The sequence below is a fragment of the Convolutriloba macropyga genome, chromosome 1, assembly GCF_964194025.1.
Source record: "Convolutriloba macropyga chromosome 1, txConMacr16.3, whole genome shotgun sequence".
NCBI classification, from domain to species: Eukaryota; Metazoa; Xenacoelomorpha; order Acoela; family Convolutidae; genus Convolutriloba; species Convolutriloba macropyga.
The window spans coordinates 23777809-23917438 of record NC_134468.1 but is presented as its reverse complement, the minus strand read 5'-3'; the positions used below and the strand labels follow the sequence as shown (position 1 = coordinate 23917438).

At 35.3% G+C, this 139630-nt stretch overlaps 4 protein-coding genes across 10 annotated transcripts in view; 1 reads left to right on the top strand and 3 right to left on the bottom strand.

The window, feature by feature from the left end:
• Window positions 1-22192: 22192 nt before the first annotated feature.
• Window positions 22193-66863, bottom strand: LOC142336804 (uncharacterized). Of its 3 annotated transcripts, none has more exons than XM_075385735.1 (8): window positions 66077-66863; window positions 45593-48612; window positions 45516-45530; window positions 34284-34668; window positions 29979-30333; window positions 27715-28007; window positions 23532-23835; window positions 22193-22959 (listed from the first exon to the last, which is right to left on the bottom strand). In XM_075385735.1, the coding sequence occupies exons 2-8, from the start codon at window positions 48607-48609 to the stop codon at window positions 22670-22672; spliced, it is 4659 nt and encodes a 1552-aa protein (XP_075241850.1). In that variant the 5' UTR covers window positions 48610-48612; window positions 66077-66863; the 3' UTR covers window positions 22193-22669. The 3 variants fall into 3 exon arrangements, with proteins under 3 accessions (XP_075241850.1, XP_075241857.1, XP_075241865.1); XM_075385742.1 differs by lacking the exon at window positions 66077-66863 and adding an exon at window positions 53958-53981; XM_075385750.1 differs by lacking the exon at window positions 45516-45530 and having other exon boundaries at window positions 66077-66862.
• A 449-nt stretch (window positions 66864-67312) lies between these two features.
• Window positions 67313-74920, bottom strand: LOC142336820 (uncharacterized). Its single transcript, XM_075385763.1, has 2 exons — window positions 73817-74920; window positions 67313-67903 (listed from the first exon to the last, which is right to left on the bottom strand). The coding sequence occupies exons 1-2, from the start codon at window positions 74703-74705 to the stop codon at window positions 67467-67469; spliced, it is 1326 nt and encodes a 441-aa protein (XP_075241878.1). The 5' UTR covers window positions 74706-74920; the 3' UTR covers window positions 67313-67466.
• Window positions 74921-105241: 30321 nt separating this feature from the next.
• The window catches only part of LOC142347436 (COP9 signalosome complex subunit 6-like), a 527653-nt gene continuing 493264 nt past the window's right edge, over window positions 105242-139630 (top strand). Inside the window, exon 1 of the mRNA XM_075398933.1 lies at window positions 105242-105254. The gene's annotated coding sequence lies outside the window, so the exon portion shown is untranslated. The remainder of the gene's footprint in view (window positions 105255-139630) is intronic.
• LOC142336774 (uncharacterized) overlaps window positions 107385-139630 on the bottom strand; it is a 50617-nt gene continuing 18371 nt past the window's right edge. For all 5 annotated transcript variants that reach the window (XM_075385715.1, XM_075385693.1, XM_075385700.1 and 2 more), the window contains exons 2-10: window positions 139389-139630; window positions 137495-138763; window positions 134830-135773; window positions 134014-134365; window positions 129286-129548; window positions 116399-116591; window positions 115220-115515; window positions 113455-113712; window positions 107385-108166 (exon numbers count right to left, since the gene is read on the bottom strand). The exon at window positions 139389-139630 is cut by the window's right edge and continues 1204 nt beyond it. In XM_075385715.1, the coding sequence (XP_075241830.1) occupies window positions 108113-108166; window positions 113455-113712; window positions 115220-115515; window positions 116399-116591; window positions 129286-129548; window positions 134014-134365; window positions 134830-135773; window positions 137495-138763; window positions 139389-139630 (3871 nt within the window). In that variant the 3' untranslated portion in view covers window positions 107385-108112. The remainder of the gene's footprint in view (window positions 108167-113454; window positions 113713-115219; window positions 115516-116398; window positions 116592-129285; window positions 129549-134013; window positions 134366-134829; window positions 135774-137494; window positions 138764-139388) is intronic.

Genomic DNA, 139630 nt, shown 5'->3' with positions numbered 1-139630 from the left:
TAGATAGCTTGAAACAGCGGCAACATTCTATTTAAGCTGACAAAAGAGCTAGTTATACACCCGCTGGCTTTGAGAGTTTTCTGGAATTAATATTTCGCCAGTTTTTTGCGAATTAAACCTTGATAACAAAAAAATGCATTTTTATTTTTGAAAAACTGAAAAATTTTGTTCAAAAATTGATCTATTCCGCAACCATTTGAAAAACTGAGTATTTTGTTAGACGCGTAGTAACATCTGGGATGATCTTGATCTCGCCATGGATGCTCACGAGAATAAATGTTTCAGATTTTAATGGGGAGCGACTTTTTTTAAAATATTTTGGCTATGTAAAAGTTTTTTATGTAAATTTCTTTTACTTACAAGAAATTCAAATCAGGGCTCAATGAGTGGCAGATACTATTCACAAAAAACGATGGTCAACGAGATTATAACACGGTTTCAGAATAAGCTCATGGTTTTTGTGGCTCTGACCAATTGTTTTCGTAAAAAATTTTTTAGGTAATTCTTGAATTTTACTTTCATTTGTTATCTTTTTTGCAGTTAAAGGACTTATTGTCCCCAGTCAAAGAGCCAATCATTTCTTAGGCGGTATAAATCAATCTAGACAATTCTTTTAGTTGTTACCTAATGTCTGTTTTGACTTTGAATATAATCGTTTTAGAAAATATCGGTTAATTTTTGAACTTTGCCACTATTTTTATCTTTTTTCTCTCAACTTAGCGCGCAGTCTCAGTAAAAACAAGCAGAAACCAATTTCCTTTCGGTTATAAATTAATGTTGGTAATGGTCCTATGTTCAACTAATGGTCTCTTTCTCTTTATACTACGCGTTTTCATTAACTTTTTTTTATTTTTGAGCATAATTGTAAATTTTATGAGTTCATTTTGTTTCCTTGTCAAATTATCATATTACTGACAAGAAAAATTAAAAGTAAAGCAAAGTAGGTAAAACACACTGCGTTGGAAAAAAGCGTATCTGGATATGTTAATTGAATTAGTTATACAGTTTATTCTTTTTGGGCTGAGACACAGTTATCTCGCAAAATTTAAATGATTTTTTTGTTTTTGCCTATTTTTGTAATTTTTTCATGTTGTACGCCATATAAAATTATAACAGTAGGTCTCAAGTGCTTCCCCAGGACAAATAACTCAACCTAGTTTAACATTTCAGTTTATAGCTGCTTGTTTTCATGACTTTAAAATTGAAAATAAGAAATTTTTTTCAAATATATCCCTTTGCTTTCATTTACGTAACCATGTAACTCGATCACAATAATTAGAAGTTTCAAATACTTTTGTTGATTCATACCTTTTTTGCGCTTGGTTATAAGTTGTTATCTATTGCTTCGACCATTATCACAAAATTTTTCGAGGTTTTTATACTGTTAAAATTTTGGGTTTCTCTTTTTGTCATCTCCTCGTAGTCGTCCTTCTAAAAATTAGGCTCGCTGATATTAAACTGAAGAAAAGTGACAATTTACAGTTCTTGCAGGCGTCATTTTATAATTATAGTGCCTTGAATAGTGTGATCTCTTAAAACCTTTTGAAGTTTTGGCTTCTTTAAATATTTGTTATTTTGTGGGGTCGTAATTTAGTCTCATTATTAACAGGCCCAATTGGCTTCCTGAGGTATTGCAACTTAATCAATTGCTGTTTGCTGAAACATTAGGTCTGTTATGACTTTTGAAAATGTTTGTTTTCAAAAACTATATTTCGGTATTTGAGCTTCATTTTTTTAAATAGTTTTTCGGTCAATTTGTAGATCAACCTCTGTAAACACGGGTCACAACCCGTTTCCAGTGAACTAAGATTTGATCTCTATAACAATTTTAGCTTCAAACATTTGTTTCTCGGCTTTTTTACTACTGTTACTACGAGATTTAGCAAAAAAATTGAGATTTTTTAAATTTGTACATTTTATAAGATTTTTGTTTTCTTTTTTTAATTTATAACAATGATCGTAGTTTCCATTGGCTTTGAAATTTTGCTCAATTTAACTTTGGATGATGACATGTCTCAGTTGCTTCCTTTGGAGATATATATGTACATTTCAGGGATTTCAGTTGAAATCTAGTGACATTAATAACGGTAAAATTAAATATTTTCAAAAAAGGAAACGTATTTTTGAATTTGGCATCTATTTGCTCTTTTTTGTCGACGTGTTAACCAGTCGCAATGCGGACAGGTCTCATGTTTTTTCTAATGAAGCATAGGTTTAATTGTTTTGTTTAGGTTTTATCTTATGCGAGTTTGATTTTATGACTTTATTTATTATAGCCATCGAGTTTTGGTCCTGATTAGTGTTCGTTGTTTGCTATTTATTATTGTACTTTCTAGTAGTCCTATTTTCAACGACATTCATCGGCCCCTTAGGGTGGAATTATTGTATTCGGTTCTACTTTTTTCACCCCTATTCATTTAACCCCCTATCTTTTAACCCAGATTTATTCACCCATCTATCATTTCACCCCTCTATCATTTCATCCCGCCAATTAGCAGTCGACATTAAAGCATGTTTTGACATAATTAAGTGGATAAACTAATCCCACGTTCGGTTCTGATAGTTTCATATCAAATACCACGGGCCGCTGAGGCATGGACATGGCCCGCGAGGCATGGCCAAATTATTGTTTTGCTAATTTAATAATCATTGTTTTATAGAAAGATTAAAATCGGGGTGAAATGATAGAGGGGTTAAAACTTAGAGGTGTTAAATGATACAGGGATAAATCGGTGTTAAATGATAGGGGGTTAAATGAATAGGGGTGAAAAATCGGTACACGATTGTATTCCATTCGTTGTTTATTGAACGATATGTATGTTGTTGAAGGTTTTCTAACTCTTCATCATTTGGTAGCCAATTAACTCAGAAATGTGGATGAGCGGGGTCGGAACCTTATGCGCGTACGCACATTACCGAGCCTCCTTGTTTCTAAAGAAATTAAAACATTTTATAAATTCTGTGTACACCTACGCTATTTTCCACTGATTGGTTATGTTGCTTCACGTGACTTTAATGTTTTAGCAATCACTTGCCCTCCAGTTTACGACGCATTTTAGAAATATGAAATTGAAAGTGAAGAGACCACCATTACATCTTCATTTTAAATAAAAACTCAGAAACCAGGAAAAACTTTCGGAAAAGTAGCAATTTTTCATGTTAACTTTTGCTTTAATTGATTGCATTCATTTTAAACCTTCCGCATTGAAGCCCTCCATCTTTTTAAATCATTATGTCAAAGTAACAAAATCATTTATTTAAAGAACATTCAAAAACATAACAACAAGAAAGACAGACTTGCGGAAAGATCAAAATGTTTTTCTTTCTTCAACTTCCTGACTTCCTGATTGATTGAATCATTAAAATACCTAATCCACCTGCGTGAGGCCATTAGCAAACAATAAACTATTTTCTATTACCAAAAATGTAAAAGAAACTTTTACTTGATACTAATTCTTCGGTATGTCACGAAAATATTGAACTGAAATATTTTTTGGCGTGTTTGATTTAAATTATGCAAAATAAAAAATTGTCCGAAAATAGGACAAAGGAATCGAAAATAATTTAAACGGTTCATACAAAAATGACAAAAAACTTCAGATAATTGCTTGATCTTCAGTGACATTATATCCAAAAACTTTCAGCTGGATCTTCTCTAACTATTCGGTAGATATTTAATCAGAGGGACATATTTGCAATGACAAGACTTAGACGTGTAAAAAATCAGTCATTTATTATAAACTGATCGTCTCACTTTTATTTTGCAAATTACTGTGTTGCTGAATTTTTCTGATGAGCTACTTTATGTTGCACAACAATTGATATTTCATGTGATCTAATAACGGTTGAAATCATATCGAAATGAGTTCTGGGATTTTTTTATTTTTCATGTTTAAGGAAGTTGTAATCATGGTTGGTCCCAAAAATTGCTTCAATGTGAGTTTTGCAGAACTACTTATCCGAGAAGCTTTTCTTCTCAGAAAGAGTTTTTTTACAAGACTGAGGCTTGTGTTGGAATATTAAGTGCTACGCAAAGTCTCGCACAGTCTCGATACTAAGTTCTTCGAGAAAGGGCTAACGTATGCTATTCTGCAATTATATCAAAAAATTATCATATCTTCAGCTAGCAAAGATAAGTTTTTCTCAATATTTAAAATCCTAACTGCAAATCGTTTTTTTACGAATGAAGAGAAAATTTAAATACATTCTTTTAGAAAGAGGTTCGCCGTATTTCATACAAAAATCTCCCCGATAAATAGCTTCTGTGTCAATATCTAATAACTACAATTGGACCGAACTTTGCAATTAATACAAGAATCCAAAATACATTCTTGAAACACGAACTGTTCACCCTGCAATGTTTCGCAAATTTATCAACGTGAACTAAACTTTCACTAAAAATAGAAACAAAAATAAAACAAGAATTCGCCATACTTAAAAACTCATAATTTCTGTTTAGAGAACCTCTTAAAAGAGTTCCTCATCTATTAGGTGTAAAAAAACCGAAAAAAGCTATTAAACTATTTTCATATTCAAGTAATTTATTTTTCACGAGCCGAGACTTTTACTAGTAAACTCTAATGATTGATTGCCCATAAATTATGTCCGAAAAAAATCGTGCCTAAATGAGCGGATATTTGTCAAATGGAAACTATTTTAATTCCATAAACGTATAATTCGTTAAACACCTAAAGGACAAACGTCGGACAAATTGCTCTCCAACGATTGGGGTGACGCAGGATTTCATTCGGCCAGGTTTAAGTAAACGACTGGGGCAGCAATAAAAGTTGAGACAGAAAAATGGGAAGCTGTTCTAATTGGTGAACTTTATACTTAAAAGACTATTAAAAAATTTCATCCCATTTGCAAGGACCAAAGGTTATTTCATAGTGTTCCGCCCCGCTCAGCCACACCTTTGAATTAATTGTCTAACAAATGAGGAAGAGATAGCAAACTTTCAAAAATTCATATATTCTTTAAAAAAATTAGTAAATCCTTCCAAAAAAAACGCTTTCAACTCAAACTAAAACAATAAATTATGTCTGACCAGAAAACCGAGGATAGCTGCCATTAAGGAGACAAAACAAACAACAGGATCAAATAGAACAACAAACATTAATTACGATCAAAACTCAAGGTATATCTACTTATCTTTCATAAAAAAACTTAATAGCAAGTTGAAGTAGCATCAGATAAAAACTAATCTTAACAACTCAACTGGTATTTCACCGGAAAAGACAAGGGACCTGTCTTTATTGAGAATGATCAACAAGTAGACAAAAAGGAGCAACACATTTATACTTCTTGAAAACAATTGAATTAGGAAGTAACGAAAGCCATTAGCTATCGACAAAAATCATTAAACAGCTTCATTTATACCTCTATAGGAAGCCATTGAGACCTGTCATTAACCACCACCAATTCATAAAGTATTTCAAACCACCAAAAAATTAAATTGTGACTGCTCATGAAGCCAATTGGACCAGCCATTAGTAAGACTGAGTCAACGTATACAAAAAACAACATGCGTATACAAAAACACCGTGTTGAAGACTAAAAAGCCACAAAACTTTCACTGAAATTATTATGTAGGTCAATCTCTTTTTTGCACCAAATTTATTCTGATAATAATTGCGCTTTGAATTGAAAGCATTCTGGTATAATCAACATAAAACAAAAATATTTGAAAAGGACAGTACCCCATTACAAACCGAATACTTTTCGGATTATTGGGACATAAATGGGACCTTTCAATAAATGAACATTTAAATCAAAACATCTTGGTCTGAAACAAGGATTACAGAATTAAGATTTAAAAAAGGACAACCAAATACAATCAGAATCCCTTTTCATTGAAATATCGATGAGACCTACAAAAGATTGCAAAATCGATATATTTTGGCAATCGAAAACCAAAAATATAAAAATCGAATTCAAATAAATCAAAAATAAATGATGTAATTTTGATAAATGTCAGTTTAGAACCAGAATTTCGTTCCAGAACACATTCATAGGAACCGAAGGTAAAAATAGCTTTCATCTGAGTAAACGCATATTGTTTCAGCGGCTTTACGTGTCAATTTGGACTAACAGCCAATTTGGACAAAGTGGTTTAAAGAAGAATATTTGGTTCCATTTTTTATTGAAAAACGAAAAATGTGTATTTTGAACAAAAATTGTAACCAAAAGAGTCTTTTCAAACAATTCAGCAACTCTCTTTTATCTTAATACATCAAAACCAAAAAGTGTATCGTTAACAATTTTATCATCTCTTAAGCAAAATTGATCTAAATTTCAACAAAAGTTGAGAAAAAAAACAGAAGTGAGGCTAACGATCAAACATTTCAAACTTCGCAACACCTTGCAAAGAGCAAAAATCAAAAAAAAACTTATTTTGATATTCTACGCTCGACAAGGTTCTTAAGGATATCAACCACAAAACTGTATGATGCATGAATCGATCGGCGGAAATTGACAGAACTTAAAACAGAAGTTAAGCGTATTGTTCATCCACCCACTAAAGTGGGTCGGAACAATAATGCCAAAAACAAAGCAGACCCAAATAATAGCTAAAACTTCGTTTGAGATTAATTATAAACAAAGATGATCTACCAAGCAGGCTACGTTATGTGCGTTTGAACATCCACTTAAATTCCATCTGTCATAGTTCTTCGGGTGAAAGGGAAAGCAATGGTAAAATATGGATTTATTCAAGCATTTACTTTTCATAAATATTCCATTGGAAAATATTACACTGGAACGGTTTTTCTACTTCAAAATCACTACATCATTAAGCGTCGAAGCTGGGAAAAACTCTGTAGCAAATTGAAAAGATCGAAAAAGCTCCAGAACACATTCATAGGAACCTGAGGTATAAATAGCCTTAATCTGAGTAAACGAGTATTGTGTCAGCGGTTTTATGTGTGCACTAACAGTCAATTTGGACAAAGTGGATTAAAGAAGCATATTTGCTTCCATTTTTTAATGAGAAATAAGAAAATAATTCATTTTGCAAAAATTGTAGCTAACAGAATCTTTTCAAACAACTCAGCAATTCTCTTGAAACGTCAAAACCAAAAAGAGAAGTGAGGCTAACGATCACAAACCGTTTAGATTTTTTGGATTTTGCTTTTTGCAAGGAGTTACAAAGTTATAACGGTTTATGATCGGTAGCCTCACTTCTATTGTTTTGATCTCATTTCTCTTAAATTTTGCAGAAATTTTGATCATTTTTGCTCTATATAAAAAAATGTTAACGATATACTTTTTGGTTTTGACGTTTCAAAATAAAAGAGTTGCTGAGTTGTCTGAAAAGATTCTCTTGGCTACAATTTTTGCAAAATTAATTATTTTCATTTCTCATTAAAAAATGGAAGCAAATAAGCTTCTTTAATCCACTTTGTCCAAATGGACTGTTAGTGCACACATCAAACAGCTGACACAATATGCACTTTCTCAGATGAAGGCTATTTTTACCTCCAGTTCCTATGAATGTGTTCTGGAGCTTTTTCAATCTTTTCAATTTGCTACAGTTTTTCCCAGCTTCGTAGTTACGGACGCTTATTGACGTAGTGATTTTGAAGTAGAAAAACCGTTCCGGTGTGATAATTTCCAATGGCATACTTTTGAAAAGTAAATGCATGAATAAATCCATGTTTTCCCATTGCTTTCCCTTTCCCCCGAAGAACGATGACATATGGAATTTAAGTTGATATTCTACGCTCAACAAGCTTTCTAATGATAACACCCACAACTCTGTTTGATGAAATCAACGATCGGCAAAAAAAATGGCAGAATGAAAAACGCCAGTTAAGCGTATTATTCATCCACCCACTAACATTGTTCGGAACAATAATGCAAAAAACAAACGACGCATATAATTGCTAAATTATGAGAAAAACTATAAAAAAAGATGATCAACATAGAAGGCTTAGTTATGAGCGTTTGAACATCCAGTTAAACTCCATCTGTCATCTCATCCTTCCACGGGGGAACGAGAAAGCAATGGTAAAAGATGGATTCATTCAAGCATTTATTTTCATAAATATGGCCTTGAAAAATATCACACAGGAGCGGATTCTCGACTTCAAAATCACTATATCAATAAGCGACCTTAACTACGAAGCTGGGAAAAACTCCGTAGCAAAGTGAAAAGAGCGAAAAGTGGCCGATTCAAAGTTCCAATACAAAGAAAGATTATAATTTTTGCATATAAAATTTTCGATGTCTCATGAGCATGATAAAAATATTAAATTTTTAAAATCTCGATGTGTCTCGCATTTTTTATTAACTTATGATTTCCAACATTTTGTGCTTTCTGCCTCTATTTATGTCTAGCATTTAAAGAAACTAACTCTCTCAGACAAACTTTCCCTCTTTCTATTTCTCTCTTACACGCACATACCACACACACGCACTCATGTTCATATACCCACAAAACAAAATCCCGAAACTAAAAGAATTTTAAATATTTTCTTTTCTGCAACTGATCTTAACCCATGTTTCTATCGTTAATTTATGCCTTGTTTCATCTGCAAAACTAGGGATCCAACTTCTTGAGTCAATTGTCTAGGTAATGGTAAAAATGACACTAAAATTGACTAACTTTTTCAAATAAAAATTAATTATTTTTTTGAAGTTTCAAGAGCATAATGAGCCAACCACCTTTTCAAAATCTCGCAGATGTATTCCCGGCTAAAATTAGCAGACAGAATTTACGTTTTAAAAAATTAAAACCGAAAATAGTAGAGAATATTAAGTACTTTTCTAATTTTCTGACAGTTTTTGCAGTTTGCCTCTGTCTATTACGTGACGGAACGTCAAATGCTGTCCTTCAAGGCTCTTGTTTAGTGGTATTGCAGAAAATTTTATTTTTCGGCTTCTTCACTCTCCGGAGTAATTTTCAAGAAAAATCTTTCTGAACTGAAAGAAAAACGTTTTTCATCTTCTCAAAAACGCTCTTTGATTTTAATATGGGGACTTTCAAAGTAAAAAAATTTGTTTATTTTTCAATTTACAGAAGAACCCACATTCTGGAAAAGATCAAGTCGAAAAATTTCGAAATACAGAATTAATAATTTTTCTTATTTTATTGTCTAATATCCGAGGGAACGTTAAAGGCTCTTATTTAGTACCATTGGAGAACATTGGTTATCAGCAAAATTTAAGTTTCGGCCTTTTCACTCGTCGGATTGTTTTTATAGGGTTTTGATAATTTTTAAAAATTGCGAAGAACGATTTCAAAATACAGAGAAGTTGAAAAAAAGAACTTGTATTAAGTTTCTCAACCTGGCGGCCAATACACTCTAACTCTCAAATTTTTCTTTATTGAATACTTCTAGAGAAGGTTAGTTCGAACGATCTCCTCTGACATAAGGAATCAAATGAAAAAGATAAGAGCACCAATTTTGATTTTCAATGTTAAATTTGGTTGATTTGTTTTTAATTCCATGAAACCTGTTTGTCTCCCCGGTTTGGAAAACCTGAAATGGTTAGTTCTGATGAAATGACAAAAATGTGGGCAAAAATTTTGATAAAAAAACATTTTTACATTTAATTCTACGATTTTTGTCATTCTGAGAGCTACAAAATGCCTGAAGTCTACTACTTTCGAAAAATATCTGATCGATACGGAGCAACCCTGGTAATGGATTTGAATCGGCAGAAAACAGGGACACAAAAAAATTTTGTATATATTGATTTTTTCGAAATTTTTGGTCAGATAGTTAAAATCGTAGTTTTTAGGCTTGAAACAGTAAAGAATTACTCATGACAATCAAAACTTCTTTAAACAACTCTTTTCAGTTCAAATTTCTCCGTCCGCATTTAAATTTCAATGCAATCTGTCTCCCCCCCGAGCGGATTTTTTGCTTTTCAAATTTTTCTCAATTTTTTAATGTTCCCCCTTCTTTTTCAAATCTAATAATTTTCTATTTCTTTATATCAACCAAAACTAGATCCCGAGGGCTAAAAGGGTGTTTTCGTTTTTTCTCTACGGTGCATAAACAGAAACTGAAAGACTGAAGAAAAAAGACAGCCTCGCATAAATTTTCCTCCATTTTGAAACAAAATCCGAATTTGCTCAAGCTTAGCTTCGATAACTCTTCAAAAGATTCAAAATTCAAAAACCCTCAATTATTTCAGTTCTACAAGCGAAAAGTTTTCTAACCATTCATCTGAAAACCCGGCGCAAGAAATGTTTCAGTACGGCAACTTTAAAACAGCTGAGCATATAATATCCCTTCACCGTTAGTTCTGATGAAATAACAAAAAAACTTGTTGGCAAAACTCTCATAGTTTTGAAGATAAAACATTTTTCTACATTTAGTTCAATGATTTTTGCCATTTTGAGTGCTATAAATTGCCTGAAGTCTAATATTTTCGAAAAATAAACTGTTCGATACGGAGCAACCCTGGTAATGGTTTTGAATCGGCAGAAAACAGGGACACAAAAAATTGTATAAATTGATTTTTTCGAAATTTTTGGTCAGATAGTTAAAATCGTAAATTTCAGGGTTGAAACAGTAAAGAATTACTCGTGACAATCAAAACTTCTTTAAACAACTCTTTTCAGTTCAAATTTCTCCATCTGCTCTTAAATTTTAATGCAATCTGTCTCCCCCCCTCCCCCGAGCGGATTTTTTTTGTTTTTCAATTTTTCCTTCTCAACTTTTAATGTTCCCCCCTTCTTTTTCAATTCTGATAATTTTCGATTTCTTTATATAAACTAAAACTAGATCCCGATGGCTAAAAAGAGTGTTTTTGTTTTTTCTCTACGGTGCGTAAACGAAAACTGAAATTTCACTTATGAAAAAAGACAGCCGCCTATAAATATTCCTCCATTTTGAAAAAAAATGTCGGAAAGAAAGGAGACTGGTTTCTTTAAGTGGACTCCAAATTGGCAAAACACAGAACACGAAACAAACTTTGGTTTAAATTTTTGTATTCTGTGCTATAAAACAAATACATGTCTCCCCTCAAACCATTTTGAATTGCTGCTCGATCACATTTTTTAAATCCAGGAGCGCAACTAATAAAAGGAATCCTTTTCATGGTGATTGCGAAGGTGATAATCACACTAGCACAAATTTGCTTGAAACAAAATTGCTCTGGTATTAAATAAGTCAACCTCAAAGTGGAGACTTCGTTATCTCTTCCATGTCACATTTGTTTAAAGTCATGGATCAGAAAGTCATAAAGAAGATGTACATATACAAGAGCTATCAAAAAGCCTGCCATAGGTAAAACAAAACATCTGCAGAAGATTTCGCAAACTTCTGATATTAATGTGAACTTTTCATGAATAAGCATTTAAAAAACCCTTGCTTGCTTAAAGAAAAAGATTTTCCGGGAAAATGTGATAATTTGTTAACAAAATTTTTTGAACATTGATTGGACCAAACTAACTTTTTGTTCAAAGTAAAATGTGGATGTTCACGGAAAAAATTTGCGATATTTACGTTTAGCTCAAAACCCATTAATTGCTTTTTTGAAAAATAAATTTTATATATTTAGAAGTCAAAATGCATACAAAATCCGAATTTGCTCAAAAGCTAAGCTTCGACAACTCTTGAAAAGATTCAAAATTCAAAAACCCTCCATTATTTTAGTTCTACAACCGAAAACCTTTCTAACCATTCAGCTGAAAACCCGGCGAGAGAAATATTTCAGTAAGCCAACTTGAAAAACATAGCTGGCAGATTGCCAGAAAATAGCCGCAATAGATTCGTAGATCGGCAGTCTAAAACAGTAAAAAAGACAGACCAAAAAATTTCGTCTTTTCGTTGAAGGCTGATCTGTTATATTTTGATTAAAAATCTGTATGTTATTGCTGCCTCTATTAGCTGATCTCAAATAACCTTCATTTAGAGTGACACACACCCATTTGACCTTATCTCTTTGAATTAAAGTAAATAAAAGTCAATTTCAAATTGAGGAAGTCATTTTTGAGAGTGAGGTAAGTCAAGTGTGACCAAAAATTTAATCACGCGCATGAACAAAAAAACTCGCTCCACTAAGAGCGAAAAATGACGTCACACATGCAATTCAGTTGAAATTGCATGAACGAATGAACAAAAAGTGGCTGTGACGTCATATGGTCGTAACAAAAATCATGACGACGAAAAAAAACATAGCAGGACAAGTCCTGACGTACAATTCAAAGAATTTTCATTGACTAAACAGAAAATCTAGACCTAGAATGGGCTATGAGTGAATTCAGAAAACCATTTTAAAAAAAATCAGAACAAAACAATAAGAAAAAAACAGAACATCAATATCAAAATGCCGCATGTGAGCAAAAAAACCCTAGCGAGAAATGAAATTTTAATTCAAACGAAAAACTAGGCCTACAATGAGCTGTGAATAGATTGGGAAAACCATTTAGAAAAAAATCCGATCCAAAAAATCGAAAAAACAGTAAAAATCAGAGTGAAATTGCCGCATGTGAACAAAAAACCACTACCGAGAAAGCGAATTTTTGTTCAAACACCGTTTTCTCACTCTACTTTAAAATTAGAGCGAAAAAAATTCACGCCGCAAAACCACTCGCTTTTTCGCTCCATTTCCTGTTTCGGCGTGACCAACATCACTACTCCAATTTGACTTCAAAAATCGTGAAAATGTGTGAACAGATCTTAAAAAAAAGACAGCGCCCCAATACAATTCAAATTCTTTGAATTGTAAAAAACCAAGAGAAGGCCAATAATAGCCCCAGCTATGGCTGTGCGGCTATTAAAAAAACAGCTGAGCATATAATATCCCCTCACCAGCGCACATCGGTGCAAAATGGGTAGAAAAGACATTTGCTATAGGTTAGAATTCTCTAATCATTTATTGTACGACAATAATAAATTCTAAAACTGTACCAGTTAACTGCAATGAACAGAGAGCAACAGAAAATATTGTAATAATAAATTAATTCACTCATTTTTATCAACGGCGAACACCGTTAAACTAATAGTCACAGAAACAACCTTCGCTGTTGCAACATTCGGAACTGTTTTCTTTCCCACCGTGACCAATATTTTTGATTTCAATGCCAATTGTGAACAAAATAAGGTTTGTTTTTGCACTGATAACAATTTGTATAGGCTTATAAGAGGTGGAACTGCTCATTACAATTTATACCAATATAAAGTTGTAAAAAAAGCAATTATGGAAGATACCAATCTACCGGGGCGAGGGTGCAGTTCCAAAAATTTGTATAAATTTAAGTAATAGCAACACAAAGCTTCTGCGGGCGATAGTTTGGTGCCCTTATCTATTTAAAGACCGGTTCCCCTCAAGTAGCCACCATAGGCCACGTAACACCCGATACTGAATAATGAGCGTGCAGATTAATTAAAAAGAATTATTACATGGTCCTAGAAAATTAAAGGGGAACGATTCATTCCACTATTACCAAACTATGATCTACAATTAAGCTAACACAAATTTTTCTTTGAGATGTTAAAGCACAACTTACTGTCAGTCAGCAGAGCCTTCGAGTCAAACTAGTCCTACATAACTTATAAATCAGAAAACAAATTTCATCGGCACGTAGCCAGCACAAAATTTGACCAGCGCATAGAATCACTAAATAGCACTTCTCAAAAATTAATAATTATCAACACTCCCATTGTTCGAACAAGTTCCGGACATCTGAATTGCTGAATTTCAATCGAATTTTGCCACCAAGATTTCAGTCCAGTATTGGAAAATTTTAAGTTAAACAATCTGAAAATAGATAAGATCAGAAATATGACACTAATTTTTTTTGTGATTAAATAAGGGCTCGGGGTCGCAATTTCGATGCTTTCTTGTAACGGTAAAAAAACATCATTTATTTTACCAATAAATTGAATCAAAATTTCGATGAACATTGTTCAAGAGCTGAAAGATCAACAGGAATGGCTTGAGGTTAAGATTATGTCTTGATAGACAATGAACGAGTGCTTCTACTCTTGAAGCTGTAGGTATGTACAAAGAGGTTTTAACCATCAATTGTTAAGATTTCGTATTAATATTTTACAAATATCATGGAGTTGTGAAATTGCTGGAATTGCTAGTGACACGATGCTTTCTGACAACATTTGCTCATCTCCAACAGATTTAAGGATAGCGAAAAGTGATTCTTTAGGAATCAAAGAAATTAGTAGATGTCATTAAAATAAGATTGGAATGGAGTTGATAACATTAATCCGATAAGAATAAAGAGACAATCTGTAGCTTTTAACATTCACCCGGACACACACCCAGTCGCAGTGCGTTTCAGCGCTGTACCATTGATTTTCTATAGTAACCATTACTGTACCAGACAATTAAAAGAATGGAAACTTTTGTCAGTCTGCCCAGACTCCATTAAGAAACCTCTCAGCATGACCTCAGGCTGCCCAGTGTCCCTCATCTTCGCAGTCTCAATATTAGTTTTTTCCACATTTATATAGTTATTATAGACTTTACAAATTTCGAATTCGGAAATTTCAAAATGGCTGCCCCTCAAAAATCATGTAACTAGGTCCAACAACCAAACAGTAATAGTTGTGTTCGCATTTGTAATTGCTACTGCTACCAATACTACTTCTATTAGTAGAGGTGGTGGAAACTGGGGTGGGGGTAGAGGTCGACGTGGGTGTCAGAATTAGTTGTAATCGCAGTAATCGTACAAAGATTGTGAATGGTGAGCGACACTGGGCCAACCGAGTAATCGTATAAAGATTGTGAATGGTGAGCGGTTTTCTGGCGACAAGACATAGATCTTCGGTTGTATTGTCAGGCTTTCCGAGTAGCTTAGCTCTAGATAATCTTGGCATGCATTTTCGAAAAAAACTTTTAATCTGATGTTCTCTCTCTTTCTTGCAGTGCAATCTCTTGAGCTCTGAAATTTCTTTCATCAACTGCATCCTGAGCTCCTTGATTTGCTCGAGGAGGATAGGCTTCAGGAAATGGGTCGAGGTAGAGAAGCAGAGTCATATATTGTGATGATACCAGAAATTTCTCTGGTGAGTCAGTATTGGGATCAGCTTGATGATCTCAAGATTTATTATATCAGGTTGTGGAAGCTGTGGATAACAAGTGATTTCCATAAGCTGTTAGGCTAAGCGCTAAATTGTTTATCGTAGCATCTGGTAATCTTTCAAAATAGCGAAGTCTTTTAAATGAAGTTGTAAAACGCGTGCCTGTTGTGCACCTTCAATTGCGTCTACTCCTATGGTCCTCAAAAAAGATTTTCAAACTCTTAAACTCTTTATCTAATTCACCCTAAGTGTAATCTGTTGTGCCATACAAAATTTAATGTTGATTGATATGTACACTTTGATGAGTTTTATTAACCGTCGGGTGTTTTTCAGATTACGTGCAAGTTGGACTTCAGTTCAGTCTGTGAGCCAAGTTATTAGATAGTTTCAAAAATTGATCTCAAAAACAGAAAAATATACCTCTGATCGTGTTGTATCGTGGTTTTATGAATATAGGCTGAATAATATTAAAATGAATTCAGTATTCATCAATTTATTCGTTGATGATATCACAAACAACATACTCCATGACTCCTCAAAAATGAGTACAACCGACTGTGGTTGAGTAGTGTTCAGCGAGCTGTTTAAGCACTACATCAATTTACAGCACTAAGCTATGATCGAAAAATGGCTTTTCAACGAAAACTCACTATGCCTTCTGACGTAGCCCAGGAAAGTTGAATTGTTACATAGATTCTACCAGCGCAATCATATACCAGTTCCGTTGTAACAAAATTTTGTCTGGTATAAGAGAAACTAACAATTTTAATCTGTTTGTTTGGTTGATTGTCTTGTGCAAGCAATAAGGCTAATCAAGTATTATGCTATAATGTTAAGTATTTAGGATTTCTACAAGCATTTAGCATTGTTTTCTGTTTATTTCTTGAAGCCAAACTTTCTGCACCAAGAAAAAAAAGACGGAAGTGAGCAACAAAAAAAGACGGAAGTCAAAAAATTTGATTCAATTCAAAGTTCATTAAACTCTAAACTCTGTAAACAATATAAAATGACAGCAGTTGAACTGGAATTCCACAAAAGCTATCACTTATATTAAGTACAACCAAAAAACTCGCAGTGGCTTGAAAAAATCTGAATAACAATAACGAAAAAAATCAGAAAAATGAAACATGACAAAAGAGGGCTTAAAATTGTGAAAAATCTTTTAATTGAGGAATTGAGAACACGCATTTTGCCCAAAAACTTAAGTACCGAAACATAAACAAGGCTTTGAAAAAGTCACATGTGATAAAAATTTTCTGCTCGCATACTAAGATATGTCAAATTCAATTTTGTGTGCTATCTTTCAAATAACAAATTCGGCAGTTTTCCGGAAAAATGGATTTTGTAGTTAGACATACTCCTGTTTTCCAATGAGTGGATACAGGGATTGGTATCAAAAACCAATTAAAATCATCTTGGTAACGAAGACTAATCAGAACATAGTTCAAATACCGAGCATCTAAAACCAGTCATAACGGTCTTTTTACATTTACATTTTTGATTCCATTTTCCGTTACTAACTCTGTTCATTTTAAGCAGCCCTGCTGAGCAGCTGCCGTTTAAAAATACTTCGAGCAGAACTAGCGAAAAAAGAAACAAGCTTAAAAATGTCAAAAATATTTCACGGAAAATGTTGCACAAGCTGTCAAACAAGGTAAAGCTAAATATTGACGAAGTAAAAAAAAACAATAATAGAACAATTATCGTGATGTTTTTTCAAAGGAATCAAAGCCAAAATCAAAGACTTTTGATTGACTAAACAAAAAACTAGACCAAGATTGGGCAATAACTGGAATGAGAAAACTTAAATAGAAAAAATTCCAATGAGAAAAATGAAAAAAATTAGCAATAACTGAAGTCAAATTGAGAAAACAAACACAAGAGAAAGCGAGTGAATTTTTGTTTAAAAACAAGTTTCTATGTCTACTTTAAAACTAGGGCAAAAGCATTTCAATTCTGGCCAAAAACTTATGTGCCGAAACTTAAGCAAGGCTTCGAAAGTCGCTTTAAATAAGGATTTAAAAATTATTTCTATCATCGTAAGTTATACACTCCCATTGCCAAAGTATATCTGACATTGCAAATCAAGTTTTGTTTCACGCTTAATTTCACGCCGAAAAACCTCTTGCTGTTTCGCTGTAATTTGACTTCAAAAATCAAGAAGATGTGTGAACAGATCATATAAAATCATAGCTGGAAGAATTCCGGAAACACCTCCAAAAAACAAAAACATTCAGTACCAAACCAAACTAGTACATACCTAAACTAAAGCAATTACACAAATACTAAGTAATATCAAGCTATAACAATTTAGTGTTGGGTTTACTGGAGCAAGCAAAATTGAATTCAATTACATCAATCAGTAATAATAAGAGAAACCAAACAGATTCAAAACAACAGAATTTTGAAAGAAAAAATCGTGATTCCACTAAAATTCATTTCATTAAGAACATTTGGTAAGTTTGAAAAAAGTCCAAAAATTCTTAAGAAGTTCAGATACTGATAGGCTGAAAAAACTGATGCTAAGAATTGTCATGAAAGGGCTCAAGCTACTAGTCTGAAAAAACAGCACATTAAACTGTGCGACCCAAAAGACACAATGTTAAAGCCAGCATTAGCCAGATTTTGCTCTTAAAAAGTAACAGACAAAAACTTAAATTGAGGTTTCAAAAAACAAGCATTTTTGTTTTGGGGTCACCGCAATTAAGACAAAAATAAGATATTTTTTTCCTCTTGATGGAAATATTAGCAACAAAATCAGTTTGAACTATTGCCAAAAGTACATTAATCAACAAAAACACAAAAAATAAAAATATTCAGATGCAAAAACTGTTTATAACCAGAACCGTGACCACAAGAAAAGTCGCAGGAAATGATTTATCAGTCAAACATTCAAGACGGAACTCCATCAAATTCTCAATGCTGAATTACATGAAAAGAAATTAATATTGAACCAAATTAAAACGAAAGACATTCAGGGGAACGCTAAAAAATAAGTTTTTTTAACAACTAAAAAAAGTAAAAACAAAAAAGCTAAGGACTTCAGGTCTTAAGAAAATGCCCGAGTGATACATGCTATAATGTGTCGTATAAAATGGTTATATTGTAAAAAAAACATTGGAAACAAAAAGTCATCTTATTAATTTTGAAAGTTTAAAATCAAATTGAAAAATTGAAACGCCCCACCCATGCTTAGATTAAATGGGAAAAAAGTTCAAAGATTCGAAACAATAAATTATTCTTCAAAAAACATCCAACAAAATTTTGAAAATTGCACTTACGAAAAATTGGTCAAAGAATTTTAAACAATTAACGGCACAAAAGGGTTTAACTTTCAAAAAATAAGTTAAATCCCTGACAATGCACAGGAATAATTTTTGCATTTAAAATCAAAATAAGAAACAAAAACTGAGAAAAATTGGACAAAAACAGCCGAAATCGTATTATCAAGTGTACAATTTTAGAAAACCAAAATACCTCACGTTATAGATATGCATTCAATGCATAAGTTACGAAATGTAAATTGCCATTTGCATTGATTTTTTATTTTAAAAAATGTTCGCTTCAAGATCAAAACAGACGAAATTCAACAAATGACAAAAATCAACTAGAAAATTGTAAAACTTACGCCGTTTTGAACTTGAAACGCATTATTAGGCTCCCCAAAATACTGTGGAATCAATTTCAGAGGGCTTAGAATTAATACGGCATCAAATAATAAACTATTTTCACAAAAAAAAAATTAAAAGAAAAAAACTGGGCCAATTGGACAAAAAAAAACGGCTATGAACGGTTATCTATATGCACCATCATTCAGTCAACAACACTTTTCGAAGCCGAAAATTCATTCATTGAAGGCAATGCATGATCAAAAAACTTCTCTCACTCAGAAAAGATAGTTTCGCTCTTAGAAATTCAAGAAACAAATGACAAAAATCAACTAGAAAATTGTAAAACTTAGGCCGTTTTGAACTTGAAACGCATTATTAGGCTCCCCGAAATACTGTGGAATCAATTTCAGAGGGCTTAGAATTAATACGGCATCAAATAATAAATTACTTCCACCAAAAAAACAAATTAAAAGAAAAAAACTGGGCCAATTGGACAAAAAAACGGCTATGAACGGTTATCTTTATGCACCATCATTCTGTCAACAACACTTTTCGAAGCCGAAAATTCATTCATTGAAGGCAATGCATGATCAAAAAACTTCTCTCGCTCAGAAAAGATAGTTTCGCTTTTAGGTCAAAACTCCGTGTGAACGAATAGTACCTCCGGTAAAAAAAAAACCAATAATCCTCTTCGAGTCGTAATAAGGACTTCTCCAAAACTCCTCTTCGAGCCGTAAAAAAAACAGCGCCCCAATACAATTAACATAGCCGGCGGATTGCCGGAATAGCTGCGAAAGAATAGACCTGCGTGCCATATAATAGAGATAGAAACAGATACAGATCTAAATTGAAAAAAAATCGACGCCGCTCAAAAAACTAGGCTAAAAAACATTCAGCGATAAATTAATAAAGCTTGTTAAAATTCATTCCGCAGAAGCCTCTTATTAGGGAACTTTACTACACAAATGAGTTCCTTTGACCTTAAACAAATTCAAAATAAACTTAAGTTTTAAAGTGCAAAAGTCATTTTATTGAGTGAGGTAAGTCGCGTATGATCAAAATCTAATCACGCAAATAACCTAAAAACTTTTGCTAAAGCGAGTGAGAACTGACGTCACGCGCGCAAATGCCGTTAGTGAGAGGAAGAAGTTATTCAGAAAATTTGACTTTTCAGCTTTGCTGTGTGAACAAATTTAAAACGAAAAAAGAGCGTCAGACGACGAAACAAAAAACATAGCCGGAAGAATTCCGGAAGCGACTCGAAGCGTAAAAACTTGACAAAACCCTAATTGCAGCTGAAACCATTACCTTTTTTTAATAAACCGCAAACCCGTAAACTCATTACACCCCCCCCCCCCCCCCCCCCGGTCTGATCTAAAAATTGGTGAAATTTGAACCACTGTCACCAAGAGAAACAAAATGCCGCAAAAAAATTTATTATTGAAAACGTTTGGTATGGATAAGTGCAAAATAATTAGGATAGTCAAAACACTGATAGTCTCAAAAAGCTGACAGGGCTATCAACTGCCCTCAAATAATTCATGATTCTAATCTCAAAAAGGTCGCTAAAGCAAACCGCAGATAATAATAAATTAGAAACTAAATTAAATTTTTCAAAAAAAAATTGCCCAAAGTTAAGAACCAGAAAACTACAACAGTTAGATTTCTCATCACTGCAATTAAGACAAAAACAACATATACTTTTTTCTTCTTGTATATATGCTAGACAACATGATTTCAAACTAATTCAAAAATTAAAATAACCATAGAAAAGCAACCGAGTAATATTTAAATGCAAAAAAATGTTTAAGAACAACACCAAGGTCGGAAAAAAATACAATAAAAAATAATAAGTAGCAATTCTGGAAAAGGCTTTCTAGTAAACTCTTAGTACTGCAATATGTTGAATGAAATCAATTGCAACCCAAAGAAAGGACGAAAATCTAAGAAAGAGCCGAAATCATTCAATTTGTTAATAACTGAAAAAATCAATAAGACCAGTATAAATGTAGGTGCCAGGACAGAGCTAGAATGATACAAGCTAGAATGTGAACAATATGGACACAATGTAAGGAACACCGTAACAAAGACTACTTCGTGATTTTTGAAACTTCAAATCAAAGTTTAAAAGTTTTGAAAGTTTAAAAATCAAATTTATAAAAAAAAACTAGAACTAACACCATTTCATTTTTCAGCATTCGAGACATAGAAAAAACAACGATACATCCGAGAGAAAAATCGATCCTCCTGAACAGATCAAAAAAAGAAAAAGCAGAAATCAAACATACGAAACATTGAAACATTTTGCAACAAGGTCAAAAAATTTTCAGGAATGCATTTATAAAAAAAATTTAACTAATTTTTAAAAATTTAACGCTAAAAAATTATTGACGTTTTTATTGAAACGAAATTAAAGCCCCTCATGTTGCACAAAAAGAATATTTCTAGTAATAAAAACCAAAATACAGACAAAAAACTGAGAAAAATAGGAAAAAAACTAACAAAATCGGATTAGCATATGTACAATTTTATAAAACAAAATTACATCGAGGTAAAAAGAGGCATCGAGTATATGAATTGTCAACGGGAAGTTGTCATATTGACTGATTTTTGACAAAAAGACGGCTAAAAGATCCAAAAATGAAGAAAACAATAGGAAAAAAGCCAAAATATAATTTAAAAATCAAGAAATTTATGCCAATTTTGAACTTGAAACGCGTTTTCAGGCTCTGCAAAACACTGTGCTATTAATTTCCAAGGTTTACATTTCAATATAGCATCGAATAAAAATCATTTCTACAAAAAACCAAATTATAAGCAAAAAAAATGGGCCACTTAGACGAAAAAACGGCTAAAAACGGTTATCTATATGTGCCATTCAGTCAAAAACTACTTTTCAAAGTCAAAAAGTCATTCACTAAACGCAGCGCATGATCAAAAAACTTCTCTCGCTCAGAAAAAATTAGTTCACACGGCAATTTTTCTCACTTTCGCTTTTAGGTCAAAACAGCGTCTGAACGAATAGTACTTCCGGTAAAAAAAAAACCTTAAGAAAACCAATACTCCTCTTCGAGTCGTAAAAAAAACCAAGAGCACCGCAATATAGCTACGCTCAGCTTACAGCTTCGCAGCTATAAAAAGTCTTTTGATTTTTTTTTAAAACAAGAGAAGTCCAATAATAGCCCCCAGCTATCACTTTGGGGCTAGTAACGAGAACAGTTCAAGATTCAATTAAGTTTTGTGACATCGTTCCAGTGCGATCTTCTGTCACTCTTTGTTCGCAACCGTTGACATAACAATAATTGCGAGACAAAAATGAATTGTAAAAACAATTTCAGTTTCAGACAACTGTTTAATTTTTTAGTCTTAAGCAGCCATAGCAGTTTCTAGCATGAGTAAGTAATCTAACAGTTAATAATAAGGACTTCAGCACATGATCAAGTGTGCAATTTTTTGTCTATCCGCCAGCGTACTGTTCATTAAAATAAAAATAACAACCTCGTTTCAGTCTTATTATTTGATATTAAGCCTTTATAAAGTTTGACTCAGCTCTGCTGATACTATTCTCACCTCAACTCAAATCTATTACACAATAAATAATTAACAATTACTATCTCTAACAAAATACAATATATTTGACATGAAGTGTTGTTGTTATTATTAATAAACTACTTGCAACTACGAAGCACCATTGATTAATTTTGCATTGAGTGTCTTGCAGAATGAGTCGAAAGTGTCGAAGGGGGAAAGCTGGCGTGATTAACTGTAAGAAGATGAGAAGCAGCAGCAACTGCAGCAGCCGATGCTATCTCGCTTGATGCAGTTTGGCAAAGTATCCTCGACTTCACACGGAGATTAAGAGCAGTGACCCAACTCTAACTCTAAATATCATCATCATCTATCCTTACAATGCTAAAGTATGTGTCCGATTAATTGTGACATCTCGTGTTCTTAACAATTCAAAACAACGCTGCTGCACAGTCTATACTATCATCAAATAGTTCCATCGCCCATATATTTCCAAATATGGTCATCTGGTCGATCGAATCGCATCCAAACGATTCAAATTTTCCACAATTTCAGTTTGAATCCCAAGATCTCGCTCATGACAGCTGAGACTGCGGATAAGACAATAACTCGCATGATATTGTACAGAGCGGAATTCATCACCAATCCAGAGACCTTGAATGGTGACTCAACTTCACTGATCAGCCGACAAGCTAACTTCAACACTCGGTCTGCAAGAAAGTATTCTTCGCGCTTCTCCGGTTTATTCTCCATGCGCAGACTCAGATTGATTCTTTCTGTAGTCAACATGGCAGTGTTGCTGTACTTTTTGTTCACTTTTGTCCCTAAATGAACAATTTAGAGTGTTTACTAGATTCAAACATACCAGACTAACGTCGGGCGAATTGCTCTCAAACGACTGGCGAGCGGTTGGCTGTAGTAGTAAACGGCTTGGTTTTTGCAAAACTTAATACAGAGGGTGCATTAGTTAGGGGTGAACGCTGGGGGGTGAGGTGGGGGGGGGGGGGGAGGGGTAGCTAGAAGACGCACAAAAAAGACCACAGAACTAATATTAATGCTAAAAAAATAGTCTGAGAGCAATTAAAAGCAGCTCTTACAAGACAATAAATTAAATCTTTTTACAACACTAATTAATGATTGTTTCTTGATAATAAACTTCAAGCTAATTTAATACCTTATCACAATGTCCAAATATTCAAAGAAAATGTTCAAGCCGAAATCGCTTTGGCTACGAGCATTTTAGCAAGTATTCGAAAACAAAAATTGCTGTGAAATTTGAAGTTAAATTAGACAGACAAAAACAAATTGTGTATTTAATATACACATTCATCATACAAATTTGTATAATTATAGACCCCACCTTAAGGGCAACTACTTTGACAACCCTTTTCATTACCGATAGTGATGAATCTGAGCAGCAAGCTTCCCAATGCCAGACACCACATGATTGCAATCCAGGATGCTAGGTTAGGGTACGTAATTTTAGCCTCATTGCTGTTTCCACTCCCACCAGCCCCAGGTGAGTTGGCAGCCGACTCTGAGGAGCACTGGTTGGACGAGGAAGAGGACGTCTGGTGCGCAGAGTCATTAGCGTTGCTGTGTTGTTCCAGCAGTTTGAAGCAGAAACAGGAGATCGAAAGGATACAAAAGAGGAGACAGTTAGACACAATCACTTCCACTGTCTTCTGTGGTCCGTGTGCCTAAATTTGGAGGACATAAAAGTAGAAGTGATTTACGAAAATGTATGGAAATCAATGGGTAAAAAACAAAAATGTAAGAAGGTCAACATATTGAGACAATTTCAATTAAAAAAATCTTTCCCAGTCATTCTCCCTCACAAACCCTATTTATACATAATTGTTCCGACCCCACTTCTGGGGGGAGGAACTATATACTCAAATGAGCTTTTTTTGTTCAGACAATTTTGGCCGATCGATATATTAATCGTAGAGAAATGTGAGTGGTATCATTAAAAAGCTGTCCAGCGTAGAATTCAAAATTAAAAAGATTTTTTTTTTATTTTCGTTTTCTTCGAGGAGTTATTTTTCTTCAAATTCAAATACTTTCTAGAAAAATAGTATTTCAAAATTAAATTTCACGCCAAAAAATGAAACAATTCTGTTTTCCTAACAGACTAAAGGCGATAAAAAGAATAGTTCTGGTCTCATAGGGAAGTTCACTATCGAAAAAAAATCGAATTCTATTTGAGAGCTTTTTTTAAAAATCTTTTCTTTTTTTGCTTTTTTAAGTCACCAGAGACAAGCCACTTTTCATATCGAAGTTCCGTTAATGCCAAACCTCCTTTACAGTCAAATGAAGCCCGATGAACAAAAAATATTGTTTTCAAAGAATTGCTCATTTTTGAATTCGTTTTAAATTTTCGTTTTAAATGAGTTTTTGAGTTTTCGTTTTAAATGAAAATTGGAATTTCCTTTTGCGGTTTTTCATATTTTTGGAGTCCTATGGCATGGAATCACTAACTAACATTGCAATATGTTCCGTAATGAACATTAAATGAAAATATCTAGTGCTTTGAGTGGACAGCTACTGACTGTTGAGACTTTAAAAATAATTTTTCGAGATTTTTTTTGAACATTAAGCAATTATAAACTTTTTTCGTGAACTGTTAGTCAATCTGGTTATTGACAGGACCCACTTGCTTTCTACTGTAATTAAAATTAATACGGTTAGCGGATTTATCTTCTAACTATTGGTTATATGACTTTAATGACACAAGATTTCAAAAATTTGAAAATTTTGGAAATTTTCGTATTATTGGTTACTTTTGAAATCTTTTCACATTATCCAAATACTGATAGCTAAAATTGGCTTAAGAAGACGTTCCCTAGATCCTTGATAAAGTTTCAACAGTAAAAATTGCTGTTTAAATGGCTTCGACACTTTTTTTGCATTTTTCTACTGAATTTTTGGTTTTTGACTGTTTTTGTTGTTGTTTTCATAGTCATATGACTTATTGTGATGTCCTATTGATTACCTTTGCATGACAAACATCCCAGTACTCCCATCGGGGCGTATTTGAGGGTATTTAATGACTTCCGTTGAAAGCTATTGAATTTAATAGCTGTTAAGACTCAAGATAATTTTTCGAAAATTTTTTGAACATTAACCAATCTTAAACTTTTTTCTAAACTGTTAGTCAGCCTCAGTATTGAAAGGACCCACTGGCTTTCTACTGCAACCATTATAATTCTGTTTAGCGGTTTTATCTTCTAACTATTGGTCATATGACTTCAGACACGATTTCAAACTTTTTTAAGAAAAATTTTGCATAGTTTCGTATTATTGGTTACTTTTGAACTCTTATCACGTTATCAAATATTATAAACATTATCAAAAAATTATTCTAATCCCATTGGCTTAAAGAAGAAGTTCAGTGGATCACAGATAAAGTCTTCAGGGAAAAGCTAATGATTTATTTGACTTCTCGCACTTCTCTACTGAATTTTGGTTTTTGCCTGTTTTTGTTGTTGTTTTCATAGTCATAAGACTTATTGTGATGTCTGATTTATTATCTATGCATGACTAACATCCTCTTCCTCAAATCGATTTATATATGAGCGTAGTTATTGACCTCCGTTGAAAGCTTTTGAGTTTAATGGCCGTTAGGAGTTGAGAATTTCTTTTGAACATTGACCAATCGTAAACAATTTTTATCGTGAACTGTCAGTCAGTCTCAGTACTGAAAGAATCCTTTTTTTATTGCAGTCAAAATTAATCTGGTTAGCGTTTTTATCTTCTACCTATTAGTTTTAAAGCTTAAATGCCACGAGATTTCATATTTTTTTAAGTTTCGGCTACCTTTTCTTATTTTTGGATCCTTTCGAAATCTTGTCAGATTATTGTATTAAAGATAGTTCTCATTGGTTTAAGGAAGACGTTCAACGGATTATAGCTAAAGCTTCTAGAGAAGAGCTTATGATTTAAACTGCTTCAACATTTTCTTCTGGCTCTTTTCTACTGAATTTTTGGCTTTTGCCTGTCTTTGTTGTTCTTTTTATAGTCAATAACTTGTTGTAAGGTCTTCTTGATGAAATATGAATGGCAAACGATTTTGTTGTCCCATCGAGTTATAATTTAGCGTGTTTACTGGCTTCCGTTGAAAGCTAATGAATTTAATGGCGTTGAAAAAACGAGTTTTCTCAAAACTTCGTAATTCTGATTTATTTGTTCATATTTGTTGATTTTTTGAAGTTATATTGACAAAAAGAGGAATCCTATTGATCTTAAAAATCTGTTGAAAAAGAAAATCTTTTAGTGAAAAGTTCATTTTCTTAATGCCTTCGACACTTCATTTTTTCCTGAATTTGCTGTTTTTGCCTGTTTTTTGTTCTTTAGGTAGCCGTAAATTGCTGACAGGTCTCATAAGCTTGTAATTGAGGATTGAATGAATGATGTTACCGGAAGCAGTCAGTTTAAAGCGAGTGGTCTTAAAGTTCGTGATAAACATTTTCAAATGTTTTTCAAACTTTTCAGTTTTTTTTTTGTCAAATTGTAACTTATGTTCATCAATGAGGGGTCCATCCAATTTCTTGTATTTCAAAAAAGAACATCTACCGATATTATTTGTTACTGATGTTTTGTTTGTTGGACGAAATGCTTTTTTGAAAACGTTTTTTGAGTGGTCAATTTTTATGTTTCTTTTTCTCTTCTTTCAGAACAATCGCGTAATAACAGATCCCAATGGTTTTCAAATGTGGCCCAAGTTAACTTATTTAAACTCTTAGTATAAATCCTTCAACTGAATCATTAGAAACAACAATTGAAATAAAAATACATAATGTTCAGACAATAGCTTACGATTTCAATGGTAGCAATAGTCTGTGTTTTCGCAATTCGTTTGTAATTTTTTCAGTTTTTCTTTAGTTCCTTTCTATGGCTTAGCTTAACCAAAGACAGGCCTTTTGGGTATGTAGTGACGTTTAGTAATTTATCAAGGATCATTCAGTCAAAAGCTAATGATTTTTAAAACTTTTGAAATTTCTTGGTTTAAAAAACGTTGATTAGTTTTTGAATTTCGCCTCATTGTTCTTTCTCTTTGTCGAATTTTTACCTAGTCTCATTAAGAAAACTTTCCATCTGCTGTTTAGTTCGGAAAAAGTAAATCTCTGTAGTTAAGGTTTTATCTGATTGCATTTTGACGGTTGTTTACTAAGTGCTTTTACATTTAGATATTTGAGTTTTTGCATTTAATTTTTTTTAGTTTTGCTTATTTTGTTTGTTTTTTTTCGCGTAGTCTTTTTATTGGCAGATCTTGTGAGCGCTGTAATGAGGCATGGCATTATTTAATTCAATTAGTAGTTTGGGTGCAAAATTTTTTTTCAAACTCAAACATCTATTTTTGTTATCTCTTCATTTGGTTGACAATTACGTCAAAAATGTAGATGAGCTCGGGTCGGAACATCATGTGCGGAACATCACATTAACGAGCCTCCTTGTTTCTAATATATTCCCTATTCACTTTCTTCTACATCAGAAAATTGCCCAGTACTTTGGCATGATGCTCGTACTTCAAAAAATCATCACTTCTGTGATCGAAAGGTTCCAAATAATTCTCCAACCTTAAGTTTGAATCTGATGTAGAGCCACATTTTGATGTTCCTGACTTTGGTCAGTCGGAAATGAGGTATCTCACACTTCCTAGCCTTGCGGGAACTGGTTAGTCTGTAGAGATACTTGGAGTAGTAGTACCGTTGGAGGTAAGTCCTCTCAGCTGCTGCCAGAAGCAGGAAGAACACAGTGCATGTCATGAAAGAGCTCAATGCACAGAAGTAGCTTAGGTAAGTTTCCATTCTGATGAAATTTGTGGCCGCTACTTTTTCCAAATCGGCGGCAGCTATTAGTTGCGCTACGTCTGAAACAGTTAAGACAACTCACTATTTCCAGATACTGATACAATATGTGAAAAACTTGAGATAGTCTCTATAATTGCGAACTGCAACCATTGGCGGCAATCTAAATGAAAACCAAGTCAATCATGTTTGTTTGACGACGAACGATTAGCCAATCGACCATCCCGATTTTATATCTTTGACCAAAATTTTGCTGTTGATGATTGAAATAAAAGGCAAGATGTAATAAACATAGCCGGCAGATTGCCGGAATAGCTGCGAAAGAATATACCCGCGTGCCGTATAATAGAGATAGAAACAGAGACAGATCTAAATTGAGAAAAAAAATCGACGCCGCTCTAAAAGCTAGGTAAAACATTCAGTGACAAATTAATAAAGCTTGTTAAAATTCATCCCACAGAAGCCCCTTATTAGGGACCTTTACTGCACATATGAGTTCCTTTGATCTTTAACAAAATCAAATAAAACTTAAGTTTTAAATTGCAGAAGTCATTTTATTGAGTGAGGTAAGTCACTTGTGATCAAAATCTAATCACACAAAAAACGTTTGCTAAAGAGAGTGAGAAATGACGTCACGCGTGCAACGCCGTTATTGAGAGGAAGAAGTCAATAAAAAAATTTGACTTTTTCAGCTTTGCTGTATGAACAAATATAGAACGAAAAAGAGCGTCAGACAACGAAAGAAAAAAACATAGCAGGACAAGTCCTGACGTACAATTCAAAGAATTTTCATGGACTAAACAGAAAGCTAGACCTAGAACAGACTATGAATGGATTGGGAAAACCATTTAGAAAAAAATACGATCCAAAAAATCGAAAAAACTGTAAAAATCAAAGTGAAATTGCCGCATGCGAACTAAAAACCACTAGCGAGAACGCGAATTTTTGTTCAAACACCGTTTTCTCACTATATTTTAAATTTTCAGCGAAAAAATTTCACACACCAAAACGACTCGCGTTTTCGCTCTACTTCCTGTTTCGGTGTGACCAAAATCACTACTCCAATTTGACTTCAAAAATCATGAAAATGTGTGAACAGATCTTACAAAAAAGACAGCGCCCCAATACAATTCAAATTCTTTGAACTGTAAAAAAAACCAATAGCACCACAATATAGCTCCGCTCAGCTTACAGCTTCGCAGTTATAATAAAGATGGCCAGCACAGGGCGGAATTACAGCTGAAAAACTACTACGGCCGAGATCAACAAAACTAGTCAGCTAAACAAGGCAGACTCCGATTAAAAAAAGACAATGGGTGCTTAGAAAAATAAGCGACTACCGTGGGAAGAATTGCTCTCGAACGACCGCCAAGGTGTTGGTTTCGGTTGCAGCTGGCTAGCTGAAGCATAGGGAGGCTAGCCAAAGTGCAAGGCGTAAAAGCGGGGTATGAAGGTCTAAAATCGCCCCTCGAAGCAGGAAATGTTCATCAGGAGCGTCGCTTAACCACCGTAATATTGGAGCATAGTAAAGATATGAGAGAGCAGCTCGGAGATTTAATGCTTTCCAGATTTACTAGTCAATCCTGAGTACATCGTATCACTCAAGCGAGGAAAAGAACGGTCAAGCAGCAAAAGATGATGCAAAACTTTTGTAAAAAAAATATAACATGAAGAATACCGGAAACAACTCGAAGAGTCGAACATACAATAATAATGAAGCCCAGCGGTAGAAAACAAAAGTCAATGGTCGAATATGCTTCAAGTTAAAACATCGAAAGAATTATTTCTTTAGGTCAGAGCGCATTAAAACATGCACCATGTGTCTGACATCTTCAACATTTTTTCAGCAATTCCTAGAAATTTACTGTTTAAATATTAAAACAAAAACAGAACGCCGTTACTCTCGGCCTACTCTCTACAAATGTATGGCCAAGTTACAAAAATCTATAGTATCTTTCACCGATTTAGAAACCAAAAATTAAACGATATCAGTAGAATGTCAACAAATCATTCGTCCGAAACAAGCTGCTCACCTTCAAACATTATGAAGTCGCGGATGGCAAAATATCTGTAGATAAAGGGCGAACCGCTGATAAAAGCAGCACAGAACACACCGAATGCCAGGTAGAAGTTGGAGTTGCGGATCGAGTCAGCTCTAGTCACAATCATATCGACCACCTGTTCAGCCGTCAAGTTAGCCTTGTTACACTTGCCCATCTGGTTCCAAGTGATTATTTTCACAGTCTTCTCAGGTGTCTGGCTCATTGAAGTGCCAGCAGCTCCAGTCGAGGCAGCATTTGCTGATCGGTTGTACATATGATGGGATGGTTCATCGGCTCCAGGGTAGTGATCGTAGGTGGTCGAAAAGTTTTCACCATTTAAGTTCACCTTAACATAACGATTTTTCAATTGGACAGTTTTCGACCATTTTTAGCATATGTTGCCTAACCAGATAACCCACAAACAATCTCGAGCTATTCGTTATTTGGAATGAAAATAATTGATATAAAAATAAAGAACATGCCCGGCAAATGGCCGAAAAAAAAACGCGATAGAGCTCCTTGACCTTAATTAGAATTGAAACAAGAAAATGCAGGAAAAATTACAGCCTCTTATTTTCAAAATCTCAGGTTAGATTCGATGTGTATGTTTTATGACACACGGAGAAGAGTTTTCAAAAAACAATAAATTCCTTTTTAAAATTATATGTAAGGTTTAGATTTAGAAGTGTTAAGCACTGAGTTTTCAGGTTCGGGGTTCAGGTACACTCGGAAGGTTGACCATCATTTAGTATATTAAATAAATTTAAACTCCATCAAGGGAATGCAGAAGTCATTTCTATGAGTGATTTAAGTGAGAAATTTAGAACACAATTGACCTAAAAGCTGACACAAACGAGAAAACAAATGACGTTATACACACATATTGAACTGCATAACGGCAGACTTCACTGAAAAATGAAAAGTCAAGTCGCCGCAATAAAAATTGATGGAGACGACGAGTCTTAAAAACATAGTTGAAATAATTCCTCCTGTCTCTGCTAGGAAAACAGAGCTTTCAATGAAACGGTGCCTACTAAAACCGTACAATAAAGTCCAAACAAGCGCACTTAAACAACTTTCTTCAAAGCAATTGAATACATCGAAATGCTTACACAACAAATTTCAAGCCAAGACATGCTCACAAAGTTCTATTTTAAAGAAAAATTGAAAAACTGCAAGAAATTGGCAACTCGGTTCTCTGTCAAATTTGTCAACAAAATCACTGTTTTAAATCAACAAAAATTTAATCAATGGACATCTAAGAATTCCTTTAGAACAAAGCGTATTTCAATTCCCATGGAGTGGAATAAAACAAAATAGGCGGAAAAAATTGCTAAAATAGCCTAAAAACATGCATGTCAGCAAAAACCATAAATTTGACTAAAACAAATTAAAAACGCATAAGCTTCAAAACACCATCCACACCAGACTACAAATATTACTCTAGCATTAAAACAACTCATAGAATAGATTTTAATAAACTCCTCAGGACTAACTATTTCAAAAAGCACCAGAAAACATTAAAATTAAAAAATCGAAAACAGACAACAGATGAAATAGTGACGCAGTTAATTAAATTTGAAAACAAAGACAACATAAAACAGAAATCAATCCAATCGAAAAGTCACTAAAACCAAGAGAAAGACTAACTGACATCAATAAAGGCTCCATAGACCGTCAGATTTTAAAATTAAAAACGAAAATCAAAAAGTTTCTAAAAAGGCAAAATGACAAAAAATCTGTCAAAATTCCATTTTAAAGTTTAAAAAATTCAAAAAAGGTCAAAAATGATCCCAAGCGATCAATGATTTATATCTCATGTAAGAAAAGGGAAAAATTTGTTAACACTGTTCCAAAAAAAAACGTCACGGCAGCAAAAAACCGAGCTCATTTAAAAAAATACAACTAGATTTTCACTCTCTCACAATGATGCTTGAAAGAAAACCTCTCTAAATTCTCTCTCTGCCTTAAACTTTTCTTCAGCAGATTGACTTAAACATTGCTTTTCACTTTCGGCATTTCATTTTGACTTCATGTTAAGTAAATCATCTGAAAGAGAAGTCACCGATTAAAAATAGCCGGCAGAATTCTCGAAAGCGCTCGAAAGAGAAAATTGACTACTTTATTTGGCATAATAAACCTTGAAAATAATGATAATCACTTTGAAACAATATAAGGAAAATGAACTTAAAAAACACAAAACAAAAAAATTTATAAGGTTGCGACTCCAATAATTATTTAAAAGGAACATGCGATAGGGTTGATTTTCAAATATTTAAAGACTAACACTTGAAAAAATCAAATAAAAAATCAAGGTGAAAGGAACTGAAAACATTGCAGGCAGATTGCAAGAAAATGTAGATCTGCAGTCATAAAAATATTTAAGAAACCAAGAAAGAGAATTTGCACTTCTTTTTATAACTCCTGAGACAGTTATTTTGTTTAAGAATCAGCATAACTTATTGCTGCTTCTATTAGATGCCCTCAAATCAAATAACCTTAAATTAAAGTGGCACACACTCAATTGACCTTATCTCCTACAATTATAGTAAAAAGGTCATTTTAGTTTGGAAAGTCATTGTTGAAAGTGACAAAAACTAGCTCTATGACGAGTGTAAAAAGACGTTGCTCACACAATTCAGTAGAAATAAACAGAAAGCAGAAGAAATTGAAGGTGAGAAGTATTTAGAAATAAACAGAAATTGAAGGTGAAGGTGACCTCACGTGTGTAGCAAAAAATATCTTGACCAATGATAGCCCCAAATAGCGCTCCGCGGCTATTAAAATCCTTTGCAAAAATTTGGAATATAATTATCCACAAATAGATGAAATGCTAATTCCCAAACAAGTTTTATCGCTTTTTCTGCTCAAGCATTGCCACATCCAACACCTGGCAGAAATACAAAGAGTAAAAAATTCAACTAATGAAAAGAAAACCAGAAAAAAACAAACTTGTCTGATTCAGTGAAAAGTGCCCTGTCTTATCTCCACTGGATATTTCAGGAGGAACACCCTCATCCGAAGAGCTCAAAAATAGACCAAACAAAAAACTAGAGCGAAAAGCACACAATTAGATGTAAGCAAAAAAATGAAAAACAGTCAAAAATCGACAAAAATTAGCTCAAAAATCTTAGTATAAATTAAATCCAAAGGCAGCCAAAACAACTATAACAATTAATTTGAACCACAGAAGTTCTAAACGCTATAAGATTTCGGAAACCTTTAGATAATTGAAAACATGAACCGACTAACGTCGGAAAAATTGCTCTCCAATGACAGGCGGCGCAATTTAATTCAGGGGCTGTAGCCTCGATAATTTTTTATGGATGCAAAAACATCAGCTGACGGTAGGATTCGAACTCCGACCTCTTGAGTCCAATTCCGTCACATCAACGGAGGCATTAACCACTCGGCTATCAGGGACTTGTCATCGAGTCCCTAACAATCGATTTTGTTTGAACAACAAACATCATTTCGGAGTGAGAGCAATTGAAACCACTCAAAACTCAAGAGGAAGTGCGTGAAAAAGCTACTTGAAAAGCGCAGAACGGTCAAGCGAAAAATGTGCATAAAAAAGACACACGTTTACAATAATTGCTACTCATTCGAGAGCAAATAACAAGCACTTTTAACTGAAAAAACAGGTGTCTAAACAAAAAGTTTAAACACCTATTCCACTGCTTGGAATAATGTCGCACGTGATAAATATTTGCTCGCTTAGCAAAAAAATTTTCTTTTACATCCCTCTTTCTCTCTTTCCCACTCTCTCTCAAACTCTATCTATCATTCTCACTATCTCCCAAAACTGCGACTTGAACAGAAAACCTCACTTCTTTCAGCTCTGCAGCAATTTGACCTAAACACTTCATTTTCAAGCGTTTCATTTCCTGTTTTAAACACACCCCAAAAACATAACTGATCAAAAACAGACGCTCCACCAATACTTCTCTAAAAGAGTCGTAACGAGTCGTAAAAATACATAACGTATACTCCTATTAGAGTTATAAAAGACACTTCTCCGACACTCCTCTTCGCCCCCCCCCCCCCCAATACAATTTAAATTATCTTCGCCCCCAATACAATTTAAATTATATGAATTGTAAAAAATCCGATGAGATCAATAATAGCCTCACTATTGCTTGCCAGCTATTAAATATGAAAGGGATGTTAATCAACTCAGATGTTCAAAACTTCAGGTGAAACAGTCCCAAAAAGACAACTCATTACTCGACTTCGAGGAAATTTATATGCATCAGAAGTTATTGCATCAGATAACAGTACAACAAATTAACTTACATTTGCACTGTCATTCTGCTCCTCTACCTCCTCAATGGAGCTGCCCCCAGTCTCTTCTTCCTGTCCTTCTCCGTCATTCACATCCTCATCCTCTTCCTCCTCACTTTCTTCTAGAATATTTCCATGATCATTCTCCTCTTCCTCTTCCGACTCAATGCTTGGAGACCCATTCTCCAACCGACCAGTGCCATCTGCTCCACCTCCAGACCTCGTCGGACCAAGAGCAACATCATCACCAGGCGGGTGACCAATTGCTGTTTTACGAACACTTGAGGGCGTCACAGGGGAAGCCAGTATTGACTTCTGTGATTCAATCAACTCGCCGAATAACTTCATCTTACATGCTATCAGGAATCGGAGAAATTTGTCTCGCAAAGAGAGTTGCCTGAAACGTTTTACACAATTAGCTGCGAAAAAACCTGGAAAATGAAATAACAGCGCTGTTAATTATTCAAAGCTCTGCATTTAAACAAGCTATGTACAATATCGTTAGATATATCCGAGACACAAGATACAGGAACTATAATACTACATCAATAACTCCAAATCAGCCGACCCAACTAGTCGGTACAAATCAACTATGTCAGAGAACCTTTCACACGTGCATTAAGAAGATTCATCGAAAAATATCATGAAAAGATTGTAAGGTAAAAGTTTTACATCTACATAGAAATGAAGCATCACACGGATAAAAAGAATTGGAACATTAACATGATTAGTGAACTTAGAATTACAGAACCATTCGTCGAGGAAAGACAATTACAAAAAAAACAAATCAATCATACTTGAGTAGCCCTTCACAGATTCGAATAACAAAAGAATCGATAATGTGCTTTCGCAAATTATTATTGTTATTCCAACCCTCAAATTTATTTAGGAATAAGGAGCTTTATGCTAACCTGGCTTTCTTGTTCAGCCAATTTCGGCCGATTGATATTTTGCGATGAGACACAAAATTCGTACCATTTAAAAACTCTAGAACAGAATCGATCCTTGAGGAGACTGAAAATTTTTATCTCATGAGGTGATTAAATAAAGTTTTACACGAAGGAGAAAAAGGGTCAAGGATCTGTAGAAATGCTAAAGAAAATTACTTTATTATCCAGCAGATTCAAAAGAAAAAATTAGAATCGCAGGCAAAAACCATTTTTCTTCTTTCTTTGATCAAAAATATGTTTTTATCAGTTATAGTTCAGCAGTTAAATCAATGAAACAAAATTGGCAGTTGTATGCAGTTTTGATTGCTTCCAAAATTGAGGATAGATCCGATATATCTCACACAGTTGTGAGAACACCCTCAGTTAAATAATTTAACTGAAAAAATAAGTTCAGATGTACGTTTGAACTCAAATGATTAGAGAATGGGCAGAAAACGATCTTAAGCAGCATCTGCCACATGAAATTCAAGATGCTAGGGTATTGCTAATTGTCTGAAACGGAAAAAAATGGATAACCAATTGCATATTCCGCGTACTTTGATGATGGCAAAATTCTAGCCGATGATCTTAAAAGCTAATTTAGTCTCATTGTTCAATAGCCTTCCTAGACGACAGCTATTTTTCTATTCTTTTTAAACTCCTACAAAAATTTGCTAAAATTTATACACTTTTACCGTTTTCTCGACCTTTTCCGTGAAATTTGTTGACCTCCCCTAGGCTAGTTTCGCCCAATCTAATTAATCAACTCCACGAAAAGCTGCTCAGCAAAGCAACCTGAAACGAAAGGAGGCACTTATAAAAATGATAGAAAGAAAGAACTAATTTCGTTATTGTGATACAAATCAACAATAAGCGAGGACATATAACGAGATCATTCGGATCTGCTATTTCAATCTTCCAGTAAATACAAATTTAAAAAATCACTTAACAAGTATAATGGATTAAATACCTGGCAGCATTTCTATTTAAACTCAGTGCATCTCGAACTAACAAACAACTAGAATCGTACAAATGATATGTATATCTAAAGAAATAAATGCGATGTCCAGCGAGGAAAAAGTTTTATAATATAAAAGATGATCCAGAAATAAACCAGTCATCATTTTGCAGCAGAGGGAAAATTTTGATTTTCAAAAAACTAAGATGGCTGATTTTAATTCGAATATGAACCTTGTTAGTTCATAATTATTAAATAAATAGGAGTTTCTCACTTGGAAAAAATTGGAAAAATTTCTACCAGAAGACAAATTCAAGTCTGATGAAATAACTCCAATTTTCTCACTCTGTCATAAAAAATTAGCACCTCGAAACAAAATTGAATTTTTATTGATCTTTCGTTTATAAAAGAGCTCTTCTACCAATTTCAGATAACAAATTTTCGTTACCCATTTGGCAGCATTGCTTAAAATGAAAAGATTATTGCAAAACTATTGTGTGTGCTGACTGTTTATAGCTTTCAGAACAAATTTCAGAAGTTCATAAACGTGTAGTTCATAAACTGTTCCGATTGAATTCTTCGCAATTAAGTCATCGCAGTGATCGCTTTTTTCTGAAGTGAATAGGCATAAATACCTTGTTTCGTAACAGAGATAGGTTTCCGAGACCAGTAGCAGCCGCAGCAAAAAACTAAAGCACCATACTGCATAATAGGAGCAACATTAGTTAAAATTATATTCTAACAGCTTTTTCTGTTGTATAGTGTCTGAGCTTAGAAACGATTCCACATTGTTTACAGAGTTTTTCTTTCAAAAAGTCAAATTGTGACTGAACTCAGTTTTCTATCTCAATTTATTCCTAAGTTTTTGCACACTGGTTTCACGGGTATATTATCGGAGTATATTAATGTCGTGTCTGCGGATGAAGATTTCAGATTCATCTGAACTGTTTTTCTAGGTTTTGTACTAATTTGTTCCTTTCGAGACAATTATAGATTCCTTTAAGATCTGATTCAATTTCTTTGGTGGTACATCCAACGGTTTCAATATTTATCATCGGCAAAAAGAATGTTAAACCTTTTACAGACGTTTGGCATAATATTGATATAAATGAGAAATAATAACGGTCCTGAAATTGATCCTTGAGGAACTACTTGGTTAATTTCTCTCCAAGTTGATGATACTCCATTTATTCAACCTTTGATATCTATTTTCCAAATATTAATTTAACCAACTCAAATGATTACCTCTTAGCCCGTATCTTTCAAGTTTATAAGGTAAGATATCGCAGTTAATTGTGTCAAAAGGTTTCTTCTTTAGGTCTAGAAAAAAAATAAACGGTTGAGGAGCTTTGTCCTATTCTCGCGTTCTCAGTAAGTTGAACTAATGCATCAACTGTACAATGTTTAGACCTAAAGCCAAATCGTTTACAGTAAAAGAGTTGTCGTGAGGCTAATTTTCATTAAATTTAACACGCTCACAAATTTTACTCCAGGCAATTCGGAGTGAAATTGGCCGATAATTGTTTTGTATCAGTTGCAATGTCCTCTATGTAGGGGGAAAACTTTTGCTTTTGCCAATTCTTTTGGGAAAAATCTCCTCTGAATAGAAAAATTGATCAAGTATTGTATTATCACTTGCACCAAAATTTTAATCAGAACAATATTTGTTAGATCAGCGCCTGACAAAAATTTGTTGTCTAGTTGCACAACAATTCCTACCACTTAGATTCTAGTTGTTTGGTAATAAAAACAGACGTTTCTTCGTGGAAAATTTGGAGTAAAAGGCTTTTTTAGGTTTTTACTTATGTTATATCCCATTGTAGCGAATAAAATTTTGAAAAGTTTTGCATTATCTTCATGTTAGTTCATTTTTGTTACAGCATGAGCTCAGAAGCGGCATATTAATGGAAATTGAAGTTTTGTATTTCAACTTTTGCCATTTTCCAGCTCAAGCAGATGTCTTTGATTTCTCAACAGCAAGTAGTTTTGTATTTTCCTTTCCTCTTTTCCATTTGGAGTGTGCCTTGTTTCGCTTGCTTCGTAAATTCTTTGAACGTTTATTAAACCATAGGGCATTTTGGATTTCTTCTTTGCATTTATTATCGTCGCAAAAATATCAGTTATTCACAGAAAAGTCGAGAGAATTTTATGAAATCTGAGCAAATGCAATTTTTTCTCAAAAATGAGATATTGGCATGTATATTCATTGATTTTTTATTTTATATTCAAGTACAACACTACGACTTTATAAAACTAATATTACGAAAAAACGTGTTCAATTTTTACTGACAGCATTATTTTAAATGGATAACGATCAGCGATACCTTGCTGTTCAAGCACTTCCACTTTTTCCTTAAACAATTTTTAATAAATAAAATGGTCCAGGCATATTTTTGAACTTCAGGTCACACGTGTTTCCATGAGTGGTTTTATATTAAAATTGTTTGCTTCAATGCAGCTTAAATAGTTTTGAGTTATTCGGTTTTTTGAGCTTAAGTCGACGTTCATATCCCCACAAACGATCATTGGTTGATCGTTGGAGTTATTGTTTTCTAAGAACCGATCGCATTTTTCAATGAAGTCAATTTTGTTCTGGGTGGATTAAAAATTACAGCTTATCTCAAACTGTAACCCTTAATGTTAAAGTAAACAAAGGGTGATTCACCAAAACTTGTTTCGTGTTCGTTAAAAATTTGGGACCTTTGTTTGCATGGATCATTACGCCACCCCCTCTAATTTACAATTTCTCACAAGGAAACTCGTATATCGTGCAATTAGCATGCAACCAGGGTCGTCTTCATCAGTAAGCCATGTTTACGTAACACGTGGCACATCAGGTTGACACTGCTGAATTACAACAAATGCTTCCAGATCATAGAAATGCTTCCTAATTGATCTAATATCAACATTTACAAAATTTATGTAATTCAAAGGGTTGTTATTTTTTACATTATCATGAGGGACGAAAAAAAGTTTTTTCGTTTTGATGCGAATAAGTCCTTATTGCCAATTGATTGGCTTCAGCAATAGTCTGATCGTAATTCGATTTGAGGAAATCATCGAGTGACAAACAATTCAACATTAATCCAACATTATAGTCAAGGCTTACTCCGGATTCATAGAGATCATTCAACTTGTAAGTTTTTCCGTCAGGTTTCCAATTGCAGAATTAACCCTCTCTCGCCATGCACGTTCAATTCATGGATCAGTTTTTATCCATTTTAAAAAAACTCATACGCGCTTTAATCAGGTCTTTGTAAATTCGTATATTTCCGTGTTTGCTGAAAGACCTCAAAATTTCGTTTATTCCTGAGTATGTTAACCTTCAAGACACGTCAAGTAAATTTGACAGTTACCGGTTTGTTGGCACTTTTTGATGGTAACTGATGTGTATTCGAAATGTCACTTTCATCAAATTGAACGTTCAATTTAGAAGCTGGTTCTTTGATCAAATTGGCCGTTCCTTAGAAGACTCACGATATATTGATTGTAACCCAAGGATTTTAATATCGTCCCTTCTACTGTATGTGTCAACAATTTCTGTTTCTGGGAGAGTTCTTAATATGGCGTCCGCAGCTTGAATACCCAGCTCACACTGCATTTCTGATCTCAGTTCATTTATTTTTGTCAACTATTTCCTCTCTCAATTCGCTGCGAATAGTTTCCATGATAGTTGGAATAAGGCTACTAATTGACTTTTGAAAGCTCTCTTCAATTGATTTCACAACAGCTGGTTCTAGTGAAAATTCGTTTACGGGACTTAACACAGCACATCCTCTGTTTACGACTTTCTTCAGCGGTTTTTGTTACTGGTTTACCGAATCCGTGTTCGTTTGCAAATTAACAGAAGAGGGTTCTTTGCCTTGAAATTTCAATGTTGGCAGGATTTCATGGTTTTCTTTGCCCACCAATCCGAATTCCCATAACTCATTGTTAGTTGTCAATGCTTCATTTAACGATACAGTCGGTTCACTCAATTCAAAAGCATTGTATTGACTGCTTTCTTTCAAGAAAATCGGATGTTTTTGTGCAGTTAAAAATTATGTTTACTGCAAAAAGAATTTTTTATACAAAATGCACTAGTTTTAAAACGAATATATACTTACTTCCCTATATTTAAGAAAATTGCCAACTTGACAGAGATAATTATAAACTATATATTTGCTAACTATAGCGTAAAATGAACGGTTGAGGCCAAAAGGAATCAAGATAATTTTCTGTACATTAACACCGTCAATTATTACGTTTAGAGTAATAAGCTGACATTGGGTAAGTCAAAGCAAGTATAGAGGAAAATAACTTTATTAATTGCATCAAATAAATTACGAGATCTTTACAATGAGCGCTTTCAATCATCAGTTCCAAGATATTTAAATCTCTAAAACCGACTCACGAAGCAGCGAGAGTAAAGCTATTGAAGTTCAGAAATACAAAATTTATTCGATTCAACGAACTAAAATTTGTAAAAAAAAAATTAAAAAAGCGCATTAGTAACACTATTATAAAATATATCAACAAGATAAAAGGCACATAAACAATATTTCGATTTCTTGCATTTTTTCTGCTTCTTGATCGTTTCTTCAAAATCAATTTCTCTATCTTTCTGACGTAATACCATTCTCAATAAATAAGTTGATTTCGATTTTGTATGATGGATGGATTTGTTGTAGTTGCTGTTGATGATAATTGGATGTAAATAATTTGCGAAGTGGAATAAGATGACGCTTGACACTCACGATGGGGCAGATATTTAATTGGATCAATTTATCGAATAATTTAGGTGTTCCAAATACGGTTGTAAACAATAGCTGTAAGTTGTTTCTCAAAGGTCTTTTGTGAGATGCTTAATTCTTCAATTGTAAGTGGTCGATTCTTGTTGCTGTAATGTGGTGTAATACTATTACTGATTACATCGTGCCAAATAACTAGATCAGATAGCCTAATCAAGGGGGGAGGGTTTCTAAATAAGTTGCAGGTTAAAATTGTTTTCACAGTTGTTGTTGAGGCTCAGGCTCTTCTTTGAAAAACTTTGACCAGCTACCTTAAAATCTTGTAGTGTCTGATGAGGTGCCCTGTTCACAGCATTAGACAGCTTGCAATGATGAGTACCATGGAAGAGATAGCATTAGTCGAACCTCTAAAATCCCTTTACGGACTGCCAGCTCTTCTTCATATCATTGATTATTCACCATACAACTGCAATGTCCTTATTAAAAAGCAACGAAATCCTATTTATTAAGTTTATCACAACAATTAGGCTGAAATTTTGGAAAATTAAAAAAATGGGATACATTTATTGAGCTCATTTTAAGATGTCCGTTACAGTTTGTAGCTAGTCTTGGTTGCGAGGTCTAACGCTAATTGGTATTCGTATTCATTTTATCCTCATTAGAACTTAGGAGAAACCCACCGAAAAATCCAATTAAAAACGTACCTTTCATTTTGGTATCATGAATTAATCAAATTAATTTCATTTTATTTTTGCTTCGCACAATTACAATTGTGGTTATGAGAATCAAACGCAGCTATTTTGCACAACCTACCGGATGTGCTTCTTTGAGGAGTGAAACAATTGTTTGTCAATTTCAACTTTTTCGACGTAACGGCAAAAATGCTTTTTAAATATAGTTGGTCGTATTTAGAGATTCAGAAAAGAAAATGATTTGATAACCGTCTCTAAAACTAAGAGACTGTTCATTGCTGCCCTTCTTTGTCCATTATTGGACTTTCGATTTCTTTATTAGACATTCAATGCTTTATCACTTATAAATCAGTAGGAAAACTACTTCAAAATCTGCTGGAGGTTCCTACGCAGTAATATTATATATAGCCCAACCAGATTTGTACAAACTGCTGTGCAAAAATTATCCTGGACCAAGTTAAGCCAATGCGTAGCTAAACAGAGTTAGTTTTTACTGATCTAATAGATACTCTCATACATTTTAAAATGATGATAGAACGAACGAGACGGCTGGATAATGTGTGTTCGCACATAAAGTTCGGGCTCCGCTCAACCACATTTTTGACTTAATTGTCCACCAAATGAGGAACTGAGTAACCATATCGTTCAAAAATAAGTGTTTCAATTATTTAAAAATCGCTATAGCTCTAACCACTACACAAATGAAACAATAACTCATTAGAGGAAATCTGAAATTACCTTCATTTATACCATCAACTTCATTTATACCATCAAACAAGACCATTGAGACCTGTCATTATTCAGAAGCTCAATCCGCTACAAGAACAAAAATAGACAAAAAATCATTTCAATTTTGCGAAGAATCTCATACGACTACAAGAAGAGAAAGTAGAGAAAAATAAAAGGGAAATTTCAACTTAGCGAGGAAACGGTGTCAAAGCCTATAACACCACAATATATTCTCTAAAAAATATAAAAAAGCGCCTTTTTTGACGCCATTAATGGGATGTGTGCCTGTTCATTAAGGTGCGAACAGTACGATGATCGAACAAGACAGCAAAATAGAGCCTCAAAAATTGGAGAATGTTAAAGAAGAAGCAATTAATAAAACAAGAAGTAAAACATTAATACAATTAATACATTACAATTCACTTTCTCAGGAATGCGTTCTTTCTCTTTAATGAGACCACGCTGGAAGCTTGCCACGCTGGAAGGAGACCACGCTGACAAATTTTAAGTTTTGAAGAAAAATGGTCTATAATTTGAATTGTAAATGCTTTGGAAGCCAATTATACATGTCATTAGAGAACCTCACTCAAAAGATCACACACGCATTAATACTGAATACAGAACATTCAAATTTTCACTAACAATTTCATGCATGGCGTTGAAGCCAAAATAACATATACTTTAGCAGAAATTGTTATGTATATTCCTTGGCCTCACTTTGTACGTAAAATTGACTTGTCAACAATTGAGTTTTGATTTGAAATCATTCTTTGTCCCTAACATAAAACAATAAAGGAAAAAAATATCAAAAATATACAGCATCCCAATACAATCCGGATAATTTTTGACCTACAAAACTCCACAATTAGACCAAAAATGGTCTTGCTCTTGCTGCTTCTCTAAAATAAAAAAAATTACCAATTTTACAGAAATAGCTTGACCCAAAAAATTAGTATATCAAAAATAAATGATGAATTTTGGATACCAATCGATTTATAAATCAAAAAGTCATTATGCATCAACTGAAAGCATTAGTTAATTTCTTTAATAGCTCCCTAAATACCGAATTAGAATTTTGAATAATTAGACACTGTCATAAGACTTCAAAATAACATCAAATTCTGGCACATCTCAAGAATACATTAAAAAACTTACGAAAACAAATCGTCGGCGCCAAAAAACGATGAGCTTTACTCATATAACACAAAATTGTTTCATTGGACATTATTGGAGCATAACGTGAACAATTAAATGAAACTTTACATGAAAAACTAATTTCTTACAAATGGTATGAAAGAAATGCAAAAAAATAGTTCAGAAGGACAGATCCAAAATACAACCCGAATTCTTTTTCACTGCAAAACTCAACGATGAGACCCAAACTGTTACTGCTAACGCTCCAGTCCTTGAAATATCAAAACAAGGTGCCATTAACCAAAATCGTAAATAAATATTTTGTCGAAAGTTTTTATGTGTACATCACCGGTCAAACTGGACAAAGTGGGCCAAATAGGTAATTTAATGGTATTTTTTATTTTAAAAAATTGCTGAAGTTTCGGAAATTTAGCTGAAAATTTTGTAAAAACAATGGGCTCAAACAATTCAGCAACTCTCTTCTATCTTTAAACGTAAAACCAATGAGACCATCATTTATAACTTTATCATATTTTAGCACAAATTGATCAAAATTTAAGCAAATATTACGAAAAATGTGAACAAAAAACGGACGTTAAGCTAATGTTTACAAATCTTAAAACCTCCGCAAATCCTTGGAAAAAGCGAAATGAAAAAATCTTTTTAATTTGAATTTCTGCGCTTGACAGCTTTTTAATGATACAACTCACAATCTTGTAAGATGAATATATCGATCGACGAAAATTGACTGAACACAAAAACCCAGTATATTGTTCCTCCCCTACTTAAGCTGGTCGGAGCAATTATGCATTACCATCATGTAGTACTACAATAATCAAACTATTGTCTTCATTATCCGTCACTGATTCTATGATTTTTGAATTCCCGCGCGCTTAAAAAGACAGTATAGGATGTGAATTATATCAATTTTCTCAGGTCACCCCAGTTTATAATGATTATTCTACTAACTAACAGAAAAATACAATTATAGTAAGTTATTTCTCTGATCTGCAAATAATCTGTATCACGGTGAGCAACTGTATCACGGTGATGCATCAAAATAATTTGGTTTGTGTTTACTTTTGAGGCACGTTTTACATCTGCTTAAATTGTTTAAGAGGGCACGACGAGAAAAGAAATATGAAACACTTCCATGCTCTGAATTGAGTGGCAAAATTAAATATTTCTTCATGATCCCTAAATTTTCGCCCTACCACTATTTTTTCTCGGTCAGCCAAAATGGCCAAACAAAATCTTGTCAGGCTAGCATAAAGTTCGAAGGTCCTATTTCATTGAGGGTTGGGATTACGAGGGTTGTTATATTGTCGAAGATTGTTATAAATGTCAACAAAAATAACTTTAATAGGCCTCATCATTAGAAGTAACTAAAAAGAATTATGCTTCCGAGCCAATACTCATCATTTAGGTCAAACGAGTAATAGTTAAAATCAAGAAACTGTGAACTCATTGGAACTAATATTAGTTCAAACTCAAACAACCTGTACCCAAAGTTCAGTTATATTCAAAATTAGAACAAAGGCGCTAGACCTTAGCCACTGTTTTTCTTTCATGTTTTCATTGTTGGCATTCACGATCTGATGTAAGAAACTGCAAATTTATTTGATACAATGAAAAGCATTTCTCAAACAGTAAGCATCAAACAAGGCACAGTTAGATTATCAAGGCTATTAAATATAAGCCCTCCAACAATTTGTGGCATGGTCAATTCTCATAAGGCTAGTATTCAAAATCTATTTACTTGGTAAAACCGTGACCAGAGCCGTCGAATGACATTCTATGAGCCCAGTTAAGTGATTCGCAAAAGCGATAACTAAACCACTCGATAGGATGAGGGAAACAAGAGTAAATAAACATGATAATACAATGCAAGTACTGCCTTCCTTAGAACATGCAAACGAGTCGCTTAAAACAAATATGGCAGTAAAAACTTCGTAATGATACGTTTCATACGATAGGGTTATTTGGATTTGCGACTTGAATTGTACTATCACTGGATAAAAATCAGAACCCGCACAAGTTGGACAGACAGATCCACCAACAATCGCACTTACTTAGGTCGGCGTTTGCTAGAAAAGAGACATGTAAGTGACCTGCTTCAGAACATAGAGCCATCGAAAAAGGCACTTACGCATTATTTTCCTTGAACGATGCCTCTCTTGCCTTCTGCTCCAGGTCTCCCAAATACTTGACAATACTTTTATGCAGGAAGGAGCTGCGACTGTTGACAGAAGTCAGCGAGTTTTGGCGCTTGCGGCTGGGGGTAATAGTGACCTTGCTGGGTCCAAGTCGCACAACAGAAGACACCGATTTGCGAATGGATCGGTTTCTTCCGATGGTTAAGCTTGAAGTCGATGTAGATCTTGGCCGTGAGCCGTAATCAAAGGAATCTAGAGGTAGCGAAATGCTGGTCGGACGAGGAATATCCGATTCAATGTTGGTGTCAGAGGTCTTTGCTTCTTCGTGTACTGTATTTGAGCCCAATACATCAGTACCGGTCTGGTTTGCAGTGTAAAACATTACAGCGGGGTCAGAGTAGTTAGTGCTCTGGTCATAAAAACTTTCAAGCGGAACGCTCATTGATTGTTTAACAGTTGAATGCAATTGCTGCTGACTCTGTTTCGATTCAACGTTTGATGAGCTTTGAGTGCTCAGTTGTCTGCTAGTCCATGGTGGGGTCTCTGAGTCTAGTTCAGCGGTAGTGACCTCAACAGAAGTCCCTATTTCTGCATGAGTAGATAGATCGTCTGAAAAAGTGGTCTCCTCGCGTTGGCTAGGAGCACCTATCCCAATAATATCCCGATTCTCTATCGTATCAGCACGACTGCTGTTTACGCTGTTAAACTGACCACTGGTATTATTATATGGCAACATATGAAATACAGACACTGAAGATTGTACCATTGCCTCCAAAAAGTCAACGGCATCGCCACTCGATTCTTTTGACTTCTGATTATCATCCAAATCCGGTGCATGACTTGTGCTTGGCATGTCAATACTTATGGCACCTTGTTCCAGGCTAACATCTAAGCTCGAAGACTGAGTAGCTACAAATATCCGGCTAGCATGATCAGATTCCACGGCAGTCAGATCGTTTTCATCACGACTGCTTCCAAGGTCGAGAAGCTGTGACGCAGGACTTGCACGGCTTACAGTAGTATTCGTATCTTCAGCGCTGTTATCCTCATGTCCGTTCATACCATCAAACTGTGACTCATCGTAGGATCCCCGCTCGGCAATAGTTTGCCTGGCGAACTCATTTTGGCCCAATTGTAGATTCACTGCATTTGCACGTGCCTGATTTATATCTCCACCCGTATTGTCAGTTGTCTGGACGTGTTCCTCCAGAGACGATACGCTATCTCTATCTTCATTATTGGTTACAGATTCCACGTCATTCTCTTCACGCTCTTGATCATTGATTGGAGACAGATTCGGACCCAGAAACTGCACTTCTGTTCTTGATGGGATAACTTGCAATCGGGGAATTGACGACGCGTCAATTGCCAAATCGCTCTGAGTTCTCGATCCTCTGCCACTTAAATTTCGGTCAATTAACGAACGATTGTTTCCAATTGATACTGAAGGTGTGAGGATACTACTCCTTAGTGGCTGACGTCGTGTTGTTCTCCGCGGAAAGACCTGCTTTATATTTTTCCTGTTTCCCTTGTCGACGTCTCGCGAGATGTTAGGTGAAGTTGAGACATTATGTAGTCCGGTATTAACAGTACTGTAGCTCGAGCTGTTATTGCTGACCGGAGTTCGCTTCCTGGCGTTGTGAATATGGCAGTAGGTGAAAGTCAGAAGGAACAGATAGAATGATGGGCACAAAAGCTCCAGTTCGTAAACTGAAAACTTCGAATTTGAGACGATGGGCAATTGCGACATGAAGTACCTTTTGATATTCCAGGACGCCATGAACCAGGCACCCAGCAGCATGGCATATTGCATCCTGCTGACTTCAGTTCTCCACCACGAGTAGAGGAAAGGTATGAACGCGACTCTGATTGCAGCATTAAGCAAAATAGAAGCCCAGCCGGATTCCGGCCGTGCCTTTTTGAAAGTTTGCACTTGGACGAGCTCCGGGTCCAAGAGATCTTCCTGGTGCATAGTGGCATCTCTCAATTTCACTTTGTACTTGAGAAAGTCGCCTGCTTGAATGAAGTCTTCGTTACCAGTGTTGTTGTTATTGAGAACTGCGTTGGTGTTTGAATTCATCGCACCATTTGGTTTGGCTATGCAAGACGGTTTATTTGCAGCAGTAGAATTATTGTTGGCAGTGGTGGTACTATTGCTACCATTCAAATTTGCATTGTAATAACAGTTGGCATTATTGTTCAAGTTACTTTGGTTCATACATGCGCTTGAACTGGAGTTAATACCACAGCTAGTATTGGTATTATAATTATTGTTGTTGTTGAATAACAACGGCTGCGTTTCAGAGGACACATCAGTACCGTTCAATTTTGTTTGCACTGATGAAATGACGTTATCCAATAGGTTGTCCAGGGTCAGTTTTGTTGAGGAAAGACTAATGGCCGACACTTGTGAACAGTAAGACATTGTATTGCGCCTAAATGGCAAGGGATTTGAACTGCTTTGAGGACTAACTGATGAATGCCTTCTGGCAAGTATTGCACTGTTATGAGGTTGGATCCTACCAGCTGAAGAGGGCCGATCTGAGCTTAACAACGTTGATGATTTGTCCCTCAATCTATGTCTCAACTTTTCTCTAGCATTAGTTAATTCTTGCCCATAAGAGGTGGACAATGTAGATGAACTAGCACCAAACTCGTCACTTAAATCATTAGCAAAATTAACGCTACTAGTGATTCTAGTAGAGGCACCCTTATTTACTGAGGAGTTGATGTCAACTTTGTTGGCGTTGTTGTCGATACAACTGGACTGCCCCGAGGCTGAACAGAAGTTGGTGTGACCTAATAAATCGAGGTTAAGTGGTCGGTTGAAGTGTTCCCGTCGTTGTTCCCCTTGTGATGTTGAACCAGTAGTAGTATACTGATGATTATGAGTACTGTTATTTATTCTAACGCTGTCATTCGAGCGATTGTTGTTGTGAAGACCATTTAAGCTGTTGCTGATGTCAGATTGCTCGTCGCGCCCCGTCCTGACACACGGGGAAAGCAACATGGTCTAAAAAATACCCAACTCCCATTTTAGCTGATTAAAATCTTAAAATGGACTCAAATTTGTGGTACAGTTCTCGTCAGATTAGATAGTTATGCTCAATTCAGCCTTAAAAATCAAGGCTGTTTAGAACTATAACCAATTAGATTTTACACTAAAGAACTCAGATTACCTAACCTTTTGCCTTCAAGAACGGGATTCATAGAGTTTTGACCGGTTATTTTGATCTGCCTTCCACCTTAACTAAACATTGCATATCAAAACCAGAAATGCAGCAAAATCAAAACCAAAACAATTGGCAAAAAAAATTGCAGGAAAAATCAAAACGGAAATAAATTTCTCAAATTTCTCTCAAACTTGTATCTGTGAGCTAAAAACATCCAACATAACACAGTTATTCATCATTATAACGCATATGCCACCCTTTAGTATTAAAAAGCACAAAAAATGTAGGTGACAATCTCGTGTTCTCTGTTAAATTATAAAATGCTACAAAACATCATGAAAAATGGTGAGTTACACAATTTTGTCCAATGATTTTGCAGTAAGAATAGGCCAAACATTTTTGCCTATCAGTTCAAAAATTTGGAAAAGTTTTTCAAAACGTACTTTTTCCAGCAGCTTTGCAACTTTTTACATAAATTTAGATGTCACCTGGGAGTAAAATAGCATCTGCCCCTGATGTTCAAAAAGCAACTATTGTTTTACATTGAAAACAGGGCATACTTTAAAACTTACAAAAAGATTCAACCTTGACACAACCTTATTTAATCGTCGTCATTATGACTTGCTACCTGTCTTTCCATCTGTTCAAACTTAATGGGTCAACCATTCTTTTTTCATCATCAACAAGAAGATTTAACCGTTCATACATTTTCGTACTTTTTAAATTTTCTCATCTAAACGAAAACTTTCGCTTCAACCCATAAATTGCGCATGCCTGAACACATAAGTTTTTCTGCATTACAAAAAAATTGTGTAAGAGGCGGTGCTAATGAGATTGCATGACGATACTGTGTTCAAAAACATGGACAAACAACAATTTTTAATCAGTTTAGCGATATTTGCAAACCTTTGAAACTGCCAGAAAGCGTCCCCTTTTTAGCCAACCTAATGTATTGTTCCGTTGTTTCTTGCCCCAGATTCCTATCGCATGATATTGAAGATCAAATCGAAGATTGAAGGACTTAGTGAACGATTTTTCAAACATGCAGTGTAAAATTTTTCTCAATATTATGCAGCGTATTGTCCCCTACGTAAATCAGGGGATAATTATTTGAAAAAACTATAGCATAGCAGTATTTTACAAAATGGAAAATTCGCCTCTTTTATCAACAAAAAATCATTTGTATTTAAATTACTTTATCTAAAAGTGATCTAATATATATGTTGCATTTTCAAAAAAGTTTAAAACAATCGATCACGAAAAATTAATTTAGGTTGCTAAATCGCGTATTAAAAAAGTGAAAAATGTGACATCTTTCAAGCTCATTATTCCGTCGCAAAACAAATTGAAAAGTCTCTTCAACAATAGAGTCAGTTTCTGAAGGTCTTTCCAATGGTACCACAGTTTTATTTCTCCGCATTATATATCCGTGGTCCGTAATTTGCGAACATTTCAGGGAGGGTGGAAATAATAGGTTGGTACTCTTTAAAAGTTGCAAACAAATCTACAGGTTCTTTTCAAATTCAATTAGAATTATTTAAATTTCGACAAAACCCCAATTAATCTGTCCTTATGACTACCTATTCTTCCTGTACCCCTCTAGCTGTACGACATTTATTAAATCTCCGCAGAAGATAAGTCGATCTTCACGGAGGTTTGTAGTAATAAGTGGACTTTCTTTTAAAAATTGCAAAATACAAAAATATTTATGTAGCAACAATAATACGAGGACTGGAACAATAAGTGAGCATTCCTTCAAATTTACAAATGATCTACAGGTTCTTTTTACATTTACATTAGAAGGATTTGACTTTCAACACGACCTCATTTAATCTTTGTCCTTATGACTCATTACCTATCCTTCCTGTACCTCTCTTCCTGTACAATTTTTATTTCTCCGCAAAAGATATCAGTCGACTGAAATTAGCTTCCACTTCATGGAGGATTGGAATAATAACTGGTCGTCCTTGAAAATTTGCAAACAAATATTCAAGTTGGATCAATAAGCAAAGGTCTGGAACAATAAGTGGGCATTTTTCAAAATTGCAAAAATGTTCATGTGATTTTCGAATTCACATTAGGAGCTTTGACACGACCCCATTTAATCGTTTTACTTATGACTCAATGTTATCCTTTCACTACCCCTCTACCTATACCAGAATTTTTACTTCTCCGCAAAATATAGCCGTCCGACAAAATTGCCTAAGACTTCACGGAGTGTTGGAAAAAAATCTTTAAAATTTGGTTAAAAATAATCGGTTCCTTTAAAATTAAAAAAAAACGATTTAACTTTTGACACACCCGCAATTAATAATTGTCCAACTGATTCAATACATGTTTTTCCTTCTGTTCAAATAATGTCCAGTTCCTTCGGTCCAATTTGCTTGAACAACTTTTCAACAAAAAACAGCTTTTCTTAAATTACTCTATCTACGAGTGATCTTAATAAACTGGCAGTGGCCAAGCAAGCCGATAGGCAAGCAAGCCGAATTTTGAAAATGAGGTCAAGTAAGCCGAAAAATTTTGGGATACCCGTATTTTAAGTTGCCCCTGGCGGGCCGGTGGGCGCGCTTCGCCGCGATAACCGGCCAGCGGTTTCCGGATTACATCCCAAAGCGGATGAGAGGCATGGCCATGGACAGCGGTCCGCTGAGTCCCGTACCCGCTAGATATCTAAAAATTTACGTATTTTTGTTTCTTTGGTGCATTGGAATACATTATGCACTATAATAATACACACAGTATTGAATGTAACGGCTAATAATGTATTATTTCTGATAGATTACATAACTATTACATAAAATTTCGACTGGCTTTTCTGTCGGCTTACTTTTTCTTCGGCTTCATTTGCGTTCGCCTAATAAACTGCATTTCTAAACAATAAAAACAGTCTATCAGGCATTACTAATTTAGGTATTTGAAACACGTAATTGAAACGTGAAAACGAGAAAAGTATGCACTTTTAAACATTAATAATATTTGGTCGCAAAACCAAAAACTAAAAAGTCTCTTCAACAATAGAGTCAATCTCTGAAAGTCTTTCCAATAGTTCCACATTTTCTTTCTACCGAGATATCAGTCGGCCAAAATTGGCTTACATTTCATGGGGGCTTGGAAGAATAAGTGAAAAAGATGCGCAATATGTACAAATACAAATAAAAACGCCATATGCAATCAAACAATTTCAAGAGAAGCACTGAAATGCCTTAAACTTAAGACTCATTTCGAACAGGCTAACTTTTGTTAATGAAAAAAAATCGAATACCGAAGAACGTCAAAAACTACTTCATTACACAAATTCAAACACAAAATATGAAAATTCCCATGCCTCGAAACATCTCGCTTCATTTCCTGCTTCTTCCTCCAAGAGGTCTGGAAAAACAAGTATATTTGAAAAACATGTAATATCCCAAAAACGTGACAGTTCACCTTTAAGTTCATTTACGTTACAAATAGGTTTTATATTACTCAGCATGTACTTAGACTCAAAAATACAATTACATGGCTAAGTAACCTACAATGGACAAAACTAGACAAAATAGACTTCAAAAATTACCTCGCATTTTTTCGGAAACAGATCAATGCGCAATCACAACTTTTCTGAGACGTGCTAGAAGTATTCTGTACTCCATATCTCAGCTTTTTATGTGCGGTCAGAGAATGATGTTTTTACAGTCGAATCTTTTTATTAACAAATAAAGTTTGAAACTTTTATGGTTCAGATACACTGAATCGGCGAGTACTGCGCAGCAAAAAATAACCGGTATTCGATCGAACTCCCACGTATTACAAAACTTTTAAATGTAATCAGTTTTTATTAATGTTTGGTTTTTAGATGAGTTTTCTCAACTAAAAGATATTTTCAAAAGTTTTCACGAACTTCGACCACGCAATATCAGGAAGTCAGCGCGATCATAGTCACTCGAAAAGTCAAAGGAGTCAAGCAATAATTTTGCTTGACAGAAAGACACGACAGAAGTTACTGCTTCAAACTTCCTTCAAGAGCAATGAAAACAAGCTCATAACAAATTAAACATCACACTACCAATTCAATTGAATTCAATCACTGAATAATTTCATAGTCTCCAAAACTAAATTTTGCTAGAATTGTTACTCAGCATTGCTAGAGCTGTTTCGCATTTTATTTTCTTCCAATGGTTCTTTGGAATTAATTTTTTTTTCGTTCGGCTACCTTGTTCAAAGTTCGATTGTTTCAAGTCACTTTCAAATTAATTAGGCATGACCGAATTCAAGAAATTGCACGAACTTTGATCTCAAATAAAATTTTGACTTTTTTCTCACTCGGATCCTGGTAGCTGCTAAAAATTATAAGGTCACTTTTGAAATTTTAAAAGAGCCAAAAATTTGAGTTGCTGAAGTTTGCATTCAACTAAAAAGGTATGAGATAAGCTCTACTTGTACTTATGACTAATGTTTAGATTCAAACTTTAAATTAAACCTGTTTTTAAAGTTCACCTTTGGTTCTATTTGGGCAAAATGCCGAGGAGTCGGAGTGTAACGAGCATATGCATATTACCGAATCTCACTTTTTTGGCATTCTAAAAAATATTCTTAAAACCTTTCGGTTAGAGCTTCAAAGCATCTTCAAGACGCCTAGATACACATTTCTAGAAGACAACGTCTCATTGAGCACTGAAGGACAACTTCTCCATTTAACAAGGTTCTTAGTCAATACCTCAAGAATTCGCTGACTAAATTAGGCTCCATGCAAAACCGAACAGCTCCAGTAATATCTCGCAGTCTTCAGTGGTCACTGTGCCAGAAAATGAAATGCGCCCTTAACTTTTCGAAGGGCAGGAAAAATTGCAACTAAGTTCGAACCAGCACTCTTACGTTTTAGTAGCAAGAGATACATTCAAAAAGTGGCTAACTTAATTAATTTCTAAGGAGTCAGATAAAGGATAGCCTCAGGAGCAAAGAGTGAAGAAATAATTTTTGCCAGTTTGTTTAAAAACTTGATAGTTTACTACACACAGTAAAAAGTTTGAGAACTGTTATTTAAAGAAAACAAAAATTAACCCAATAGAAATAATGGCAGAGCGTTCGAAGTAATTAATAGAAGGCTGCAAGATGAAGAACAATTATTTTCCAAAAGTTTTTCGTTAAATCCGCTAAATAAATCGAGCAGCAGTTTTCTTTTAAAAATTCAATAGAGTACACTTACTAATTAGAGACATGGTCGCTCCCACAGAAAATGAACTAAATTCGAGAGACAACCACAATCGAATTTCTCGCCAACATCCGCAACTCGTAATCTTTTAAGCAATGGGAAATTGTTGAGCTATCTATCAATGGGGAATGGATAAGTGTGGCGAAACATATTTTGTGGCTTTCGCTAATACATACAGATAACAAAGGCTCACAGAGAGAAGAGACCACAAATTAGATAGATACTGTACCAACTGCGTTCCACACTACATTACACGTACATCTATTGCGTAGGTCGTCTATACAGAGTAAACAAAAATTATCTTAGCCTTAAAGGGGAAGGAAAATGACTTTGAACGGGAAAGTAGTGGATAAGTTGTTAGGTACAGAACAAACAACACAAATAAAAAGTAGGGAAACAACAGACATTTCCAATTACTGTAACAGATTTAAGACCTCTGTGAATATAACTACCCCTTTCAAATTTTATCACCATTATAAAAATGTCATTGACAAAAGCAACAATCAAATAGTGAGAAACTCGTGATCAAGCAGTTAATCTGAACAATTAAAGGTATTTTTAAAAAGAGAGAAGGTTGTTATAAAAGGCAGAAAAGCTCCATTGATTTGTTTCAAAACAAAAGAAGGGCCACTGAGCTCATTCAATGAATTCCTAAAATGGAGTCAATTCAGCCAATTTAGTGTTTAACCTCTACGCTAAATTTTTCAATGTCAACTAAGTTTTCCTGAAGGGCAAATTGAATTTGCCTTAATTTTGAGCCCGTTCTGACAAGAGTATCAATTTTCTGAGAATACGAGGTGACATTTTGAAGTGCGCCCAGTTGAGGAAGACAAAAAAGCAGCGTCAAACAAAAGGCACCTACTTAAAATAACTAATCATACGATCTAATTTATCCAACTAGAGCAAACGTGAATATATCAGTTTTCACTAATTAGCTGCTAACTGCTTTTGTTTATATGATTACCGCCTTTAATGTCAAAAAGAACAACCATACTGCACAAGCTACAATTCAGCTTCAGAGGTTAAAAATAACATTCTGAGTTCAAATAACCCATCTAGAATACTGAGAACAAAAGCTAAGATTGCCTGGTATCCATGTAGCCGCGAAATACCAATAAACCGGAGGCTCAAAAACAATTTATTTTCAATTACTGATGATTTGAAACTTCAAATTTACGAATTGTTTCTAACATCTGACCTGCAAAAACCTTCAATTAGAGTGCAATACCCTCCGTTGACATTAAATCCTCCGCAAGGTCAGCAAAAGTCATTTTTAAAGTCAGGAAAGGTCATTTGAAGAGTGAGGTAATGACATTCATCTGCGACCAAAAATTATTCAAGCCAACGAACAGAAAACTGACTCAAACAATACTAAAAACACCTCGCCTATAACCCCAGAATACTTCATTAACAAAAAAAACCAATGTCAGCTTTCCGTCAAACACGGACCAACAAAAACCTTTAAAAACAACAGGGTGAGTCCCGGAGTGCGTTCCAACAATTCTACAGAAAGAAGACCTGATTGTCAAGCTCATTACATGCGTAGTCTCCAAAATTAAGTGACAAACATGACCCAATATGAAAACAGATTATCAAACAACTGAAAAGCTATGGCCGAAGTCCGTTTTCAGATAAATACTTTCGTCAATAACTTTTATAATATATACAAGAAAAAAAAATTTGACAGAGTAAATATGGGTAAATAAAACGCACAAACCCCGCATTTGATTAATACCATAACGGACCAAATTACAACATAGCCGGCAAATTGCCGGAAAATAGCCACGAAAGACGCTTGTGGCCTTCCATGAATTGAAACAACTACAGAAATAAGATAGACAGATTGACCACCAGTCCTTTAAAATACTTCTTGGTTGGATTCGGACTGTCATTTTTATGAGACACATACGCTCTATGAGAAAAAGTCCTAATAGAGCTTTTTCAAACTTAATGTTCTAAATCAAAAACTCAAGACATTTACGTTTGGCACTATTTGGAAGCACACAATTGACCTTTAACTAGTAAATGTTCATAAAATTTAAAGTTCATTCAGCGAGTTCAGAATTCACTGTTTTGAGTGAGGTAAGTGACGCAATTGATCTATAAGCATAACAAATGACGTCACGCACACAAATTTCAACTGCAAAGCAGTAAAATCACTGAAATTGAAAAACTCAATCCAAGAAGTGATGTCACAAGAATCATCGCAGGAGACGAATTAAAAAAAAACATAGCACGACAAGTCCTGACGACAACTCGAAGAACTTTCATTGACTAGACAAAAACTAGACATAGAACGGACTATGAGTGAATTTCGAAAACCATTTCCAAGGAAATCAGATTTAAAAAATTTTAAAAAACTGAAAAATCAATGTCAAAATGCCGCATAAGAACAAAAAACATTAGCGAAAAAAACTTGGTTCAAACAAAAAAACTAGGCCAAGCATGATTTATGAATGGATTGGGAAAACCAACTAGAAAAATATCCGATCAAAAAATTAAAATCCGATCCAAATCCGATCCAAAATTTTAAAAAAGTAAAAATCAAAGTGAAATTGCCGCTTGTGAATAAAAAACCAATAGCGCTTGTGAACAATAGCAAGAAAGCAAATTTTTGTTCAAACTCCATTTTCTCACTCTACTTTTAAATTAGAGTGAAAAAAAATTCACGCTGCAAAATCAATTGCTTTTTCGTTCCACTTCCTGTTTCGGCGTAACCAAAAGCACAGCACTACTCCGATTTGACTTCAAAAACCATGAAAATGTGTGAAAGGATCTTAAAAATGACAGCGCCCCAATACAATTCAAAATCTTTGAAATGTAAAAAACCACGATGTCCCCAATAATAGCCGCTATCGCTTTGCGGCTATTAATAAAAGAAATCTTTAATTTTTAAAAAAGCTGTGTCAAGTGATTAAAACAAGTTTCTATCACGAATTTTAATCTTTAAACAGACCGTTTTTTATCAGTGCCACGAAGGAACACACAAAATTGATAAACGCTGTCAATCTTATTGAGTTCTATCATTCTTTGCAAACTAAATGGTGTACATTTTTCATCAACTAATACTAACATCAATGATCTACACAAACATTTTTTATCTGGAGCTGAGAACACTTAAAAAGGGAGCAACGCAATCACAACGTAAGCGTAGTTTTCGAATTTGTTAAACTGATATTTATTTCAGATTTCCTTTATACATCATCGGGAGTAAAAGTGCGAAGTTTTACTTTTCGTGATAACACCTTCTGAGACCAACAATACATTCACTATATATTTCATACAGTACAGCAGTTGGAGTATAGTACACACAAGGCGGCTCGGTAATGCGCGATGGCACATAAGGTTCCGACCCCGCCCATCCACAATTTTGGCATAATTGTCTACCAAATGAGGAACAGATAGAAAAACCCAAAAATTATTTTTTTTGAATCCCAAAAAAGCCCAAGTCTTTTTTCAAGATAGCCTCCAAAGCAAATAACTCAGTGGAGTAAAAATTGATGCATTAGATTGCTGTAATATGTCAATATTAAGAAAGCGAGTCAAGACGAACAGCAAAATCAAACAACAACAACAACAAACATTAATTACATCAAAAAATTTATGTCCCTCTCAAAAACTAAATTTAATAACAAAGTCAACATACCGTCAGATAAACCTAAAACTAAACGAAAATAACTTATAAATCACCAGATAACATATGCGACCAGTCCATAAAAAAGTTTGGTAACAATTATACAAAAAAGAACAAAAACAGTAAAGTAAAAAAATTAACTTATTTTTTTGAAACAGTTAACTTCAAAGTTATAAATACCATTAGGAATCAATTAATATTACCACAAATTTACGATTACCACTGCTTCTATAGAAGGGCATTAGGACCTCTCCTTATTCATTTTTTAATGCGGCTAAAAAGAACAACAAAGAACAAACAAAATTTCAATTGAAACTTGCCAGAAAACGCTGTCAAAACCGTCAAGCCAAATTTTGGCACTCAAAATATATTTGATTGCGCCTTCATCAAACAGCTATAATGTAGTACGTGGCCATTCATTAGTTAGACTAGGTAACAAGTAGACAAAAAAGCGAAGTGCTAAAGTATGTAATACTTTTAACTTTTTTTTCGAAACAAAATTATATTCAATGTCATGAAAGGCATCAATTACAAAAAGAGCTATTTAAATAAGGTCGTTTATTCATGAAAAGGAAACCCTCGAGACCTGTAATTATCCAGAATATTTCTTGCATCTACAAAAAGAACGTCAAATATGACAAAAATCAAATTAATTTACTTTTTTTGTGAAAAACCGGTGTCGAAGCCAGTAAGGTCATAACAAATTTTTTTAAAAAAAGATTTTGGGACACCAATCCCTTTTACTCCCTTGACACCCATAATGCAATACTTGACCCGTAATTAACTAACAAGATTAGGTAACAAAAAACATAAAAAGAACAAAATTGCGAAGTTAAAAAGTTTTTTTTAAATTTTGGAAAACGATTGTTTTCAAAGTCATGAAAGCCATCAGCTATCAACTAATATCAGAATATCGGTTCTTCTATTCTTCCATGAAAAGCCACAAAGGAACACAAAAAATTGATAAACGCTGTCAACCTTATTGAGTTCTATCATTCTTTGCAAACTAAATGGTGTACATTTTTCATCAACTAATACTAACATCAATGATCTACACAAACATTTTTTATCTGGAGCTGAGAACACTTAAAAAGGGAGCAACGCAATCACAACGTAAGCGTAGTTTTCGAATTTGTTAAACTGATATTTATTTCAGATTTCCTTTATACATCATCGGGAGTAAAAGTGCGAAGTTTTACTTTTCGTGATAACACCTTCTGAGACCAACAATACATTCACTATATATTTCATACAGTACAGCAGTTGGAGTATAGTACACACAAGGCGGCTCGGTAATGCGCGATGGCACATAAGGTTCCGACCCCGCCCATCCACAATTTGGGCATAATTGTCTACCAAATGAGGAACAGATAGAAAAACCCAAAAATTATTTTTTTCGAATCCCAAAAAAGCCCAAGTCTTTTTTCAAGATAGCCTCCAAAACAAATAACTCAGTGGAGTAACAAGATTAGGTAACAAAAAACATAAAAAGAACAAAATTGCGAAGTTAAAAAGTTTTTTTTTAAATTTTGGAAAACGATTGTTTTCAAAGTCATGAAAGCCATCAGCTATCTACTAATATCAGAATATCGGTTCTTCTATTCTTCCATGAAAAGCCAATGGAAGCTATCACTATACAGGAAATTTCGTACGACCGAAACGACAAAGTATAAATGACAGTTAGAGACAAAGTTAAAAAAAATTCAATTGATTTCTTCAAGAAAGAGGCGTCGAGGCCGTTAAAACGATGATGTATATCTTTCAGGATTTTAATATGTTCAATTTTGCCTTATTCTGAATGCCAATAAGGTGACATGAGAAATGTCAATAATGTGATAATGTGACAAAATTAGAAAACGTGAAAAACTGGCAAATATCAAAACAAACAAAAATCTGAAATCTTGTAGTATCAAAGCCAGAAAACAATAACTTCAGGCTTAAAACTGCAACCGAGAATAAATGTTAAATCAGTAGAAAGAAGAAGCCGTCTTTCTTTGCTGACACTAAGCTGGAAGTTGAACAAATTGAGAAAAAATAGAGGAAAAGTTAATTAAGCCATTATTTATTGAAAAGTCAATTATTTTTAAAAAAAGGAACGACCATAAACTTTCAATTAAAAAACTAAATGCATTAGCTTGGAGCTGCTTAGCAAGCGAATTGGTTGGACCTATCACTCCTGAGCTTTGATTTGATATGTTCTGTTCTTTATTATTAAAAAAAGTCTCTTTTTTAAAAAAAAAAGACCGACTGATTACAACCCGATTTTTGTTTGGATTGTAACAGTCCGAGAATGGCCCAAAACTAGCCCTGCTAATACTTATTGTCCGTTAGGAACAATTGATTTTTCGAATGTTGTAGATATAGATAATTTAGTTGAAAACTCAAAATAAATTCTGCATTTTTGATAATCAACGAATAAAGTTAGCAAAAAACGGCAAAGTTTTAACTACAGTGCACTCTCAGCGGACTCTGAAGTAGAAATAGCCCCCCTCTGAGTCTACAAAGATTGTATGAGTGTTGTTTGGGGGTGTACTGTCGGCAAATTTAATCAAAGTGGACTAAATGCGGCTAAAAAGAACAACAAAGAACAAACAAAATTTCAATTGAAACTTGCCAGAAAACGCTGTCAAAACCGTCAAGCCAAATTTTGGCACTCAAAATATATTTGATTGCGCCTTCATCAAACAGCTATAATGTAGTACGTGGCCATTCATTAGTTAGACTAGGTAACAAGTAGACAAAAAAGCGAAGTGCTAAAGTATGTAATACTTTTAACTTTTTTTTCGAAACAAAATTATATTCAATGTCATGAAAGGCATCAATTACAAAAAGAGCTATTTAAATAAGGTCGTTTATTCATGAAAAGGAAACCCTCGAGACCTGTAATTATCCAGAATATTTCTTGCATCTACAAAAAGAACGTCAAATATGACAAAAATCAAATTAATTTACTTTTTTTGTGAAAAACCGGTGTCGAAGCCAGTAAGGTCATAACAAATTTTTTTAAAAAAAGATTTTGGGACACCAATCCCTTTTACTCCCTTGACACCCATAATGCAATACTTGACCCGTAATTAACTAACAAGATTAGGTAACAAAAAACATAAAAAGAACAAAATTGCGAAGTTAAAAAGTTTTTTTTAAATTTTGGAAAACGATTGTTTTCAAAGTCATGAAAGCCATCAGCTATCAACTAATATCAGAATATCGGTTCTTCTATTCTTCCATGAAAAGCCACAAAGGAACACAAAAAATTGATAAACGCTGTCAACCTTATTGAGTTCTATCATTCTTTGCAAACTAAATGGTGTACATTTTTCATCAACTAATACTAACATCAATGATCTACACAAACATTTTTTATCTGGAGCTGAGAACACTTAAAAAGGGAGCAACGCAATCACAACGTAAGCGTAGTTTTCGAATTTGTTAAACTGATATTTATTTCAGATTTCCTTTATACATCATCGGGAGTAAAAGTGCGAAGTTTTACTTTTCGTGATAACACCTTCTGAGACCAACAATACATTCACTATATATTTCATACAGTACAGCAGTTGGAGTATAGTACACACAAGGCGGCTCGGTAATGCGCGATGGCACATAAGGTTCCGACCCCGCCCATCCACAATTTGGGCATAATTGTCTACCAAATGAGGAACAGATAGAAAAACCCAAAAATTATTTTTTTCGAATCCCAAAAAAGCCCAAGTCTTTTTTCAAGATAGCCTCCAAAACAAATAACTCAGTGGAGTAACAAGATTAGGTAACAAAAAACATAAAAAGAACAAAATTGCGAAGTTAAAAAGTTTTTAAATTTTGGAAAACGATTGTTTTCAAAGTCATGAAAGCCATCAGCTATCTACTAATATCAGAATATCGGTTCTTCTATTCTTCCATGAAAAGCCAATGGAAGCTATCACTATACAGGAAATTTCGTACGACCGAAACGACAAAGTATAAATGACAGTTAGAGACAAAGTTAAAAAAAATTCAATTGATTTCTTCAAGAAAGAGGCGTCGAGGCCGTTAAAACGATGATGTATATCTTTCAGGATTTTAATATGTTCAATTTTGCCTTATTCTGAATGCCAATAAGGTGACATGAGAAATGTCAATAATGTGATAATGTGACAAAATTAGAAAACGTGAAAAACTGGCAAATATCAAAACAAACAAAAATCTGAAATCTTGTAGTATCAAAGCCAGAAAACAATAACTTCAGGCTTAAAACTGCAACCGAGAATAAATGTTAAATCAGTAGAAAGAAGAAGCCGTCTTTCTTTGCTGACACTAAGCTGGAAGTTGAACAAATTGAGAAAAAATAGAGGAAAAGTTAATTAAGCCATTATTTATTGAAAAGTCAATTATTTTTAAAAAAAGAAACGACCATAAACTTTCAATTAAAAAACTAAATGCATTAGCTTGGAGCTGCTTAGCAAGCGAATTGGTTGGACCTATCACTCCTGAGCTTTGATTTGATATGTTCTGTTCTTTATTATTAAAAAAAGTCTCTTTTTTAAAAAAAAAAGACCGACTGATTACAACCCGATTTTTGTTTGGATTGTAACAGTCCGAGAATGGCCCAAAACTAGCCCTGCTAATACTTATTGTCCGTTAGGAACAATTGATTTTTCGAATGTTGTAGATATAGATAATTTAGTTGAAAACTCAAAATAAATTCTGCATTTTTGATAATCAACGAATAAAGTTAGCAAAAAACGGCAAAGTTTTAACTACAGTGCACTCTCAGCGGACTCTGAAGTAGAAATAGCCCCCCTCTGAGTCTACAAAGATTGTATGAGTGTTGTTTGGGGGTGTACTGTCGGCAAATTTAATCAAAGTGGACTAAAGTAGCTTATTTCGTGCTGTTCTTGATGAAAAAGGCTAAATTTTGAAATGTTTATCCAGATTTTTTTACAAAAAAAATTAAATCAAAACAATCAACAATGCTTGTTCGTCTTCAAAAATAAAATCAACGACACTATTCTTAAAAATTATAACAAATTTTAGCAAAATTGACGAAAATTTAGGCAAAAATTCCGGAAAATGTGAATAAAAACAACGTGAATTCACTCTTCTTTTCTCAGAAGTTTAAACCTCGATAACTCCCTGTAGAAAACAAAAATTAAAAAAATCTTTCCATATTCTACGCTGGACGAGCTTTCTAATGATACCAGTCTCAACTCTACGATGAATATATCGAGTGGCGAAATTTCACGGAACAAAAAAACCATTTGAGTATATAGTTCCTCCCCCCTCAAGAGGGTCGGAACAAAAACTTTTGGACTAATGGAAAAAGATTGGACAGCCCGATCAAGTTTTCGCCTGTCACATAAAAAAAACTGAAGTTGAAAGGAAATGAAAGCACTAATGCACGGGATTATAGATGCGGAAATGAGTTTCAATTTAAAATTTTGTAAAGGCTTCCTTTAATATTTGGAAGGTCTAAAAGTTTATGCCAAATTACTGTATTTATACTGGCCACATGACATTGATGAAGTCGCTTTTTCCTCATTAAACGAGAAAGGCATAGGGCAGAAGGCTAAATAAAGGGTGCAGACGTTACAAAAAGATCAAAAATTGAAGTTTCGAAAAGCTGAAAAAGTCATCAGGGCCAAGTTCTAGTTCCACCATTTAAAAACTTGTTGTTTAAAAATGCTTGTGTCTCAGCAGAAGTTAACTTTTAGATGGTCACTTCTACAGCGTCAACAGTCATTTTAAAACTACTTTTTTTTAACTTTCGGCGTTGTAAAACTTGGCCACGTTGACTTTCGAATTTCCAAATTTTTACAGGCATGATGTCTGGAATTTTTTTGCATCGGCAAACTTTATTTTGACATACTTGGTTGGTCCAACAAACACATAATTTACACCTCAAAATGACAACACAGTTCACTTTTTTTGTATTGAAAGAGTGAAATGAATAAATAAATGAATAGGAACAATCCTTTGGTCCTTCAAAATGGAAAGTGCTCACGGCAGATGCAAACACCCCTTCGCTCATGGCATAAAACTTTAAAGAATAACTTCAGCAAATAGTCTCAAAAAACAAATAAAAATGTCTATTAAATACAAAAAGGGGAATAATACACTGCAGCTGTTCAAATTAAGTACATGATAAGAACTCCTTGAACGAGCCGTGACCGTAATTGATAAAGACCTAAAATCTTTCAACTTTAGATGCTACTTAAAATTCATGATCCTTTTTAGCCCAAAAAGGAAAGCATCAAAATAGAAAGAACTTTTGAAGCTTCAGAAAATGACATAGGCAGACGCAATTAGCATTTAATTGGCAATTATAAAATCTGTGTTTTGTGGTCCCCAATCCTTAGATCATAGTTTTGATGGAAAAATTTAGGTTGAAAACAGTTCATCGTATAAAGTATTGTTTGGTATAGTTCACCAAATCGATTGAATGATTATGATTTTATAAGTCGTAGTACTTCTGACAATACAGCTGAACTAACCTTTCCCTCCTCTAAGTTATCACACCACAATTGATTACTTTTTAACTGCCCTTTTTGAGGAAACAAACGAACATAGCAGGACCAGTCCTGAATTACAATTCAAAGAGTTAAAGCAATTGAAGAGAACGTTATCAGCCTACTTAAGAGAACAGCCTCCGATGATAAGCAAATCACATAGACGTCCACAAAAGTTTAAAAAACAACACAAAAATCGAATAAATAAATGCCACTTCATCTAGAAAACAAACCGACTAACATCGGCAAAATTGCTTTCGAATGACGGGCGGCGCAATTTAATTCAAGTGCTGTAGCCTAGACAAAATTTTCTTTATGTGTGCAAAAACATCAGCCGAAAGTAGGATTCGCGCGCCGACTTCCTTTCCCTTCCCGAGTCCCATTCCGTCACCTCGATAATAGCGATCCGCGGCTACAAAAAAAATTATTTGCAAAAATTTCGAATAAAATTATCCACAAATAGATGAAATTCTAATTCCCAACCAATATTTTTAAAGAGTTTTATCGCTTTTTCTGCTCAAGCATTGTCACATCCAACACCTGGCAGAAAAATAAAGAATAAAAATGCAACTAACGAAAAGAAAACCAGAAAAAACGAATTTGTCTGGTTTAGTGAAAAGTTCCCTATTTTATCTCCCCTGAATATTTCAGGAGGAACAAACTCATCAGAAGCGCTCCAAAATAGACCAAACAAAAGAATAGAGGGAGAAGCCCACATTTAGATGTAAGCAAAAAAAATTGAAAAACAGTCAAAAAGCGACAAAAATAAGCTCAAAAATCTTAGTATAAATTAAATCCAAAGGCAGCCAAAACAACCATAAAAATAACTTTGAACCACAGAAGTTCCCAATGGTAAAAGATTTTGAAAACCTTTAGATAATTGAAAACATAACCGATTAACGTCGGAAAAATTGCTTTCAAATGACAGGCGGGGCAATTTAATTCAGGGGCTGTAGCCTCGATATTTTTTATGGGTGCAAAAACATCAGCTAACGGTAGAATTCGAACTCCGACCTCCTGAGTCCGATTCCGTCACCTCGACGGAGGCATTAACCACTCGGCTATCAGGGACTTGTCATCGAGTCTCTAACAATCGGTTTTGTTTGAACAACAAACTTTATTTCGGATTGAGAGCAATTGAAACCACTCAAAATCAAGAATTGCGTGAAAAAGTTACTTGAGAAGACAGAGATTATTCTAGAAGAAAAGCGCAAAAAGGTCAAGCGAAAAATTTGAATTAAAAAAAGAAAAATACGTTTACAATAATTGCTTCTCCTTCGAGAGCAATTAAAAAGTGTTATTGAAGTTTGTTTTCTCAAAAGCTCAAACACCACACAAGACCTCTACAAATTGGAACTTTGGACATCAGGCACCAACTTTGTAGAAAATCAAGGCAGACAATGAAAAGGACAATACAATCAACATTTGGCAAAAACATACGATTTTTCACAATGGTGTAATGAGTTGAGTTTCACGGTTTCTTAAGCTTTCTCTTACATAGCTCTAAAGCTTCGTCTAGTGAGTGTAGTCATTTTTCTAGTGAGTTAAATTTAAGGCTTGGCACATTAATTACCCAAAAGCCACCGACGCAATAGGGGTAATAATGATAAATGCCCGCACGCACATAATATCAATTATTAAGCGGCAAAAGGAAAAATGCAAAAGGAAAAATGGTAGCAAGAAACGAATATGGAAACCACTAAACTTTGTGACACTAAGTCGAAAGTTCAAAGCTGTTATTATAGACCACTATCAAGATCTTAAGAGAAAACATACTGAATTCGGCGCATTTTTCATCGAATTTCTGTAGTAAGCTGCTTCATTTGAGTTCAGCGGCTTGAAATGGCGAATAAGATAACTATTTAGACGAGTAAAACTCAAAAGTCAAGGAAAAAATTCACTCGCAAAGACATGCACACGCAAAAAAAGACACGTATGACTACAAAAATTGCTCCGAACTTCGGTCGAGAGTAATTAAACTAAGAAAATTTTACCTTAGCTTTGAAGTTTCAAAAATATCCACTTTGGAGGGCTGGAGACAAATGTCCATACGTAAAATGCTGCAAGTATATTTTAACCAATCTTAAGATGGCTTTCAACGCTGCTTCAACAAGAAGTCACAGTCACAATTTCTCTCATCTGCTTTGTAAATGAGCTCGAAAAGACAATGCAACAACTAAATTTCTGTCGACATAATTCTTAATTTAAATATTAATCATTATCGATATAAATTCTCATTAAACTACAGGTGAATTTACACAGGAAGATTAATGATCATCTTCCACGTGAGACTGAGGAGATTTATGGTAGAAGCCGACCAATATCCATCCATCCTCAAATAACTTTAACTAATTTATCTGATGACTTTTGTTGACAAGTTATCCAACCTTTGATAATAATTTAATAATTTTCATTAACCAACACAAATGACCAAAAATTCTGAAGCTGCTAAGGAATTACAGATAGCATTTTTCTGCTATGATCAGAATTCATTTTTAAAATATTTAGATTTAAGATCCATAAATTTGATAAACGCAATCATACATTTGTGACTTCCTCTTACAATAGAACGGAAACTTGCTGGCTCCATGGTCGGTTACAGACACTTTCAGACCTCACAATTATCACAGAATCAGAAAACAGTAAGCATACAAATTTACAATCTCAAACATTGATGACATTTTAATTATTATCTGAATTCAACAAATAATTCTAATTTGTTGGTCTTCGAACAGGACACTGAGCCGCGATCTATCAGCTATTATAATAGTACCGCCTTGTCGATTAGGAAATTTTAAAACAACAATCCAAGAGGTCAACTACAAATCCGGTTGGCGAGGATTGAGATAAATTCCTACGTAGCTTTAAATTGAGTACAGTTACTTGGTTAAGATTTATTGACCAATGAATAACTAAATATGCACTGAGTTGTGTCCTGTCCTCAGATGAGCAGTACAACATAGACAAGTGTATCAATTACAGGATGTTAACGGTCTTTAGTCTTTAAATTCTTTTCTTCAGAATGTACTTTAAGCTCGATTTTCAAACAATCCATCGGAAAATAATAACACCTCATCTTGACACCGATGCGGCATAATTTCCCTTTGATATTTTGTTTCCAAGTACACCTTGTTTTAAATTTAAAAACCAAGCGATACCGTCTTTCTATATCTGGTCAAAACTATACCGCTTAACGGTAGACTTGCTTCAACATATAATAAACACCCACCGCTGTGCATTTACTGTAGCAAGCGATGGCCAAAATACACCCATTTTACCATTAACTTCCTGTCGTGAATCAAAATGCACATTATATCTATGGTTAACGCAAAATAGATGCATGATAATCCCGCTAAATCTATATCACAAGCACACTAATCACTTCTAATTAATTGACGAATGATTTGGCGATGGCCGATTGTTGGTACTGTTACTTTTATGGGATGCAAAGTTCCACGCGTTACTCGGTTTCATCTGGCGATTATGCGTGGAGCTCCAGTTCTGATCTCCACTCTCTTCATCAGTATCTTCGTAAAGAGTCCCAACTCCTGATGCACCTCCCGAAGCCCCCAGAGATGTCAGAAGGTCTTCATCTCGTTCAAGGTTATCAGTGGCATCATCTTCATCGTCAAGATCACCTAGTAGATTCATTGTGGAGGGAGTGACACCCTTGTTCTTTCCCAGATTCGTAGACGGATTAGCACCAAGAGTGGATGATCTCTCATTGCTGTTGTTTCTCATAGTCAACTTCTTTCCAAATGTAGAGATAGTATTTCTCGCCGTCCCTGACCAACTCTTATTGTAGTTCTTGGGAATCGCTCCTAAAAGATACAGTCAAAATACCTCCATAATAACTTACAATACACAATAATCCGCACTACAGAAGTAAGGTGACAAGGATAAAGAACTAAAGAGAAAGAATTGCTATAACGAAATTTGAACGAAATAAATTCAAATCATTCGTTGCGCAAAATAAAAAGGATTAAGTTTAGTAAATATTAGTTGGTTCAAAAATATTAACTGAAATATAAGATAAGTGTGCGCGTCAAGAGGTTGCTTTTTAATAATCAATTATTTTACTCGATCACTAACAGTGTACGCGTTTGATAACACTGTTACACAAATCAGTTCACAAAAAAGATGCGGCCTATTATAAAGGAAGTGATCGAATCATGGCATTGGTAAAGCGGGTGAAAATGACTTTAATTATTTAAGACCACGTTTACCATAAAAAACTTCCCTGAAAATGCCTCATGCCAAAGAGACTATAATCTGTTCAGATCAAATCAAGTTTTGTTCTTTGATTTCCTATTTGACAATATTGTAAAAGCGGAGATTTTAAATAAAGTTAATGACAAAAACAATTCTTAAATTGCATTGCATGTGGAGAACAATGCAATTCGATAATCTTAATATGAGATGCTTATTAAAAAAATCAATCACAAACAGAAATTCGAGATCGTTTCAAAGCAATGGTAGAGAAAACTTGAGCTTCATTCTGCGTTTTTCAATCAAAAAACATTGTGATCTCTAGGATACAACCTCAACAAATCCGTAATCAGTTCCTCAAAAAGTTTTGCTGTAAAAAAGCATGAGGCTTCCAATTGTAGCATTTTGAATTTTTATCGTTAGAAGGGATCCAGCTGAGGACTGGCTAGCGCCAAAAACTCTATCAATTTCCGATGGTTTATTTGGTGGGTCGACTATTTGCTCAGACTAATCTGTTTTGTCCTCAGAAGCTCTCTGCGGCCGTTCAAAATTCCAGTTGATTAAATATCAAAAATGAAAAATGGCCAAGTAACAAAATAACCAGCAGGAACTAAAAACACGTTCAGCATTTCAATTTCTGGCTTCTGAAAATCTTTAACTTATGAATAATTTTCTCAACTAATTTCGGTTCTTTTTCGAGTTAATTCCAATTTTTAGTTTTGTCCAACAGAAATCTAAAAATTCAATTTTGATTACAACCAATCTCGGTGTCCAACTGGTCTTGGCGAAAATATCCAATCTCAACTTACTTTTAAATTCTCACTAACCTAGAACAAACTGTTCTATGTTCTCTTTTATCTCGCTGGTCTCGCGGTTCTGGTATTTTGTTTTTAATAGGTTAGGTGCAACGTCTTCTGTCACGTGGCATTATAAATCGTTAATTGTATGAACACGCTATCGTCATTACTTTTCTTTCTAGATTCCTTTGGGTAGGTGGTGTGATAGCCACCTGAATTGAATTTTCCCTTTTGCTCAGTTTTCGAATGCTCATTAACTGCTGAACTCAATGCTTATTGGTTCAAGTCGCACGTCATGCCACACTACTCCTCTCTATACAAAAGCAATCTGCCTACTAAGCACCAAAAATCAAACGCTTTTCAAAATCAAACGGGATATTTGAACCAATTAGAAGTCAAAGTCCAGAAATATTCCCCTACATCAGACCAAAATGAGCAAAAGTAGATATTACAGCAAACATATAATTAAGGTCGGCATGCTACAAAACCACCTGCTAGCATAATAGATAATTAAGCCAATGAAATAGTTGTGCATGTCTCAGCTCAAATCGTTCGTTTTAAAAATTTCGTAAACGTCCTCGAAAGTATCTTAAATAATCACTTCCAATGTCCCAGCATTCCGTTTCAAAGATACAATTCAAGTTGATCTACCAACCAATTCCTTCTAGTCCGGTTGGATGTCAACATATCTCTCCAACAGCCATATCAGCGTTAAACACCATCAAAACTGAGACATCTATAGTGGCCTTTTATATATCCGCAGAATTAAGCTTAAAACGCCAACCCGTATTAATCTCTAAAAGTAGTTTCAATTTCTCCATGACCCTAATTTCGACAAAGACCACCCTTTCAAATATGACTTATCAGTCCCAGAAAGAGGCGGTAACTTACAGTCGCAATTTTTCCGTCATTCACTATCCCTTAAATAGTTGAAAGCAACCTCAGTGGAGCTCAATTGTAAAATCCGGGTAATACATTATTTTTCAACAAACGGAGTGGACGTTTAATTAGCCTATGATTTCCATCTTGTGCTCTATAATATTCAATTTCCTCTCAAGCCATTTTGGACAAATTTATTTTGTTTCCGGCGTCTTAATGTTTCCTTATCCTCTCTCGAAATTCGCTATAGCGCAATACAATAAATCAGCAATATCTGAAATCCATCCTTTTTTAACTTTGTTAACTCATCTAATTGTAAATGCTATTTGGAAATGACACTTTACCGACAAAACCATTAAAGTTATTCACTTCAATATTCCTCAGTTCTCCATGGAAAAGCTTATAATGACACAATGGTTGGATTTAAAACCTACTCGAATCAGAAGGAAAAGCTGCCTCGGGCTCTCATTCCAATTTTCATTAAATTTCAATAAATAGTTTGGTATTTTTATCAGTCAGAACTACTCCCAGTTTGCCACTGAAGGATTTTTCAGAAACTTTTGCCACTGATGGATACGACATTTATAATTTCCGAGATATATCCGCTCACATACTTTTGCACTGTATGCTCCTATCGACGTCTCGTTACCACCGAGGGTAAGCAAATTGAGCAATTAGTTGAAAAAGGCCGATAGAAATTTGTCGGGTATTGGGATTAGAGCCCTGAAAGAAGCTTCACTTTAACTTTAGAGTAACCTTAACCTTTCCGAAATCAACTCGACGTAAATAACGACCAACCTCAGTCACCGGATGCACTTCCTACTTGATTACACAAAAAATTTTTAAACAATAACAGGAAAATTTTACATGAGGAAAATAAATGACAAAAACTTTAAAGCATCTGAAAATATATACTTTAAGTTAATTAATGAAGAATAAAAATGTACTCTCCGGGCCCAAAAACCGTCGCAAAAAGATTTTGTAACAGGAAAACATGCAAATTTTTACCAATCGACAGACAATGTATTTGGTCTACATAGAAAGAACTGAGGAAAGGGAAATTTGATGAAGGACAAAACAAAAAAATATTCTCCGACCTAACTCTTCGCAGAGAAACATTATACAAAAAACTTAGAAAGCAAATAAAAAACCTGAAAAAACTAGAAACTTGTATAATTTATGTATGAAAAGCACCCTGTCTAGCTTTCGAGTGTCACGTTAGAGTAAAAACACCTATATATATTAATCTCAATTAAGAATTGATCAAGAAAAACTATAGCAAGCAGCATAAAATTCAAAGAAACAAGCAAAACAAAACTTCGCAAAAATTTGCTCAAAAAATCAACTAAAATTAAAATCAATCAAATCGAGAGACAACCAAAAAATCTAAAACAACTGATTTTAACCACAATAACTCCCCAAATGTTATCAACATGGAAACATAGCCGGCATATTGCCGGAAAATAGCTGCGATAGATGCTTGTGGTTATGACCACCAGTCTTTTGATAGACTACTAGAGTTTTTGGGGTTAGATTCGGACTGTCATTTTTATGTGACACATAAGCTCTTTGAGAAAACCCTGATAGGGCTTTTCAAAATTAATATTCAAAATCAAAAACTCAAGACTCTAATAATCAAGAATTCGGGCATATGTTTGGCACCACCTAGATGCACACTATTGAGCTCAGAGGTCATTTTATTGAGTGTGGTAGTCACGCGATTGACCTAAAAAAAACAAAAACTCGGGACGCAGGGTAAAACAGAACAAAAATCTGTTAAAACGAATTCAAAAAAAAATAGGAGCGCAATAATAGCCGCCTGGAACTGCTGACGCGGCTATAAAAAAAACAACTAAAAATTGAAACCAAAAGTCTTAAAATTCGCTTCTGATGGTCAAAAACGTTTCCAAATGCACAAATAACGTTTTTTTTTTTAAAAAAAACAGAAACATCTTTGTTTAATAAAGAAGGAGTTAACGCAAAGACTGCTTTCAAAAAGCTGCACGTGACAAAATTTTTTCGCTCGCTTGCTGAAAATTTATTCACACGTACATTTCTCCCTCTCTCTCAAATAAGCGACATGAACAAAAAACAACTCTCACCTCTTCAGAAATCTGACTTAAACACTTTTATGTTTTTACGCATTTCACTTCTTGTTACAATTACACACCGACAAAGTTACCGATCAAAACATAGCCGACTAAATGTCGGAAGAATTGCTCTCGGATGACTAGTGGGAGCTCTAATCAATTGCAACCTGCTTCAGTCGGGAGGAGGGGGAGCCTAAATGGGACTAAGAAGTTCAATGCAAGGACTTCAAATAACCACATTAGAGGTTAATATATTCCACTATAAAGATTTAAATAGCAAAATGGCACCAATTTCGGCGCACTTTTCAATTGACTTTTAGTATTAAATTGCCGCCAATTGAGTTCAGCTGCTTGAAATTGCGATTGAGAGAGAATTTTAGATCACGCTTAACGCAAAAAGTCACGGGCGTAAAAGTCACTCGAACAGTCAAAACTGTCAAGAGAAAATTTTTCATAAAAAGACACATGTTCACAATAATTGCTATGAACTTCGTTCAAGAGCAAGTAAAAAGACGCTCCACCAATACTTATCTTCGAGTCGTATAAACAACAACATCATCACAAAAAAAACAACTCAGGAATTAAATAAAATGAAGACTTCCTTATTTGGTGATAGTGGAGAGAAAGAAAGCAACAATATATTTGGACCAAAGATTTAGATGTAAATCAGAGCCATTCCGATTAAAATTGGCAAACATTGAAAAGGCATCAAAATCCTTCAAGAATTTTTATAAAACGTTGTCTGGCAAATGAATAGGTTCAAAATACTCACCATTATAAGAATTCTCGTAGAAGAAAAATGTAAGAACAAAAATTGTGACTTTTCGATCGCAATATTTAAAAGATGGTGACTTATTCGCTTGGTGAATTGCTAAAATCTACTTCTAGCCACGAATGCTTCTACAAACTCGATTTCAATAATAACAGGAAACAAATAATCTCCAAATTTGGCGACAAATTCTTCTCTGCCTTTACAACGAAAATCAAAAAATCCCGGCAGATTGCCAATCCCAATCAGGTCATTGATTCCCATGACTCGATTGTGATTGAAATAAGTACAGAAACAAAATGATTGTTTTACAAAGAAGTCAACAATCAATTTCGCGTTTCAGCATATTCCTGCTTCTTGATGAGAGGATAGTGATTATTATTAATACCAATCGACATTAGTAAGACCTGGTAACTATGAAAAGTTATAACAAAGTTGCAATAGCAGTCACCTAAAACTGTCCCTATCGGTTGTATCTTGTTGTGTTTTTGATTTCGTCTTTCAATATTTCAGCAGCTAGAGCAGAATGAGCAAAGAATAACACTAGCCCAGAGAAGTCAAAATTTATGCAACACATCGAAAAATTTGTCAATTAACAGCGCAAAAATAGCCGGCTGAGATCACGGCGGCTAATAATTAATTCTTCAAAAAAAATTCTTTAAAAAATCAGACAGAATATTTATTAGAGACAAAAAAGAATGGATCCAAGACCTTATACCTCGTAATCGCTTCGAAAAAGTTGAAACTCAATTTCCTCCGAATGAAATACACTACGCTTGGCCAGTTTTTTAATGATTACACTTTTGTTTTTCAACGTTAAAACTAAGGCACTGCTAAAACTGACTGCAAAAATGACTGATTACATAGTCCCCAAACACATACACACACCCACACAAATAAACAACACACACATACGCGCGCACAGACGGTCGGAACAAATGGAGATCAACAAACAAAAACTAATCGTTGTGCAAAAACAACTGATCTTACCAGTTGATGGGTTTGCAACAGGTCCATTAGGGGGTGACCCAGTTCTTTCCAAATCAGTCGACCAAGCCCTGGAAACTTTGGCTTCCTCAGGTACTGGGCCAACAATCTGTCCAAAGTCATTTTCGGGATGAAATGCTCCATCGTTCGTGTAATGCGTTGTGCGCAAGCGTTCGTTTTTAATATCTTCAACTTGCTTGCTGCGCGTTTTGGAATACTGCATATCTCTGTCAAACGCAGCATCGTTTCGGATTCGCAAAAAATCATCTGGAAGCGGCCCTAGAAACGGGTTGTTAAACTTGTACAGAGCTGTCTGATACCTGTAACTGGTGGCCACGCTTTTACTGCTACTTGAATGCTTACTCTCATCCTTAGCAGCAGCAGTTACAGCAGCTTCCTGAAATGGGATGTTCGCGTACATGCTGGAATCGGTCAACAAACTTTCAGGATTTTTAGGAGGTGTTACTGAGGCTAAGTGCATGTTATAAGAATCGACACTGTCAACGGCCAGTTGATTCCGAGGAGACTCTTTAGCGCTTCGCTGAGGAGTGCTTTGAGTTTCGTTTGAATTATTAAGGCCAAGGGAATCACACATTTCGAGAAGCTGATCTATTGTAGCGTCAACCGCACCATTATTAGACCTCAAAACCATTTCAATAGTGTCCGCATCCAAAGTTGGAAACATAGTGCTGAAATCTCGCATAGCCGCTTTAAACTCTAAAGGTTTCACCCCACTACCTTGAGATGGGTTCGACGCTGTCGATCGTCGTGATCTTGGTGAAACTCCATGAGTAGGTGTCGATCCGCTTCTGTCATTCGGACCAGAGGCAATTGTCGCATTTCTGGTCTCTGGAGGGACTGCTGCGTTTGAATCGGGAGGCATAAAAGCCATTTCTACTGACCGTTTTTGTATTTCAGAACTATCTTGAAGACAATTGGACTGAATAGATTTTAGTGAAGGCTAATCCAAACAGCAAACTCAAATCGCAGAGTATTTGTGCAAATTTAGTCTCATTCTGTCAGGGTCAATGTGTCAGCAGCCAATTGTAATGAGCATAGAGCACTATTGAATATAGACCATGCAACCTGAAATAAATTGACCTGAAGAAACACCACCACAACTGATTTCCTTTTCACACTAAGTTGAAAACTGTCATCAGACAAAAAGAATTAAATTTCATTCGGGGATGTAAAATTCAATATAATTAAAAACAGCAAATGAAAAAAAAAACAACACGCACACACAAAAGCAACTTATTTGAAGCCTCTGAAACTCCGTCTCAATCCCGTTTTCTTTCTGCTCTTCTGTTCGCCAGATTGCCAGTCGGAAAAATTGAGAAGTGAATCTACAACATAAGACGTGACAAATGAAAACGGGTGTGTAGTCAGTTTCTTTTCTCGAAGAAGCACAATAAGGTGTTCATTTTCAAGGCCTGAAAAATCTTTAAGTTCGCCGGAATTTTGGTGCTTGGTAGGTAAAAAAAAATAGTATTAATTGTAAACGCAAACTACTAGTCTTCAAAAATGAGAATTCTGATTCCAAAAATATGTGCAATGAATATTGTTGGCTTTTTGAGTATCTGCAATGCTTTCAATTAGTAGTGCTTTTTTCAGTATGTTCATAGAGAGGCGGGTTTGCAAATTTCAGATTGAATTGAACTCCTTGAAAAGAGTTTACACTTAAGAACTAGAAACGTTTTCAAGAGGTACATCGTGTAAGTTTTACAGCTTGTTTAGGTGACGTCCCTTTTGAAAAACCCATCAATAAAATTTCACTTTCCGGAAACTTATGAACTAGTACTTTGAATGTTTTAAGATACTGCTAATGCTCATGAAGTATACATTTATAAATATTAAAGCTAGACGGAAATTTGAGAGCAGTCCTCTCATTTTTCTGCTACAAATAAACCTTCGTTATTTGCCAGGGATTCAATTTGCAGCATTAGTTACTCGAATCTTAATTAAGTTAAAAGGACAAAACAGCGTCTTGGTCCCTTTGAACTACTAATTTTTAGATAAGTGTAATCAATTGACTATACAGTTATAGTTTATAGTTCTTTGGGTCCGCCTTGTACGAGAGCAAACTCTTTCAAGCAGCAGTCCCGAAAAAACAACAAAAAGCTGAGTTGAGGTGTTGTAGAAATCTCATAGCCAGAGCACAAAATTAACCAGTAATTCGTAACTTTTTTCTTTTTGCATCATTTTTCTCTGATAGGTACAAAGTTAAAATAAAAAAATTGTCTAATACTTTCTCAGAACCAATAAAAGTTTCCTCGTTTTATCTAGAAAATCTGCTCTAAGATTGTCGGATTAAATTTAGACGAAAATTAAGCAAAAGGATGACCTGAAAGGAGCCAAAAAAGAGAAACAGTGCTTTAAGATTAATTATTTCCACGAAAAATAGAGAATTCGAAGATGCGATCAAATTTCAAGAGTTAATCTGTAGTACCCCTTTCCTATCTCTCCAAAAATGATAACGATTCGCTAAAACTAACTTGACATAAAAGCCCTGATCTCATAATAACGTATAGCAAAATCAATGTTTCATTCTATATTTTAGAACATACAAGCCATAGAAGCTGCTTTACAGTGGGAAACCTGTATGATGTTTTTAATACTATGAACAAAAATGTGCGGCACAACTGAAAAAAGGACAAAGATAGGGACAATTTGCGAATTGCAAACGTAGTTTTACCGGTTTTTAATGGGGCATGCATTCCTCCAAAAGCAATAAGAAAAAGTTGATACATTGAACACATCAGAAAGATCTATGCATATGGTACAAACAAAGAAAACTAACCTATAGCTGTTACAACTAGGAAAAAATTTAATTGCAAAACTAAGAACGGCAAAATGCACAACGACATTTAATGGACCAACTTCAGGTCACGTCCGGATTAAACTTTGAGTTACGTAGTGTGGAGAAAGAAGTTTTCAGTAAAACGTTGAAGTTGGCTGGTGGCCTCAGGATGTTGAACTTGCCAGTATCGCTGAAATCATTCAGAAAGATTTGTACCCACTTAAAAAATGATTTCGCTGTCAGCTGCTTTTTCTTGGGGCTCACTACAATATGATCTTGAGAGGTTAGTTCGAAGCAGTTTTTTGAGCAGTTTATTGCCCAAAACAGTGGAAATAAAGAAACGGAGATCACGTTCAATCAGTTGATAGCATATCGGAGTATTATTTGACGCACAAAGAAGTGCTTTGTAGTCATTCCTTCCATAGCACCAGCGTAAACCCTTCCAATAAAAATTTTCTAATAATCTAAGATGGCTAATATCAGCAAACCACGTTTGAGAGCCATAAAGCAGAATTGACAAAACACAGGCAGAATATAAATTATACTTGACGCTGTTCGGTAAGCTGTAAAGCACATTGTGTCGAAGGTAATTAAAACTTCTGAGCTTTAGCTAGCTTGGTCCTCACAACAATACTCCATTTCAAGTTACTTAGATTTCTATGCCTAAGTGACTTGTTCTATCTACTTTTCGTATCAAATTGGACCCAATACTGAAACAACTATCGCACTTTTCAGATACTTGAAGATACACACATTTGTCAACGTTGAAGGTAATATCATTATCGGCAGCCCAAGTAAATAGCTTATCGAGGTCTTCCTGGCATTTGCTAAACATGTTTTCTCCCGCACATGCCAACTTTGTGTCGTCTGCAAAGTAGAAACAACTTGATCATTCTGGTAAGGACAGCATGTCGTCAATATACACAAGCAACAGCAACGGTCATAACACACTGCCTTGAGGAACTCCACTAGTAACCATGATTTCATCTGAGGAAGTCCCATTGACACTTACTCGTTGCGATCTATATCACTTAAGAAGGAAAAAATAAGTTTTAAAAAATTGTTTTCAAGGCCATAAAAAGCTAACTTGTCAAGCAAAATAGCATGGTTAACGGTATCAAAAGCCTTAGCAAAGTCCAGGTAGATTAGGACTTGCCCAACGTTGTCGTCAAAATTGGAATACAGCTTGTCCAAGTAAATAATCAATTGAGTTATTGTTGAATGTTCTCTTCGGAATCCATGTTGACGCCTGGTTGATTTGTATCGTAGTCGCGAGTAAAGAAAATCAAAAACAAGCTTTTCCGACACCAGTGATAAGCGGGGTAACAACGATATTGGTCTATAGTTTTCGATATTGGTTCGGGACTCTTTTTTACAAATCGGCGTCACAAATGCACATTTCCAGAGCTGAGTCCATTTGCAGGTAAGAATTATACGGGAAAACAATGAGTGAATTAAGGGCCCAAGAGAAGCAGAGCAGTACTTCAGTACAAAGGGCGGAATTCCATCCGCTATGGCATTTGAGCTCATAGGCAATGTTTCAAGTAGTTTGACTGTCTGCGAAACTGTAAAAATTAAATCACCGAGGTGAATATTGGCATTTTTGGTATCGACGGGAGCTACAGAAAGAGAGGATTGCTTATACACCGAATGGAAGACGTCTAAGAACTTAACATTCACATAAATATTGCAACAATATGAATCCTAGGCGACTAAAGTTTAATTAGTAGCAGAAAAATTGAGAGGGTTGCATCTAGTTTTGAGACGCTTTTGATATCTATAAAATTATACTCCATTGAGAATTTTCTGTTCAACAAATTTTCGCGCGAAGAGAATCTAAGATAACCTCTCGGTTGTCATTTTCTTACACTCATTTTCGAAAGTTCAACAAGTCTACCACTATATAGCAACAAAATTAGTTTGTTAATTGCCGGTATCGAGTCACGTCTACAATAATGCTGAAAATTTAAAGTTCCCAGGGCAGTCTTATAATCGCTGTCTACTATGATAATTTAAATACAAACCCTGGCCATGTTGAAACATGTTTTTTTCAGTGACATCTAATGACACTGTGATAGCACCAATGTCAGAATTCATTGAATTCATCGAGAGATCAGCCAGCATTCTGAATCGTCCAACAAAACATTCCATTAAAGCTTCTCTTACATCATCATTATCAGGTATAGTACCAAATTCTGAACATCGCAAACCGTAGCCATAATAATGTAAAGAATGTTTTGAAAGATCCATGGCGGTAGAATCCGCTCGCATGATTTCCTTGAATACGTTTTTGAAAGGGAGAGGTTTGTCAACTGAAACAATGTTACGCGTTCTGTTACATAAATCTTTTGCCAGCCAATATGGAAGTTCCAATTTTGTGCCTGATTGAACATCTTCAGCCGAATTTCCTCCATTTTTGGGATCAATGAAACCTAATTGATAAAGCGGTACCTCGAGTTTGCAGGGAAACTTTACTTCATCGGCCAAAATCTCATCAATACTCAAATAATCACCGTACAAAGCTAAAGCCATTTACAATTCTGAAATACGAGCACTATTTCCCTCTAGAAGAGACGGTTGAAAAAGTATAATGAATGGCATTTTTGAAACATCAATGGTGCTCGAATAATATCAATGTAAAATGGAAACCTGTATAGCCGAATGCTCAGTGAATGAAACAGCTTCAGTCGTTATAAAAATACACGCCTTTATCTAAGGTCCATTTATTTTAAGATTTTATTTCAGATTTTCGACACCACTCTTGGGTACCCTAGTTAAGTCAAATTACTCAAGCGTGCAAAAAACTATATTATAGAAAAGGCGGTCCAGCAAAAACGCCAGTTCAGATACTTCGTTCCACAGGAATTAAACGGTGTCCGGAAAACTAGGTGACGTGAAAATTAGCCGAAAAAATTTGGCATAATAGCAGAAATAATTGCATGAGGTGATTGCTGTAAGCGAACATAAGTGGGACGCGCAATTATCTAACTCGCTTAAACATGAAAATATCGCATTTGGCCATGCCTCGCGGGCCATGGCCACGCCTCAGCGGCCTGTGAGACTTGATATGAATCTATCACAACCAACAAAATATCACGACCCTTCTCAAATCTGATTGGTTAAATTCTCCTTTTCGGCTTATATTCCATTCGGCTAATTTTCCTTTCGGCTCAATTTCCTAGCACCGAAAGCACCCTGAAAACACAAAAGTGGAACTTATACATCGCTTTAAACTGAGAAAACACTGATCTAGAGAGAGAGGGAGAGAACATCACAATATTGTATAGGGACAGCTGTTGCTAAATATAAGATAAGAGTAAATGATTTATTTAAAAATAATAGTTCAAAAAATAGTTTTTAATCAAGTTCAGCTGGTCAGAGCCAACTGAAGTGGATGTCAAGTCAAGTGTGAGCTTGTTGGAAAGGAAATGCTGTTGACTCGGCTATTGAAAATTTTCAATCGACGTTTGAGTACCTGTAAACTTCAACGAAACAATTAAAAAATGATTTAAAAGGGGATGAATCACATGGAATATTCCATACAAAAAGTATTTGAAGCGCGCTTGTTAATCCAATAGCTGGCCATAGGCAATTTAGGCTGTTGTTGAAACTCTTTTCATATTTCTAATGTATTGGAAGTAGTTCCTTAACGCTTTCAACTCGATTAGCTGTCTTATACCGATTACGATTTTACGTTTTCTTAATTCATTTTGACGATACTAGAACAAAAAAAATCACATCAAAGAACAATATATCCGTTTATCCAAAGAATACACCAAAGTTGAACTGATTTGAAAGACATAAAGCGGAGTACATTAAATGACTAATGACAAGTGCCTGAAAAAGCATGAGTGATATTGTGGCGGGAAATTCAGTTGCATATTCCAATAATTTTGATAATTATTTCAGAATTTTTTTAATTTGTGTTTGCAAACAAAGGTGACTGTCTCTGTCACCAACTAAATATTTACACGTGTTTAATTTTTAAGTTGTGCAGTTCCTTCATTTACAGTCTGAATAGTTGAGCCTGTTATCATTTTTGCGCGCGAACGTAATGAATGCAGATACTTTGGCATTGATGTTTAACCTATTGGCACAAATGTATCCAAACTTTTAATGTACCAGTTTCGCTTACTTGGTATGGGAAGTGATTATTTTATAAACTGAAAAGAAGTGGTCCGAAAACGGTCCCCTGAGAAACAACTTGCTTTAGCTCAATCTAATCTGACACAATTTCAGTAACTCAAACTTGTATCCGATCCGTAAGAAAACATTTTATGAGCTGTTTTGCAGAAGTCGAAAAGATTAGAGATTGTAATTTTGTTAAAAAGGAGTTGGCGTGAAATTGAGTTGAAAGCTTTAGATATATCGAGCAAAACGTCATGAACAATATTATCATTATCAATTTCATGTTGAACTCAATCAAAGCAAAGAATAGCATCTCGTGCTGATCCAAATTGAAGCAGCAATATTATTTTCCTACTCTGAACAAAACTTGTGATTTGTTTGTGCAATCTTTTTCTAATATTTTAGAAAACGAAGTAGTTACTTGCGAGGTAAAATAAAAATTGAATCTTTGATCATTTTGGACATCATAATTCCCATGATGATCGAACAAAGCAGAATAAACGCCGCTTGGAATCTTAGATAGAACGCCCATTTCAAATAACCATCTTCATGTCCAGTTATTTTGGACATTAAACTTTCCAGCATGCTCAAGATGCACATATTTGATATTAAAAAATTTCGGAACGCCCCTGGTCCCAAGCACTGGGTGAACATTTGCTGTTCGGGGCCCTCTCAGCTGTACGTCTTCATAAAGCATTTATTTTTCATTTTAGCAATAAAAAAATTCCACTAAACTCAGTTGAGAAAAAAGTAAAACAAAGATGAAGAAAATGTAAAACAATTGAAAGCACAGAATTAATGACAAAAGCAGATTGTTCAAACTCAATGCCTCCGTTCTTCTACAATAGCTCCCAGTAAAAAATCAACACCCTTTCGCCCCCAAAATCTCCTAAAGCCTCGGATGCAGAGGAAAGATCTCCTTTGAATAGCGCAGGTGATTTTTGTCCTCAAATAAGGCACAGCAGCATAGCTGTCCTCTGTTCCTGCAGAGAGCCTCAATGACAGTTGTTTCAAACAACGCTTGGAAAAACGATGATATCACGGTCTCAAGAATCACTTGGAAAACGCTTCAATGACAGTTGCTTCAGAGCTTTTGAAGCTGATAGGCTAGCGCCACCAGCGCTCGCAAAGACAAGTGGACACAACGTTGCCTTCTTAACACAAATAGTGGATCTTTTCCGTTTGTGCCCCCCCAGCTTAGTGGGTGCATATTATTTGCAACCCCCAGACGCACGTGCAATATTTTTACATAATGATTTACTATGTAATGACACGTGCTCTGTCACTGGGGGGAGCATAACGTACTGGGGGGGCACAAACGGAAAAGATCCCAAATAGTTAATATCAGATGTTTGTTTGAATATGATCAGAAGTTTGTTCAATATGATCTTAATTACAATGTCAGATTTATGTCTGAATACGAACGACGAACATCCTTTTCCAATGCCATTACAGTAACAAATCACTACCAAATCCTCTGCCTCACAAAAACCAGACTAATTAAAAATGTCAGAGACAGTCCATTTTTCCTCGCCAATTTCACAATACTTTGTAAGACCAAGCGTGTGAAGGGGGGCTAAAAAAACACGGAAGTAAGCTCATAGCTGTAGCTCAAAAAACTTCATGTTGAGAAATTGTCTCAAGATCCAAATAATGTGTCATTGTGCGCTAGCTAATGACCAAACATGCCGTTTTCTGCTGTATCTAGTAAGCCGCAAAACAGCATTCCGTTTTTTCGTGCAATCTGATGACAGAATTGTTTGCTGCTTCATTGTAATGACATAAAATTGTCCAGTACCCACGGACCTTCAAAGCCCTCGAATTCGTCCGACAAGCAGAAGATTCTCAACTACCTCTGCGGCTTAGATCTGAAAATGGAAGGTCTCTGGATGTCTTCTTGTGCAACGAACCTCAGACCGTCTCAAGCACTACTTTAGAACTTTTACATAAATAAAAAAAGATATTTGGAACGAAACGAAAAAAAAAACATTTTCAAGTCTCTGATCCTCCATTTACATTAAGAAACTTTGGAGGTGGTACGAGGATAACCTCATGACAGTGGACCTAACAAAAAGCAACTATGCATCAAAGATTCCAAGACTCACTAATCTGTGATTCACTAAACTGGGCAGGGCACAATAAAAAAGACAAAAAAAGAATCGAATGCTTTCTTTGTCCTTAATCAAAAACACTGCAAGCCAAAATAGCCTTATAGAGGTAATAAAAAAGCTTATGTATGCTATCTTGTGCACATTGTTAGCTATGGTGCTGCTTTATGAAAACCATAAAAAGATGACTTAACATTGCTTACGAGCGTAAAACAAAAGGCGATGTCATGGATCTTTAGATCACGCAATAGCATCATCTCATATAAAAACAAACTGCAAAATATCATTACGTTGCCACTGACTCTGTATCAAAATGTCATGTTGCCTTACTATTCGCAAAAATTTGTTCGGGAGAGATTGACATAGACTGAAAAAACCATGTTAGCGTCACCTAGGTGGGCAGTCGGACAGCGCAATTCCAAAGAAAAATCAAAGTGCGAGCAAATACGGTTGCAGAAGTGTGAATCAAATTTTTCTTGCAGATTCTGTCAACTTGCAAATTTGCTCAAATATTATTTCAAATAATTCATATTTTTTGGCCCAGATCAAGAAAGCAGTATCCAGGATCTCTACAAACTTTTTTATATCCGAACGATACAGCGAGCCAGGCCCTTGTATTAGACGTCTCATGTGTGGCTGCATTAACTGTGGAGACTTAAAAACATTCTTTTTAACAAATGAAACGTAAACCAAAAACCGTTCAATAACGGGGTTTTACGCTGCAAACCGTGGATATCTTTATACTAAATCTTTTTTATTATGATATAATTTTTACTCATATTCGTTCTTTTTCATTGCTTCGTTATACTTATGGGCTTCCATACTGCTTTTGGGGCATAATTTTGCCAGCGTGTTGAAAATTTTTTCATCATAATTTGTTTGCTGAACCTGGATTTCTGATACCCGTTGGCCTTGATGACTAAACCTGTATCATCATTTATTGTTGGTGTATGAGCATTAGTCTCCCTTGGCAACGGCTGAAGATGGGGTTCAATCTCCAGAAAACGACAGATATCACTTAACAAAATGGCAAAGGAATTGCAAAGCTCATTGCCTCTCATGTGATTGTATAACACTTTCGGACAATAGAGGGCATGTGCCAAAGTGAAATTTTCAATAAATGCGCATAACGAAAGAATATTTACTGGGTGCCAATAATAGCTAAAGCCAATACCATCAAGAAACTTGTTTTCATAACGCCAAAGTTGTATTGCTTCACTGACATTGCATGCGACCAGCTTAGTTTTCTTTCCTAACTAGCCGAGTCATTAGAACTGAACTCTTTTTTCTGTTCGTTGTTAATGGTGTTATTTTTTCATTTCATAATAGGATTCTGCTCAAAAACAAGCTGCTGTTCCTTTTTTGACTTTGGTTTTGGGCAGTGGTAGAAAAGAAACAGGTGTCAATTGAACTATTTGTTTGTATTCATTGAAACCGTCTTATGGTTTAGGAATGTTTTGGCTACCCACCCTATCGGTAACAAAGCGATTTTGAATATAAGCGGATTTATTTGCTAAAGCTATTCTGCATTAGCTAATCGTTGTTCAATTCCTCAAACTAATTTAAAAACTTTTCAATAATAAGGATTATTCGAGCAAGGAAAACCAGTTTACGCTGATTCCATAAAGTGAACGAATTATAAACACTTTAACGTGAAATATAGTTACCAAAAAATCAGCTTTTTAACACACACCTCTGATGTCTTAGTGATCCTTCTACAATTTTCTTTCTTTTTCGCTATCAGAAATTATAACACTATTTTATATTCTAAAACACTGCGCTTTTATAGAAAAAAGGTTTCTTTGTCATGTATAAATTTTATAGAATTTCTCCCGGAATATATATGAATGGACTTGGAATAGTTTAAATTGCTAGGTTGTTAATGGAGAAAATAGCTCGCAATAAACTACTGGAAAAAACTGCCTGGTGTTTTGTGAAAGTAGGTTGAATAATTGAGTTGGGAGAATTGAAGGATTACAAATCAGTGAGATGTTTACTAGAAATTTCAATTGGTTGTTGGTATGATTCGGAAATAGGCATCGACCCGTTATCTGAAGCAATTATTACAGACAATAATAACATACAAAGGAAAAGAGAGAGTTAACTTGGAAAGGAAGCAGGCGAAAAAAAATGTGTAACCTTAGAAATGTTAGAACATTTTAGGGTAAAAGATGGGCACGAAAAGCCAGCTTTGTAAAACATGACTCTAAAGTCATTGTGATCATACTACAATTTTCATTTTAATCACGATCAGACACCCATGGCACCATCTAATACTCTACAAACGTCAAATAAATCTACTTAGTTTTTGACGGAAACATGCTGCACTTTTCAGTCAGAGGTTCCTTTTCATGTATAAATTTTCTTACAATTTCTTTCTCAAAATAAATTATTGAATTTGAAAAAGTTAAAATTCCTAGAGTTTTAATATAAAAAATGGTGCGCAGGATCATACTAAAAAAACAGAATTGTTGCTTTTAAAGTAAAATTGAAATTTGTATTTTATCAGATAATAAATCAATTGATTGGTTACTATCCGTTGAAATTGGTTATTCGGACAATTTGGGAATCAGCTTCTAAAATGAAATTTGCAGACAACCATAATAAAGCTGGACACAATATCGCTTTCTCAACACAAATTTACAATAAAAGAAGTATTTTTGAATATTAGCAGAAAATTTTGAAAGTGACTTTGTTTAAAATTACAAAAGTATGTTTGATTATGATCAAGGAACAAGTTTTTCCATTGCCAACAGAGTAGCAAATCACTACAGAACTCTCAGCTTTACAGAAACCTGGCTGACCGAAAGTTTCAGAGACAGTCCAATCTTCCTCGTGTACTTCACAATACATCGCAAAGACCGAAAATGTAAAGGAGCTATAAAAAAAGGAGGTAAACTCATAGCCATGACTCAAAAGATTTCCAGTTAGGAAGTTGTCTCAAGTTCCAAAAAATGTGTCATTGTGCGCTTGCTGATGAACAGAACTGCCACAATCGGCTGTCTCTATAGTGAACAGTGAAACAGCATTTCGTTTTTCCAAAATATCTGAACCTAGCTCTCTTTGCTGCTACATTGTGGGAACAAAAAAATGGCCAGTGCCCACAAGCTTTCAATGACATTGAATTCGTCTGACGAGCAGATGATATTCAACTAATTTTTCGGCCTGTTTCTCCTAAAACTCATTAGATCTCGAGATGGAAGGCCATTGGTTGTCTTCATGTGCCACAAATCTCAGGCCATCTCAAGCAATATATTTGCCAGTCAATTTCGAAGCATGTTCAGAAGAGATCAAACGCTGTTTTACGCCAAAGTAGGTTTTGAAAGCAAGCCATTACATACACAAACTCCAAAACATAGCTGTGTGTTCGGTTTTAGAACCTTTACATATAAAAAAAGATATTTGGAACGAGGGCAACAAAAGCATTTTCAGGTCTCTGTTCCTCCATATACAATAAAAAACTTTGGAGTTGGTGCGAGGATAACCTCATGACAGTGAACCTGACAAAAGAGCTACTATGCATTGAAAGTTCCACTTCGCACAGTTATTTTTTCGAAGAGACGCAATCCATTAAAGATATAGACCTCAAAATCAGTGACTCACTATACTAGACAATACACAATAAGAAAAGACAGAAAAGCCTCGAATGCTTTCTTCTTCCTGGAACAAAACCTCTGCAAAGCAAATTCTGTAATCAGAAAAAGCATAAGTATGCTATCTTGTGCGCATTGTTAGCTATGGTGCTGCTTTATGAAAGCCATAGAAAAGTGACTTAACCTTGATTGAGAGCGTCAAACAAAAAACCATGTCATTGAATTTCAAATTAAGCAATAGCGTCATTGCATACGCAGCCCTAAAACTCAGGCAAAAATTCGATTTTGGAATTTTGGCTCATAAAAAAGCTAACTGAAACTTGATCAAGGAAAACCTTTATGCTCCATTCACGCCAAAAAAAACTTTGGAAGTGGTGCAAAGTAACCTCACGACAACGGACCTGACAAAAAGCTGCCATTCATTAAAGATTCCGCTTCGCACAACTATTCCTTCAAAGACACCCAATCCATTAATGATTTAGGCCTCCTTATCTGTGACTCGCTAAAGTGGACACTGCACAATAAAATAAAACGAAATAGCCTTGAATCCTTTCATCTTCCTGAAACAAAATCTCTGCATGGCAAGTTTTGAAATCAGAAAAAAGTTACGTATGCTTTCTTTTGCCCATTGTTAGCTATGATGAGTTTTTATGGAAGCATTAAAAAGGTGACTTAACATTGCTTAAAATCTTCCAACGAAAAACGATGACCTGGATCTTCAAATCAAGTAACAGTGTCAATTTATATATGGAAAATTTTCATAAACTCATCATCTCTCCCTGTATCAAGAAGTTTATATTGCGTTGTTGTTTGCAAAAATTTTGTCGGGCAGAACTGACAAAGACACGAAAAGCCATCTTAGCGTCACCGAGGTGGGCAGTTGGACAGCGCAATTAACAAGAAATTTCAAAAGCAACTAAATGAGGTTTCAGAGGTGTTAATCAAATTTCTGTTACCGAGTTTGTCAATATGCAAATTTGCTCAACGATTGTTTCAAAAAAATCATACTTTTTTGACGGAGTTCACAAAAGCAGACTTCTTTTAGAAACCTATTTTTACGTAAATGAACCATAAACCAAGAACAACTCAATAACCGGGTTTTATGCGCAGCCGTGGGTATCTTTATCCTATGTTTTTTCGTATTATTATTAAACATTTTTTACTGATAATTGTTTTTTTTATGGTTTCGTGATACTTATGGACTTCCATACTGCTTCCGGGGCAAAATTCTGCCAGCGTGTTGAAAATTTTTACATCAAAATTTGTTTTGTTGCTGAACCTGGATTTCCAAAGACCGTTGGCCTTGATGTCTAAAACTGCATCATCATTAATTGTTGGTTTATTAGCAAAAAGTTCCCTTGGCAATGACTGAAGATGGGGTTCAATCTCAAGAAAACAACACATGCCACTTAACAAATTGGTAAAGGAATTGCGGAGTTCTTTATCTCTCATGTGAGTGTATCTTAATTTCGGACAAAAGAGAGCGCCTGCCACAGTGAAGTTTTCGTTAATTGCGCATAACAAAAGTATATTTATGGGTTGCCAACAATAGCTAAAGGCATTACTATCAAGGAGCTTGTTTTCGTAACGCAAAACTTGTATTGCTTCAATGACATAGCATGCGACCAGCTTAATGTTCTTTTCTCACCAGCTTAGTCAGTAAAACTGAACTATTTTTTTCAATTCGCTTATAGTGGTGTTATTTTTTTTCAAGAACAAACTGCTGTTTTTTTTGGCTTTGGCTTTGGGCAATGGTAGAAAAGAAACAGGTGACAGTTGAACTAATTGTTTGTATTCTTTAAACCATCTCATGTTTGGGATTGTTTTGGCCACCCTCCCCTATCGGTAACAAAACGAGGTTTCGGTAATTTTGAATACAAGCGGATTTATTTGCTAGATTCTGCATTAGCTAATTGTTGATCATATCCTCAAACTAATTTAAAAATTCTTCATTATTAGGGACTATTCGAGCAAGGAAAACCAGTTTATGCTGAACCGATAAAGTGAACGAATTATAAACACTTTAACGTGAAATATAGGCACCAAAAAACCAGCTTTTTAACACACACCTCTGATGTCTTAGTGATCTTTTTACAATTTTCTTTCTTTTTCGCTATCAGAAATTATAATACTATTTTATATTCTAAAACACTGCGCTTTTATAGAAAAAGGATTTCTTTGTCATGTAAATTTTTTATATATTTTCTACATGAATATATATGAATGGTCTTGGAATAGTTTAAATTGCAAGATTGTTAATGGAGAAAATAGCTCGCAATAAACTACTGGAAAAAAACTGCATTGTGTTTTGTGAAACTAGATTGAGTAAATGAAATGGGAGAATTGAAGGATTACAAATCAGTGAGATGTTTATTAGAAATTTAAATTGGTTGGTGGTATGATTTGGAAATAGGCAACGACTCGTTATCTGAATTATTAGAGACAATCATAATATACAAAGGCAAAGAGAGAGTTAGCTTGGAAGCCGGCGAAAAAAATTAAAATTTGTAACGTTAGAAAATGAAACTCAAAATATAGGCGATATTGAAATACAATAACAAAGGTCTTTCAAGAACTCAACTCAATCAAACGTTTATTTATTTTAGTTGATGGACAACAAAAAAGCTTCTATTTTTAGATGAAACATGTCCAGGCTTCTATTCTATTTTGTCCGGGCTCAATTTAGGCAATTCAATCAATCACTTACCTCCCCAAGTTGCAATAAAATTAGATAATTGAACCAAACTAATTCAATTTTCGCTATTTAATTTGCTTCTCTGATCTCTTTTTTGTCTATTATTTCTTAATCTTTTTTACAACAGATACAGAAATTTATCAATGAAATTTTTGAATAAAGCGGTCAAAATCATTATCATGCAGAAAGAAACATAGTAATCCCAGTCCTTTTTTATGTTGAATATACGAATCAAATTATTATTTGTGTTTTACTCCTGAACACTGTTAATTTCTCCAAACTCAATCAAAAACTGTTATCCTAACTATTGCTTTCAAATGAAGCGAAGATTGAAGTACTTGTAGAAATCAAACTGTTGATGCTACGGTCATTGATCTCCGCTTATCTGTTTAAAAAAGATTAGTTTTGAAATACCTTCTTCCCAAGGAATTTGAGGACAACTTGATTCAACCCTATAACACAAGTTCGCCATCAATCAATCTCACAGCAACTAAAAACAGTATGACCAGAACTAACAAAAACTTTGCACAGAGTCAGTGAGATTTCATTAAACAAATGTACAGGTTGAATCCAGTTTTAAACAACCTGAATTATGGATTGATCAATAACAAAAACAGAGTAAAATTTCGGAGAGGACGAAAGAACTTCCATAAAAATTTAAAGTTTCCATAATCAACAACAACAACCACACAACAATGTTACCTACCATCAAGCAAGATTGAGAAGAGGCTTTGCTAGTAATAGGATTCCTGGGTTTCAATTTAACTTATCTATCTGTCGCACTTGCGGACAGCATGTTCACTTTCGAAAATTTAGATAAACAGCAGCCATTTTTCTCAGCGCTTACAAATAACACGGCCCGCCTGGCATCATTTTTTGATAATAATTATTTCTCTACGCTTTTGCAATTAAATAATGTTACAATCAAAACCATTAATGACACGAGCGTGTTTTTCTAGTGCACTGTCAAGACACTTATCATAAAAAAACGAAAATTGAAGTCAAGAGAGTAACAAATTTCGTCTAACTTCATATTTAACTAAAGTCAGCGTCGTTGATGGCCAAAAAATCAAACAGATGGTCAAAAATTTACAATTTGAGTTCAAGGGTGATCAAATGACAACAAAAACTTTTATATCTTAGAAAAAATGAGCTCACCATTATTGGGAAACCCATTCTTTGTGGCAGACGATAATAGAATTAGTCCTTCAGAAAACAGCTAAAACTATCATTTTTTAGTTTGAGTCTCAATTTGTTTTATCCTCAAAAAAGTATTTGAATCAGAACTCTCTCAAAGAATTGAAAACGTCAATCGGAATAAATTATCTGAATTGATATCCTGTTACTGTTTCAGCGAAAACTCAAATTTCGAAATTTAAAATTATGACCCCTAACAGGGCAGCAAATACTGAATCCGTTTATCCGCTCTTTTTATCCACAATCATAGATTCGCTATCTGTAACCGATTTCCGAAATTAGAGTTTTTCTAATCAGCAGAAAATTTGAATGCAAAGAGACATATTTTGGTTTCCGACTCCAGAAAACTGCTCTAATGGTGATAATTCACAACGAAATTTAAAAAAATTGAGAATTCTCAGAAAAAAGCCAAACAGCACGAGGAAGTTGATCCAACATAGGACGCTGAAAAATGCCACAACTTTTTATCAAAAATTTTTGATGAAATTTGGCTTGCCAAATTTCGACCAATTGTTGTCTGCATATACGAACTCTTATTTCATGTGTAAGCAGATATTTACAATCTTGCGTGGCAAATGACAAATGTTTGTATTTTTTGTATGCTTTGATAATTTTGTTAGCAGAACAACAGGTTGGAGAAGCTTTTACTGAAATTTTTAATTTACTTTTCAGTGAACTGGAAGTTTATTTTTAGGCTGTCAATTGACATCGAGTTGCATTTAGTTAATCGAGTACCGGAAATTCAGTTTCTTGGTCATATTCTTTCAACAAATGAAACATTTCCTAATAAACCGAAGCGGAGAAATTTCAGACAATTAGAAGTCCCAAAACACGTATACAAGTCAGACGCTTTATTCAATTCAGGCAGTTTTTTGAAAAATAATTCCAACAGCCTTGCATTGAAATTAGATCATTTAAAAAATGTTACGAAAAAAATCATCAATTGTTTTCACTATCAAACCCAGCGATAAACTCGAAATCTTTTCAGCGCATATAAAAAAAGCATGCAAATTATGTTTGAAAATGGTATTGTCAATTCAAATTGTATGTGAAACAAGTTTTGGTGGTGATGGATTTGACTTGGCCCTAGATAGCTTAACAGAATAAAGCAAATCATATACATAAGTGGCTTTCGGCCCATTTTCTAAGGCGCAGTTGAGAGTGTCGATTTACGCAGAAGTGTTCATAAGTATATAGTCAGCATTTTAATATTTTAAACAATATCTTTTTAAGAATTTCGGATGAACTCGTTATAGAAATGTCTGAAAATTTATATCAAGCTTCTTCCAAACAAAGAAAATGCCAGGAAGTCCTTAAAATCTGTCGGTTAAGTTCTTTTGGTTTTTTCAGAGTCGTCATATATCTGGAGAAACAAAGGCAGGAAAGGACTATCCATCACGTACCGATGTAAACTTTGATATAAAAATGAAGTTCAAGCTTAACAATCACAATCATTTTCATGATAATTTTTGGCAGAAACACCAGATAAAACTCGGAATGTTGTGGCTCCAGACTCTGTAATACCTACAATTAAAATTGAAATTCGAGAAATAATCGGAAAAATCAAATTGAGGCATTTAAACAGCCGACAGAAACTTGCATAAACAAGATCCTTTGGTTTAAGCCTCAGAATTTGTATGCCTTAAACAACAAAGTTGTTGCAGTGACACGAAGAACGTGCAACAGCTGGATAAAGACATAAAAGAGGCTCTAAGTTGGTCAAAAACTAATCGGAGGCCGACTGTAGAATACAGTTCATACGACCTACAATAATATCACAGAATTTGGAAAAATTGCTAATAATAATGGTCTTTTATGCAGAATATTTTCCGAACACGACTGGTAAATATTACATAAGCAAGTTGTTGTACCAACACTTAACGACAGAAATGATATGTAGATCTGATATAAATGATACAAAATTCTAAATTGAGAGTCCCTGTTGGAATACAAAAGAAATTTGAGTACTTCATACAGAAAACCATCCCCGGCTACATAGTACTCCTCATTCTATATATCAAGGACTGCCTATCTTGTGTGCACGCAAAATCTCCAAATCATCAAGTACTACAAGCGCGACTATCGTCTGTGAGCTTGACTAGAAGTTTAACATCAGTTACGCTTCAAATCGATATGGCAGGTCCATGGCCGAAGCTTGGTGGTTTTTAAAATAGTCTCACAGGATCAGACATATCTACTAAATGTTTTTTTGCCTAAACAATCAGTTAAATTTGCCAATTAACGGTATGCAAAAAATCAATGCAGAGGTTTTTGCCAAATTCATATATGCCCACTTCAGTGTTCACTGACCGAGACACTCAATTCAAATTATAAACGCTGAGAGAATTTTCAACACTACTGCAGCTTGCTGTAAACAAAATGAGTAGTAAAGAGAATACATGGACCTTTCAAAAAAATACTTAAAAATTTATGAAAATCAAGTACAACACAACTAGCATGAGTATTTAGACCTAATAAAGTACCAACAATATAAAAGTTACCACGCTACAATAGGCTGCCCCAAGCCTACTTTTTTCGGACAATTACAAGATGACCCTAGAGACTTGAAGTTAAATAACTCTGATATCTACAAACAATATCAAAACTATACCAGCCAAATCAGGAAAGCTTAATTTAAAGTTTTAACAGATTTTGGAATCATTTCGATAGAATCGCATAAACCATACCATTGAAAGTTCAAGAATATTGCTTGCGCCAAAAAAGACCTAAAACTCAAACACTCGAAAAATTATGAGCAGAAAATCAGCAATGTGCAATGCAAGTGGACGCCACTTTAAAAGGTAGAGAAAATTCTAGAAAGATTTCAATCCTTTGTCGGGAAAACCAGGAAAAATTTTACCCATATTTTTCATAGAGTTAGACAAAAGCCAATAAAGCTCCGGAACCCAATAAACCTGTATGTAATTTGGTTAGTTTGTTAGCTCAGAACAAACAGAAAGGCAGGCTAAAACTGCACCAGCACCAACGCAAAATTCAACAATTGTTCAACAAATGTAACTGTTAAGATAAAAAGTTATGGCAGCTCGAGTATATCACTACAATACTTGATTCAATGAAACCAGCCAGCTTAAGTGTATTGATCCTAGTCCCAATAGCCATGACAAAATTTCGGCGTCAATTAGTTTGTTTTCTCCTCCAAATTTTTGAATTTTTTTTGAAAATAAGGCAGGTTTTTGGGAGATTAGAGGGTCTTCTGAAACGTAAAAAAGAAAGGAGCAGACACGCCGAGTGCGTTATATGCAAAATTGCACAAACAATTTTAATGACAATATAGCAGACTTATGAAAAGACCAATGATGGACCCAAGAAAAGACTTTAACTCGATTTTATTTGCAAACAATGTGTTGAGCTTAAATCTAGCCCAAATATTGGGTCAAGCTGAAGTCTTGTAAAATTTTGGGCCCAGATAAAGTCTTTTGCGAAAAATCTGAGTCGAGCTAAAGTTCAGAACGTCTGAAAGTTCGGCTAAAATCTTTTTATAGCTCAAATGAGTCTAGTTGGGTCTTTTCATTGTACCTTTGGGTCGAGCATTGGCTTTTCATGAGCGTGTACTTCGACCTGGGAAGGGAAGTTCCTCGAAATCTTTAAAACAAAAAAAACTAAGATTTTAGTGGAATTTGAGATTAGAAAAAATAAATTTACTTGAAAAATTTTTTGTATTATTTTCCTGAAAATAAAAATTTTGCATTCCAAAAGAAAAGAAATGAATCAAATGTAAAAAAACAGCAGAATCATTTGACTATTTAAAAAATGTTTTAAAAAATATAAAATTGGAGGAAAAAAATGAAAGACTTAAAAGTTAAATTATAACCATTCTCAATTATAGTAGTTCAAAACTGTCTATCACCAAAAAGGAAACGCAAGTATGGGTAGTCTTTCTTCAGACGTCGTAGTCAAAACAGACACATGAAGACAAAAAAATCACATCCATTAATTGGGAAGTTTTTTAAAATTAAAATTATATTTTCCGATATTAATCAACTCCACGATTACTAAAAGGATGATCAAATGTTTTCATCCTCAACTAGTGGACTATAAAGTCTTTTTTCGCACTACAAGTGACAAACGGCAGAATTAAGATCAAAAGTTTTGAAGATTGTTGACGAAAATTATCAAATTACACAAAAAATGATGAAAGTTTGCCATTAGCATTGCGTATATAACAAAAAGTCCAAATCACGTCAAAAAAACATTGCAAGTGTTCTCTATCAATTCTGACCAAAAATTGGCAATTTTAATTGGACACAAAACCAAAACTGACAAAAAATTGAAAAAGCACCACTTTCGGCTCAATCTTCAACGACCGACAATTTAACCTTAAACTGATTCATTCACAACAACTTCAACAGAGTTCACATTTAGCTGTTTTAGGTCTGCTAGAAATCTGCCACAGGTAAATTCTTTTTTTGATTTACTTTTTATCCTGGGTCTTACTCTATTAGATTTGAGTATGCTTTTGCTGTGAATACTTGATTCAATAAAACCAGCTTGTTTAAGTGTATTGACCGTAGTCCCAATAGCCATGACAAAATTTCGGCGTTATTTAGTTTGTGTTCCCCTCCAAAGCTACGAATTTTTTTTGAAAATAATGCAGATTTTTGAGGGACTAGAGGGTCTTTTGAAACGTAAAAAAAAAGGAGCTGACACGCTGACTGCGTTATATGCAAAACTGCACGAACAATTTTAAAGGCAAAATAGCAGACTTATGAAAAGACAAATGATGGACCCAAGAAAAGACTTTAACTCGATTTTATTTGCAAACAATGTGTTGAGCTTAAATCCAGCCCAAATATTGGGTCAAGCTGAAGTCTTGTAAAATTTTGGGTCCAGCTAAAGTCTTTTGCGAAAAATCTGAGTCGAGCTAAAATCCAGAACGTCTGAAAGTTCGACTAAAATCTTTTCATAGCTCAAATGAGTCTAGTATGGTCTTTTCATTGTACCTTTGGGTCGAGCATTGGCTTTTCATGAGCGTGTACCTCGACCTGGGAAGGGAAGTTCCTCGCAATATTTAAAACAAAAAAACTAAGATTTTAGTGGAATTTGAGATTAGAAAAAATAAATTTACTTGAAAATTTTTTGTATTATCTTCCTGAAAATGATAATTTTGCATTCCAAAAAAAAGAAATGAATCAAATGTAAAAAACACCAGAATCTTTTGACTTTTAAAAAAATGTTTTAAAAAATATAAAATTGGAGGGAAAAATTGAAAGAATTAAAATTTAAATTATAACCATTCTCAATTATAGTAGTTCAAAACTGTCTATCACCATAAGAGAAACGCAACTATGGGTAGTCTTTCTTCAGACGTCGTAGTCAAAACAGACACATGACACATGAAGACAAAAAATCACTTCCATTAATTGGGAAGTATTTTAAAATTAAAAATATACTTTGCGATATTAATCAACTTCACGGTTACTAAAAGCATGATCAAAAGTTTTCATTCTCAAATAATAGACTATGAAGTCTTTTTTCGCACTACAAGTGACAAACGGCAGAATTAAGATCAAAAGTTTTGAAGATTGTTGACAAAAATTATCAAATTACACAAAAAATGATGAAAGTTTGCCATTAGCATTGCGTACATACCAAAAAGTCCACATCACGTCAAAAAAACGTTGCAAGTGTTCTCTATCAATTCTGACCAAAAATTGGCAAATTTAATTGGACACAAAACTAAAATTGACAAAAAATTGAAAAAGCACCATTTTCGGCTCAATCTGCAACGACTGACAATTTAACTTTAAACTATTTCATTCACAACCACTTCAGCAGAGTTCACATTTAGCTGCTTTAGGTCTGCTAGAATTCTGCCGCAGATAAATTCTTTTTTGATTTTTTTTTATCCTGTTTGGTCTCACTCTATTAGATTTGAGTATGCTTTTGCGGTGCAAGAGCGTTTTACTTGCCGTGTATCATCTTTCTAGCCAATTTGATCTGAACCAATCGCTCCTTGATGGGAATTGGTTGGCAAGCTCAAGCGCGAAGAAATCTGGGCTCCCCGTCTGTGCTCTGCCTCTCACGTTATTCGAGTCCCTCGTAGCCCGAGTCATACCCATCTCAACTTCGATGCCACTCATGTAGCTGTTGATCCATTTATCATCTGATACGATGTCTTCTAAAGTAACAGTATCCTCATCTACATAGTGATTTGTAATATTCTCGTATGAGAGAAGAGGTAGCTTCGGTTTAGCAGAGAATAGGCTCTGCGGGGTATTAGGTTTTCTGCCATATTGATTAAGCATTTGAGGCGCGTTTCATTAAACATACAGTCACGGACGTCTTCTAGGACTGCGTCTTTACTACTGTACTAGTGAGTGAAGCAATGAGAGATTTACTAAAACCTTGCCCATGATGTTATCGAATGTGGGCCAGGGGTTAGGGGAGTGCTAGCACCGGATGATACTGCTGGTGAAATTGGGGTAGTTGGGGGTAGGTTGAGGATTCGCAGTGCAAGTGGAGGTCGGGAGAGTTGAAGGTGGATTCGCAGAGTGGGAGGAGTCAATAAATTGGACTCGAGTGATTCGCTTTTTAGAAGGAAGTATAGTTTTATTTAGATTGATGGGATTGATATCCAAATTTTTAGTAAAATTAAATTGAGATTAAAGTTGAGGTTTGACTGAACTCTAGAGTGATGTTGGGCAAAAAACATTGATTTTACTTTTGGTAAGTGTTTTTGGAAAATATTTTTGGAATGTCTCTTAATTGGCGGGGAATAAGCCTAGAGAAGTGAGTATCAAGCCCCGCGAAGCACCTTTAATTCCGATTTTGGAAAGATTGCTTAAATTGAGGTGAATTTTGCTTACCAAGTGGAGTATTATTAGGTTTTTGCGGTGCAGGGCATACATATTTAGATTTGTTTACGGTACAGCTAGTATTTGTAAATCGAAATTGGGGCGCTGGTGTTAAATAAAAATTCATGCGTATGTGAGCGAGTAACAATTGTGCTAATCGTATTAATTGTCTTTGAAGCAGGTTCCCTTTTAGGTGTGATTTAGTGTGCGAGATCAAGTGCCTGTAATAGAGTACGCAAATGAGATGCGGATTGACTAAAATTTTCAATTAATGAATTCATAGATGCGGAGATGAGATCTGTTTTTTCGACAAAAAAATTCTTCATCGTATGCAGAAACTTCCTTCGCTTTTAGATTTGAATGTCGTGAAGTGTAGTCCACTAATTCCATGCTTGCCCCTGACATATGTTCAATATCGGATTCGAAAAGTAGAAGTCTATCTATCCAAGGGGTTAAGCGACTATTGTATGATTTATTTGGACAATTTTCTTTCAATATGGAAAGAAGAGCTTTTTGGTTTGTGATTACTGTAAAATGTTTTCTGTACAAATAAATTTTAAAACATTCAGTGGACCAAACTATCCCAAGAAGTTCTAATTTGTTAACACTGTATCTATCTTCACAAGAATTTAAAAATCGGGATGTAAACGCAAACGGTTTCCATCCGTCGACTGTTAATTTTTTGAACGCCACCCCCAGACCAGAACGAGATACATCACATTTTACGCGTGTTTCGAGTTGCGGGTTGTAGTGACTATTTTCAGTGGCGTTTGCAATGCAATTCTTTTTTTCAGAGTAACAATTCTTGTGTACATCAGTCCAGATAAATTCAGCTGATTTTTTTCAATGAAGGACGTAATGGATAGCCATTTTGTGCCAGGTTGAAGAAAAACTTACTAACGTAGTGTATCAAACCCAGAAAGGATGGAAGTTTCTTTAATTTCTTTGGTGCTTCGAGAGTCAAGATAGCTGAAACTTTGCTCTCGAGCAGCGAAATGCCAGATTGTGAAATATAATATCCCAGGCAGTCAATTTCTAATTTAGAAAAATAACATTTTAGAAGATTTATCCTCAGTCTATCCTCATACAAACGTGTAAGACAATTCAGAACATAGTGTTTGTGCTCTTCTTCCGATCCTCTGCTAACAATTAGGATATTATCGAGAAAACAGTAAGTGTTCTTTAAACCAATTAATGTATTGTCCATGGCTTTCTGAATCTCCACTGGCATGTCTGTTAAACCGTAAAACCCAGTTTGAAATCTGTATGTACCGGTCATATGGCCGCTGATTATATTTAAATTGCAATGCTTAGCTGTATTAGGGTCTAAATTTATTTGATCGTACGCGTACTTCAAATCTAGCGTAGAGAAATAAGTTGTGCGACGGGGGAGCACTAATCTGTTGAGATATGGATTTGATAAGCTTATAAAAGTTAGGTGTCTGATATTTAATTTTTGGAACGGCTTTATTTAATAGTTTTTTATCCAAGCGCAAGTTTAATTGACTTGTCTTTTTTAACGGTAACCACTAATGGGGAGAGAAAATATTCATCGGGGCAATAAGTCAGTTTTTTTATGTGGGTTTCATCTACTATACTTTTGAGTTCATTGTTAATTTTATTTTGTAAATTAATGGGTATGCGTCTACCTTTCTGATGTCTAATTTGAAAGTTTTTTTCGAAATTTTGAGCTTGAAACATGGTTTTTTTGAACGTGCAATACGGAATATTAGGTATGGGAACGTTAACGCAAAATTTTCTTTGAATTTCGAATATGGTAAAAGTGTGTTTCCTTGTTAGCTGAAGACGAAGAGGATTGCGTTAATGATAATCCTAATTGGTCGAAAAGATCTCAACCGATTAATATTTTCTAAGCCATCAGCGACGACCATAAAGCTAGCCGAACGTGAATTGCAACCGTTACTCGATGCAGGAGTTTGTATTTTGCCTTCAATGCGAATTGGTTCGTTCGAGAAAGTTCTGAGTTGTGAGTTTGCATTGTCGCAAATCCAGAACGCATGTGGACTGCTATTGACAACCTGCCGCTTGAGCGATTGATTTAGAATGCTGCACGCACTCCCGGAATCCACGAGAAGTTTAGTTGAAATCTTGCCAAATTTGATTGGCATGTTCACAGGATCTATTTTTTGCCATATAATTTTTGAATGAGAGCGACCATATTGTCTTCACCGCTGCTATAGTCAGATTCGTATTGTTTTGGAGATTTGGGAAAATTTACTCAGGCAGCGTATTTACAGATCTCTTCTTAGGATTTTGTAGCTTCTAATTCTTTTGTTTTTGACAAACTTTGGCAAAAAGATTTAACAAGCCGCATTCATTCCATGTTTTGCCTTTAGCGATGCACTTATACCGATGATTTGGACGCGATTTTCCACTTATCCCGCAATTTGGAAAATAGAGAGGTGGGCAATTGCCTTGTTTGTGAAAAATTTTCGAGAGTGACCAATTCGATTAACGAGAACTAGGGGATACTGAATTGCATTTACGCTAGCCGGGATGAGGGTCTTATTATGTTGTTGTATTTGATGCTAATTACGCATCCCGAGTTTCATGTTTATTGCCAAATTCAACGCTTCTCTCGGCTCCACTGTCCGTTTAAGGAGTTCTTTATGAATCTCTGGGTCAATTAAGTTGGTGGTGAAAAAATCGCGTATCAAGGTTTGCTCCATGTTCTCAAAATCAAAATTTTCCGTCAGTTAAGCTTTCCGTAGAAGTGTTTGGTAGTTTCGCCTCCGAGTTGCTTCGTGATCAGGAAAACATGGCGGTCGAAAGTAATGTTTCGGGGTCATATGAAAGCAGCCTCTACTATTTTGCAGAATTCAGCTGTGGACAAGGCATCGATCATTATATGTGGATTTTTGCAATTCATGATTCCTATTTCTTCCACCCCGATACTCAGATAGAGTAAAGAAACTGTTTTTTGGTCAGCAAGTGGCCAGGGTTTGTCCCCGCATGATTATTCTTTGACATTGATTCTGCCAATTCATCTTCTAATGTGCGTTACGATTGTTTTGTCTCTCTCGGATTGTGTAGAAGATTGAGAAAATGCCTCTTCATAGATGGGTTTCAGTGGGAGGTCAACCATCTCTGTTTCCGGGCCGAGGAAAATTTCAGGAAAAATGTTTTCTTTTGCAGGGAGTGCCAGTTTGTATTGAACTCCCAACTTTTCCCATCTTAGTGGTGGGTCAGGTGTTGGTTTATCCCAGAAGGCGTCAATTTAAAGTGGTGTTCGCTTGTTTGCTGGCTTTGCCATGTCATACACTATTAGATTTGAGTATGCTTTTCCGGTGCAAGAGCGTTTTACTTTGCGAATTGGATTTTGCGGTACGAAATCACAGGTTGGTTTTATCACTAAACTTGCGGCGCGAAATCAAGAAGATAGAAAACAACTGAATTTGAATTGAATAAATGAAAGTATAGCTGAAGTGTGTATAAAAAAATTGTGAACGTTTGATCAGACATGTCTGATCACGAGACGGAAACAAAAGGTAAAACGAATAAAAAGAAACTCACGACAGGAAGTTTGAACAAAGTTTAGTAACAAGAAATGAATGGCCAAATAAAAGGAACTAGATAAATACAATGTATTAAATTTTACTGCACCAAATGGACAAGATAAAGATACATTCTCATGTATCACACTTTTCATAACACATCTAACAGTCATTTTAATGAGTGAGTTAATTTACCTATGATCACGCAAAAGGCCTGAAAGATTCGTCTTAACAGTGAGAAATGACGTAGGTCACACGCGCAAGTGCCGTTCGTTAGAAGAAGTCCTTCAGAAATCTTTTTCAGCTTTGCTGCGAGAAAAAAACGTAGCAAGACAAGTCTTGACACCATTCAAATTATTTTGTTTTATCAAACAGAACCTAGACCTAGAATGGACCATAAAAAATTGGGATAATCACTTAGAAATAAATCTGATCAAAAATTTGAAAAATAGCAAAGATCAATGTCAAATTGTCCCTTGTGATCAAAACCATAATCAACAAATCGAAATTTTTGCTCAAGCACCGTTTCATCATTTTATTTTGAATTTGGAGTTAAAAAAATTACGCCTAAAATACACTCGCGTTTTCGATCTACTTCCTGTTTGGGCGTGATCAAAATCATTTCTCTAATTTGACATCAAAAATCTTCCAAAAGTGTGAACAGATTCTGAGGAAAATTTCATTGCCGGAAGATTTCATTGAACAACTTGACTTCATTGTATCATTCTATTTAAAAACAACACAACCAAAAAATTCATAAATTAGAAAAATGATAGAACAGGTTCTTGGCAATTTTTCTCCAAGTTGCGAGTCCGAGAAATTTTCGATAATATTATGTCTAATATACTCAATGACCGGTCAATAGAATTGCGTATGTTAGAATAAAAAAGATTTGCTGGAAAATTGCTGCCTTTCTTTTCCATAAACCCGATTGGGATTTAAGGAATAAAATGAAGGAACCGATTTTGGTTGCAAAAAAGAAAAAGTACGAAATAACTTGATTTTATGTCGCAGTTAGACATACTCCCAATTCCTAATGAGGGATACAGAGGCTAGTACATCAGTACCAATGAGAATTAGAGGCGGTAACTAAAATTTTTAAGAACAAAGTTTAAGTAGCGGCATCTAAACTTGGGTTTCATGTGTTTATCCCGTTTCTAGTTCTATTTGCTTTTTGAATACTCTGTTGATTCTCGATCATTTTTTGAGCAACAAAATTTAAACAAAATGAGAGAAAAAATAAAATAGATTAGAAAAGTCAAAAATAATCACGCAAAATTTTCAATAAGCTATGCACTACAGTAAAGCAAAAATTTATTTTGACCAGGTAAAAAATCAGAGCCGCTACAAATGCGGGCGAAGATTCAGGAGATTATTACTAAGTACTTGACTAGCGATAAATCTCAAAAAAATATGAAAAAACCGTGTTAAAAATTTTTTATGACGAAATCTAAGAAACATGTCAACTTTTTAATATTGTTATCTATAAAAAAATGTTCTAAAAAATGTTCCTCATACAAAGAAAATGTTGAGTCTCAATAGATGTTTTCATCACACTTTAAGAAGTAGTTCCTGTTAATTCGTACAGCAACCCCGGTACTAGTAATGGTCGGGGATGGGATTTACTGGTAGCTTGCCTATCAGTTTCGCATAGATCACTTAACACGCAATTTAATTCAGTTTATTGGTTGAATGAAAGTTTAAGAAGAGCAATTGAGATCACACAGGAAGTCAACCGAAAACGTCATTCTTTCATACAAAAACCTCTTTTTGTGAAAAAGACAACACAAATGGACTCAAATAATTGCTGAGCTTTATCGAAATGACCAATAAAACAGCCCCGATAGCAAAATTGAGATATCTTATAATTTTGTTTTGATTCTTCGCCATTCTCATTGCCTTTCAGTTATGAGCTCAGACAACTTACTTAACGACTATACTTAACAAGGGCCGTTAATCCGCTGTCTCAGCATGGGAAATGCCTCGAAATCGTAAAAATGATTGATGCCTTGATAATTTTAAGCAGACATGTTTGAGAAGTCTAGCAAACTTCAGTAGCGTTGGCAGCAACCACGACGCTTCTCTAATGCTTCGCTCGACTAAATATTAGTTAAAAGAATTAATTGGTTTTTATTTGATGAACCACAAAAAAAACTAGAGAGTAGTAACATTGATAGTAAGAGTAAATAGTACTTAATATTATTATCATAGTTATGTTATATAGTAATCACAACATCAATCAATAACGAATTACATTTTGAAAATTTCTAATAAAGGAATACGTTAATTGCGCCACAGTACATTTTTACTAAATTAAGCTCAGTTTTCATATGTATAAGTTTCTCATGATTCTCACAACCGCAACAAAAATTGACCAATTTCTCACGCGGGCAACTGCCGTCGAGATTCTTCTAAAGAAACTTTTTCGTAGAGATCGTGCAATTTATATACATTATTAGAATGGACCATAAAAATTTGGGAAAATCACTTAGAAACAAATCTGATTAAAAAATTGAAAAATAGTAAAATTATAATTATCAAATTGTCCCTTGTGAACAAAACCATAATCAACAAATCGAAATTTTTGCTCAAGCACCATTTCATAACTCTATATTGAATTTGGAGTGAAAAAAATCACGCCTGAAGACTACTCGAATTTCCGATCTACTTCGTGTTTAGGCGTTATCAAAATCACTTCTCTAATTTGACATCAGAAATCTTGCAAAAGTGTGGACATCCTCAGAAAGAATTGCCTTCATTTTATCTCTATTTAAAAAAACAACCAAAAAGGCAACAAATTAGAAAAATGTTAGAACATATTCTTGGCAATTTTTCTCCAAGTTGCGATTCCGAGAAATTTTCGATAAAATTTTGTCTAATATGCTCAATTTCCAGTCAATAGAATTGCGTATGTTAGAATAAAAAAGATTTGCTGGAAAACTGATACAATTGATTTCCATAAACCCGATTGGGATTTAAGGAATAAAATGAAGAAACCGATTTTGGTTGTAAAAGAGAAAAAGTAAGAAATAACTTGAATTTCTGTCGCAGTTAGACATACTCCAAATTCCTAATGATGGATACAGAGGCTAGTAGATCAGTACCAATGAGAATTAGAGGCGGTAACTAAAATTTTTAAGAACAAAGTTTAAGTAGCGGCATCTAAACTTGGGTTTCATGTGTTTATCCAGTTTCTATTTCTGATTTGCTTTTTGAATACTTTGTTGATTCTCGATCATTTTTTCTGGGCAACACCATTTTTTCTGGGCAACAGAATAGGAGAAAAATTAAAATAGATTAGAGAAGTTAAAAATAAACACGCAAAATTTTCAAAAAACTTTGAACTAAAGTAAGGCAAAAAATTAATTTTGACCAGGTAAAAAATCAGAGCCGCTATAAATGCGGGGGAAGATTTGGGATATTATTACAAATTACTTGACTAGCGATACATCTCAAAAATTAGAAAAACCGTGTAAAAGATTTTATTGACAAAATCTAAGAAACATGTCAACTTTTTAATAATGTTCTCAATAAAAAAATGTTCTATAAAAAAATGTTCCCCATACAAAAAATGCTGAGCCTCAACAGATGTTTTCATCACACTTTAAGAAGCAGTTCCTGTTTATTCGTACAGCCACTCCGGTACACGCAAACGCACCTGAAAACACTTAACTAATTTTTTCTTTAAAAAATGCTGATTTGAGTTTCTTATTCTATAAAACCTGCACTAACAAATCTGCCCATCTTTAACTGTGTTGAAATAGTAACAAAAGCTCCTTAATCAACCCTTAAAAAAAACCTTTGAATGTGAAAAAATACTGAAAAGCAGAAAAAAGAGTAATTACAAAAAAATGGAAAGCAAAAATATAACGAAAAATAGTCAAAATTTAGACTTTTTTCTTCAACTTAAGCAGACTTCAATTGATAATCAAAAAATTAAGTGCGATGAAAGCCAACAAGATCACTTCCTTCAAATAAACAAATTATGTCGGACACTATTAATTTGGAAAACTGTAAAAAATTTCCAAAAAAATGTCCAAAACAGAGCAATCACAAAAATAGCTCAAGATTGCATGTAAAACTCTGATATGAATTAGATGTCTAAAAATGCTCCAACACAGGAAATAATTGTTGATATGGTTTAGAACACACTTTACCAAAAAACATAGTAAAACTTAGAATAAAATTGCTTCAAAAGTTTCTTCATGTGACCAAAATGTTTCCTTTGCTTAGAATTTTTTTTCACAATTTTTCTTGCTCCTCTCAAAAATCCAGTATGAACTAAAAACTACTCTCTTCTCTCTGCTTTTTAATCCGTTCAGCCGTTAGACCCTAACACTTAGTTTTTACGTGCGGCATTGAAATTTACATCCTGTTTTAAACACTTTAAAAACTCAGCGGTCAAAAAAGTTAGCGGTCCACCAATACTCGGATTTGAGCCAGAGTTCAAAGACAACGCCCCAATACAATTCAACTATTTTGAATTGTAAAAACCAAGTGCACCACAATATAGCTTTGCTCAGCTTACAGCTATAAAAAACCAAAAGTTCCAGAAAGCATCTTAAACATTTACATTAAAACTTATTAAATTTTTCCTTGAAAAAAATAGCGAGGATTGCCGGAATAGCTGCGAAAGAAAAGACCTGCGTGCCGTATAGTAGAGATAGGAACAGATCTAATTTGAAAAAAAATTGATGCCTCTCAAAATTTAGGTAAAAAAAATTGAGCGCTAAATTAATAAAACTTTATACTAAATTAATAAATCCCGCAGAACCCTCTTATTAGGGACCTTTAATGTACATAGGAGTTCCTTTGACCTTAAACAAATTCAAATTGAACTTAAGTTTTAAAGTGCAAAATCCATTTTATTGAGTGAGGTAGGTCACGTATCATCAAAATCTAATCACGCAAAAAACTTTTGCTAAAGAGAGTGAAAAATGACGTCACACGCGCAACCGCCGTTAGTGAGCGGAAGCAATTCAGAAACTTTGACTTTTTCAGCTTCGCTGTGTGAACGAATGTCAAACGAAAAAGAGCGTCACACGACGAAACAAAAAAACATAACCGACTAAACGTCGGAGGAACTGCTCTTGAACGACTAGTGGGAGCTCTAATCAATTGTAGCCAACTTCAGTCGGTGGGGGGGGGGGGGGGGAGGGGAGGGTGTGCTTAAATGGGACTAAAAAGGTCTATAGTGGGCTTCTAATAACCACATTAGAGGTTAACATATACCACTATTAAGATTTAGAGTAAAAAATGACACCAGTTTCGGCGCACTTTTCATTTGACTTTTAGTATTAAATTGCCGCCAATTGAGTTCAAGTGCTTGAAATTGTGATTGAGAGAGAATTTTAGATCACGCGAAATGCCAAAAGTCAAGGGCTTAAAAGTCACTCGAAAAGTCCAAATTGTCAAGCGAAAATTTTGCATAAAAAACATAGCCGGTAGAATACCGGAAACGACTCGAATCGTCGTGCATTATAATCTCTAACCTAACCTTACCGAAATCAGAACATCAAAATAGACAAGAGAAAAAAGTAGCCCAAAAAAAACCACATTAATGTGTTTTAAAAACGCCGACAACTTTTTAGGTGGGGGGAGGGAGGAACTAGGTGTGGTGGGTAGGTAGATAGGTTGGGGAGGTGGGGGTAGTTAGGTGAAGGGAGGGGGTAGTTTGAGGGGTAGGGGTAGGTGCGGTTAAGTTGGGGCGGGAGGTAGGTAGGTGGTGGGGGGTAGGTAGGCGGGGGAGTAGATAAGTGGGGGGGGGGGGAGTAGATAAGTGGGGGGGGGGAGTAGATAAGTGTGTGTGTGTGTGGGGGGGGGGGCAGATAAGTGGCGGGGGGGGGGGGGGGAGGGTGTGCGGTGTAGTTTAGATAATTAGGGGTGACTTGTATAGGAACGAAAAATCTCAAAATGACCTCTTCTTCTTGTAATAAATGGTTTCCAATTGAAATCGCGCTTTTTTCTTCCTGATTCATTCAGAATATCTCGTTTTTTTGCTGTTAGCGACAGTGCTGGTAAAGTGGCAGCATACTCAAACTGTTTCTTAGACTAAAATTTGAGCAATTCTAATGCAGGTAACATCAGTTCGTTTCAATCAATTTTCATCTAAGTTAGCGATAACAAAGACACTTCAATACTCTTCTTCACATTCTAAATCCGAATTTTTTACATTTGGAAAAAGTAGGAGCCGGCTAGGAAATCAACCGAATCGTTCTAACACCGGTCGGTGATGGGATCTACTGGTAGCTCGCTTAGCAGTTTCGCATAGATCACTTAACTCGCAATTTGTTTCAGCTTATTGGTTGAAAGCTTAATGAGGACAATTGAGATCACACAGAAACCCAATCGAAAACGGTAATCTTTCATACAAAAAATTCCTTTTGTCAAATAGACAACACAACAGGACTGCAATAATTGCTGAGCTTTATCGAAATGTCTACTTAAGCAGCCCCGATAGAAAAATTCAGATATCTTATAATATTGTTTTGATTCTTCGCCATTCTCATTGCATTTCAGTTATGAGCTCAGACAACTTACTTAACGACTATACTTAACAAGGGCCGTTAAACAGCTGTCTCAGCATGGGAAATGCCTCGAAATCGTAAATATGATTGATGCCTTGATAATTTTAAGTAGACATGTTTGAGAAGTCTTAGCATACTTCAGGAGCGCTGGCAGCAACAACGACGCCTCTCTAATGCTTCGCTCGACTAAATATTAGTTAAAAGAATTAATTGGAATTTATTTGATGGACCACAACAAAAGACTAGAGAGTAGTAACATTGACAGTAAGAGTAAATAGTACTTAATATTATCATCATAGTTATGTTATATAGTAATCACAACATCAATCAATAACGAATTACATTTTGAAAATTTCTAATGAAGGAATACGTTAATTGCGCCACAGTACATTTATACTACATTAAGCTCAGTTTTGATATGTATAAGTTTCTCATGATTCTCACGACCGCAACAAAAATTGACCAATTTCTCACGCGGGCAACTGCCGTCGAGATTCTTCTTAAGAAACTTTTTCGTAGAGATCGTGCAATTTATATACATCATTAGAGGTTAAACTAAGTTTTGAATCAATGGCTCACTTTCTTCGCCAATGTTCCGAGTCAGTTTGAACAGAAAGATTATAGCGCCTTGCGTGTGAGTTAAATTGTTTCCAACGATTGCAAATCATTGGTTCTTTGTATCTGCGTCAATCAGAACACCTCACTGTTTGCTTTTAGCGACAGTGCCGGTAGAAAACGGCAACAGACTCAAACTGCTGTGTAGACTGATATAACTGGATCAAAATTATACTGCCTCTGTTGCAGGTAATTGAGTTAGTCAATAGTCGAAACTGATTGGGCTGATTGCAGTAGGCGCTTAATTTGATCACAGTGATCAATTGATCATTGTTCCCTACGTCCATACTACAGCAGTGAACTATTCTACCGCCCTTGAGATCCAAAGCAGTCTACATAATGCCTCTCCCAGGCCTTCACCTGTAAACAAAAACAAATCCATTGACCACGTCTAGAAATTGCTCCAAAGAACGACTTGATCAACTTTCAAAGAATGCAAAAACAGTCAGAAAAAATTAACTAGTGTCATAACACAGGAGGCTCCTTATTGGCTAAATTATCAAACTATTAAGGTAAAGGTATTAAGGTAGAGTAGTTCGAAAAAATTCAAATGGACATCGCCTCATTAGCGCCAAAATTGGAAGCTTCGACAGAGATTAAATTTGATCCTAATTTAAGCCAACTTTGTCATCTGAAGTTAATTTAGTTCCTCCTCTTTTCAACCGAAATTGTTCACAACACAAGTCACACACTAGCATCAAATACAGAAAAGACCTCTATTGTAGCAAAATCTTTACATAAAAACACCAGAGAAATTGACATATGATCGAAGTAAATTGTCCGTTCTAATTCACGAAAACTTGCGATCAAGTTTTCGTGAATTAGTAGATTTTTCGTGACTTGTATAGGAACGAAAAATCTCAAAATGACCTCTTCTTCTTGTAATAAATGGTTTCCAATTGAAATCGCGCTTTTTTCTTCCTGATTCATTCAGAATATCTCGTTTTTTTGCTGTTAGCGACAGTGCTGGTAAAGTGGCAGCATACTCAAACTGTTTCTTAGACTAAAATTTGAGCAATTCTAATGCAGGTAACATCAGTTCGTTTCAATCAATTTTCATCTAAGTTAGCGATAACAAAGACACTTCAATACTCTTCTTCACATTCTAAATCCGAATTTTTTACATTTGGAAAAAGTAGGAGCCGGCTAGGAAATCAACCGAATCGTTCTAACACCGGTCGGTGATGGGATCTACTGGTAGCTCGCTTAGCAGTTTCGCATAGATCACTTAACTCGCAATTTGTTTCAGCTTATTGGTTGAAAGCTTAATGAGGACAATTGAGATCACACAGAAACCCAATCGAAAACGGTAATCTTTCATACAAAAAATTCCTTTTGTCAAATAGACAACACAACAGGACTGCAATAATTGCTGAGCTTTATCGAAATGTCTACTTAAGCAGCCCCGATAGAAAAATTCAGATATCTTATAATATTGTTTTGATTCTTCGCCATTCTCATTGCATTTCAGTTATGAGCTCAGACAACTTACTTAACGACTATACTTAACAAGGGCCGTTAAACAGCTGTCTCAGCATGGGAAATGCCTCGAAATCGTAAATATGATTGATGCCTTGATAATTTTAAGTAGACATGTTTGAGAAGTCTTAGCATACTTCAGGAGCGCTGGCAGCAACAACGACGCCTCTCTAATGCTTCGCTCGACTAAATATTAGTTAAAAGAATTAATTGGAATTTATTTGATGGACCACAACAAAAGACTAGAGAGTAGTAACATTGACAGTAAGAGTAAATAGTACTTAATATTATCATCATAGTTATGTTGTATAGTAATCACACAAATCCATTGACCACGTCTAGAAATTGCTCCAAAGAACGACTTGATCAACTTTCAAAGAATGCAAAAACAGTCAGAAAAAATTAACTAGTGTCATAACACAGGAGGCTCCTTATTGGCTAAATTATCAAACTATTAAGGTAAAGGTAATTGGAAATATGTGATAGCAAATTTAGTTGTTACATCGCAATTAACTTCATTTTACGTCAGAAAAGAAACGGAGACAGAGTTCAGTCACGCACATTTATGAAAAATCGCTTGAACAAATTTCAAAGATTAAAATCAGTCAGCCAAAAAATTGTTCATTAAACTACTGAGTAAATGGAGCTGCATAATTGAACAAAACCAAAGTTACAACTCGTGTAAAATTGTGTACTATAAACATCAATTCAGACATTAGCCATGTGGACTTTTATCTTTTGCACTTATTTTTAAGTACAAAATATAGGACGTTTTTCGGCGCTTTCTTTCTCTTCGAACTACTCTAGTACAATCAAGAGTAATCGATTTTAAAGCCCTCAATGAACTGCGCAAAATCGTACAGCACGAGAGAAAACTCAATTCTATTAATTTGAGTTCACTTAACGGGAAAGTCATAGAAAATATCTCAGCTACGTTGAGTTAGTTTTTACAACAAATGTCTACTATTTTTGAACGATATCCCTTTCTTAACCAAATACATTTTTAAAAAAATCAAGAACAAATGGGACCACATGTGAAAGAGAACCAATTAGGGTGAAAAGGCCCTGAGAATTGTTAATGTATAATAATGTTTTCAGCATTACCAAGGTCAAAATAATCGGTTGAGGGATTATCAGATATCAAAAAAAGGACAATGAGTTTCGAAATGATATGGATGACGCTCGTGGAAATAATAGTAGCGCGTCGCAACAACTCAAAAAGCTTTACTTCTAGTCTTCTGTTCACAGTACTCAAATGACAAATGACACTCAATGCACCCTGAAACGAGTTTTTTCGAGTACTTTGATGCTGATTGCGATCGGATACCCAATCTCTTAACGTAACAATCTAACTAAGATTAAAATCTTGCTTAATTCGATTAAAATTTTCGTCGAATTAAAAAAAACTGTGGAAGCATTAGTGCAGTAGCTAGACGCACCATTTTAAACTTGCGATCAACTTCATGAAAATTGATCATTTGTGTAAGACGACAGTACTTCGTCATTTCCCCTTTGTCATTACCACTCTAAATCAGACACGGTTCACTGAAGTGGTAACAAGGGTGCGTGCGTGGCAATGGCGCTGAAAGTAGCAGTGATGCTGCCACTAATTCTAATCAATGATGAAATCAGATCCTGATCGTGTCAACTGCTAATTGGTTTCAAATGCAACGTGAGCTTCCCCATCCGATTCTCATCCTATTTCCCCCTCCCAACTTCCTAGTTTCCTCCTCCAATTTCCGCAAAATGGACATCGCCTCATTAGCGCCAAAATTGGAAGCTTCGACAGAGATTAAATTTGATCCTAATTTAAGCCAACTTTGTCATCTGAAGTTAATTTAGTTCCTCCTCTTTTCAACCGAAATTGTTCACAACACAAGTCACACACTAGCATCAAATACAGAAAAGACCTCTATTGTAGCAAAATCTTTACATAAAAACACCAGAGAAATTGACATATGATCGAAGTAAATTGTCCGTTCTAATTCACGAAAATATTAAATTTCATTTGCACAATAACTGACTTATGAATGTGTTCAAAAGTATAATCCTGAAAAATATCGATTTCGCTTGATAAACAGATCCTTTTTACACTAGACTTGATCAACAGATCGGAGTAAAAAAGGCAACGACGAGAAAAGGTTATCTGCAGCGCTGTCAAAAAAAACATACCCGGCAGATTGCCGGAAAATAGCCGCCGCTGATTCCAATAAGCATGATTGGGATTGAAAGCATAGATATTGAAAAAAAAAGATTTTTGTACAAAAACATTTTTTAAGTCCGATTTATTTTGATGGCATTTCGTAGTTGAACATACTTCTGTTTCTCAGAGAGAGGCTACAGGGGCTACTATCAATACCAATAAGCATTAGAGATGGTACCTAAGACTTATAGGAACGAAGTTCAAATAGCGGGCATCTAAAATTGGGCTTTAATTTTTTATACTGACTCTGTTCATTTTGAATTGCTTTGCTGAGCAACTGATGTTCAAAATCACTTTTAGCAGAATGGGAGAAGAGAGAAACTAGCCTAGAGAAGTCAAAAAGATTTCACGCAATATGTTGAAAAAGCGGCAAAATGAGGTAAAGCGAAACTTTTTGTTCGACGAAGTAAAAAATAGGAGCGCTATAATAGCCAGCTGAGAAGATGAGGGCGGCTATTAATAATCAATGATCTTAAACCTATTCGGATTATTACCAGAAAATAGCTGCGATTGTTTCCCATGACCATGATTGCGATTGAAACGGTAAGAACACAAAATGAAATAAAAGTAATCAGAACTCCTGCTTCATAATGAGAGGATACAGGGAGTAGTACAAAGAACCATTAGCATTAGACCTGGTAGCTAAGATGAATTGAAAAATAGTTCAAGTAACTGGCATCTAAAACTGGCCTTCATGGATTTATTTCATCTGTTTTCATTTTTGAATGTTCACTATGCTGATTTTCGACCACTTTGCTGATCAGCTGCTGTTTAAAAGCACTTTGAACAAATGAGCGAAGAATGAAGCAAGCCCAAAGAAGTCAAAAATATTTCACGCAAAAAAATGAAAAGGCGACAAAAATGGTAAATGCGAAACAACAATCTATTTGACGTCGTAAAAAATCAAAACAGGAGCGCAATAATAAACATACCCGGCAGATTGCCGGAAAATAGCCGCCGCTGATTCCAATAAGCATGATTGGGATTGAAAGCATAGATATTGAAAAAAAAAGATTTTTGTACAAAAACATTTTTTAAGTCCGATTTATTTTGATGGCATTTCGTAGTTGAACATACTTCTGTTTCTCAGAGAGAGGCTACAGGGGCTACTATCAACACCAATAAGCATTAGAGGGTGTAACTAAGACTTATAGGAACGACGTTCAAATAGCGGGCATCTAAAATTGGGCTTTATGGGTTTATCCCGTCTCTATTTCTGACTTCAATTTTTTATACCGACTCTGTTCATTTTGAATTGCTTTGCTTAGCAACTGATGTTCAAATTCACTTTTAGCAGAATGAGAGCAGAGAGAAACTAGCCTAGAGAAGTCAAAAAGATTTCACGCAAAATTTCGAAAAAGCGGCAAATTGGTAAAGCGAAAAAAAGTTTGACGAAGTAAAAAAAAAATACGAGCGCAATAATAGCCGTCTGAGAAGATGAGGGCGGCTATTAATAAACATAACCGACTAAACGTCAGAAGAATTGCTCTCGAACGACTAGTGGGAGCTCTAATCAATTGCAGCCTGCTTCAGTCAGGGTGGAGAGAGGGGGAGCCTAAATGGGACTAAGAAGTTAAATAGTGGGCTTCAAATAACCACAATAGAGGTAAACATATACCACTATTAAGATTTAAAGTAAAAAATGACACCAGTTTCGGTGCACTTTTCAGGTGACTTTTAGTATAAAATTGCCGCCAATTGAGTTCAGCTGCTTGCAATTGTGATTGAGAGAGAATTTTAGATCACATGAAACGCAAAAAGTCAAGGGCGTAAAAGTCACTCGAAAAGTCAAAATTGTCAAGCGAAATTTTTGCATTAGAAAAAAGACACACACGTTTACAATAATTGCTATGAACTTTGTTAAAGAGCAATTAACCGGCTGGTGCGATTATTATCAACAAACTATTGCCATAACTAGAACTGTTTGATTTAATTCTAGGAGAAATATCAGGTGTATACTACATACTTGGCAGTCTTGGCTGCAGTACCAGATCTTTCTGCAGCCAGAGCACAAGTAGATGGCCTCTCCACCACAGTTAGCACACTGGCTCCCATTTGGCTTTGAGTGCAAACTCCCAGCTGCTCCAGCACTAGCACCTGGCTGGCTCCCAGCTCCACCAGCACTTGTAGGGTCCGGAACTCCTCCCACTGCATCACCTACCGGGCCTCCTCTAAGCTGACGCGAGATAGGAGAGTGGTTGCTGCCTGCACCACTGCCATCAACCTATAAGTCAATCACAAAATTACTACAAGAACACATACAAGCATCTTCCATAAATTGATAAATTGCTCCGAAGCAGGATAACAACAATCACCCGAATAAACTAAGTAGCATACAAGGGTCTTTCCCATTATAGCCTCCCAGCTTAGTGGCCAGATAACCCATAGCCCCCCATCATGGTAAATATACCATAATGGGGGGGGGGGCTATACTTTCATGGGGGGTATAATGGGAAAGACCCGCATACAAAAGTAACCTACTTCGCCGATCATTAACAGGTCCCAATGAACTTTGTCAAGTGCTCACCTCAGAATTTTTTGATCGATGCCATATTCTTTAGACCCACTGACACGAAATATTATACCCACCGACTGAAAGCGTCATAAATAGATAAATCCTAGTTGGAAGCATTGGACGTTTTTTATTGGAAACGCATTTTAATCAGAACTCATTTACTATGGGTAACGATTTAAGAATATTACCACACACGTCTGATCGCCATCGAGAAGTTAAACTCCGAGGCACGTCGAGCACTTGAAACCTAACCGACTGACGTCGGGCGAATTGCTATCAAACGACAGGCGTTAAGAGGTAGCTGGGTTTTAGGGATGCTAGCAGCGCGGAGGGGATGACTGAGGGGAGGGGGGCGGGGGGGGGGTAGGGGGTGGCAAACTTTAAGATTCAGAACCGCCCTTCACACCATGAAATTGTCTCCTCAAAACAGTTTTGGAGAATCGCATATTTAGAGACTAGTAAGGCGCAGGGCTCTAATAGAGCTGCTCAGCCACTTAATGCTCTCCGGGCTTTACCCCTTTATCCCGTTTTTGAGGACGAGAAGTTAAAAGGGTCAGACAAAAAATCGCTTAAAACGTTTGTTAAGGTTTTTAATCAACTCTCGTAGCCATTACAACATAACTTACGCCACATTGCAACTGATGAGACGGTCTTTTCTTGCCAGTATTCATATGGCAACAGTGGTAAGAAGAAGAGAGTGGTGGAAAAGGTAGTCTAATACGGAAGCGGAATTTCGCCACTTTCAAATTTTTGTACAATTTATTGGGCGCAAACAAGTTATTTCATCGGTAAGTTCTGCAACTGCTTTTTATCGCATTACCGCTGCGCTCTCGAAGTTGTTCAACAACTCGTCTTCGCCTTAGAGTTTGATAACTTCTCGACGGCAATAACAACCGTGTGGCCATAGTCATTCAAATATTTGATCTCCTCCATTAATGACTCGCGTACGCTACATGTACTAGTTACTAGATGCGTGTCATTGTACAGCCAAAAACTGCGCTAATATAGCACGTTGGCTTCTGGTTGCATCTACTATGCATGACAAAAAAATGGCATCAATTCACGTGTCGAATGTTGCGCAACAAAGTGTTATGTCATATATTTTGTCAAAGTGTTTAATGGGATAGCATTAATATCTGAGGCATCTTAATTGATATTCATTTGCCATATTTGATTTTGTTAACATTGTTGTTCATAGCACTCAATTTGGACTAACAGCGTGACCAGCAGCTGTTGCTCCCAGTCCAAACGGCGCATGATGGTTGGAAGCCAAGCTGGACGCGTGGTGATTGGGTACGACTGAGGGGTTGTTCCCCCCAGCAGCCGAGGGGTGGGGAGCCGTCAGAGTGGGGCCCCCTAGACCAGTGCCACTCTGGGCAGCCTGCTGCTGTCTCTGCTGGTTGTAGTGGTGAGCAGCTGCGGCATTGATGGCAGCAGCCGCCGAGGGAGGCATTGTTGGATGGTGCTGAAGTGCGGCCGCATTTATAGCCGCGACCGCTTTACGTTGTGACTCTAAAGCAGTGCAAAAAGCTCAAATATATTTGCCCATTTGGATGATCAATAAGTAACAGATGGATGATTTTTTCTCATTAAAAATAACCAGCAAACTTGTGATAAAAACAAAATTTCTCATTTAATGAAGAGTATAACTACAATCCCAATTCAAAAATGAACCCAATTTTGGCGCATTATTTTAAAATTTGACTTGTACATTACACAAAAGGGTACGCTTTTCGAGCACTGATGATTGCTTTATGTTACTATTAAATTAATCGCCAATTTAATTAGTTGCCGAGCAAAAACTGCCGAGAAAAATCCATTGATATATATTTCCATAGCTGCTCAATTTTTATTATAATTCCATACAATATAAATGTAGTTCGTATAATTACAAAAGTGGTCTATTTAAATCCTTTCCAAGCAATATCGAATAGACAAGATTAGATTTAGCACTACCCAATGAAGCTTCCAGATTACTTCTTTCAAATGAGTTGACAATTCCAGTTTTACAGATGACAAGAATCAATATTGTCTCAGTCCTGCTGTTATTCATAATTGAGATATTCTTATTTACACTAATTACTAAAGATACCCTGCCTATTTTTTTTTAAATGCCATTTAAACTGTCTGCTCCAAAAGTGGATTTGGGAAAAAGCAAGGTGTTTTTCCTGGTTTATTTTTAACAGAAAAAAAACGACTTATAGCATTCTAGTTACAATTCCTGATTAAGATGGCTACGAGTGGACTAAGTGCCACAGAAATCTCGTATTTTTGTTGAAGTATAGAGACTGATGAAAATTTTCCAATGAGAACTACGGGTTATTAAACTATCCGGAGTTAATTTTAAACTTCGAACACAACTATTATTATGTTGAGGAATATTCAAGATGCATACCGTGGTGGAATGCGAGAATCGCGGCAGCAGTAGGGTCAGTGGGGGGTTGGGCAGGATTGGATGCTGCGACTGGGGGTGCTCCAGGGGGAGGTGGCGCATGTCCGGCAGCTGCTGCTCCACTCAAGTGCGGGGGCGGAGGGGGAGGCCCACCAAAACGTCCAAGAGCGGCTGCTGCCGCTGCTGAATGGTGAAGCTAAAACAACAATCAACAAACTGAAGAAGCTATTTTTCAATCTAGAAAAGCCCTAATTTTAAATAAGGACTTTGAGGGAAAAAAATTGAAACAGTTCAGGACAAACTTAGCAAATTAACTTTCAAGATGTGAAACCATATCTGAGCGGATGTCGGCATGCAATTAATAGAGAACCTCTCTTATTTATTTTATTGCAAAGATTTTCCTGTTCTAAGGATACTTTTGTTGGCTTGAGAGGTTTACTTTTCCTCCCAATGTCAACACGACCGCAGTTGACTTTCAGAATGCGTTGAGGAGTGCATACCGACCTCTGCTGGTGTTTATTGTTTAATTCAAGTTCTCAAAAATAGCCTCTGTTTGAGGACAATTCAATATTAATTAGAAGGCGGACAGGTGCACTAATGGCACGTTGATTGGACTTAATCACACACCTGCTCCCAGTTCATCAACTGTCCATTAGAGAGTAATAAAGGCAGGACAAATTTGGGAGCAGAATCGGTCAGAGGAAGGAGGCTCTCATTAGCTTAACACTATTTTGGGATCCTCTTTTGCCCAGAGGACAAAAAGTGGCCACCACTATCAAAAGGTCGAAACAGGTCCGCGTCCGAACACGTGTTCAATAAAGACTCCTCAGTCTTAGTTTTGAAAAATTATATACAAGATACACTAAATGAAAGCTGATACTTAAAGAAACGCATAGCACATCCGCAAACTCTTATGAACGAACTCTGTATTAAGCACAGAATCACAACGAACGCACTCAACGTTACTAGTGGCTTTGCAATTACAACTCTTTTGTTTCAGTAATCAACTTTCAAAAATTCTTTTAGAACAAAAAGCATGTGTGCGCACGGTTGCTTCCAAATAAGTGGTTATCAAAGCAATATCTAAATTTCTAATCCGTTTAATATAAATCTTCAGCCTCTTAAGGTCGAGGAACAACCCGGAGCTGAGTTGATAGCTGTGCTTACAGCTAGTTCTGACTCCATGTGACGCAACATGCATGGCAATGAAGAGAGGCCAGAATGGCTGTTGAGCACTATTGTGGTGACGGCAGCACACCGGATTCAAGTTGCACACGTGTGCATAGACAACAAGTACACTTCTCAGTTCAAAGTGTGAACAAGCATCGCAAACAGCGCACAGCTTTCAAAAGAGCATCCGTGCACACTCTCAATTTTTGGTAGCTAACCAGATCAACTAAGGGTGAACATAAAAAGATAGCAGGACAAGACAATCCAATTATAGAATGGAAACAGCAACTAAGGCAGCAGCTTGCCTCAAAGGCTCCTATAGCTTATGATATCCCTGAAAATTAATTTATGAGAGCAAATATCGGAATCTATTAAAAGTTACTTAGCTCATGTTATCATATTCCTTGTGTAAATATTATGACAAGTGACGACTAACAAGGCGAACGAGCCAATTATCTAGTTGAGCTAGATATCAATTTAACCTACATCTAACGCACACAATTTTTCCGACAATTTTATTAAATTGTTGGTTTTTAAAAATAAACAAACCGACCAACGTCTGACGAATTGCTCTCGAACGACACACGGCGCAATTTAATTCAGAGGGAGTTCTTTGGAAGTTTTTATCATCTTTTCAACTGAACTCTGAAAATCGGCTTTATATTAGCAAATTTTCTTTGGAATGTCAGCAATTGCAATCAAACAAAAACTCAGAAATCAAGCATGAAAAAGTCACTTGAGAGAGAAGAATGTTCTAGAGCAAAAGGTCAAGCAAAAATTTTGCATAAAAAGTTTGTTTGAGAGCAATTAAAAACAGACTCATTATATCATAGACGAAACAAAACATTAACAAAGAGGTACATCAGATATTGCCGTAACTTAAGACTTAAAACCTGAGTGCTGTTACAAAAACCCAGGAAAATAATTTCGCTCTAACTCTCCAAAAAATGAGGGCTAGGAACTTTATACTAGGCCTATTGTTTTTACTGAATCTACAAACAAAAAAGTATCATATCTAAGTATCACTCCATTCAAACGCCTATCATTCGGGCGATCTCCTTTTTCTTAATCCAAAAAGTTTGGATTGTGTTGAGAAGCTGTATCTTTTTGAAGGTCTAATTAAATTTTCGAATTACGATGACAATAAAATGTCAAATTGGAGTTCTGATTTATCATGAATATGTAGTAGTAAGTGAAGCGAAAAACGAAAAGTTCAGTAGCAAACAGTGCGCAAATTTTTAAGGGGCAAACTACATTAAAGGAGTTAGAAATTCATATTATAGCAAAACTGGTTTGAGATATTATTAAAGTGTAGTAGTAAATTAACCCAAAAGTGTTGCTGATACTTTTTTTATGAAATTAACAATATTTGTTCTGATGACATATGAAGAGCCTTTGAGTTTTGTAGGTTTTTGTTGTCTTGTTCCATAATCTCAATAATGGCCCATTTCATCGGCTTCTTAAAAGGTATAACAAATCGTTTGTTCAAAGTTCACGCAGTTAATGAAAATAAAAAATTTTGTTTTTTTTTTAAGCTTTGCATGCTACTATTTTTTGTCATGTTGTCACTTTGTCTTTATCAATGCATGTCCCATCGGTTTTTTATTGAATCTTAGGTGAATCCAATTATAAGTTTTCGTTTTTTACGTCAAAACTTTTCACGATCTTGACAATTCGTTTTCATCAATCAATTTTTGAGTTTTCAGCTATTTCTGTTCCTTTGGTTGTCTTGAATCATGCCTGCAATTGCTCTTGGTTTTTTCACTTGGTCCCTTGGTGTTATTAATTAAAAATTACCGTCTTTTAATGGTGGATAAATAGATGTTTTAATATATAATGGCATAATCTACTGTCTTTCGAACCAAGTACTGAAGTTTGTTCCAATAGAAATTTTCTACAATGGTGTGTTCTTTCGCAAGATACTTAGTATCGGTTCCCTAACCTTTTGTTCCTGAAGTTTTGGCAGAAACATCACTGTCGTGAAAATATGAAGAGTTAGATTTTTCATTTTACTCGCTTGCTTGTCACTTGTTAACTAACGAGCGCTGTTCTTCAAATGAAGCTTATGGTCAGATCCTAATACTTAAGATTGTAATTTAAGACACAATGCTCCGATCTTATGGTGCTTTATCTTTCGTTGAAGTTTTTCGTTTTAAAAAAGTCACGATTTTTACGTTTCAATTCTGAATAAACATAGTCGGGCAAATTGCCCAAAAATTTGAGAATAAAACAGAAAAACAAAAAAGAAGAGATAGAAATTGACCGAATTTTTTGGTTTTAATTTCAGTATCAAAAGTGATCTAATTTGGCGTCCAGTTTTAGTTAGACTCTTAAAATACATTTAATTCAGCTTCTAAACTGAAAGCTATTAAGCTTAATACGAATGGCAGCCAGACATCGCTTTAATGAACTTTGATAAACTAATGCATTATGATTAAATGACCGGGCTTTATAGGTTGATCCCGCTTATTTTGATTTTGCTCTTTTGACTTTGACCTTATTCACTACATAACGTAATTCAATATGTGAAAGAATTTTAAATCCATTCAGTTGAAACAGAGAGTGAAGTAAATCAGAAGTCAAGCGTGAAAATCGTGACTTATGTAAAACAAAAAACGTGATCAAAAGTTAAAGTCAAAAATTATAAAAAAAACATAGGACAAGTCTTGAAATACACTTAGTTGGAACAAAGTTAGAGGAGCACCAGTCTAAAACACTAGGCGTGATGGATTTTTAGCGTTTCTGATTTTGAATTCGTTTTTCGATATTTCCTCTGTTGATACTAGATTACGTTGTTGAGTAACGTAACTTCTGAAAAAAACACTGACCCAAATAAGCAGGCAGCAAAAATAGCTTGGTCAAGTCAAAAATGTAGCGCGAAACAAATTATTGTTAGACGCAGTTTGGCCCACAGAAACAGCTGACTGAAAGGATGACGCGGTTGTTCAAGATTGACACATAGCCGGCAAATTGCCGGAAAATAGCCTCCGTTGACCCGCTTGACGCACATTGGGATTGAAACAGAAAAAGAAAAAATTAAAAGAAATTGACAGAATTTTTCCAAGTGTCAAAGTGTTCTTATTTGGTGTGTAAATTCTGCATATTCGGTTACATTCCAAAATTACACAAAATTTAGCTTGTAAACAAGGCTTTTAAGCATAATACTGATGCCAGCTAGCAATCGCTTTAATAACTTTGATAACGTAATGCATTATGACTCAATGACCGGGCCTTATATGTTTATCCAGTTTCTTTTGATTTTGCCCTTTTGACTTTGACCGTATTGACTACATTGAGTAATTCAATACGTGAGAGAATTTAAAATCCATTCAGTTGAAACAGTGAGCGAATTAAGTCAGAAGCTCAAGCGGGAAAATTGTGACTTATTTAAAACGAAAAACGTGATCAAAAGGTAAAGCGAATTAGAAAAAAAGGAGAGCGCCAAAATAATAGCCGTTGAGAGGCTGATAATTTAAATACCACATTGTATTTCAAATGAATGGTTTACAGAACTCATTAAACAATTTACGCAAACAAGGAGGCTAGCTATTAATGCAATTTTGTCAAGTAAAAAAACTATCAAGTCAACAATTAAATTCATTAAACATACCCGGCAGATTGCCGGAAAATAGCCGCCTTTGATTCCAATAAGCATGATTGGGATTGAACGAATAGAATATATTGAAAAAAAAAAGATTTTTGTACAAAAATATTTTTTAAGTCCGATTTATTTTGATGGCATTTCGTAGTTGAACATACTTCTGTTTCTTAGAGAGAGGCTACAGGGGCTACTATCAACACCAATAAGCACTAGAGGTGGTAACTAAGACTTATAGGAACGACGTTCAAATAGCGGGCATCTAAAATTGGGCTTTATGGGTTTATCCCGTTTCTATTTCCGACTTCAATTTTTTATACCGACTCTGTTCATTTTGAATTGCTTTGCTTAGCAACTGATGTTCAAATTCACTTTTAGCAGAATGAGAGAAGAGAGAAACTAGCCTAGAGAAGTCAAAAAGATTTCACGCAAAATGTCGAAAAAGCGGCAAAATGGTAAAGCGAAAAAAAGTTTGACGAAGTAAAAAAAATACGAGCGCAATAATAGCCGGCTGGGAAGATGAGGGCGGCTATTAAACAACAGAAAATGAGATCTAGAAATAAAATTCTATCCCATTTTCAAACTTAATCCAAATCAATAATGACTTTCAAGTAACAAACTCAATATTATCAAGCTTGCTGGGCCTCTATATAACTTCGATAAGAAATCAGATCAAATGTAATTAGTGGTTACCCAAGCTGGATAATCACGAGGGTAATGAGGTCAGCCATTTATGCCAATGGAACTCACAATTTGATTTAACAAAATTGTTACGAAATCATGCGAACAATACAGAAAAATGGTGAAAAAGAGACCTCCAAATTTAGCAAAAAATTTGAAAAACAGAGCACAAAATTATGAAAAATTTGAAATACGCGTTATTGAAAACAAGACAGGTAAAAAAAACGACATTTGATAGAATGTTCGATCAAAACCAAAGTATTTTTTTCGGAAAATGGCGTCAATGGCGAAAAAACAATATGCTAAATTCGTCAACCATTTCCTACCAAAATAATTCTAAAAATAAATACTAAAACTTAAAAAAAGCAAAAATCAAGGCAACTTTTGGATAAGCAACAAAGTTGCAAAACTAAAACCAATGAAATAAAAGCAAATTTAGGAATGAGATTCAGAAAAAAGTGTGCAAAAACAATAGGCCTTTCTTTCAATAAAATAAGCTACAAAATATAATCACTAACTAATTTGAATGATTCCTCATCAGAAGGCTGATTTTAATTGCCATTATTGAAATTAAGAAAGAGGCCAATAAAAACAATTAGTGAGAAGTCAGCAAAAATTCACCATCATTTGAACGAAATAAAAAAAATCAATAGGCAAACTAAAACAACCGAATAGATACACACGTGTTTCAGTAGGAAGCAACTACGACTGCTTGTTAAGGAAATTTTAGATAAACTTTGTCTGATCGAATGCGATTAACTCGACAAAAAATAGTAGTGCGGAGCAAAATTTTTCAGAACTCCAAATGTTTCTTAAAGTTTAAAAACGATTAGCTGTAAAGAGGACACAGACACAAAGCCAATCGGACTGATCACTAATCATCCTAAGGGATAAGTAAGTTAAAAATTTCCAATATAGTCAAAGTTCAAAAATATTCAAATTTTACCAAATCCAAAAAGCGTCTACAAATCTACGATTAGCTATCAACTGAAAACAAAATTTAGATTCATCTTTCATCATTTACCAAAGAAGTTTTATTTAGTGAAAAAAAAATGGTGTTACAGCCAAAAACTATAACAGTGAACTTAAACAATTAAAAAGGTTAATCGTTGACACTATAGCAATCAGTGTGACTCTGGGTTTATCAGAACAAAAGAATTAAAAATCTTCAATATTACTGACAGCTTCAAAAAATCCATGCCATAAACTATTACCTGAAAACATCTTATAAGTTCGTTTATAACTTCATTTAGAAGTTCATTTCGAACTTCAATGTGACACTGTCAATATTGAACTCAGAATTATAAAGAGCAAAAAACAGCCAAAATTCTCAATTTTATAAAGAATATAGTGGCAAAGTCAAAACCCATTGGTTGCCCACAAACTAAACCAGACAACAATATCTAAGCACTATCAAAACAAATGCTTCTCGTTACTCTGTAGGAAAGTAACGAGAAAAAAATCAAAAAACTTCAATAACACGTGAAAATTGCTCGAAAACCAAAAAATCTGTATTCAAATCCAAATCAGTTTAGTTTCAAAAAATGATGATAACAATAATAGCCAGCTTATCACTTCACGGCTACTAAAACACGGAAAAGACGAAAAGATTAACGTAATTTAGCAAAAAAAAAACAAGAATTGCCACAAATGTGAACAAAATAATATTGTAATGTCAATTATTCACAAACTTTAAACCTTGACATCTTGAAAAAGCCGAAATTGAAAAAAAAGATTTATTTCTAGATTTGACGCTCTTTCTAGTGATACCACAGACAAATCTCTACAAGAAATTTATCAATCGGTCAAAATTGACTGAACAAGAAAAGCCAGTTAAGCAAATAGTTCCTCCCCCCACTAAAAGTGGGGTCAAAATAAATAGTGGACATGAACAAGGTGAAAAAAAATCAAAAACCTGTTAAACCGATTAATGGCAGCCATTAAGTCAACGACTAGTAATCTTCAAATTTTAAGCGAGTTAAGGCTTCAGAGGTATTGATAGTCGTTTAACCCAACAAAAACATCTCACTAAAAGAAAGCACTGCTGTTTTGTACATTTTTGAAAGAAAGGATGGCAATTTGGATAACCTTTGGACGTCAGAGGGGGCAACGGCTGGTTATTTGTACAACTTTCGTACGTTGTTTTACGTTTATTATATTTACATAGCGGCTCAGATACAAGAAATAGATTCAGTAAATATTTAATGTCAAGTGAAAATAACTTAAAGATTCAACGGGATAATTGACAAAAAAATTCTTTACTAATTTCAACCAAAATTTTACCTTTTCTTTGTATGCTCAATAGGTAACTAAATTCTGTTATACTCAAGGAAACTTAATGTACGTCCAATACCGAAAGAAGTCAACTGACAACGAGCATAGACGAGAACAAAGTTCGGTTATAAGAGATTCCCAAGTTCAAGAGATACGGGCCAACTACGGTAATGGCTAGCACACTAAGGTTGGAAGTAAGAGATGCTGGTTTTCACCAGCAGTTTCCTTTCTGAATGGTCTCTTCTGCTCAATGCATGAAAGCGAGGTTGCCGGAATAACTGGTGAAGGCGTATCCAAACACATAAAATGCCCTTGAACTTGTAACACTGTAAATATAAGCCTATAAAACAGAGTGTCCTCGAGCTTTACCTTTTTTATCCCATTTCCAACAAAAAATTCCGTTTCCTTTCAAAGTCTCGATCGAATTTTTTTGGTCAGACGAAAAAACGCTCAAATAAATAAGCTGTAGTTCGAAAATTTCCATAAAAATACCAACCGGACAAAAATTGCCTGTCCAAGAGCATTTTCCCGACTACTGTCGGACGAATTGCTCTCGAACGACCAGCGAACGATGCGAACCCATTAAGAACTAGGTCAGCTTGATGGGGCTTAAGGGGGTTTCAACTGCTTCTATTATTGCAAATTTTACAACAGAAAGACTTGAGAGAGAGAGAGAGAGAGAGAGAGAGAGAGAGAGAGAGTTAGAGAGAGAGAGAGAGAGAGAGAGAGAGAGAGAGTTAATTTATCCTCGCTTGTAAAATATAAATACAGAGTAGCATAAAATTAGAAAAAAAAATACAATAGAATAGGACTATCAACAAAGCATATTAATCTTCAAGCTAGGAAGGGACACGCAACGAGGTCGTTCGACCTTCTTTACCGCGTGCCCAGATGGATACAACATAGATGATAAACTAACTAATATTTTAAGATTTTTTTCTTAACGTGATAATGTGATTCAAAGCACTATACAGAACTTAAATGATAACTTTGAACGTGATAATGTGATTCAAAGCATTATACAGAACTTAAATGATAACTTTGAACAATTCACTGCTACTTGCCCTCTTCTACATCATATTGGTGCTTACTCAAGCGAACATCCCGACTTCGCCAACTAGGAAAAAAAGAAAAAAGTTATTTATTAAAAAACGCATATTGAAGAAACAAAGTTAAAAAACATCTTTAGAATTTAGAAAACTCAAATTTTGACAGCAAAAAATGACTCGCGGCACCTTCTACGAGGTCAATGCAACAATTTTTGAGTCGAATTTTGCTATTTTGTAAAGAAAGCATCCAGAATTACAGAGTTCTGGAAAATTAGCAGAAAAACACTTTTCGAACAAGTTCCTCATATAATATATAATTGTTTTAAATTAGGATAGGTCATTGATATTTGGCTATAAGTTGAGTTCTCGATAGAGTTGGGCAGGAGTCCTTGAACTTTAAAAAAATTGACGCTCGACGACTTATTGAATTTTGCTCCAATTTAGATCTGCATTACAGCACTTTTAGTAACATGTGTTTTGCTCTTGATGGTAAATTCTGTCTATCAAACTGAAACATATTGTTTAGATAGTCTTCAGCATGGAAATTGTTAATCGATTTTAAAACAAACTTTAACAACTCCTATATGTAATTCAAAAACTTAGAATTTTGTTTGCACGGAATAGATCTTCGCTTTGATCGAAAAGATACCTAAAGTACAATAATTTAAGAAAATTCTTCTGTAGCAGATGAATTGGAGCTAATGACGTGCAGCCAGAGCATCCGTACACCAAAATGCCATATTGTATAATAGGACATATGACACTTGTAATATTCTATTAATCGGTACCGTGGAGCGAAGTGTCTTAATTTTGATATTATAAAACATTGCCTACTAAGTCTTGCTATGACAAGATCAATATGAGAACAAAACAACAACTTTGAATCAATTATTATGCTTAGATATTTACATAATGATTCGAAACTAATTTCTGATGCGATGTGGAATCGCTCACTGGAAGCACTTGCTTTTAAATTCAATTGAACTTAAATCTTTAAAATGAAATCAATTTCCGCGCAATTTCCAATAGCTTTGGTAGTAAACTACCGCCAATTAGGCCAACCTGCTTTAAAATCTGAACACGGCGGCTCGTTAATGTGCGTTTGCAAATAAAGTTCCGACCCGAGCTGATCTACATTTTTGATTTAGTTGTCAACCAAATGAAGAGATAACCAAAAACAGATGTTTGAGTTTTAAAAAATCGCATCACAACCATACTACTAACTGAATTACACAATGCCATGCCTCATTACAGCGCTCAAGAGATCTGTCAAAAAAACTATGAGAAAATAAACAAATAAATTGAGCAAAATTAAAAAAATTAACGGCGAGAACTCAATATAAAAAAATAAAAGCACCTAGTAAACAACGTCAAAATGCGATCAGATAAAACCTTAATTGCACAAACTTTCCTTTATCTTAACTATACAGCAGATTGTATTTTTCCTTAATGAGACTACGTAACTAGTAAAGAGAAAAATAATGAGTCAAAATTCAAAAACCTATCAACATTTTTAAAACCAATTAATTTCAAACGTCTTAAAAATCATTAGCTTTAAAAATAATTCTCGATAAATTTACCAATAAATCAGTACGAAACTGATATGACCTGTCTTTGGTTACACTAAGCCATAGAAACGGACTAAAGATACAGAAAAGCTAAAGAAACTACAAACAATCTCCGAAAACCCAAATTGTCGAAGCATTAAAATCATTAGCTATTATCTAAACATTGTTTTTTATTTCAATTTTTATCAAAACTAATTGAGCTAAAATTATACTGATAGATTAAATAAGTTCACTTGGGCCTCATTTGAAAATAATTGGGCTGTTATTACGCGAATGTGGTGAAAGAGAAAAAAGACACAAATATTGACAACTCACAAAACATTCATGAAAACGCATATTGTCCCACAAACAAAACATCGGTTACAACAAAATATCAACAGAAAGTTTAATTTTTGAATAGCAAGGAGTTTGATGTGACCTATCAATGATAGGAAAAAGTGAAAATTTGACAAAAAGAACAACAAAATATATACAAAAATACTATACAAACAACAAAAAGCGAAAAAAAAAATTTGCAAGGAATAATATCAAAAACTTTAAAACTATTTGCATGAACTCACTGCATAGACCAATATAATTCATTCAATCCTCAATTAGAAACTTATGAGACCATCTCAGCATTTTACAACTACAAAGAAAAAAAACAGCAAATTCAAAAACATGAGACGAAAGTCTTGAAGCCAATCAAAAAATTAACTTCTCAGAACAAACGCTTCTAGTTACAATTAATTTTTTGGAAACAACAGGATTTTTTTCTTTAACTATAAGACTTCAAAAATCAACAAACATGAACAAACACTTTAAAACCACGAAAACTTTTGAGAAAACCCGTATTATCAACAATAAATGCAAAAGCTTTCAACGGAAGACAACAAATACGCTACGTTATGCCTAGATGGGAAGAGAATGCTGTTTGCCGTTGACCAGTCTTCAATAAGACTTCAGAATAAGTCTTAGGATTATGAAAACAATAACTAATACCTAAAATTCATTAGAAAAGTGCGACAAGTGTCGAAGCCATTTAATCCACAAGCTTTTCTCTGAAAACTTTATCCATGATACTTGTAAGGCCCTCTCTGAGCCAATGGGAACTATCAATACTAGGATAAGGTGATAAGATTCCAAAAGCAGACAAAATTATGAAAACCAAAAATTAATAAAATATGAAAACTCGCCGCATCGAGGTCGTGAGGCCAATAATTGAAGAAAAAACAGCTAACCCGATTAATCTTGGTTGCAGTAGAAAAGACGGGGGCACTCTTCACTGACACTGACTTAGAGTTAAAAAAAGGTTCAAGATTGGCTGACGTTCAAAAAAACATTACAAAATTTTTTTAAAGTCTTAACAACCATTAGCAGTCAACGTGTCTATGGCATAGGACTTCAAAAATTCAGTAAAATCTCTAAAAGAATCAAATTTTCATTAAAAATTATGAACACTGAGGCGAAGCCAAAAAATATGAGTGGTTTCTTGAAAGCTAATTTTCTGTTCTTTGGGCATCATTGGACTGTAAATGAGGTTTGTCATGATCGGAACTTACATGAAAGGTGACTATTATCTAAGTGACTTAAAAAACAGAGAAATATAAAATTTTTTTCTAAAAAACAGCCCTCAAATACAATTCGAATTTTTTGATAGTAAATTTCCCTATGAGACCAGAACTAGACCTTTTAATCGCCTTTCGGCTAAAAGGAACGCCAAATTGATGCATTTTAAAGCGACGAAGGTAATTTTGAATTAGAATTTTTAAAGAAAAAATGTTAATTGGAACAAAAATTACGCTAAAAGTGAACAAAAGTGAACCAAATATCACGTGTTCACATGAAACTTCAAACCTCGATAACTCCTCGAAAAATACGAACTTCAAAAAAATCTGTTAAATTTCCAATTCTACGCTGGACGAGCTTTTTAATGATACCATTCACATTTCTCTACGATGAATATATCGATCGGCCAAAATTGTCTGAACAAAAAAAACCCATTTGAGTATATAGTTCCTCCCTCCACAAGTGGGGTCGGAACAATAAGAGTAATTTATCAAAAAATAAAGGACAAAAATAGGTATCACAAAAAATCGCACTATAAAAAAGACCAGCAGTTGTGTGAGAGCAATCAAATAATTTAGAAAACAGTCGCCAAAAATTAGAAGTATGATTATAATAAAATTATACATTAAAACTAAATTCGCTGATTTCTCTAGGTGAATAACTAGTGATGACAACGTCTTACACAGTGAGTCTTATAGCCAAAATGTCCCCATATGATAATCAAATCAGATGTCCTCCTATAACTATCAAGTACGCTTGGCACACTCATTTACATGAAAAATCCAACCATTCAAATTTAAAAACTAGTTGTCAATTCCCATATTGTGAAAGACCTGGTTTGATGGCATCATTTAATGGTAGCCATTCGTACAGTCTGCCTCTCTTCGAGAGCTTTTTAGAGCGATAAAGAAGCTGCTTTCCTCAGAGGCTTCGAAGAAATCAACATAATTCTGGTTTTCAGTTACATCGCTTTAGAGTAACTCTAGGAACCGCACGTTTTACCTGTGATTCTAAGTCATGTGCAGCCGGGTTTCCTCCTGCCATAGAGACATGGGGGTAATGCGAGGCAGCTCCAGATGCCGAGGCACCTCCGAAATGTGCACTTTGGGGTGCACCGGGTGGTCCAGTGGCCGGGGGCACTTTATTGAGCGCAGAGGAGGCCGCGGCTGCTGCTGCCAGTATAGGAGACCGATGTCCTCCAGCAGCTGCTGCAGCGGCAGAGGCAGCCAAGTGCGACGCCGATGCTCCTCCGGGAGGCTGCAAGACTGAAACACAAGATAGGTTTTTTATGCTAGCATTGGCTTCTTCCTTTTTAAATATTCATTTGAAGCAGGTTTATGATCATTTCATGTAGAAGTCATGATTTGTCAAGGTAACCGCCAGTTTCTATTTTTCTGAAACAGGTTGATGTTTTGAATAAATACTCTGAGGGATGTAAACTAACATAATTGATATTTTATAAACACAGAACACGAATAAACAAAAGAAGGAAGAATAAATGTCGGTTAGCAGCCTGTTTGCGTTATCGGTTTTCGCCGTGTTTCAGAAATCTACAGCAAAACTTTTACCTCTTTCGTTTAGATTCTCCAGATACGCGAATTTACGTGTGATATTTTAACAGCGACTACGGAAGAGTAAAGAGATTTTGTCAGTAGTTTTAGTGCATTACGTCACAATTACGTAAATGTATCAGCTTGAAGTGGGAAAATGTTGAGGAATTATCGCCGAGTTGCGCTTCAAATAACACTTTATGTTGACTTATTCATTTTTTGGCTATTTGATTAAATTTCTCATTTGTAAGAAAATTGGCGCATAGTTGTTATTTCGGGTTGCAATTTGTCTTTAATTAGAACTCAATTAACTAGAAATGGCATCAAAACTAAATAGAGCAAAATCAGTCAAGCGATGTCATTATAATTACATGAACAAAATTTATCATCAGAAAACTCGGAGAAAAGTACCACCAATACTCAGGTAATTGGTATAAATAGAGTTGCAGTGCAATTAAAATACTTTCAGCATCAATTCAGAAGCTCGTTATTTTATAATTTGAACTCTTAGCAGCAAAAGAGGATCTAAAAAGGCTTTGTTTCAACTCTTGGTGCGTTTAATGTTCTCATTTTGTATTTTTACTAAAACATTACTCGGAAAATTTTGGGTCAGAAGCTGCACTAAGATGAACCCATTAAAATTTCTTAACGGAAAAACCACCCTATGAGCAGCAAAGTTGAGTTGACTGAAAGTAAAATGAACGAACGCTTGCCATTAAACACTTTCTACTGTCAATTTCTTAACTAGATAGAGCTGTATATAACGCTCTATGTAGCCCCTAGTCATATCATCAAGTGCGTATGAGCTCAGTAAGAGAGTTCAGAGATTCTCAAAGAGCAGCTTAACTAGATCAACAATATCAAAAGCTCTTAGTCGTAAAAATGAGCTTCGGGGGGGGGGCATAAAAGTGGTGGGGTTCGCAGTTTCGGTAAGTCGGTCACTTAAAAACTACTGCAGCTCTATGAGAACCGAATAACCAAAAATTGTGCGCGGGCTTCACCTGTTTTATCCAATTTTTGGGGATCAAATGTGAAGTCAAAAACAAAAAAATGATCACAGTCAGTGAATCGGAGAGCTTTCTGGGTAACTAAAACATTTTCAAATTAAATGCAGTCATTTTTGCCTCAGTTTTGTTTAAAAACCGACAAAAAGCTGAATAGAGCTTTTAAAAATAGATCGCCGAATATAAGATCTACAGATTTTTGGGATCTATTCTGTCCCCCCTTCCAGTGTTTTTATAACCCAATTACAATTTATGTGTTATATAGCATGTTGAGATGTACAAATTAGCATATGCGCCTGGGGGCGTAAAAACCATTTAACTATATGCCACTAAGCTGGGGGGGGGGGGTGACAATTTAGATCCGATTCATATGATAAACGTGAAAAAATAAGGAGCTGAAAATAGAAACAAGTCAGGGTTCGAACACATTCCAGTTTTCTTTAAGAAAAGTTTTCGTTAAAAGAAATGCTTTGAAAAATGCTTCTTCCACCAGCCTCCAAATTAGATTTAAGTTATTTTTAAATTTGCAAACAAAAGGCTTTTTCGAGGGCCTAAGGAATCACGCGTAACCAGTATAGACATTCAAACAATTAAAACAAATTAGCGAAAATAACGCAAGGCGCAAAACTTAATTGAGAAACGAACAGGATAGCTAAATACCCAATTTAAAAATTCCGTGCGAGTAAAGGTAAAATTTCAACATCAATTTTTGACAGCAGAAAACAACTGTGAAAAATAAGATGTCACCAAAAGTATATACCAAATCTGTTTTCTTCGTTTTTCTGCAAAAAATGTCTTACTTTAACTCTGCACACCCAAACTAATATAAAAGGTATCACTTGGAAGCTTTTTGTTTAGATTCTAAAAAGCAGACGTTCTGAAAATAGAACAGATTTGAATGAAAGTCTTGAACAAAACAGGAAAAACATTGGCTACAAATTCTCTCAATTTGGAGCCTGTATCCATTTTTCTAAACATCAGGAAATTTTTGGAAAATTAAACACTAAAACAAATACCTTGCAATTGACTCTTTTTCATCAAATTTGGCCAACTGTTTTCTCTTCTATAATTTACTGAAAATAGCAGAACCGACTAAACGTCAGAAGAATTGGTCTCGAACGACTAGTGGGAACTCTAATCAATTGCAGCCTGCTTCAGTCGGGGGGGGGGGGGGGTAAATGGGACTAAGAAGTTCAATAGTGAGCTTCAAATAACCAAATTAGAGTTAACATATACCACTATTGATTTAAAGTGAAAAATGGCACCAGTTTCGGCGCACTTCTCATTTGACTTTTAGTACTAAACCGCCGCTAAATGAGATCAGCTGCTTGAAATTGTGATTGAGAGAGAGAATTTTAGATCACCCGAAACACAAAAAGTCAAGGGCTTAAAAGTCACTCGAAAAGTCAAAATTGTCAAGCGAAAATTTTGCATAAAAAAACACACACGTTTAAAATAATTTCTTGTCTACGAGAGCAATTAAAGGCATATTTATAGTTGCAAAAGGCAGTTGGTCGAATAAAAAATGGACATGAACCATTTTTTCACTAATATAAGTTTTTGACGCAAAAAGGCTTCAAAACTTCCTGTAATTAACCTTCAAACATGAAATTATAGCACCTCAGAGGAAACGTATACTTTAAAGTAGACCTTTACAGTTCTAAGAGCACTGACTACATACTTGATACCCTCATGTTTTCCCAGTTTATCCCATTTTTTGAGGTCGAAGTCATACGTGTTCGAAGAAAAACCAGTCGAGTAAAAAGATAGCATAAAAAGACCAACGGGAACCTTTTTTTACAGCAATAAAAACCCGTCACGCTTTAAGAAATTGAAATAAGTTCCAGTTTTTATACTAAATTTTACAAAAGAAATTTTTCAATGAATTTGGGCGCTGTCGTTCCTTAAGAATGCGTAGTTCAGCGGAAAATTCGGACTTAAATTTAGAAATGAAACTTAACTCTCAACTCAAAATTTAAGTAAAAATTGTTTACGTTACAACATTGAACTGTCAAGCTTACAAACTTGCTGACGTTTCGATGCAAAGTTTTCAAAAAATCGCCAACAAAATGAATTCTGTTCCACGAAGCCTTTTAATCTAATTTCGGTTGTCACCAGCAACCCCCAAGCTTTTTTTGCTAGGCAATTTAGCGTGAGTTCGAAAAGCTTTCTCAATGCTTCTTTTTGGCATAAAAATATTAAACAATTCTTGGCACAACGGGCACCAAACCAGTTACACAGAAATAAAATTACAAGTTATTGTGAGGTTTTATTGCTCACGATTGTGAGGTTTTACTGCTGTTGAGATCTAAGTGATCCCAATTATTTGAAACCTATTGCAGTCTCAAGTATTGAAGGAGCTTTCTAATTCATATCAACCAGTTCAACTTTTTAAGAAGGCTGCATGAAGTCAACGATTGATTAACACCACATTTTTAATCGTTTTAGAGTCATAGTTAATTTCCACTGTCGTTAAAGGTCAAATATATATTGCAGGACAATCTTTCAAATTGTTTTCCGTTTTTCTCACTTTTTTAATAGGAAATTCAAAATTGTCTTAGTACGTTGCATAAATTTTCATAAAAAGCTGTTCGTCCAAATTTGTTCTCAAGTGTAGATTTGGGGGCAACATTTGCCCCGCTGACCTTGTCAGCCTTCTAGTTATAATATATCAATTTTTACAGACAATACTTTTGGAAAAACTCAGCATTAAAAGTTGGACTGATTTCAAATACTTAATTTGAGCTGCGTAAATACTAGATGTCAAATAAGTGAAAATTGTGCTCAGGGATTCCGTTTTCAATGCAAAATTAGTTTTGAAATGACCAGCTGATTAGAAAATACAGTAATTCTTAACTCTTCCGGAAAAAGCATAACTGAAGTTCAGGTTCATTATTAATAAAACGCATTAATAAAATTTTCGGTGTGAAATTTGGCTGAAAAACGAAAACCGAATATATTTTGATTTATAGGAACTAACTGTAAATATGGTAATTGAAATAATTCAGTGAAAAAGGAGAACAAATATCTTTAAAATACAGGCAAGCATTTCGGAATTCTAGATGAGCCACATGTGGTATAATAGTCTATGATGCTTCTAAACACATCGCTTTACAAACTAATCGAGAATGTATCGCATAAACCTATTTCAGCTTATTTATGTTCAATTTACTTACGTTTGGGCACGTGCGGCGATGTCCCTGGATAATTGGGGAACAGTCTCAGATGTTCGGCAGCCGCAGCAGAGTGGTGGTACTGAGCTGCAGCTGCGGCGGCCATTGAGTCAGCAACAGCAGCGTGTGACGAAGGGTGGTGATGGGGCGGGGGCAATGAAGCTGCAGAGAGATTGGGGTTTGTGGGAGGAGCACCAGCTGTGGCACCCGGTGGAGACGTATGAACAGATCCACCAGAAGATGTTCCGTGATGCAGCCCACTTGACGAGGGGTTTACGTGACCAAGTCCATGTTGCTGCTGTTGTGACTTCATTATGGCTGCAGCTTGTGCCACAACTGCAGATTTCTGCAAGTTCTGAAACATCAAAGTCATTAAATATCACTACACATCAAAGAGTCTAGTGGGCAGACAAAATATCGCCGACCACTAATTTTCGAAGTTTTCACAATTTTTAAACAATTGCCTCCTTCAAAGCGGTGGAATATGACCATATATAATTGATATTTTTACATCGCTACAGTACAATACACATCATACATTAACTGTACTGCACCCATTTATTAATCTATAAATGTCACAATCAAGGCAAAGCATCAATTAGTTTGTTCAGAGAGGATTATGAAAACAAAATTTCTTGTACAAGGCGGAAGAGGAACAATTCAGTTTCAAATCTATTATATTTTTTCGGGCCATCTCAACGGTCAATAATTTAAGAGTTCATAGCATCTCCTGTTCGCTTTTTTTTTAAAAAAACAATTTCATAAGGTCGTCATAAAGAAGAATTTCTAAAAATTATGAGGTACACGGTTGTAACTTACGAGGTACGAATTGTGATGAGCGTGTGAGGCAGCGGCAGCAATGGCGGCAGCAGTATGTTGCGAGGAACCAGGAGGAGGGGCTCCATGTGGTGAGTTGGTGTGAGGCGAATGCTGACTTGGGTGCCTCATCAGAGGATTCCTGTTATAATCCGAAGCAGCTAATCTGGCGTGAATAGCAGCCACGTTCTCAGCTACAGCTGAATTGTGTGGCGAGTGATGATGGGACGAATGGTGTGTCGAGAGTCCATGCATGGCTCCTGTACCTGCCCCAGGTGCTGCTCTTTGCGGGTTTATATGATGAGCTCCATCGTGAGCACTAGGAGTCGATCCAGCAAGTGAAGCCACTGCAGCTGCCAGTTGATTTTGTTGATCGCTATGAGAATAGGGTAACAGACGTGGAGGATCGTCCGGGTACGCATGCGAACCCGGAGGCCTTCCAACTTTTCCAATGGGAGAATTAGTACCATGAGTTGGAATTCCAGGTTGATGCTTCGTGGGTGAACCGTTAGTGCCGTTTGGGGACTCACGCGGACCACCAAGTCGTGCACTCTTTGCAGCCGGAGGCGAAGAGGTGAGAGTAGAGGGAGCTTCCATTCCAACCAGTTTCCTCTTAGCGGCACTAAAGCCATTTGTTGGAGATGCTATACTTTCGCCTGCTCTTTCTTTCAACGTTTCGCACAATAACTTTAGAGCAGAAAAACTCTCGGAGCTGAACATACAAGCAGAAACAATTGAATGAATTTGGGATTTACTCATTTTTCCCGAAGGACAAACAGCTGTTAGAGAATTTAAGAGCTCTGACGTCAGGTCGGAGATTTCGTAATTTGTTGGCACCCCACTTTTGCTAACAGCAGGATTCAAGTCAGTATCGGGCGAGTTTGGCAAGCTTCGGGAGGTTTGAGGGACAGAGGGAGCTTTCTTCGAATCCTGGGCAGCACTGTCATCTAAAGCATCGGAGCAGCAAACATAAACATAGCCGGTAGATTGCCGGAAAATACCCCCGATAGAAGCTTGTGGTCTACGATGAATTGAAACAACTAAAGAAATAAGATTGACAGATCGACCACCAGCTCTTTAATAGACCACTAGACTTTTTAGGTTAGATTCGAACTCTCATTTTTATGAGACAAATTTGCTCTACAAGAAAAAAGCCCTAATGGAGCTTTTTCAAAATTAATATTCGATAATAAAACTCAAGACTCTATTACTCAGGAATTAGGGCATACAAGTTTGGCACTACTTAGATGCACACTATTGACCTTAACTTAGTAAATGTTCACAAAATTTAAAGTTCCATAAATGAGTTCAGAAGTTATTTTTTGAGTGAGGTAAGTCACGCAATTGACCTAAAAGCAGACATGACGTCACAAACACACGTTTTTGCAAAGCAGTAGAAGTCACTGAAGTCATTGAAAAAGTCAATTCCAAGAAATCACGGTAAGACGAAACAAAAATCTGTTAGACGAAGCAAAAAAACATAGCAGGACAAGTCCTGAGGTACAATTCAAAGAATTCTCATTGACTAAACAAAAAACTAGACCCAGAGCGGACTATGAGTGAATTGGGAGAAACGTTTCTAAAAAATCAGATTAAAAAACAGAAAATCAATGTCAAAATGCCGCATGTCGACAAAAAACCACCAGCAAGAAATGGAAATTTGGTTGAAACAAAAAATTAGGACTATAATGAACTATGAATGGATTGGGAAAACCATTTCGAAAAATCTGATCCAAAAAATCGAAAAAACTGTAAAAATCAAAGTGAAATTGTCGCATGTGAACAAAAAACCAGTAGCGAGAAAGCGAATTTCTGTTCAAACACCGTTTTCTCAATCTACTTAAAAATTAGAGCGAAAAAATTTCACGCCGCAAAACCAATTTTTTGCTCCATTTCCTGTTTCGCCGTGACCAAAATCACTACTCCAATTTGACTTCAAAAATCATGAAAATGTGTGAACAGATCTTGAAAAAAAGACAATTCAAAAAGCCCCAATACAATTCAAATTCTTTGAATTGTAAAAAATTAGGAGCGCAATAATAGCTGCCTGGAATTGCTGGCGCGGCTATTAATAAGCAATTTCTAACCAACAATAATTAAAAGAAAGGTTCAGTCCCAAAAAGCAGACAAAACAGTCCCCACTAAACATAGAGTTAGACATGTGCAAACAATTAACAAAGAAACTCATTGTGTGAAGAAAGAAACTCAAAGAAACTCAAAGAAACATGATTGTGTGTCATTGAACAAATGTTAAGCTGATTACAATATAGTTTTTTGCCAATTTAAGTATTTTGAACCAAGTTTTTGGGTTAATCTTCATTCATATGAATTAAAAACAATGCATACAGAAGCTTAAAAACAATGTTGTTTTTTAATTGTTTGTAAACTACTTGTACAATTGTTTCGTTATTTATTCGGGACTATTTTGTGTGGGACTGTTTTGTCTGGAAATATTTTACAATTTGGGACTGTTTCGTCCGGACACGCATCTGAATACTGCTGAAAAAAAGCGCAAACACTAATTTTCCATTAAATAAAATTGCCATTCTCTCTCTATATATATATACTACCTAGATTGACAACATTCCCTAAGATATGCGCAATCTTGATTCCTGTGCAACTTGCGCAAGAGTATTCAACATGGCATAAGAATTTAAGAAAGTATTACCTTTGGTGACGTTAGGCATTGCGGCTGTGTGGCTTTCTTTACTTTTTGATACTTCTGGAGCAGTTAGTGCAGCCATAACACTAGAAGTGTTGATCTTCTTCTCAATAGCATGTTCGCAATCAGATGCACTCAGTTTGAGCACTTCGGAGTGAATAAGGTTGTGACACAATCGCGTGAAAGCATTAGCATCCCTTACATCCAGACCACTTTCAGCAGAGTTACTTCCCCCATTCGCTGATTTAACTTCGTTTTTTGGGGGCGATATTTCTCTTAAATTTGCTAATACATTTCCGAATTTGCCATTTGCCACGCTAGGCTGCTTTTTACCTGCCAAAAATCCGCGAATTATATCTTCAGATGTCAAAGTAGATCCTCTATTTGAGACAGCGTTCCTCGCTGCTTCAGATCCTGCCCTCGATTTAAGATCAGAGTTTTTGTCAAGAAGAACTACATCGGGTGATTCGCTTCTCGTCTGAGCATTGCTAGCTTCCGCTGTAGTGGCTTGTCCTGCTACTTCGTTGGCAACAACAATCTTGATTTTCTGCTCTGTTGGTGACAGCGAGCACGGAGAGGGAGCACTTAAGTTGAGCGGCTCTTCCTTCGTCAATGGTGGCGGAGTCCCTATTAGCTTTGGACTAGGGGTTGAAAAGGGTCCCGAAAATTGAGCATCTGTGGAAGTGTTTGCTAACGAGCTCAAGGCATCACGCCCTCTGAAATTCTGGCGAGATGTTAAAGCTGCAACTGCTGCGTTGGCAACTGCAGATGCAAATTGATGTTTGTCTCCGAATGCGTCCGCCATAAGACTTTGCTTCACATCCGAGTTTAGGTCCACATCTCTGCTTTCTCGTTTCTCTCCAGAATTTGAGGGAAAGGAGCTAAATAAATGCTGCTCTAAGAGGTACTTAGTCAAGCGGTTGACCATATCACTGGAACTGCTAGAAGATGGGTCCAGATCCTGGGACAGGGAATCGCGTGAAGTTGCTTCTGGGGAGTCGGCAGCGCGCTCTGAGGATTGTGTATGTGGCTGTTGATGCGGGTAATGCTGCTGTTGACTTGTTGAATCGCGGCGGGCGGTGTGAGCGGGGGAAGTAGACAAAGGAGCAAGTTTTGTGGTGGTGGGGCCGGTGATGCCGGCGGCATTGTTCTCTTCAGTTGTAGCTTCCTCGGAGGCTAATTGGGACTGCCTAGACTTGTTATCGTCACTGGGCAACAGTTTGTGAGATGTTGATTTGGCAGCCGCCGCGGAGGAGACGTTGTTCACGTCGTCTACTAAACAGGTAGGCGGAGTCAATTCAATTAGCTAACAAAGTTTCTTTTCATCAAGTGAGAATTACGTTTGAATACAACCAAAATAGTGACAGCAAAGTTGCTTGTAAATCAATAAAATATTTCTCCTTTTGATTGAATGCCTCGCAAAGGTTGTTGATGGAAATTAAAGATGAATAAAAAACATGCAAGTCAATGCGTCGCCAAAGATATCGCATTGAACAAAGCAATTGATTGTTAATTGAAAGCAGATAATTTGCTTTTGGGAAAAGCGGCTGCTTCCTGAAAGCAAAGGTAAAAAGTTTTGAAAGTTGGAAATTATGCCTCGAGAAATCAAGTCATTTTGAAATATTTAATGAGCACATTTAGCTCCATACAACTATCAATAAACTTCAAACAAACTACCGATCAATTGCGAATCCATGCAAAGCAAAAAAATTCAAAACTTGTTCAATTGATTTGCGCGGAACCCCAGGCTGAAAGACGTAGCAAAGGCAAATTTGCAATTCTTGTCGAAAAATGCTAATATAAGTTTGATTTCAAAGGTGAGTCAATCCCGCTTTTTCAACGCAAATTATTCTCAAATGATTAGTCAAGGGCATAAAATCAACATCATTAAATTAATTACCTAGCTGATCAGAATTATTGGCGGCGCGATTGCGTGAACAGTTCGCGTTGGAACCTTTCTCTCCCTCTATTTCATGTGCATCTCTCGCGCCATTGAAGGACGACGATTCCTCGTCAATCTTGAGCATGCTTGGAGATCCCACCGGGGATCTGTAGTCATCATTAGAGAGATCACTTTTGTCCGGGTTCCAACGAGGAGAGGTCGGATTCTGCAGGGATCCGTTGCGACGACCAGTTTGAGCT

What these genes read in the sequence shown, in the direction of transcription:
- LOC142336804 (XM_075385735.1), bottom strand. Translation starts at nt 48,609, where the DNA reads ATGTTGCTTTCCCCGTGTGTCAGGACGGGGCGCGACGAGCAATCTGAC. An exon ending in AGCAGAATGACAGTGCAAAT is followed by an intron (nt 30,334 to 34,283) that starts GTAAGTTAATTT and finishes CGTTATGTTAAG; the next exon opens with GTGAACTTAAATGGTGAAAA. An exon ending in GCTCAGATTCATCACTATCG is followed by an intron (nt 22,960 to 23,531) that starts GTAATGAAAAGG and finishes TTGTTCATTTAG; the next exon opens with GGACAAAAGTGAACAAAAAG.
- LOC142336820 (XM_075385763.1), bottom strand. Translation starts at nt 74,705, where the DNA reads ATGGCTTTTATGCCTCCCGATTCAAACGCAGCAGTCCCTCCAGAGACC. An exon ending in TGTTGCAAACCCATCAACTG is followed by an intron (nt 67,904 to 73,816) that starts GTAAGATCAGTT and finishes TGTATCTTTTAG; the next exon opens with GAGCGATTCCCAAGAACTAC.